The sequence below is a fragment of the Thamnophis sirtalis genome, unplaced genomic scaffold (genome assembly GCF_051295495.1).
Source record: "Thamnophis sirtalis isolate CommonGarterSnake01/CBP01778 unplaced genomic scaffold, rThaSir2_p1.2 scaffold_1, whole genome shotgun sequence".
Taxonomy (NCBI): Eukaryota; Metazoa; Chordata; class Lepidosauria; order Squamata; family Natricidae; genus Thamnophis; species Thamnophis sirtalis.
Window position 1 is genome coordinate 162,316,791 of NW_028261381.1, and position 144,179 is coordinate 162,460,969.

The window sequence follows — 144,179 nt, forward strand, 5'->3', positions numbered from 1 at the left end:
GATGGGCGCTTCGCCTTAGTTGTTACAATGGTAATAAGGGTTAACCAGAGAAACAGTTTCTGTAAGCAGGACAATAAAGATTAGGCTAGAAACAACATCAGAATGTTTCCTTCCTGCCTTCCTTACAGGATTAGCCCGGGAAAAAACAAAATGAGATTTCTTCCAACAACCAGTTCTCCGAACTGCTTAGAAAGTTAACAACCGGTTCTCCTGGATAGGTGCGAACTGGCTGAATCCTACCACTGTCGCAGCCCCTCAAATGTTGGAACACTGCTATCACCCCTAATTTAATATAGATTGGGGAAATATGCACATGGTCCAAAACAAAAAGATATGAAAGAAACCGGAGCACCTATAGGAAAAGGAAAAAAAAGATACATTCCAGTAGCATCTCATACTTCCGTGGCATTCTGTAACAGCTGCCTTTTCATTCTGTTACAAGCACCTTCCATGTGTGTGATATCCCCTTAGCCATTTAACATATGTATGGATAAATGTATAAGAAATATATCTGGTAACATCTGAGACATTTTGGCTGCGATGTGAAGTACTGGTATTTGCATTTTTCTATGCAGGCATTTTGTTGCTCTTGGCTGCGAATCCAAGTAATTTACAACAAATATTAAAAATGGATTGAGTGCATGATGCAGTGAGAAGTATGGCCCGAAAATTAATGTATCAAACTCTTCGCTAATTGTGCTTGACAGAGAAAATGAACAGTTGCAAGTTATGCATAAATCATGAAAGATTGAAGCAAGTGGGCGTTGTGTACCTTGGTAAAATGTTTACAAAAAGGGGGAAATGAGGGAGGCATGCTAAGTTTCTGAAAGAAAGGTAGCGGATAACTGTTCCGCCCCCCCCCCCCTTGTCCCACACCAACACACTCCGAGCCAAAGATAAGTTACGGCATTAATTAACAGACAGACAGGTCCTTGGCAGCAAACCGGCACAGACAAGCTTGGGCAGCAATCCAGCACAGATAAGCCGTGGCAGCAATCCAGCCTGCCAAGCTCACAATAATGTTCTCCAACATTAGTTCCTGCGTTGACTTCTGCAAAAGGGGTGTGTGCACAAGCAGTCCTTTTATAGTCTGGAGAGGAGCCTAATTACCACCAGTTGTGTGCAATTACCTCCTGTACTTGCACAACTGTTCCTGACGCCTATTAGCTCTTCGGTGCCAGGCATCCAGGAACATCTCACTGCTGACATCAGGATCACACTCCCTTGTCTCCTCCCCACTGGTCCAAGGCTCAGGCGCCTCCTGGTGGCCAACCAGCCCCCCTGTGCCCTGCTCGGAATCAGAACCCTGTCCAGGGTCCTCCACATCCTCCAGAGCCGACTCATAGGGCCCCTCGCTGTTGGAGTCTGGTGGCAGCTCCAACGGCTCCTGCTGGGCCACAACAGATAACATTTGTTGCTCGGAATCTATCTCTGGTCAAAGAAACGAAGCGGCTTCAGCCAGTCTTGTTATTGTGGAAGAATTGGATGTGTCAGGAGAAATATAAAAATATGTTGAACTGTGGTGGGAATGGGTACTCAGGAGGTATGTGTTGTAAAGCAAAGAGGGTCAAGAATGAATGACTTCTTATTTTATGTATTTATTTAGAAATTTTATTTGCCGCCAATCTCGTATCCAATAACTCAGTGGATTTTGAATGAATATAAGTTGAATACAAAAGTGAATGATGGAAGAAGCATCTGGAGGAGATTTGATGCTATAAAAGAGAATGAAAGAGGCTGGAATTGCAAAATAACCTCGTGAAGACAAAGTGAATGATTTAACAGGAAGAAGACCAAAAGGTCACAGTGGGATGGAGTTGATGAGATCCTCAAAAAGAAAGGGATGAGCAATTTATAGAACAAAAAGCAATTCAAGAAGCAGGATATCATCAGGGTAAAAGCAACAATTGGAGCATCATGGAAAATAATGTTATCATTACACAGGATTACAATGTTATCCTTTTTTTATTATATGCATATACCATACTTTCTTTTTCTAATTGTTACTCCCTTTTTGTGTTTTTCATGATATTGTTTAGCTTAAAAAGGAATATCATGATATGCATGTATGCGTGTATGCGTGTATGCGTGTATGCGTGCATGCATGGATGCATATAAGAGGACTGGAATCTTGGGGCTTCCTACTCAACACTTCTGTTCAGCTGACAAGCATTTTTGGAGAATGATTTATGAACTAGCTATGTATCCAGTTAATTGCCAGGGTATCCAATCCACAATGAACTCCTGGGTTAATTATCATGACACCGGTTACTTTGTCAATTTTTTTTAATAAAGACGTACAATACCTACGGCACTCCCTCAATCTATTAAGGAAGTTACCTACTTAGAAAAGGAAAGTCTCTTTTCTGACAAATCCACATTACCTTTTTATCATTATTGCATTGTTTCCCACAATTTTTACATATCCATCTTTTTATGCTGTGCTCCAGAACAGGGGTGTCAAACTCGTGTCATCACGTTGTCGGCACGTGATGTATCACGACTCCCCCCCCCTGTGCTAAAAAGGGGGGTGGGCATGACTAGTGTGTGACGCATCCAGCCCATGGGCTGCGAGTCTGACATCCCTGCTCTACGTTTTGATGTCTAATTGACTGTTTTATAGTTCCTGACATTTTTTTCTCCTTTTGAAGCTAGGGACATAGTGTATCAGTTTTCCAGGACTTCTGAAATATAATCCTAAAATTATTCATTTAGTCACTCCTTTAGTTTATGTAGCTGCCTTGCTCAACATGACTCAGGCATGAAGACCATTAAAAGAAAGCATGCAATTCATTTGATCCTAGAGCAAAGAGATTTCCATGACTGTCTTTCTATCAGTCCTAAACTTTAATCCTGCTGCTCACAATTTCTTGGTTAGAACAATTCTCCTTTTGGAGAAGATTAAACCCGTATGATCAATGCTGGTGTCTACTAGCACACCCTCCAGGCACTGAGTTCTATAAAGATATTAAATATTTCTTAAATCACTACAAGATGTGGAGTTTAATTCATGGTGAGGCTGGCATATTTGTCTCTGAGTTAAATATTAAAATATTCTTAGAAAATAACATTATAGGCTTTTTTCTGGACACTTACTTATTATATTTGTTGTAATAAATACTGTATAACTGCCATTTAACCACAAGTGGATTTAGGAACATTTAGATGATGTTCCTAAAATTACAAATATAACAATGTTCAACTAGCAAACAAATGATTAAACAACTGATAAAACACTTCCAATTCAAAATTCCCCAGCAAAAAACAACAACAATTCTTTTGCTTTAGCAAGCAAAGCATGAGTCCTAACTATATCTTCTTGAAGATTTTTTTACAGAAACCCTAAGAATAAGAATGGACCATAAAGTTAAAGAGCCCGGGCTTCCTGGGGGCGTGGCCTGTTGCCGAGGAGGGCTCCACCGAGCTCCTCAGAGATCTGGTCTGTATATCTAAATAAGATCATAGATAGCACCCCTTTTTGGCTAAGAAAGGGGCAGGGAGGATAGCTCCGTAGACTAGGGTCTATTCGTAAGCCACAGCCTTTTTCTTTTTTTGGCTGTGGAAGAGATTAGATCCAGCCGAAGCGGAGCTTTTATCTCCGGCCAGTTCTTCTCAGCTGCCTTTTTTTTTTTGGCAGCCCCAGACAGGCTAGCCCCCCCCAGGACAAAACAAAGTTTTTTCAAGCTAGATTTGATACGGGAGGGTACCACCCCTGTGAGATTTATGCTTTTATTACTATCTTAAATACCAGCACCATTCGTCTTAAAGACTTCTTTGTTTAAATAGACTTCAAAATGGCGATTTCTCTCCGTGGATGATTACTGGATGTACTTAGCCGGGTTTATCTTCCTGCAGACCGCTCCTTAACAAAATAAACTTTTTTTTTCTTTGGAAATAGAGGGGAGCGAAGCGCTGCTTACTTGTTTATTTATTATGGCACCCAGATCAAAGAAGCGTCTTGCTACAAATGTGTCTAAATAATTTAAAGAATCTTTTTTGGAAACACAGCCTTTGTCTCCTACGCCCTCTACTGGAGAAGTTTTAACACAGGAATATCTCTTTAAAATATTTAATGCCTTTAAGCAAGAAATTGAGGAATTTGTATTGCAACTTTATGATGATCTAAAATCTAAAGTTAATCAAATGAAGGTGAATACGTTTGCAGCCGTGTCTGCCCTGTCAGATTACTCTGCTGAAATAGAGAACAAATTGGAAAGTCTGGAGAAGGCTAATTTTAATTTGACTACCAATATTCAAATTTTACAAGAAAAAATTAGAAATAACGAAGAACAGCTTATGATGCTAAATTTTGATAGGAAGGCATTTTCAATAAGAGTCAGAGGATTCCGTGAAAAGGAGCAAGAGAATTTGAAACAGACCTTTGCTGAAGCCTTCAGCCATGCGCTGGGAAGCCCGGGACTTAACTTTGATTGGCAGATTCGGAAAATCTATCGCCAGAACTCATTGATAGCGGAACAGCGACAGCTTCCGAGGGACATAATTATACATTTCTCTACAAAAGAATCTAGAAATGCGATTGTGCAAAAGTTTCATAATAACAGTCTCCGAGTTGATGACCAGGACGTGATTGTCTTCAAAGATATACCTTTCCAGATGTTGAGAGAAAGAAGGGACTACACTTTTTTAACCAAAGAGCTTAGGAGTCAACAGATTCGATACAGATGGGAGGCCCCTGCCGGCATCACGGTTACATTTGAGAATCAAAGATTTCGTCTTAACTCTGTTTCGGAGGCTCAAGATTTCTATTGTAGGATTCTGAAGGCGGGACCTCCTGACGCGCTTGGAAGAGAGGAGAGACAAGCGGAAGGAGAAAGCAAACGGCTGGCCATGCGGCTGCAAGATGGAGGGGGCAGCCCCTCCTCCCTCGGAGAAGCAGAAGAACGCAGATCGAGAATTTAGATACTTCAAAAGACTTCCTAAAGTTGAGGACTGAATGGGGGTTTGAGACCTCTCTCCGGTAGAAAAAGTGGACTAATTTTTATCAGAAGGGAAAGCTGGGTGAAACTACTTTGAGCTAGATTCTAAAGTAACGTTAGCATAAATTTGATAGTGGTTAAAAGAATGCGGAATGATTTATGTTGTTTAAACTTTGCTAGATGGGACTATTTTAAAACAGAAGGTTAACTGACTCTTGCTGAAAGTATTATTTGAATATGATCCATGCTATTTAACTTTTATTTGAAGGGAAAGTTGGTTGTAATAGTTCTGAGTTACTTTTCAAATAAACGCTAGTATAAATTTGATAGTGGTAAATATTAGACAAGCAAGAGATGAGGGCAAAATGCATGTGGAATGAACTACGTTATTTGTGGTAAATATCAGACAAGCAAGGGAAGAGGGCAAAATTTACGTTGTTTAAAGCTTATTAGAACAGGAAGCCGCTTGGGATTATCTTAAGATAACTGTAAAAAGAATGCGGAATGATTTATGTTGTTTAAACTTTGTTAGAAGCGACTACCTTAAAATAGAAGGTTAACTGACTCTTGCTGAAAGTATTATTGGAATATGTGGAATGATTCATGCTACAAATCGCTCTGAGTTATATTTTAAACAAATGGTAGTATAAATTTGATAGTGGTAAATATCAGACAAGTGGGGGATGAGGGTAAAATACATGTGGTATGAACTAAGTTATTTAAATCCTATTAGAAGGGGAAGTCGGTTGGAATTATCTTAAGATAGAAATTGATTCCTGTGTAAAGTAATATCTGATCTACGCTGCTTAACTTTACTAAGAAGGGGAAAACTGGTTAGATTATTTTGAATTACTGTTTGAAAAAGGGGTAAAGAAAGATCATTTACGTTGTTTAAATTTTACTAGAAGGGAAAGTTTGATTACTTGTCTGTAAAGTTATATTTGAATATATGGCATGAACCACGCTGCTTAAATCTTATTGGAAGGGATTATGAGGTTTAGGAAGGGAACGGGAGAGCCTACAGAAGGTCGGGGTAAATAGCAAAGAAGTAAGAGATGAGAATAAAACATAGATAGAATGATTTATACTATTTAAGCATAGATAAAGATGGGGGGCTGAGATCAACACAAAGAGTGGTTTCTTTTTTTCTTTTCTCTCTTTTCTCTTTTCTTTTTTTCCTTTTTTTTTCTTTCTCTGCTTTTCTTTTTTTTTGATATATTACTTTTATTTTTTAATCCATATGTATACAAGATATTTTAGATAGAAGGTAGTGCCAGGTGTGGGCCCTGGGAAGTCGGGAGGATTAGGGATGGGGATTGTGGGGGGTGGGGTGGGGGGGTGTTAACATAGTCTTAATAAGAACAAGAATGTATTTATATACGGTGGTTCTTTTTTTTTTATTATTATTATTATTATTTTTTCCCTTGGTTCACTTTACTTTTATCAGATCAAACAACACTCGAATAAAGGCATACACCAAGGAGGGAGGTAGAGGGAAGGAAGAGGGAGGAGTAAGGAAGGAGTAAGGGGAATGTAAGGAGTAAGGGGAATGTAAGGAGGGTGTCTGGGGAGTAAGGTTTGAGGGGAAAGGGAAGTAGGAGGGGAGTGTTAGAGGGAGAAAGGAAAGTTGGAGGGGGTAGATGGGGTGTATGGAGGATGCAAGGGTTAGGTGGGGTTGTGAATGATGAGTTGTGTTTTCTTTTTACTTGTTCGTTTTATTCCCTTTTTCTTTTCTTTTTTTTTTCTCTTTTTTTATAGTAAATACCCTGTATATAAATGATTGCAAATGGAATGTGAAAAAAAAAATTGAATAAAATATTTTATAAACAAAGTTAAAGAGCCCAATCCCAGGAATTCAAATCAAATGATACCCTATAGAGGGCTTCCCAACTTTATTTGAGCATGTCCAGTTAAGCATATACCTCAGCAGGGAGTTAGTACCATTATTTAATTGCTCTTAGTGTTTTCCTAACATTCCAGCATTCCTGTAACCGAAGATCAATTTTTCATGTCCTCCAATATAAGATGAAAAAGAACAACTTGAAATTTTTGTGAATGACTTCTCTTTGAATACTTCAATTGTACTATATAGCAATAGCATTTAGACTTATACACCGCTTTACAGTGCTTTACAGCCCTCTCTAAGCAGTTTAAAAAGTCAGCATATTCTCTTACATACCATTTTAAGTATACATTCACATAATTGGTATTCTTTACATTTATCATTCTTATATATTTATTATTTCATTTAATAATTATAACGTACAATTTGGGTTGCTTTATTTACCATCCCTTCCTCCTTTTGTAACACCTCCTTGTTTTCCCTTTCTTTTCTCCCTCCCTCCCTCCCTTCTCTACTTTCTTCCTTCCTCCTCTCCTTCTCCTCCCTTCTTCCCTTACCTTTCTCCTACTCCTGCTCTTCCTCTTCCCCTTTCTACCCTCTCTCCTTCTCTTTCTCTCCCTTCCATCCTCCTCTCCTTACCTCTTTCTTCTTTCCCCCGTCTTCCTTTCTTTCTCTCCTCCTCTGTGCTACCACGGCAAATATCAAATATCTCAGCTGTTTTTTCTCAGAGCTTAAGTATCAGTTTCCTCAACCTGTCTTTGTAAGGTTCAAAACCTCTGATTATCCTGTCTTTTTTTTTAATAGTTGTTCTAGTTTTTTATTTATTTTAATAGGGCAAGTGTATGTTTATCTCACTGGGGGTACTCAGGGAAAAAAACCCTAACTGAGGGTGTTAAGTATGTTTCCCCAATTTAGTGGTCTTGAGAATTGTTTGAGGGTTTCAGTACTAGTACACTAGGAAGGCATTAGGTTAGAGGAGGTGGTCTTAAAATATGAAAATCTTGTAAGGAGCAGTAGAAGAGCCAACAGGATGCTTGGGACTGAATCTAGGGCCAGTTGTTATACAAAACATCTGTACTGCCAAGGGGTTTTGAGGCCATCATTACAGGGGTTTTTTTTGTCAGATCACTGGTCAAATGCAGTATTATTTACTCCAGGAATCAGCAACCATTTGAGGCTCTTTTCAAGCGCAGCCAAAATCTCACTGCACTAAAGTTTGACATAAGCTCACCAACATGAGAGTACATAAACTTTATGAGATCTTGGCAAGAACCCACAAGATTTTAGCATTGTCTTGCATCGTCATCGTAGTGCAGAATTGCTCTACCATGTATGTAGAATGGTGGCCCAGAGGTGGAGTTCTCGCCTCACAATCAGGAGGCTGTGAGTTTGATCCTAGGTAGAGGCAGATATTTCTTTCCTTGGGCACAGTGAGATTTCTCTGCTGAACAAAACTCTGCTTTGGTGACAGGAAAGGCATCTAGCCAGTAAACACTCTGCTAGCTCCATTTAGTTGCCCTGACTCCACTCTGCAAGGGATTATAGGTCACTAAAAAAAGAAGATGATGTATCTCCTTCCATTATAAGAGAAACAGGAGTGATTTCAAATGCGTGGCAGTCTGAATTCTGAGTGGAAGATGAAAACGCCTTACATAGTCAGGGGCTAAAAGGAGTCCATTTTCTTTGAATATGCCTGTCATGGCACAAGAGATTGCAGTTATTTTTTTTATTTGGAGGATGATCATACAAAATTTAAGTATCATATGATCACTATGTGATCAATGATAATTGTAAGATGAAGCTGGCAATAATTGCTCATATCACTTTGAATATATATGAGACTTTTTTTAAGGGATAGAAATAAGCCTGCTAATCAAGTAAGATGATTTGCCAAAGTTTCAACTGACACTTAATTACTCTCTTTGAAAAAAAGACAAAAAAATAGTGTTGCCAAAATTAGATGTGATTCTAGTACGATTTCACAAAATGATAGTATTCTAAATGTGATCACAGTCGATGGGGACTGCAGCCAAGAAATTAAAAGACACTGCTCCTGGAGAGGAAAACTATGACTAAGCTAGACAGCATACTAAAAAGCAGAGACATCACCCTGCCAACAAAAGTACATATATAGTCAAGGCTATGGTTTTCCCAGTTACAATGTATGGCTGTGAAGGTTGGACGATAAGAAAGGCTGAGCGCCAAAGAATTGAGGGCCTTTGAACTCTGGGGCTGGGGAAGACACCAGCGAGTCCCTTGGATTGCAAAGCGATCAAACTGGGTCAGTCCTAGAAGAGATCAACCCTGACTGCTCTTCGGAAGGCCAGATCATGAAGAGGAAACTCAAATACTTTGGCCCCCTAATGAGAAGGAAGGACTCACTGGAGAAGAGCCTAAGGTGGCGCAGTGGTTAAATGCAGCACTGTAGGCTACTGCTAGATCAGCAGTTCAGTGGTTCAAATCTCACCGGCTCAGGGTTGACTCAGCCTTCCATCCTTCCGAGGTGGGTAAAATGAGGACCCAGATTGTTGGGGGCAATATGCTGACTCTCTGTAAACCGCTTAGAGAGGCCTGAAAGGCCTATGAAGCGGTATATAAGTCTACTGCTATTGCTATTGCTATTGCTATAATGCTGGGAACGATAGAGGGCAAAAGAAGAAGGGGACTACAGAGAATGAGATGGCTGGATGGAGTCACTGAAGCAGTAGGCGTGAGCTTAAATGGACTCCAGAGGATGGTAGAGGACAGGAAGGCCTGGAGGAACATTGTCCATGGGATCGCGATGGGTTGGACACGACTTCGCAATTAACAACAACCATTTGCAGTAGTTCTAATTCATTCATCAAATGATTGAATTACAACAAGAAAAATAACAACAAAAATGTGATCACTGAAATCTTGCAAGCATCCCAAAACCTTGTGAGACTGGCCAAATGTTATTTCTCAATTGCTTCTGAAGAGTTGAAGCCATCTCTTTGGAGTCCTGACAACACCATGCTACTAGTTCTTGGCCCATTTGATCAGGCAGGGGTTCTTCACGGAGAGAGATGCTTCCCAGTCAACTTTATTTATCAGCCCTTCAGCTGAAGATGGAGCTGGAAATGGCTACGAGCATGCAAAACATCTGAGCTTTCCTTGGCTCAACTTTTCATATCCATTTATGGCAAAAGGAAGGAGGAGGAGGAGGAGGAGGAGATGAGCTGGATCTCCGGATGAGCTCAGCTGGAGTAAAAGGATTTGCACCTGTTCTTGCTCAGCCCCAAACTTCCCTGGCTGTATCACATCATCAGGGTGAGAAATGCATAATAGACAAAAGACTAAAACTGTCCCATTTTGGCAAGAGTGCAGCCTTTTGGAAGGACTGCTATTAAGTCACTCTTACTGCCTCCCTCATCCCTTTGGAATCCCTATCTGCCTCTGGCTTAGTCATACTTAATTGTATTGCTTGTCTATTTTTCATCCTTTTTTTTAAAAAAAAAGAAAACAAAAGAAAATATAAATGCAAATACTAAATGTTATTTTTCAAGGAGCCACAACCCCCGCCCCCTTCCTCTGGAACATTATTTTTATAACCGTTGAGTGAAATCAGAAAGCAGTTTGAAAAACTAGAGGTAGAGAAGAATCTGCAATCAATTCCTTCAAGGATGCACTTGAAAAAACCAAATGCATAATATGTTGAGACGGAAAAGAATTAATATTTTAGTCCCTGAGGCTTTTTGTTTCAGAAAACCTACTGCCAATTGTTAAAGGCTATTTTTTTTTAGTCATTTATGGTCAGTCACAATCCCAACTGCGAGTTGCATTATTTTTGGTTGTAATTGTATGACTTAAGTACTCACATCTAGAATTCTGATGAAAAGTAGATACCAACTTCATAATAGCAATAGTAATTAGACTTATATGCCGCTTCACAGTGCTTTACAGTCCTATCTAAGCGGTTTACAGAGTCAGCATATTCCCCACAACAATCTGGGTCCTCATTTTACAGATCTCGGATGGATAGAAAGCTGAGTCAACCTTGAAGTATTAAACAGGTAGCCCTTTTGATCTACAATTATCTTTTAAATTATATATTCAGTGCAAAGAGTAAAAGGTTAAGCAGTGAATTAACCAAGGTCATATGAAATACAACCAAGCCATAGGCCTTTACTACAGATTCATAGCTTCTCCTCTCTATATTGTGGGAACAAGTTTTAGCCTGTTATAAGTTAACCATGAAAATTTATAGTAAAAGTACTGTATGAAATAATTGAAGGCTTCTAACATGTCATATCTGAATGCTATCATAAAGATCCTGGCATTTCAAATCAGATTTGTCCTTTTGTATATTGCAAAGACATGGAATTTTTAAGCATTCTGAATTTGTTTCGAGATTATAAAATGGTAATATTTGAAGCAGTGGTGCGTTTGTACTGGTTTTACTATCGGTTCTCTCGTGCATGCGCAGAAGCATCCGAGCGGGTGGCTGGAGCCTCCCGCCACCGCCACTACCGGTTCGGCTGAACTGGGAGTAACCCACCTCTGATTTAAAGCATATTCAAGTGCTCAGGCTCAAGAAACTAATATAGGTTGTCAGGGGGTAGGTGTGGGAAGAAATAAGTTTCTTGGATCATCCATAGGTTATTCTAGGAATCTGCCAAATAAAAAAAAAGTGTAGAAACATTATAAAGTCTCTATTTCCTTCTTATTGGCCAGGCTGGTGTGAAAACATGGGTGGAGGAAGTCGATGCTGTCAGAGCAGGATTGTCAAACTCATGATGACATGTTGCTGTCATGTGACATATCACAACTTTTTTCCCCTTCTGTCAGCACTCCTCCATTAGATAATTAGGAAAGGAAACCCACGAGACTCCATTGATAGAAATCAAGTGTACTTTTACTAACTATAAATGATCAGGAGCGTAGCAAAGCGAAGACTGATTATTTAGGCGCGAAAGCAAATGATATAGAGAATAACCCATTCCCCACCCCTTGGCATCCCAGTTACAGTCCAATCATAATTCTTCCAAGTGTCAGGTGCGAGATAACTTCGAAAGGCATCACCAAGATGGAATGTCGGTGCCGTTGGCCTTGGCGGGAACCTCCTTCGCATGCGCAGTAAGACAGGCAGCAGAAACTCCAGAAGCTTCCTCCAGCACAATTAGTAATCCCCTCCCAAATACCATGCCGCCCCCTCCCCGTTTCAATGGCAGCCAAGCAGCAGCAAAACAGAGGCTGACACCTTCGCTAAAACAGGAGTGGGCATGGCCAGTGTGTGACGCATCCGCAATAGTTAGGCTTATAGCAATAGTTAGGCTTATATACCACTTCATAGGGCTTTCAGCCCTCTCTAAGCGGTTTACAGAGTCAGCATATTGCCCCCAACAACAATCTGGGTCCTCATTTTACCCACCTCGGAAGGATGGAAGGCTGAGTCAACCTTGAGCCTGGTGGGATTTGAACAGCCAAACTGCTGAACTGCAGTGCTGCATTTAACCACTGCGCCACCTCGGCTCTTGACCCCTGGGTCAAAGAATCGTTATAAGCCCCACCCCTTCAGGACATTTAGGGGAGGGGCTTTCATCATGATGCTCTATCTACCATCTTCCTAATTTTGAGCTTTGCATATATAGACCTGCAGAATAGAGAGTTGGACAGAGAGAAGGAGGGGTGACACAACTGAAAAAGGCCAGAAAATGAAGGACAGAACTGAAATTAGATCACCATTACAGAATAAATTTATACAAGTAGATTCAGACTTTATTGTTAAGTATTGGTTGGCTTATAATAAAGTTAATTTGATGCATTTATCCTTATTTATTCAATTGAATTTATATGATCACTCTTCTACCTTAAGCTACTCTTGGTGGTGAACAGAGTTAAAAAGTCAGTCTAATAGTACAAAATGAATGCACAAGAAAAAACAAAATTTGCAATTGAGCACAACCGCCCACAATGATTAATAATATCTCAAAGTCTCAATCTCCTGATTCTCTCAATTGTTAGACATTCATATTTTAAGGGTCTCTTGGAGGAACATTGTTCTGAGGGCAGATGCAGTGACAAAAAAAGGCAAAATTCTATTTGCTCTCAAAGGTATCTGTATGTACTATTGTACAATTACAGTTCTTTCTTCCTTAAAATATCTTCTAAATTATTACTGAAGTTCTTGCATCAATAAAACCAAGAGTTGTTTTGGAAAAATACACAGTTAAGAATTAAGGCTAGAGAGGAGATCAACTATGGACAGTGTGTTAGGTAAGCTCCCCGTTGGGAGAGCGAGTATGTTCAGAGAAGCATTATGAGAGTGTTGTTGGAGAACATACAAACCAGCATACAGAGACACTACAGTTTAAGTAGGTTTTTACTTTCGTGGAAATAGAGGTATCAGAGTCCATCAAACAGTCCAAGTCATACACAGATAAGACAGTCAGTCATCAATGTCTTTCAGTTAAGGGATAATCCAATTAACATAGTGCAGTATCATATAATCAGTTCAGAACTCAAAGTTTGCTAGCAGCTGCAAAACTTACAATAGCTCACGGCACTCAGATCAGATCAGCCCAGCATCTAACGAACAGAGAGCTAACAGTCGTTCTGGCTCCCTCTTATGGCCGATTGAGGAAAACAGCAACCAATCACATTTTACAGTATGATAAAAAAAAACAGGTATAGCATTGTTACATGATTTATATATTGCCAACCCAACCATTAGATTACATTCCTAACATTCTCCACTTTGGGTAGGACAATATATAAATCTTACAATCTTAATCCGTATTCCTCGCAACAATGTTTATGTTTCATAGTACCTTGGGCTTTGGTAATATGGTCTGCAATGATATCTTCAGACATGCAGTACTCCAGTGAAACTAATTTACCATTCACACTTTGCCTTACATTAAGATATCTTATATCAGTGTGTTTTGACCTAGTTTTTACAGCAAGATTGGATGCCATCTGAATTGCTGCTTGATTGCCTTCATGAACAACAATAGGCCCTCGTATGTCAATCCCCATATCAAGTAGGAGTTGTTTATAACAAATCAAATCCATACATAATAATGACAGATATGAGAACTCAACCTCCATAGTCAATAGACTTAAATGCTTTTGTCTAATAGACCACCATCCAATTAGTGCTTTTCCTAGAAATACAACAAACCCTGATGTTGATTTCTGTGTAGACACATCTGTAGTAAAACTTGCATCAGCATATGCAGTTAAGCTCAGATCATCTTTAGGTTCTAAATACAATGCATAATGCATCGTTTGCTTAAGATATCTTAATATCCTCTTAGCAGCTTACCAGTGCCTTTCAGTAGGTTCAGCATTAAACCTGGCTAATTGATTTACACTATACGCTGTGTCGGGCCTTGACCAATTACTCAGATACTATAAGCTACCAATTAATGATTGATAAATACCTTTATCAAACACAGGGCTTTTTACATCATCATGGCTACATTCCTGAACCATTGGAGCTTTAGCTGGTTTACACAGTTCCATCCTAAACATTCTGAGTAGCTGGTTAATCTTCTCAGTTTGTGAGATTTTGTATCCACCCCTAGTTTTATCTATTTGTAAACCAAGATATTGCCTAATCTCACTGAGATATTTTATACTGAACTTCATCCTTAACAGTGCTATAATCCTCATAGCTTCTTGCTCAGTTTTAGTGATTAATGCTATGTCATCAGTGAACAATAGCAACAATGAAATCACACCATCGCTTTCTTTCTTAAACAAACATGGATCAGCCATGCCAGCTTTAAAACCCATCTTAGTTAACTCTTTCACTATACATTGATTCCATTCATATCCTGATTGCTTCAAGCCATACAGACTCCTTTTCAATCTCCAGAAATCAGTGTTATTACCAGTGTTTAACCCTAAAGGCTTCTTTAAATATATAGTATGTTGCAATACTATATAGTATGGTGCATGGAGATATGCCGTCTCAACATCTAAATGATTCACTCCATATCCATGCCTAGCTGCCCAAACTAATGATGCACGTAATGTTGTAGCCTTTAGACTAGATGCAAATACCTCATCATAGTCAGTGGCTGACTGATCAAACCCCTGTGCTATCAATCTGGCTTTATGGGTAAAAGTCCCACCTACACTTGTTTTAATCTTGTAAATCCATTTACATCCTATGGTATGTTTACCTGGGGGTAACCTTACATTTTCATACACCTCTAACTTTTGTAAGGATTTCGGTTCCTTTTCCACTGCTGTTTTCCAAACTATCTGCTCCTCAGTTGGATATAGAGTTAATTCTTGGTAATTAGCAGGAACCTTATTTGCCTGACAAGCTATAGACGCCTGATACCTGTCAGGTGGTCTAGTTACACGAGTTGAATGTCTAGATCAAAGAAGTAGGAGCTTCATTATCTCATGTTCCAGAATTAGCCAATAAAACAATACCGAAAATGAAACTTTACATGTCCTTAGTTGCTTGAGCTGTCAGATGTCAGAATGTTAAGCTAAGTTACTATACCATACCATACTAAGACTGTTAAGACAACATAGCTGCAAGCAGTCAAACCTATCACTCCTTTCATTGGTGGGTTACAGCCGGTACACCCCGGTGCGGGCATACCGGTGCCTGGTGGGAGCAGCAGATACTGTTCCGGTACAGTTCTGCAGAGGGCCCACCCTCCCACCCGCTCTCCTTACCGGTATTTGACCCTACCGGGCCATTTGTCCATGCGAATGCTCATGCAGCGTACAGCGCCTGCACAATGCTCCACCGAGCAGGTGTGTGCATGCACGCGCAGTGTGCATGCATGTGGTGGACACCCAGCCCCGTTGCAGCATACCGGTTGCGACAGGATCCAGAACCCACCACTGACTCCTTTGCTTAAATCCTTGTTGCTCCATTCATTCAACTCCAATAGTCCTTATTCCTGCTTTTCTTTCCTTTATATGCAACCCAAGTTTCTAGCTTTCGGGCTGTCGACACGGTGCAAATTAAATTTTCGTTGCCCATTTCTTCACTCAACACATATAGTAGCATGCAGATATTTTGTTCCTTCTGCCCCAATCAATAACCAACATTTCTATTTTGTTGTAACAGCACTCGCAGAAACATGCTTCTCTTGGCCTTTCAAAAAATAACTCCTAGGTTTACCTCTGCCAAGAATACAACATTCAGCTTTTTTAAGATGACTGTTTCCACCCGGGGGGGGGGGGCTTCCCCCCAAAATGAGATCTTCTGAATAATTTAAAGCTTATACCCAGGATCAATTTCTTTGGCTGGGTTTACCTATTGAGAAAATCAGACAGTAATTCCTAAAGCTTGGTGAATACACTCCATTGTCTATGTAACACACAACATCAAAACACATTGCCCAATATGTCTGTTTACATGCTAAGCCCCTAGCTGCATTTACAACATGCTAAACCACAAACTTCAATTCAGTCAAGGCATCAGTCTGGAAACTGGAGACAGCAAGATCTAGGCCAGTCACTCTCTCTCAGCCCTAGGAAGGAGGCAATGGCAAACCACTTCTGAAAAACTTTGCCAAGAAAACTGCAGGGACTGGTCTATGTAGTCACCACGAGTCAAAAGCATAAATTTTCATACAGGTAGTCCTCAACTTATGACCACAATTGAGCCTAAAATATCTGTTGCTAAGTGCTATAGTTTTTCAGTGAATCTTGCTCCATTTTACGAGCTTTCTTGCCACACTTGTTAAGTGAATCACTGCAGTTGTTAAGTTAGTAACACGGTTGTTAAATGAATTTGGTTTCCCCATTGGCTTTGCTTGTCAGAAGATAATAAAAGGTGATCACATGACCCAGGAGACATGGCAACCCTCATAAATATGGCAGGGGGTTGGACTAGAAGACCTCCAAGGTTCCTTCCAACTCTGCTATTGTATTTGTAATTGTATATAAGTCTGTTGCCAAGCATCTGAATTCTGATCATGTGACCATGGGGATGTTGCAATGGTGATGTGGAAAATGGTCATTAGTCACCTTTTTCAGTGCCGTTGTAAGTTTGAACTGTTGTACGTCAAGGACTACTTCTACATTTTATGTAGGGCTCCCATAGCTGAAGTTGCAAACATCCACATGATACAAAATAGCAGGAAAGGAAACTATTTTTCTGGCTGCAATAAGGACACCAAATCTGACACGGAAATTTGGGTCAGAGTTTTCTGTATCTTTTTTTCTGCTGTCCGACAGTCATCTGAAATTTTACAGCTGTGATCTGGTACCATTATATGGCAACAAAAAGAAACAGATAGTTTTTGTACTTTGAGTATTTTCCTAGCATCTTCTCACCATCAGCAAAAAGACATAAAACCTCTCTGCCTTACTGTTACTTGAGCAGAAAGGTGATATTTTATGATCTGTAAGCAGAAGAGAGTATCTGTAACTCAGAGTTGAACTGTGAAATCCTTGGTGCCCTCTGACTTTGGTTGTTTGCTTGCAGATGTTTCTTTACCCAACAAGCACTCATGATGTTACCTGTTGAATAATGAAACATCTGCAAGCAAACAAGAACCAAGAACCAAGGATTCCGCCACCTGTATATTGTTCATATATAAACAAGCATAGAAAACCACATAATTCTAGCCCCAACGTTTGCAGTTCTAATAGCCTTATCTTAGCCAATGCCAAAATATTGTGTGCAGACAGGGTTATTGTGATGGAATAAAAATATGCCTTTTCTCCAAATGCTGCCAAACAAGAATAGACCAACATTTGGGGAATATTAAATAAGCGATTAGCATCCATCCCATTAAACCAAGACTCGGAGAATAAAGATTGGAAGAAATAGATACCCTACCATAACATGCTCAATGATTAATGGGGGCTAAGGGACAGATAATAAATTTTCTGCAATTCTGTAACCTCTTGCTCACTGCAATAAAACTGAGCCTGTGAAAACCTTGGGAGCTCCCAAAAGGGGCTTGACAGGCAGAGACAGTGCTGCTTTTTTTTATTATTATTAATTTTTTTTTTTTGTTACTTAAACAACACATGCCCACACCAGTGGGAAAAGAAAAAAATCAAAAAGTCAAAACACAGAGAGGACAAAAAGAACAAAAAACAAGGCAGGGGGAAAAAAAGGAAAAACAAAAGAAAAAAACAGAAAAAAAAACATAGGTATATATTATAAAAAAAAGTATATCAGCTGGTTACAACATGTTTTGGTGCATCTCTTCCATTAATTCATATTAATTCAAATATCTTAACTCAAATGTTTACCATATTGACATCATTATACCTCCACTTTTAGTTGACTACAGTTATTTAAACATCCTTCATCCTTAACTATGCCAAAGATTTAATCCATAACCACATGCTAGCATTTCATTTACTTGTTTGTAAAATCCTCTATTAACATCAAATCCTCATATCCTGTTTTAGCTGAACATCCATAATATTTAATACCAAAAATTCCATCTTCCATGCATATAGTTTATTATCATTCTCCCTTCTTTATGTAATTATATCGTATATCGTAACATTTTTCCCATATTAGTTAACATCTAACTGTATATAGTTTTATTTTATTTTTTAATAGTGATAATTATTGTGATTAATAACCTTTGTATATGGTCCAAAAATATTTCCAACCTTCCCTTCTCATATCCAATTATTATTTATCATATCAACTCCACATTATATATATTACTATCAATATCAATTATTATTCAGCTATGTCTATTACAAATAAGAATAATTAGGTTTAGCTAATTTTGAATTGTATTCTTCCATCTATCAGCCTGTGTCTCTCCAATAACAAAGCCTCCTTAATCCAATTACCATTCGTGGATCAAATTCTGCAATAGTCTTTATAAGCAAGTCCAAACAGGGATATCTTCGCACCTTTTTGCTTAGGATGCCTCTCATATAATGTCCTAGGCGTTGTCCTACGCTTGTTGCACTTTTCAGCTTGTCTTTAATTCTCAGTGGTGGTATCGAAAATTTTGCAAATGATGTTTCATAAAGTATAAATTCTTTAATGCCATTTGAGATAACATGGTTCAAAAATTGTTCTCTATGATCACTATTATGTTTCCTCACACAGTCAGCCAGATGTTCAGACTGCATTTGGCATTTTTGTCTATCTAGTGAGTTCTCTCCAAGGACCTGGGACAGATGTGGCTGTCCGATGATGTTACAACTTGTCTTGCAGTTCAAGGCAACTCGGATGCTCTGTTTTGCCCAGTTAAAGGTTACAAACATGAGAGTTTTGGTAGCATATAGATACCTACTGTATATCTGATCTTTTATATTATTTATAGCTACAATATTTGTATTTGTTTGTATGCCACTTTTATTATTTTCCTACAAATAACTCAAAGTGGTGAAAATATCCAAGTTACATTCCTCCTCTTGTTTTCCCCACAACAGCAACCCTGTGAGGTGAGTTGGGCTGAGCGAGAGTAACTGACCCAAAGTCACATAGCTGATTTGATTTGATTTGATTGCACTTATATGCCGCCCTATTCCCGGAGGGACTCAGGGCGGCTAACAAATCAAAGGGAGGGAATACAGACAAGAGGAAAAACAACAAACAAACAACTACAAAAAGAATTAAAAACAATCAACAGCCACACAGTTCGAGCGGGGACGGGAACTCGTCAGCCCCAGGCCTGTCGGAACAGTCAGGTTTTAAGGGCTTTGCGGAAGGCCTGAAGGGTGGTGAGGGTCCGAATCTCCACGGGGAGGTCGTTCCAGAGGGCCGGAGCAACCACAGAGAAGGCCCTCCTCCAGGTGGTAGACAATCGGCATTGGCCGGTAGATGGGATTTGGAGGAGGCCTAATCTGTGGGATCTAATAGGTCTGTTGGAGGTAATCGGCAGCAGGCGGTCTCTCAAGTACCCAGGTCCAATATCATGAAGGGCTTTATAAGTGACGACTAGCACCTTGAAGCGTATCCGGAGGCCAATAGGCAGCCAGTGCAGCTCGCGGAGGATAGGTGTAACGTGGGTGTACCGGGGTGCACCCACAATCACTCACGCGTCTGCATTCTGGACAAGCTGAAGTCTCCGAATGCTCTTCAGGGACTGCCCCATGTAGAGCGCATTGCAGTAGTCCAGTCTTGAGGTCACAAGGGCATGAGTGACTGTTGCAAGTGCCTCCCGGTTCAGGTAGGGACGCAATTGGTGCACCAGGCGAACCTGAGCAAATGCCCCCCTGGTCACAGCTGACAAATGGTCTTCTAAAGTCAGCTGTGGGTCCAGGAGGACTCCCAAATTGCGAACCCTGTCTGAGGGGCATACAATTTCACCCCCCAGCCTGAGAGATGGAATATCTGGCCAATTGTTGGGAGGGAAACACTCGGCCTTGTCAGGATTGAGTGCAAGCTTGTTTACCCCCATCCAGACCCTAACAGCCTCCAGGCACTGACACATCACGTCAACCGCTTCACTGAGTTGGCATGGGGCGGACAGATACAGCTGTGTATCATCCGCATACTGGTACTATTTTATCCCGTGCCGCCGAATGATCTCACCCAGCGGCTTCATGTAGATGTTAAACAGGAGGGGGGACAGGACCGAACCCTGCGGCACCCCACACTTAAGGGGCCTAGAGGTCAATCTCTGCCCTCCAACCAACACCGACTGTAACCTGTCTGAGAGGTAGGAGGAGAACCACCGAAGAACTGTGCCTCCCACCCCCACCTCACACAACCGTCACAGAAAGATACCATGGTCGATGGTATCGAAGGCCGCTGAGAGGTCAAGGAGCACTAGGACGGAGGTATGACCCCCATCCCTGGCTCTCCAGAGATCATCGGTCAGTGCGACCAAAGCAGTTTCCGTGCTGTAGCCAGGCCTGAATCCAGACTGAAAGGAGTCTTCCATCCCTACAGTGGGATTAGAACTCACACTCTGCTGAACTCTATCCTGATGCCTTAATCATTGGACAGAACTGGAATGTTTTACTCAGTGGCTAAGACGCTGAGCTTGCCGATCAGAAAGGACAGCAGTTTGGTGAGGTGGGTGGCCATATAAATTAAAAGGGGATGTGTTTGGTGTAACTTGTTCCTTCAGATATTGAAGGTACTTTTAGCAGTGTGTCAGTGTTACTCATTAGTAGAGCATTAAGTATCTATACAGAGAGTGGATCAGAGAGTGGGTCAGTGATCTATACAGAGAGTGGATCAGTGGCTAAGACACTGAGCTTGTCGATCAGAAAGGTTGGCGGTTCAAATCTCTAGCGCCGCGTAACAGAGTGAGCTCCCGTTACTTGTCCCAGCTTCTGCCAACCCAGCAGTTTGAAAGGACGTAAAAATTCAAGTAGAAAAATAGGAATCACCTTTGGTGGCGTTCCATGCACCTTTGGCATTTAGTCATGCCAGCCACATGACCACGGAGATGTCTTCGGACAGCACTGGCTCTTCAGCTTTGAAATGGAGGTGAGCACCACCCCATAGAGTCGGGAACAACTAGCACATGTGTGCAAGAGGAACCTTTACCTTTTTAATGCTATATAACAAAAACCCTAGCACTTCGAATGGAAATATACATTTTTTCTCCTCCTACATGATATTGAAAATGCAGGAGCTGTGTACAGGATCTATTTAGCTCCTGTTGGAGGAACTAAATTGGACACTGCTGATTTTATTTCTGCAATGATACTAACTGTGTGAAACTCCCTTCCCCAAGGAACCTACACATGGAAAACTGAGTTATGAATATTTACGGCTGTGAAGAATTTGTATTGCTCCCTATAATAATTAAATGTTTCTCGTTGTCGACTGCAGTCATATGATACAATTGACTCATTTTCTGCATTCAAATAACACACTGATCCCTAAATTAACCAAAGGGCTATACGAGATGCTAAGCTGCAGACACAACAAAATAAATATTAAAACTGCCAGCTTATTATATTGTACAAATGCAGCCACTTTAACCTTAAGCCTTAAACCATGGACCTAGTCAAGTAGCTTACCTGGTATTATTTCCCTGGATTTTTGTCCCAGATTTCCATGGTTGAAATAGGTAGGTTTTGTTAAGTTGGGATCAAATGAAGAGGCAGGACTTTAGTATAGTGATTACAGCTCTTTATTAGGTAGACCCATACAACTAACTCTCTTGGCTGTTCGACAGCTCTCTCTTTTAAAGGGAGCTGTCAGGCAACCCAGCCACTGAGGTTGCTCTATTTTCCCGCTTGTAATTTGAACGCATGATTTCAAACCATTAATTTCCCCACCTGGAAGGCGGACCTGAGTGAAGCCTTCATCCTAAGGCTTCACTCCCTATTAACATATGCAACAGGTTTGATCATTTTTAACTCTTCATTTTCTGTTCATTGTATTCAGTGACTTCAAATGATCTGAGTGATTGTGACTAGTAGCAGAAGTGGGTAGCTCCTGGTTCAGCCAAACCGGTAGTGGAGTTCAGGCCTGGGTTGCAGAACCGGCGGTGACCCAGACCTGCCACGCCCCCGAACTGGTTCACTCACTGCTGCTGGGCTGCCGCCATTTTTGTTTTTAATAACTGCACATGTGCAGTTCACTGTAAATTGTTCTGCGCAGGCACAAACAACAATTTACATTGAATAGCACATGCGCACGCAGCATGCGTCTGGCATGTGCAGGGATTGCGATCCGGTAGTAAAACCGGCAGCAACCCACCCCTGACTGGTAGCCACCAAGAGTCAAAGGAATCAAATATCAACAGTGTTTAGAATATCTCCCAGTGAGGCTAATAATGGGGGATACTGAGAATAATAATTCAGCATCAGAACCTATCTGGAGTACTACATCCAATTCTGGGTACCACACAGAAATGGTATTCAGCAGGTTCTGACTACTCAAAATTTCCACTATCGGTTCTCAAGAACTGGAGAACCGGTAGTGGAAATTTGAAGTAGTTTGGAGAACCGGTAAATACCACCTCTGACTGTCCCGTCCCCATCTATTCTCTGCCTCCCGAGTCCCAGCTGGTTGGGAGGGAATGGGGATTTTACAGTATCCTTCCCCTGCCACGCCCACAAAGCCACTCCCACAAAGCCACACCCAATGAACCGGTAGTAAAAAAAAATTGAATCCCACCACTGGTACCACAGTTTAAAATAACAGTGATAAGTTAAAATGAGGTGGGGTGGGGTGGGGTGGCGAGGAGACAGTGTTCTTTGAGTCAGCATTGATTCCTTGCATCTGCCCAGCCACATCACTGAGGTTTTCTTGCAAAATTTTAGAAGTGCTTGCCATTGCATCCTTTCTAGGACTGTGGAAAGAATGACTGGCTTAAGATCACCCAACTAGCTTTGTGCCTAAGGGGAGACTAGAAATCACAGTATCTCAGTTTCTAGCCTGATGCCTTAACCACTACCCTCACAATACTGGAGTGAAGTTAGAGAAATAACAATAAGAGAGTTGGAAGGGACTTTGGAGGTCTTCTATTCCAATCCCCTGCTCAGGCAGGAAACCCTATACCCAGGATGACAAACCTATGCCACACGTGCCACAGTTGGCACTTGGAGCCATTTCTCAGGGCACACGAGGCGTTGCCTTGTTAGCTGGCCAGCGCGCATGTGCGTGCTGGCCAGCTAAGTTCAGCCTTTTTAAAGCCATTTTTCACCCTCCCCAGGCTCCAGAGGCTTTATAGGGTTAGGGTCCAGTTTACAGCCTTGGGGTCTCTATGGGAGTCTCCCACCAAACTTTAATGAAATCCAGTCCTTTTTAGATGAAAACTGTCACCAAGACATTCGTTTCATATAACCAAATTGAGCAAACATGACTGGAGAGTAATCATATTAATTATTTTCAACTTGAAATGTATATGGAAATTAAGTCAGATTTATATTTTGGCTTGGTTTCTACCCACTACTTTGTGAACCATAGCTCACAAAATATAATCCTCAGTCTGGGGGAAAATGGTTCCCTTAATCAAGTTCTTTCCCCCACACCCCCCTTGGTTTAGCTACCTAATTGTTTCTTTTTACTGGCTTCTTTTTCCTCCATTAATTTCAGGTGTGTCAAATATTCATATATTTAAAACAAGGAACCCTCAAAGGGGAAAGTCATCCTCTTCTACAGCAAGACTTCTGCAGTGTTTTTCCTTGCAAGCCACACATTTGAAAAAACATCATCCACAGCCTTAATAATAATAATAATAATAATAATAATAATAATAATAATAATAAAAATAAAATGTCCCTGTGCTTCAAAGAGTCAGACATCAAAACTGCACTGCATGATAGGAAACCAGACATGGGAATGCATTGGGAGGGGGGGAGAGAGAGGGGGAGGGAGAGAGAGGGGGAGGGGGAGGGAGAGAGAGGGAGGAAGGGGGGAGAGAGGGAGAGGGAGAGATATTTTTTAAAAACCCAAGAAAATAAAGGAACCCAAAACAGACATTACAGTACTGCAAAATGCCAAATTAAGTGTAATCAATAATCTTATCCTTAATTGTGAAGTCTAGGCTGTAAACTGAAGCAATGACTCCATCATTCTGACAATCTCTCTGATCCCTATAAGTACTGCAGTATTAATCTTTAAAATAGCAGTTAGACTTATATACCACTTCATAGGGCTTTCAGCCTCTCTAAGTGGTTTACAGAGTCAGCATATTGCCCCCAACAACAATCCGGATTCTCATTTTACCCACCTCGGAAGGATGGAAGGCTGAGTCACCCCTGAGCCGGTGAGATTTGAACAGCCGAACTGCAGAACTGCAGTCAGCTGAAGTAGCCTGCAGTGCTGCATTTAACCACTGCGCCACCTCGGCTCATTTTAGAATGCTCAAACTATTAGAATGCTTGGCGTTCTTTGTGTTTCTAGCTTTAGCCATCCAGGCATCTTACAGTGCCTCTTCGAGTATAGTTTGACTCATGATTGTATTCATTTATTTTTTTATTCCGCCCCAATAACTCAAGGGAAAAACATATCTAATACTCTTTCCTCTTCTTATTTCCTCCACAATAACAATCCTGTAACATGAGATGGGCTGAGAAAGAGGAGCTGGCCCAAAGTCACAAAGTCAGCTTTCAAGCCTAGGACAGGACTAGAACTCAGAGTCTCCTGGTTTCTCGCTTGACGCCTTCAACACTAGACCAAATTGCCTTTCATAGTAATCTGAAATAAATAAATGCGCCTCCAAAGCAAATGAGCGCAGGACAAGAAGTAACAGGCTGAAGATCATTAAAGAGAGATCCAACTCAGAAGGAAAGATAAATTTCATCCTCCAGGACATAATAGGATTAATCCACTACCATTTAGTGGGAGAGCTCACAACATTGCATCACCCTCCAAGCTTTAACCAAACATAGCTTGGACAGCCTATAGAGCTAGCTATGACCCCTACATAACCCCTATGACCCCTAGGGCACTGCATGCCATAGGTTCCCCATCGCAGTCCTATATTATTTCTGACAAGCGGCTGTCCAGTCTCTTCTTGAAAGCCTCTAGTGATGAAGCTCCCACAACTTCCGAAGGAAACTTCTGTTCCATTGGTTGATTGCTGTCACTGTCAGAACGTTCCTCCTTATTTCTAGATTGGATCTCTCCTTGATCAGTTTTCATCCATTGTTCCTTGTCTGGCCTTCTGGTCCTTTGGAAAATAGATTGTCTCCCTCCTCTCTTATGGCAGCCCCTCAAATATTGGAACACTGCTGTCATGTCAATCAAAGACCTCAATGGCTGATTCACATCAGAGAATATATCAAAACCAGATGAACCATATTAAAGCTTTGCATCTTGTGAGAAGTAAAGCTATGAATGCCAATGAATGCCTATAAAGCGCTCCATGGTAGTGGATCTGGCTATTTGAGAGACCGCCTTCTGCCAATTACCTCCCTGCGTCCCATCAGATCGCATAGAGTTGGCCTCCTCCGTATTCCATCCGCCAGTCAGTGCCGACTGGCGACTACTCGGAGGAGAGCCTTCTCTGTTGCAGCTCCGACACTATGGAACAATCTCCCCATGGAGATTCGTACCCTCACCACCGTCCAGGCCTTCCTCACAGCCCTCAAGAACTGGCTAGCCCGTCAGGCCTGGGGATAAGTCTACTTTCGCCCCTCCTGAATGCCGAGTGAATGTTGAGTTTTACTGTTTAATTTACTTTTGTTCACATCTTTTTTTTTTTTTTTTGTATTGTCCTACACTCCCCTTCCCCTTTGATTGTAAGCCGCCCTGAGTCCCCTCAGGGAAAAGGGCGGCCTATAAATGTGCAATAAATACGAAAAAAATACGAAATACAATGGCTGGGAGTGACGATAAAAGACAAACAGTAGATAAAGAATCTGGTTGCACTCTCTAAGAACAGACTGCTCCATAATGGTAGGCATTTGGTTCACTCAAACGTGTCTCTGGCATTTCATAATACAGAAAGTCCTCAAATTATGACTGTAATTGAGCCTGGTACAATACAATAATACAATACAATACAATACAATACAATACAATACAATACAATACAATACAATACAATACAATACAATACAATACAATAGTAGAGTTGGAAGGGACCTTGGAGGTCTTCTAGTCCAACCCTCTGCCTAGGCAGGAAACCCTATACCATTCCAGACAGATGGCTATCCAGCATCTTCTTAAAGACTTCCAGTGTTGGGGCATTCACAACTTCTGGAGACAAGCTGTTCCACTGATTAATTGTTCTAACAGGAAATTTCTCCTCAGTTCTAAGTTGCTTCTCTCCTTGATTAGTTTCCACCCATTGCTTCTTGTTCTACCCTCAGGTGCCTTGGAAACAGTGACTTGCGGTGAGGTTTATGACTGGTGAGGCAAGTGGGCAAAAGCCGGCCTATGTCGGACACAGCGCCGGGGCTTTGGCGGGGCTTTCAGAAAGCCCCGCCAAAGCCCCAGTGCAGCTTTCCCAAAGCCCCACCAAAGCCCCGCCTCTGTGTCCGACATAGAGGCATCCCGCGGGATGCCTCTAATGGTGGACACAGCACCGGGGCTTTCGGAAGGGCTCTACCACACCAAGGCAGAACCCATCTTTCTCCCCTCTCCTACAAAACAGCATCAGAAGGAGAAAGGGGCACATTATATTAATGAAGACACCCCACACTTAAAGTGGTTCCCCTTAGACAGGGAACGGAAAATGATTATAAACATGCCTGCTGAATGGTCAGCCTCCTTGCTTTAACAGTTTTGGGTTGCCGAAACATAAAAAAAGTGCCAGCCCGCGCGCCAGCAGCAGCGGGTAAAACACACACACACACACACACAAATTACTTACAATAATACAATTACTTACAAATTACATTAATTTTGAATTCCTCCCACTCCCTCCGACCCACATATCTTTTCCAGCTGTTTCAAAGAGGATTTCAACTCTGCTCTTGTCTGCCATGATGAAAAATGTAAAAATGTAAAAGGAAAAAGGCAAGAGCTGCTGAGGTCAGGCTGGGTTAGCTGCTGCCAGAGTCTCCAATGGATGACTCTGCTTAACTGTTTAAAAAAGCCTCTTTAAAAAGTGCCCTCTACAGGAGGATGTGAGAGAACCACGTGCCTCATCTACATAAGGAATTTTTCGCCTTTTAACCCTTACTTAACTCTGCTCGAGTGATCATAAAGATAGACTAAATGAGGCACATGGTTCTCCTGCCTCCTCCTGTAGAGGGCACTTTTTTAAGAGGCTTTTTTAAACAGTTAAGCACTAAGCAGAGTCATCCACTGTGATTCTGGCAGCAACTACCTCAGCCTTTTTCCTTTTACATTTTTTTTCTTTTCATGATGATAGTGGTGAGGCCTTGCCTCCCCTGCCGCCCCTGACTGCACGTCCCTGCTTGGAAAATAGTTTGACTCCCTCTTTTTTGTGGCAACCCCTGAGATATTGGAAGACTGCTATCATGTCTCCCCTAGTCCTTCTTTTCATTAAACTAGACATACACAGTTCCTGCAACCGTTCCTCATATGTTTTAGCTTCCTGTCCCCTAATCATCTTTGTTGCTCTTCTCTGCCCTCTTTCTAGAGTCTCCACATATTTTCTACATTGTGGTGACCAAAACTGGATGCCGTATTCCAAGTGTGGTCTTACCAAGGCATTATAAAGTGGTATTAACACTTCATGTGATCTTGATTAAATCCTTCTGTTGATGTAGTTTAGAACTGTGTTGGCTTTTTTGGCAGCTGTTTCACACGGTTGGCTCATATTTAAATGCTTGTCCACTAGGACTCCAAGATCCCCCTCACAGTTACTACTATTGAGGAAGGTACCACCTATACTGTACCTGTGCATTTTGTTTTTCTTGCCTAAATGTAGAACCTTACTCTTTTCACCATTGAATTTCATTTTATTAGATAGTGCCCAATGTTCAAGTTTGTCAAGATCCTTCTGTATCTTAAGCATGTCTTCTGGTATTACTGTCATAAGTCATGGTGGGTCACTACGTGGGTCACTATGTGACTGTGCCCAACTTTATAACATTTTTGCAGCGGTCATTAAGTCAACACTACTGTCATTAAGTGCATGCTGTGATTGTTAACCAAACCCATTAAGTGTATCTGTAGACTTTATCACTCCTGGGATTCTTCTCCTATGATCACTGATTGAAACTTTCATCCCTACCTTATTAAGTCAGAGTCCTTGACCGCAGCAGGAGTAGATTCCTCAATGGTGAAGACTACCCTGCAGTGCTCCATCTCTGGCCCATGGCTGAGGTCATTGACGGTTGCATGGCGGCAGGCAAGTGGTGGGAGCAGTGGAGTCCCTGAAAACCGGCGCTTAATACCCCCGCCGGGAAATGCCCCAATGCAAGTTGCCAAGTCCAGCTGTTCTCGGGATTTCTGGGGGAAAAAAGAGAGACAAGAACTCTCAGAACAGTGGCAGATGGGAAAAATTTTGGGGGAATAAATTTAAAAATGACACTATCAGTTCCATACAAGGAAAACCAGTACAAAATGTTTTACAAATGGCACCTGGCACCATCAAGGTTAGCTAAAATCTCAACAAATACCTCCCCAAAATGCTGAAATGTGAATCGGTATATGGAACATATTATCATTTATGGTGGACCTGTGAAGAGGCAAATTTTTTTTTGGAAAAGGATCAAAAATTGGCTGGAGGCAATAACACGGGTTAAAATAGATTGGAAACCTGAAGTTTTTTTATTAGGAATTATGTCGGTGAAATACAAAAAAGAAATCCAATATTTAATACTACATATACTTACAGCAGCAAAGATCACCTTTGCCCAGAAATGGAAAAACAAACTAATCCCAAACGAAGATGAAATAATAAGAAAGATTATGGACTGTGCCGAAATGGATAAATTAATGAAAGAAATACAGGGAAAGGAAGAATCAGAATTCTACTAGATATGGGATAAATGGTATAGGTGGATGGGGGAAAGAAACAAAAATCAATGAAAGAATATAACAACACTCAAAAATAATAGTTATGAGTAAAATAAGAGGGTTAAGAATGGTGAAATCTAAATGAAATACGATAGAAGGGGAAACAATATAATGTGAGCGATATCGATTGATGATTGCTAAGATAAAAAACAGGAAGTTCCTGTTCGCACTGTATTGTATAAATGTGGTGTACATCTAATTTGTGTGTGTTTGTATTTTACATGTTTGTTAATAAAAATCTTTTTAAAAAAAGAACTCTCAGTTTGGAGATTGCTGTAATGTAACAATTCCTGCCCTTGTCAACATATCCGTCTCTGCAAATTATATAGGACTGCCATAATCAGAGGTAGGTGATTTCTGAGCACTGCCACGTACTCTACAGCAGGGTTTCACAACGTGAACAACTTTAAAATGTGTGAATTTCAAATCCCAAGACAGCCCCGAAAGAATTGTGTAGGCTGGAGTGTTTACTAGATCCATAGCAAACTAAAAAAAAAAAAAACCTTTTTAAAAGGAAAAACTCTTGGGTTGAGCTTTTTCAATCCTTAATTTGTAAATGGTATCCCGCATTATTAGAAGGAAGTAAATTGGCCGTCTACTAGCGCCATCTATAGACAGCATCCATTAACTGCAAGGCAGGAAAAACAGTGGCAGACGGCCCGAATTGATCAATTGCTGTCGGTTTCTATACGTCATGCTTTGCTAAGCTAGTGTACCATTAAGACCCTCCCCTCTTTTTAATAGCAAATGGGGTTTTTAAGCAAAGAAAAAGCCATTCACCTAAAATTATTACAACATGCTGGAGATAAGTCCTTAATAATGTCATCCCCATATTATTATATATTCTCCTTGTTCCATATTTATTAGAAATCTTTAAATATGCTTCAGGCTGGATCCTCCAGATCCACTATGTCTGCATTGCAGAATGGAGAATCAAAATGCAGGAAATTGTAGTTCAAAAACTCCCGAAGGGCCACAAGTTACCTGTCTCTGCTCTTGTGCTGAAATACTCCAGCAAACAAAATTTGAACATATCTTGAGGGCTAAGCAGCCCTCATCAATTGAAACGCCCTCCACATTTGACCTGTGCTCTGCTTCCTTAAAGCTTCTATGCACTGGCTCCAGTCCTGCCCTCTGGGGCAAGATAAAACACATCAAAGCCATGGATATCATCTAAAGAGCTTGAATCAGAGCAGCTGGATCAGATTTTCACTAATGCGGTGGTTCTTGATAATCCAATTGAGTTTGTCAATTGCTATAGTCCTGGGCTCCAAAAAAGCTATGGCAGATCTAGACAGCATACTAAAAAGCAGAGACATCACCCTGCCAACAAAAGTGCATATAGTCAAGATTATGGTTTTCCCAGTTGCGATGTATGGCTGTAAAGGTTGGACCAGGGGTGGGTTCCTGCCAGTTCTAACCTCTTCTATAGAAGAGGTTCCACAAATCTACCGTGCCGTTTAGATCCGGTTCCAGCTCCCTCCCCCCGCCTGTCCACACATCATCAAGATGAAGAGCAACAAGTCTTAAAGCTGTCAAGTTTGAACACCCCTGGGTTTTTTTTTTCTAAAGGGTTAGGGGTGCAAGGGTCTTGTAACCTGACAGCTTTAAGACTTGCACACTTCAATGCCAGAGTTCCTGAGCCAACATTTTGGTTGCTAAGCAAGAGCATTGTTAAGTGAGTTTCACCACATTTTACAGGTTGGCCACGCCCACCCAGTCACATGACTGCCAAGCCACTCCCACTCAGTCACATGGCTGGCAAGCCACTCCCACCTGGTCACATGGCCAGCAAGCCACTCCCACAAAGCAGGCCACACTTACCGAAGAGGTTCTAAAAAATTTTGAAACCCACCACTGGGTTGGACCATAAGGAAGGCTGAGCGCCAAAGAATTGAGGCCTTTGAACTCTGATGCTGGAGAAGTATCAGGAGCAGTGGTTAGGGTGCAGTACTGCAGGCCACTTCAGCTGACTGTTATCTGCAGTTCAGCAGTTCAAATCTCACCGGCTCAAGGTTGACTCAGCCTTCCATCCTTCCGAGGTGGGTGAAATGAGGACCCAGACTGTGGGGGGCGATATGCTGACTCTGTAAACCGCTTAGAGAGGGCTGAAAGCCCTATGAAGCGGTATATAAGTCTAACTGCTATTGCTATTGCTATTGCTAAGTCTCCTGCGAGTCCTTTGGACTGCAAGGCGATCAAACCAGTCAGTCCTGGAGGAAATCAACCCTGATTGCTCTTCAGAAGGCCAGATCCTGAAGAGGAAACTCAAATACTTTGGCCACCTAATGAGAAGGAAGGACTCACTGGAGAAGAGCCTAATGCTGGGAACGATTGAGGGCAAAAGAAGAAGGGGACGACAGAGAATGAGATGGCTGGATGGAGTCACCGAAGCAGTAGGCGTGAAGTTAAAAGGACTTCAGAGGATGGTAGAGGACAGGAAGGCTTGGAGGAACATTGTCCACAGGGTCGTGATGGGTTGGACACGACTTCGCAACTAACAACAATAATAGTCCAAACACAAATTTCATCCAAGAATTTTTGTGAAATGAGCTAGATATACTTCTCATTCAACTGGTAGGATTGTAAATTCATTCTGTTTGTTTCTTATACCCCATGTATTAATGCTTAGCCACCTTTAACAGAATAACAGAGTTGGAAGGGACTTTGGAGGTATTCTAGTCTTCAACAAGCCAGCACTTTCTCAATGACTTGACACAAAACAGCGGTGAGGATCTCCTAGCCAACATTACCATCCAAAGATTCCCAACCTGGCTGGGAGCTGAAGTCCACACATCTTAACATTAAGGATGAGAAACACTGCAATATTCATGTTGCACCTTTCCAATTCACCTGCCCTTCTAAAAGGTCAAGATTCCCTCAAGTTGAACCTGACACTCAGTGATCACACAGATATGTTCTTAACAGCTGTATGATTTCCAATTTCTAATGGCCTCCTGGAGGGATTTTTTTTTTAAATCTCCAAGTACAACTATTCAGCTTGTTGTCTATGGAGATTCTCAGTCATCCAGGTCATGGTTGTCCCAAAGGTGCTTTTTCGGTTCCACCACAAAACCGCAGACGACAAAATCGCGCTCGACGAAAGCGCGTACGTGACGTCATCACAGCGCAACAAAAACATCGCACTGTGAGCGGAAAATTTAAAATTAAAGCGAAAACCTTACCCTAACCCCCCCAAACCTAACCCTAACCCTAACCCTAAACCTAACCCTTAACCTAACCCTAAACCTAACCCTAAACCTAACCCTTAACCTAACGCTAAACCTAACGCTAACCCTTAACCTAACGCTAAACCTAACCCTAATGCTTAACGTAACCCTAAACCTAACCCTAACCCTTAACCTAACCCTAACCCTAACCCTAACCCTAACCCTAACCCTAAACCTAAACCTAAACCTAAACCTAACCCTTACCTTTATATGAATCGGCTTGCTTTAATTTTATTTTAATTTTAATTTAATTTATTTTTTAATTTTTTTCGTCGCGCTGCTGATGACGTCAGGTACGCAATTTCGTTGAGCGTGCTTTTGTCATCCGTGGTTTTGACGGGTCACGGCTTTTTCAAGAGGCAGCTGGACTTTCTGGTTTTTCTTTGAAGACATTGAAGAAGCTTCTTGGATGAAAAGTGAAATGTCTTCAAAGAAAAACCAGAAAGTCCAGCTGCCTCTTGAAAAAGCACCTTTGGGACATTCAGCTTGTTCTCAATCAGCCAGATCAGCTGATGCTAATCCTTGACTGGAGTTTGAGAATATCCATTTCTTTGTCTCCATTGATTCCTCTTATCTTCTTTGTCTTGCCTGTAATCACAGGGTAGCCTTCGACTTACAAACACAATTAGGATCGAATTTACGTTTCTAAATGAGAATGTTCTTAAATCAGTGTTCCTCAACCTTGGCAACTTGAAGATGTCCGGACTTCAACTCCCAGAATTCCCCAGCCAGCATTCGCTGGCTGGGGAATTCTGGGAGTTGAAATCCGGACATCTTCAAGTTGCCAAGGTTGAGAAACACTGTCTTAAATGAATCCTCCCCAATTTTACAACCTTTATGCCATGGTGGTTTAGAAAATCCAGTGGTTGTTAAGCAAATCTGGCTTCCCCTGTTGATTTTGCTTGTCGTAAGACTACCGGGAAAATCCACAAATGTCAATCATGTGACCCAGAGATGCTGCAATTGTTGTAAATACATGCCAGTCCTCAAACACCCACATTTTAATTATGTTATCGCAGAGACACTGATAATCATCACTGTCAGGACCGATCTAAAGTTTTTTTTTTTCAGTACCATCATAATGGTTGTAAATCAAGGACTACCTGTAATTACCTCTTTGATTAGGTATTCTCCAAAGTGCCTGAGGGCAGGACAAGAAGTAATGGATGGAAACTAAGCAAGGAGAGAAGCAACCTAGAACTAATAAGAAATTTCCTGACCAGTTAGAACAATTAATCAGTGGAACGACTTGCCTCCAGAAGTTTTGAATGTTCCAACACTGGAAGTTTTTAAGAAAAGATTGGACAACCATTTGTCTGAAGTGGTGTAGAGTTTTCTGCCTAAGTAGGGGGTTGGACTAGAAGACCTCCAAGGTCCCTTCCAACTCTGTTATTCTATTCCACTCTATTCTATTCTGTTCTGTTCTACTCTATATAAGTTTTATACCCCATTCTTGCAAGATATTGTGGCCATTCAGCTACTTCCAAGAGCTTAAAAGAGCCGAGGTGGCGCAGTGGTTAGGGTGCAGTACTGCAGGCCACTTCAGTTGACTGTTATCTGCAGTTCAGCGGTTCAAATCTCACCGGCTCAAGGTTGATTCAGCCTTCCATCCTTCCGAGGTGGGTGAAATGAGGACCCAGACTGTGGGGGTGATATGCTGACTCTGTAAACCGCTTAGAGAGGGCTGAAAGCCCTATTAAGCGCTATGTAAGTCTAACTGCTATTGCTATTGTTATTGCTACTTCCAACTCTACATGCCCCAACTGACACTTTTTTCCGTTACCGTCTGTCAGTAACTCTTCGATTCTTGTAAGCTTATCCTTCTGTCACCAGTGATAGGACTTAGCTGTAGATACCTTAATTTGAAGCCTTCTGGATAAGATTTGTGAGGCTCTTGCCAAATGCATACTTCCCAGCCCTTTTATGGGCTCTCCCATCATTTTCATATTTTTATCACAGGCCTGAATCCAAGAAATGAAAATATTAGCTGCCAGCATGGCTTTCTTGACAAACTCTCTAGCAGATCTTGAATACATAATCAGACACTTCCCAACATGACATGATTGGCCAATTGACAGCTGCTTCCACCCCTTCCTGTACAGAACTCCAGATTATCATTTTCAGACAAATAATCCACAATTTGTTTTGACCACTAAGTCTTCACTCACTATCCCATGCCTGTTTCTCTTGTGGTATATTTTGAATGAAACGAACCCTCACTTTTAAGAAGGAAAGGGAATTCCTTGTCTTTTTCTCTCTTTTATACCTCTCTTTCTTCAACTTGTAGTTTTGATAGATTCAAAGATTTTCCTACCTTTGTGCATTTTCTAATCTACTTTTTACTTTAAATATGTCTCTAAATATTCATCAGTAGCTGGGCTGTGCCCATACTCTGCACCAGGGATGGGCACAGCCGGTGTTACTGCCGGTTCGCTCGTGTGAGCGCTTTGTGCGCTCGCTGGATGTGCGCTGCACGCGCATGCACAGTTCAATGGAAATTGTTCTGCGCATGCACAGAACTCAAAACAAAGATGGCGATGGTGGTGACTGGGGAACTGATTTGGGGGCGTGGCCAGCCTGGGTCGCTGCTGGTTCTGCGACTCAGGACAGCATGCCACTACCGTTTCGGCCAAACTGGGCCGAACCGATAGGAGCCCACCTCTGCTCTGCTCCCAAGACATCTAGAAATGCTACATTAAACAGTCTTCGTTCATTATATTTTCTGGTACTTATTCAGTATTGTTTCAACAATACTTATTAGCACATTCTTTATCAAGGGCTTCTGCTAAATCTCCAACAGGTTTAATACGGTTTTGTGCAAATAGAAATCATGCCTCTGTAGGAAGTTATCACCCAGCCCTCTCCCAGAAAAATGAAATATCCTAGGAAATATTGAAAAGGCAGAATATTACATTTCCCTGGATGTGAAAAGGGAGAAACATGTTTTAAAGACAGAGTAGCGCCCTGCAGCTTCCTCCCCCCACCCCCCTTTATCAATGGGCCATTAAGATGCCCAAGCGAGTCCCTTTACATAATAAAGAGTTCTCCCCTTCAGCTCCAGGGTGATGGGATTAAGGCATGATTAGCCTTTGCCCACTCACCACATGGCATCTGAGAACTCAACCAAACCTGGATTCAAAACACAGCCTAGAGATTTACCCCTGTGGCCCCATGGGAGTCTGACAACCAATCAAAATACATTTCTTACACAGGAACAGGAAACGGAGAGATGGGGCTGAACAGATTATAAAAAGCCCAGCAAGCCCCTTCCTCGGCTCTTCTCTTCTTCTCCACCCAACATTGAAGCATGTGATCACCTTTCTGTTCAGGACTCAAGCCATGTGGTCCTATCCACCATTAAACCATCTTTCCAAGCAGCCTCCATGTCTCCAGTGTCTTTTTCCCCACTTGGAGCCGAACCCAGAAGGACATTTTTCTCAACAACCGCTGTCATTAAATGCTGCACACAGTGCACTAAACTATCAAGGTCTAGGAGGCCTCAATAAAATGGATGTGCAAAGAGTTCATAAGCAGAGCTAATCAACATTTAAAATTAGGCCAACAATTAGGTGTTTCCAGCTTGCTCACAGAATGTTTCATGGAATATTCTAGCTCAGGGGCCTTAATCTTTCTGTGGCATCAACTCCTTTGAGAGTCTGTTGAAAGCTCCACACCCTTTCTCAGGAAAATGCATTCCCATTCTAAAAATACAGAGATTCTATTGCAAACCAATCCAATGATGCCCAAATACTATTGGAAAACAGCAAGTATGCAGTACAATAATACACATGCTTCTTTATTAATTCATGAAATCAATAACAAGGGAAGCTAAATTCCAGTAGTGTAGTAGGAGATTTGGGTTAGTTTAAGGTGGCAAAAAAAATCAGGCAAGCTGATGAAGTTGATTAATTTGCTAGTTGGAAAAAGGACTATCAGTCTTTTCAATTTCAGTTAAAGATAAAGGTTCCTCTAGCACATATATGCTAGTTGTTCCCGACTCTAGGGGGAAGTGCTCATCTCCGTTTCAAAGCTGAAGAGCCAGTGCTGTCCAAAGATGTCTCTATGGTCATGTGGTCCACATAATTAAACGCCGAATGCTGTTACCTTCCCTCCAAAAGTGGTTCCTATTTTTCTACTTGCATTTTTTATTTGCAACTGCAACTGCTAGGTTGGCAGAAGCTGGGACAAGTAACGTTGAGCTCACTCTGTTACACAGCACTAGGGATTCGAACCGCCGAACTGCTGACCTTTCTGATCAACAAGCTCGGCGTCTGAGCTAATTGATGTTAGTAAAAAGAACGTTGCTTTTTTTTCCTCATCCACCTTCACAGATCCCCTGAAATCTACCAGGATAAGAACTTCTGTTCTAGCTGCAAAAGCTTTGCCTGACCCACCCTCCCATTGAATACTGTCCTGGGTTTAAAGGCTCATGTGAATATGCTCTCAAGGGCATGTGAAGTCTCTGAGGGGAACACAGTCTGTATGTTTGTGTTATTCTTCCATTAAAGCCAGAAATGAAAGTGATTTCACCTTTTTCTCAGTTTATGAATGTACTGTATTTTTCGGAATATAAAATGCAACTTTTTCCCTCAAATTGGGAAATTGGTGAAATTCTGGGTGCATCATATACACTGAATACAGCATTTTTGGCCTCCTGAAACCCCACCCCTTCACAAAATTGGCCGTGAACAGCCTTTAGGAGGCTTCCAGAGTGCTCCTAGGGGCTGAGGAGGGCAAAAATGAGTGACTCTATAAGCCTCCTAAAGGCTATGCATGCCCTTTTTTTTGATAAAAAATGATAAAAATGATTTTAAAAGCGGGCCATTTTTGGGAGGTCTGCAGAGTGCAAAATCTTTTTTTTTAATTTGCCTCTTCAAAATCTTGCTGCATCTTATACTCTGGTGCGTCTTATACTCCGAAAAATATGGTAGTTGAGGAAGAGAGCTACGGTATTAAAAAATGGAGGGGAGGATGAAGAGAAGACACAAATATGACCTGGTATTTTGTCTGTGTTTTGTTTTAAATAAAGCTAGCACTGACCAACTGTCCTGTCTCTGACGATGCTCCCTTACGGTGGAAATTAGAAAGAATACAGTAAATGGGTCAGACAGAATAAATCTGGGGTCATTTTTGTCTAGGGGGAGGGAAGCAGCAGTAAGCCATCTGCAGAAGAGATCAAACAAATCAAAATGGCAGCCACAACCAATTGTTCTTTTGCCCTTTTTATGTAGCTGACTTCTCTCCCTCCAGGGACCTCCAGGGTAGTTACTTATCATGGCTCCAAACCATTTGCCACTGTCTATTCCTCCTCTATCTCTACCCCACTCCCCTTAGTAAGAGGCATTTTTTGAGCACGAGTTCTAAGTTAAATATAAATTTGAGTTAAATATAGAGGACCAAATTTTTTCTTAACTCAGGGATTGCCTGTGGTCCAAATTTTCAAATAAGCAAGAATCTCACCTCGGATTCTACCAATTTCAGAGTCAGCATGTGTAATGGTATGGAATGGTATGGATGCAGTGGCTCAGTGGCTAAGATCACTTGGTGATCAGAAAGGTTGACAGTTCAGCAGTTCAAATCCCTAGCGTGGGGTAACGGAGTGAGCTCCCATTACTCTTCCTTGTTCTTCCTTCTGTTCCCCAAGGTTATTCTTTCTTCCAGTTACATTGGGATAGGTTCGGACGGTAGTTGGACTTGTATGCAAGCAGGGAAAATTCCTCCATGTACAAAGGAGTACTAGGAGTACTCATCTCAAACGATCTAAGCCTCAGAGCCCACTGTAACAGCATTGCCAAAAAGGCATTAAGAGTTGTTAACCTAATTTTGCGAAGCTTCTTCTCTGGTAACATTGCATTGCTAAGTAGGGCATACAAAACCTTTGCCAGACCAATTCTCGAATACAGCTTGTCTGCCTGGAATCCACACTGTATATCGGACATTAATACGATTGAGCGGGTCCTGAGGTACTTCACGAGAAGAGTACTCCACTCCTGTACTCACAATAGAATTCCCTATGCCACCAGGCTCGAAATTTTGGGTTTGGACAATCTGGAACTGCACCGCCTGCAGTATGATCTAAGCACAGTACACAAAATTGTCTGTTACAACGTCTTACCTGTCAACGACTACTTCAGCTTCAACCTCAATAATACACGAACAAACAATCGATACAAACTCAAGGTAAACCACTCCAAAATCAATTGCAGAAAATACGACTTCAGCAACAGAGTGGTCAACGCCTGGAATGCTCTACCTGACTCTGTTGTTACATCCTCAAACCCCCACAGCTTCAACCTTAAACTATCTACCGTAGACCTCACCCCATTCCTAAGAGGTCTGTAAATGGGGTGTACATAAGCCCACCAGTGTGCCTACCCTCCCTGTCCTACTGTCCCCATTTATTTGTACTCATTTCCTTTGTTCATGTCCATGTTTATATTTATACCTGCTACCTTGTACATGTTTGACAAACTAATAAATACAAATATAAATACAATACAAAGGGGGTGCCCCATCTCTGAAAGAGCCCACACTTGATTTCCTGGTTTGGGGGTGGGGGAAGTCAGCAGTTTCTGGGTCCAGCTCAGCTAGGGAGGTGATGCTGGGGGTGACAATGCTTTCATCTAATGTTACCAGGGAGCCGTGCAAAATAATGGAGCTCGTTAGGCCATGTTTACGCAGCTAATTGCCCTCGTGCCAGGCCAGTAAATCATTCTGTCTGCATCATGCCTCCGCCTTGGTGTGCACTTTTGCGCCTTAATGGGTTGGCTTGCAAAAGGGCTCACGAAGTCCAGAGCTAATGAGGATGGGATATCAGGTGGAAAGAGCCCATGGCTGGGAAAGGCAGGGAGGAGAGGCCTGGCTGCGTTCGGGTGGAGAGATGGGGCTGCTGAAAAGGTGGGAAATTTGGTTTGATTTGGGCAAGGTTGGAAAACAACATCACAAGCAGAATAACTCCTCCCCCAAATTTAAAATACTGCTCACATTTCTGAAATACGTGGTTATTGAGTTGGTTTTTAAAATTGGGCATGAGAACCAAATTGATTCTCCCTCCTAAGGCAACTACTACTAGAAGCTCTCAAAAGTGGGGATCCCCTTTATATTTCTCTCTCTCTCTCTCTCTCTCTCTCCTCTCTCTCTCTCTCTCTCTCTCTCTCTCTCTCTCTCTCTCTCTCTCTCCCTCCCTCCCTCCCTCCCTCCCTCCCTCCCTCCCCCTCTCCCTCTCCCTCTCCCTCTCCCTCTCTTTCAATTTCTATAGCTGCCCAACTCAATTAAGTGACTCTGGCCAGCTTACAATTCTAAGTATGTCACTTCGGAATCTTCAGAGGCATTTTGCTGGCCGCTGTGGGAAGAAAAAGATCTGGAAAGATCTTTACAATGACTACTAACTACCAGTAGTCCTCTTTTAGTGGCTTTTAAGGACTGTCTTGTTTAGCAAATGTTAAGATTGTAACTCTACAACCAGTCCCTCCCCTAAAGCAAAAGAAAACTGAGGTAAGATAAAAACCATAGTTGCAGTTCCACTTATCAGTCACTTTGATTAATGATCAAATTGGAAATCCCAATTCTGGTCACTAAATGAGGACTTCTATTTATACTCCCTTTATCTGACTTTTAAAGGGAACATTAATCATATTAATTGAGAAACAGTTGCATGTATCCATAGCTGCCAGGAAAGTGATATAATTGCAACTTCTTATAGCAATAGCAGTAGACTTATATACCGCTTCATAGGCCTTTCAGGCCTCTCTAAGCGGTTTACAGAGAGTCAGCATATTGCCCCCAACAATCTGGGTCCTCATTTTACCCACCTCAGAAGGATGGAAGGCTGAGTCAACCCTGAGCCGGTGAGATTTGAACCGCTGACCTGCTGATCTAGCAGTAGCCTGCAGTGCTGCATTTAACCACTGCGCCACCTTGGCTCCTTATGCAAGAGCAGTCTACCTCTTTCATATAAAAAAGCATACTGGGAATAGAATTTTGGGCACTTTGGGCTGGGTTGGGGGTCTGTTCCTTATTTTATAAGTAAACCAAGAGCAAACATACACAATAGAATTCTCCTTCCTCCTCCTAATTTCCCCACAACAACCTTATGAAGTGGGTTGCGGGAGAAAGTGCTTGGCCCAAAGTCACCTAGCCAGTTTTCATGCCTAAAGTGGGACTAGAACTCACTGTTTTCTGGTTTCTAGGAAAGCACCTTAACCACTACATTCAGTAAATCAAATTTCATTAGACAAATCCACTTAATAAATTATGCTTAAGCTTGTTAATATGAAATCAAACTGTAGTCTGGTTCTTTGATATTTGTGTGCATTGTCACAAAACATGAGGATGCCTACAAAGTGTTTACAGACAGAACAGAATAACAGAGTGGGAATGCACCTTGGAGGTCTTCTAGTCCAACCCCCTGCCTAGGCAGGAAACCCTGCACCACTTCAGACAAATGGTTGTTCAACATCTTCTTTAAAGTTTTGGAACATCCACAACTTCTGGAGGGAAGTCATTCCACTGATTTAATTGTTCTAATTGACAGGAAATTTCTCCTTAGTTCTAAGTTGCTTCTCTCCTTGATTAGTTTCCATCCCTTGCTTCTTGTCCTGCCCTCGGGTGCCTTGGAGAATAGCTTGACTCCCTCTTCTTTGTGGCAACCCCTGAGATATTGGAACACTGCTAGCAAGTCACCCTTAGACCTTCTTTTCATTAAACTAGACATACCCAGTTCCTGCAACCGTTCTTCATATGTTTTAGTTTCCAGAGCCCCCTAATCATCATTGTTGCTCTTCTCTGCCATCTTTCTAGACTCTCAAAATACAAGGTCACACATCAGAGCTGTCTGACATTCACTGAGGTAGCTATTGTAGTTTAATATTCAGTTCCATATTCAAATTTCCTATTTTCATCCTTAAAAATAAACTACATGCCCTGCTTTATACGACAGCCAACAATTCCTCTGTTTTGCGTTAAAATGACAAGTGGATTCCAATCAAACGCCAGCAATTTCCTTCAAGGGGATTATGGTAGCGCAATGACACTATAAAAATCTACAATGAGGAAATTGCTTCGATTAAAAAGTGTAACTGCCTTTCCACTGTGTTCCTTATTACATTTTGATCGTCGGAGCAGGTTCTGAAAATCAGCCTGTAATCAGAGTACCTTAAATAATAAAAACAGCATAAATCAAGGCTGACACTCAATGCCTTATTGCGCAAACACCCTTCCTTGCCTCTATAACCCAAAGTCTGGAAAATGCAAATGTATGCTTAGTTCCACATCAATCTCTGGTTTCCAGAAGCTAAACATGCCTCGGAGGGCGGAGAGGAAGATTGATTGGCTGCTAATGAGATGAGTGTGTGCGCAGGCGTATAGGTATTTGTCTGAGGGAGAAAGAACAAGAGCTAACCCTATTGTGGTACTAATTGGCACCTCAGGGCAGCCATTCCAGAGACGTGATGGCTCATTGGCTTGGCACAAATCACAGGAATGGTGAGGCAACTTCCTTGCCCATATCTTGAGGCCTGTTCCTTTCCCAAGCAGAACTTGGTTTGGTTCCAGCCAGCTAGCAACAAGGGCAAGCAGCGGGCATCACAGCCCAGACTTTCCGCCCGGCCCACCTGATGAAGCTTGGGGGCAAAGTGTGACTTGTGTTGCTGGTGTTGTGGGTTAGATTGTAGCCCAGGGATGTCAAGCTCAAGACTCCGGGGCCACATCTGGCCCGCAGGGTACTTAGATCTGGCCCATGGGGCCACACTAGAAACAGCAAAGGACTGGCCCATGGTGCCTCTAACAGCGAAAACAGGCTCCCAAGCTTGGTTTTCTGCTGCAATGGCCTCCTGCAACTCTGTGCCAACAAAAGCAGGTTATCACAGCAGAAAACGGAGCTCAGGAGCCTGTTTTCACTGGCAGAGGCACTCAGGCCACCACAGGTGCCCCCAACATGAGTGACATTGAACTGGCCACGCCTATCTTGGCACGCCCACCCTGGCCCCCTGAGGTCAAACACAACCCTAATGCAGCCCTCAATGAAATGGAGTTTGACACCCCTGTTGTAGCCCAAACAAAGCCCAAAAGCTGGCCTTGAGAAGGGCTCGGAGGCTATTCCTTGCTGTCATTTTTGCAGTGCATCTTGTTTTGTTGTGTCTAAATAAACCTTGAGGCTGCTGCAGTTGTTCTGCCTTTGCTTGGTGAGTGCAAGGAAGTCACCCACTAGCATTCTTAATAGGGATATTATGATATTTAGCATTATCAGGTTGGAGTTATTGATCCTGAATATTGCTAAGTGACCCACGAGCATCACCAAATTGAATTGTAACTGAGTCAATGTAATGTGACATATTTATGGCCACGGGATGTAAACAGCCTATTGATTTAATTGGAGGGACCAATTAAATCGTTCTAAACTTGACTGTAAAAAATATGATTTCTATAATAGGCTTGTCAAAGTCTGGAATGCCCTACCTGATTCAGTTGTTGTTGTTGTTGTTATTATTATTATTATTATTATTATTGCATGGTTAATCTTTGGTGAGGTTCACAGCCTTTGGGGCTGGTTGGTAGCTCAACAGCTCGAGTCCTAACCAAGGACCTAGGAACTGTTAAGGTAACGTCGGAGGATATAAGCTGTTCCAACTAAGGTTGTTGTTGTTGTTGTTGTTGTTGTTGTTGTTGTTGTTATTTCTGTGAATTTTGCTTTCCATGGAGTGGCAGAGATTCCCTAGGATCTAAGTGGCTTTTCCCAAACTCCAGCAAAATCCAGAGGCATCGACTAGCAAAGTCTGTTAGTTACCACTTGTTGCTGAAATCCGAACCCTCCCTTCTTTGGATCCTGAGGTCCTCCATTTCATGAAACCCTGGCATGTGTGAGCTGCACAAGCACACCAAGGTAGCCATGGCCCTAGCGGGCTAGATGGAACACAAATGGAAAAAAACCTTGATTCTTTTATCCAAAGAAGGGAATATATTGAATGGTGGCGCAGTGGTTAGAGTGCAGTACTGCAGGCTACTTCTGCTGACTGCCGGCTGTCTGCAATTTGGCAGATCGCATCTCACCAGGCTCAAGGTTGACTCAGCCTTCCGTCCTTCCAAGGTGGGTAAAATGAGGACCCAGATTGTTGGGGGCTATAGGCTGACTCTGTAAACCATGTAGAAAGGGCTGTAAAAGCACTGTAAAGCGGTATATAAGTCTAAGCACTATTGCTGTTGTTATTCTGAAACTGCTTCCAGATTTTATATTATATATATATATATATATGAAAAAAACACTGGACAGTTTAACTGGACCGTGGAAGAGCTGAACAAGCGTGTGACCGGTAACCAAGAAACAGTGGGACTGAAACATAAGACTTGGTGTAACATCTTCGGTGCAGGCTGAGGCTTGCCTCCATCCACTGTACCAAGCTCAAAATCCTGAAAACGCCATGAACCAACTGATCTTCTGGGTAGAAGGAGAAGGCAACAGAGGAAGAAGAGAAGGATCAGACATGTCAGCTCCTGGCTAGGAGGTCAGTTCAGTCTGCAAAATCCTTTGGAGACCAATCAGCAGTTATTTTTTACTACTAACAAGCCAGTGGTGGGTTGAGGATCCCGTTGCAACTGGTACACTGCAACAGGGCCCAGTGTCGCCCACATGCACATGCACAGCGCACGCATACACACAGCACACTCATGCATCCTTACCTCTTCTGATGCCTCCGTGAGCCTCCGGGACACTCCAACTGCTCGGCGGAGCATCATGCAGGCGCCGTGTGCTCCATGCACATGCATGGAAGCGCCAAAGACCTCAAATACAGGTAAGGACCTCAGGTGGATGGGTGGGCCCTCCGGAGCACCATACCGGAACGGTACCCAGTGCTCCAGGCTGGCACCAGTACACCCGTACCAGGGCGTACCACGTGCAACCCACCACTGTACCAAGCTCAAAATCCTGAAAACGCCATGAACCAACTGATCAACATTTTTCTGACTGACCGATATGTTATACAGATAGTCCTTGACTTAGAACCACAATCGAGGCCAAAATTTCTGTTGCTAAGCAAGACCGTTGTTGAGGCCATTTTGCTCTTTCATTTTATGACCTTTCTTGGCACAGTTGTTAAGTGAATCACTGCAATTGTTAGGTTAGTAAAACGGTTGTTAAGTGAATCTTGTTTCCCTCTTGACTTTGCTTTTCAGAAGGTCGCAAAAGGGAATCACCTATCCAGGGACACTGCAACCGTCATAAATACAGTACATGCCAAATGCCAAGCATCTGGATTTTGATCATGTGACCACGGGGAAGTTGCAATGGACATAAGTGTGAAAAATTATTATAAGTCACTTTTTCAGTGGTATTGTAATTCATAGAGGACGCGGTGGCTCAGTGGCTAAGACGCTGAGCTTGTCGATCAGAAAGGTCAGCAGTTCAGCGGTTCGAATCCCTAGTGCCGCGTAACGGAGTGAGCTCCTGTTACTTGTCCCAGCTTCTGCCAACCTAGCAGTTCGAAAGCATGTAAAAATGCAGGTAGAAAAATAGGAACCACCTTTGGTGGGAAGGTAATAGCATTCCGTATGCTTTTGGGGTTTAGTCATGCCAGCCACATGACCACGGAGACGTCTTTGGACAGCGCTGGCTCTTCGGCTTTGAAACAGAGATGAGCACCGTCCCATGGGGTTGGGAACGACCAACATATATGCGCGAGGGAAACCTTTACCTTTTATTGTAATTCAAACAATCACTAAACAAATGGTTGCAAGTTGAGGACTAACTGTAAAAGGGTAGTATTGGAAGGGACGTTAGAGGTTCATCCCCTTGCCCAGAATAATACTTTTCTTCGCATCAAATTTGACTCCTTGCACACCTATATATCCAAACAATTATCTTGGCAAAAGTATAAAAGTGGTTTGCCATTCTTTTCTTCCAGGGAGGTTTCTCTCCCCACAACCCCAGTTTCAATTTCCTAATCTGGCCAGCAGCCTTAAAATTTCTTCATACTCTCCTATCCAAGTTCTGTTTAAATTTCTCAAGCTCTGTCTGACTCAATTAAATGCTAGCACCTGGTTGAGCAGTTGACAAAGAAATGTGAGAAGTCAAAAGACAGCTCTGAAGATTGAAGATGAATAGGAAACAGAAACGTTTTTTGCATGCAAAGCAGACACTTCACTAATAAATGATGTGGCTTTTTTCACACTTGTTTATGGGCTACAATTCAGGCTTTGCTGAACCTCTCTGGTGGCCCACATTTGCTGAGAGTGTATCCTGTCTTTGTGGAATAGCAATATGCTACATGAACTCTTCTTGCCTGTTTTGGGTCCTTGCCAGGGGTTGGTTGCTGCCCGCATTGCTGCCGGTTCGGTGCTTCAAAAACTGTGCGCGGACACGCTCGATTCGCTCGCGCTCACGCCAGACACACACTACGCCCATGTCCACATTTGCAAATAAAAAGGTCTGTGCACGCACAAAACCTTAAGAAATGAAAAATAAATAAAATTTTCCACTAAAAATTGTTCTGCGCATGTGCAGAACTGAAACACAAGATGGCGGCCCTGTAGGAGAACCAGTTCGGGGTGTGGCAGCAGTGATGGGTTTCAAAATTTTTTAGTACCTCTTCTGTAGGTGTGGCCTGATTTGTGGGAGTGGCTTGCTGGCCATGTGACTGGGTGGGAGTGGCTTGCCAGCCATGTGACTGGGTGGGTGTGGCCAACTTGCAAAATGTGGTGAAACTCACTTAACAACGCTCTTGCTTAACAACCAAAATGTTGGCTCAGAAACTCTGGCATTTGAAGCACGCAAGTCTTAAAGCTGTCAAGTTACAAGACCCTTGCACCCTTAACGCTTCAGAAAAAAAAAACCCAGGGGTGTTCAAACTTGATAGCTTTAAGACTTGTGGACTTCAACTCCCAGAATTCCTCCTCTCGCTCTTCATCTTGATGATGTGCAAGACGGGCAGGGGGGAGGGAGCTGGAACTGGTTCTAAACGGCACTGTAGATTTGTGGAACCTCTTCTAGAGAAGAGGTTAGAACTGGCAGGAACCCACCCCTGCGTGGCAGGCACGGGTTGCTACCGGTTTCAGTGACCCAGGCCACCAAGTTACTACCGGTTCAGCCAAACCAGTCTGAACCAATAGGAACCCACCTCTGGTCCTTGCAGTATTGTCCTTTTGGACTCAGGTAGAATATTTTGAGAGTGCTAATTGGCTGATGAATAGCCAACAACTTGCATTTCCTGCCCTCTTTCCTAAGGAATGCATGTCTTTCCACCACAGATTTATCAGGGGTGACAGGCCAAGCCTGGTCACATCAGCTCACCTGCCTCCAAAAAAGCAAGGTGAAGTTTATACCCAAAGGCTGCATGATGTCTTAATTAGGAAAAAAAGAGGCTGTTTTGCAATGCCTAAAGAATCCATCTGAGATTGTATGAGAGATAAAATGGAGACAAGATAAGGCCAGCAATGGATGATTTGTGAGCAATTTACTGTACATCTGAATTAGGATAGCTTGGCAATGCCAAGAAGAAAGCTTGGCTTTGCCAGGCTATCCTGATTCAGATGTACAATAAATTGCTGGTGAAGAAATGTATAATTTGGCTCATAAAAGAAGACAATCGTGGAATGTCATTTGCCTTCCAGCGTATTATCTTATTTATTTTGTGTATTTATCTGCTACTCTCATAATCAAATCTAGACTAATAGTACTACTGAGCCATGGTGGTGCAGTGGTTCGAATGCAGTACTGCAGGCTCCTTCTGCCGGCTGCTGGCTGTTTGGTAGTTCGATTCTCACCAGCTCAAGGTTGACTCAGCCTTCCATCCTTCCAAGGTGGGTAAAAGGAGGATCCAGATTGTTGGGGGCAAGAGGCTGACTCTGTAAACCGCTTAGATGGGGCTGTAAAGCACTATGAAGCGCTATATAAGTCTACGTGCTATTGCTATTGCTACCACTTCAGTGGGATGGTAAACAGCATCTGTGTCAGAGATGGGTTGCTAACGGTTCGCACAAACTGGTAGTGATATTTTGGCCTGGGTCACCCGAACTGGCAGCGACCCAGGCTGGCCATGCCCCTGTATCGGTTCCCCAGTCTCTGTTGCCGTTGCCAGCAAGGTTTTTATTACTTTTTAATGATCCTTGCACATGCGCAGAACAATTTGCATTGAAGTGTGCATGAGCGAGCATCGTGCGGCTGGCACATGCGCAAGGAAAGTGAACCAGCAGCAACGCCATCAGCAATTCACCCCTGATATGTGTGCTTTTGGCATATAGCCATGCTGGGCACATGACCACGGAAGTTGTCTTCGGACAATGCTGGCTCCCTCAGCCAAGAATTGGAGATAAGCACTGTGCCATCGAGTCAGACACGACTGGGCAGGGAAACCTTTCCCTTTATTATAATCACCTTGTATTGATTGATCTTCTCAAATTGAGTATCCAGACAACCTTATATCAATCTCAACAGGGGTGTCTGCAGGGGAATCATGAGGAAAATCAAAATGGTGTCCACAATATGTGAAAAAAGAGGTGGAGCTTTAACACCACAGTCTCCGGCCCCAACTTATTTTTTGGGGAATTGTGCCTCCGTTGATATCCTCATAGCCAAGGTTTTCCTTATACCCAGTTTGGCAAGGATGGACTTTGATTTTCCCCCAATCTCCAGATAGTTCAGCCAGCCATCACGGCCTCCATTTCTCTCCTCTCCCCCTACTTTCTTACCTCCATGCTCAGAAAGGACATGGTTCGGCTACGCCGCATGATGACAAAACGTCCAGACACAATTATTGTTCTCTTTCCTAAAAAAGAAAAAAAAAAGGAGATGGAAACAGTTAGAATCATGCCTGTTTGAAGGTTTCTCAAACATGGTACTACTCTTTAATTTGTTTGTTTTCGTTTTATGGTAGGTTTATGTCCTGTTTACCTCCCAGCATTCTGTATTCCAGTTTTTCCCCACTATAATTCACCGCTCAGAGGCCCTCTGTGAAAGAGATGGGTGTTTAAAAAGTTAGACGATAGATAGATAGATAGATAGATAGATAGATAGATGGATGGATGGATGGATGGATGGATGGATGGATGGATGGATGGATGGATGGATGGATGGATGGAAGGAAGGAAGGAAGGAAGGAAGGAAGGAAGGAAGGAAGGAAGGAAGGAAGGATGGATGGATGGATGGATGGATAGATAGATAGATAGATAGATAGATAGTTAGATAGATAGATAGATAGATAGATAGATAGATAGATAGATAGATAGATAGATAGATAGATAGATAGATAGAATGAATGAATGAATGAATGAATGAATGAATGAATGAATGAATGAATGAATGAATGAATTCAATTCCGGTTAAGACAGAAAATAAGTGGCCAAAATATATCTGAAGATTGTCTCTACAAGGGAAGATTTGATATCTAGCATTTCTTGATGTAACAAGGTTGTTACCTCCCACACCCTCCTAGTAATTGTGTCAAAACTCAAGGCCTGGGGGGTCAGATCCGGCCCTTGGGGTGGTTAGATCTGGCTTGTGGGGTTGCCCTGGAAACAGCAAAGGACCGGGCCGCGGTGTTTCTGCCAGTGAAAACTGAACTTGGGAGGGCCACAGACAGCACCCCCCACCCCCGAGCTCCATTTTTGCGGGCAGAGGGTTGCAGGAGACCGTTGCAGCCGAAAACAGGCAGGCACACACACACCCAGCTCCATTTTCACTAGAGGGTTGCAGGAGGCCTTGCAGCTGAAAACAGGGCTCAGGAGCCTGTTTTCGTTTGCAGAACAGGCCACCACAGGCCACCCCCCCACCCCTCGACATGAGTGATGTCAGGCTGGCCACGCCCACCCTGGCCCCCCAAGGTCAAACACAACCCTGATGCGGCCCTCAATGAAATCGAGTTTGACACCGCTGCTCTAATGAAAAAGACCTCACTACTTTTCCCTGCTTGCCAGCAACATCCGGACAGCCTGCTTGTTTTTTTTCCCCCCAGGAATTGTTCAATACTGACTGAGAGCAAAGCAGCTGAAGACCTGCTGGTGCTCACCCGTATTTTGCTGGCAAAGAATACAGGTAGTCTTCAATTTACAACCTTTTATCTTGCGACCGTTCAGACTTCTAAGGGCACTGGAAAAAAAGAGACTTGCAACCAGTTGCAATTGTCACAACATCCCCATGGTCAGATGATCAAAATCCGGGCATTTGGCAACCAGTGTGTATTTACGACAGTTGCAGTGTCCCAGAGTCATGTGATCACCCTTTGCAACCTTCCCAGCTGGCTTCCAACATGCAAAAATCAATGGAGGGGGGATCCAGATTCACTTAATGACCACATGGTTCACTTAACAACTGCAACCATTCATTTAACAACCATGCAAAAATGTCGTAAAATCACATACACATAATCACATAAGTGCCTTGCTTAACAATGGAAATTGTAGCCCCCAGTTGTGGGCATAACGTGAAGACTATTCATAATTAAAATGTCATTCTTAATTTTATTTTCTGCTTGGATTTTTTTAAAAAAAAATGTGACTCAGGGTATATCAGATGAGTCACTGGCTATGGCATAGAGGCTAGATGAGCTATCCAACTGCCTGACAGAAGGATGAAAACATGCTTTAGTTTCACAGACCAGAATTATTGTTACTAAGGTCCATGAATGAATTAAGGCTTGAGGTGGCTTTGAAGGAAGGAAGGAAGGAAGGAAGGAAGGAAGGAAGGAAGGAGGGAGAGAGGGAGGGAGGGAGGGAGGGAGGGAAGGAAGGAAGGAAGGAAGGAAGGAAGGAAGGAAGGAAGGAAGGAAGGAAGGAAGGAAGGAAGGAAGGAAGGAAGGAAGGAATTGGAGGGTGGGGTGATGTTAAAAGTTCAGTTCAAATAATACTCTGGAAAAATCCATTAGCAAACCAATGGCCTGGATCTTCTGGGTATTTTCACACAAATGCAAAATCTGTGGAATGTGTGTCTCCAAGAGGTGGCAATAGTTACTTATTAAACACACTAAATGTGAATGCGGGCTCTATCAAGAATTCAAAATAAATAAAGCCTCCAGGTTGTGGAAAGTCTACCTCTAAGTACTGGCAAGTAGAACAAATATAGAATGGCTTCCCACAATATATCCTGTAAACAGGATTCCATATTGGACAATTTGACTCCTTTGGAACCAGCATGCTGGCCCATCTGGGCACTTTTCTTTGTTCCTGCAGTTTACCTTATATTCTTATGAACTTCACACCTCTGCTGGCTTTCCCCATAAAGTTGCAAACTTTTCTTTTCACCCTTTCTGCTCTGGTGATTTTCACAAACAGCCTGGCATGTACTACCATTCTTCCAAAGATGTTCTCTTATCCTTTTGTCTAGGTCTCAGGAAGAATCAGCACCCAACTATGGGCTGTGTTCAGATGGAACACAGGTGGTGGACTAGAATCAAGAACTGAGTTAAATGCTTAACATTGCGTTTTTGAGAATCCCAGCAAAAATAACAATTTACAGTTTATCTTTCCTACAAGCCAGTGCTTCCCAAACTTTTTCTTTCATTGCCCAAAAGTGCTTATCAAAAAGTCATTTTATTTGCTTAAAGAATGCCCTTGCTTCAATGTTGTGATTTTTGTGTAAATCACTTTTACCCAATTTGGGGTAATTTACCCCAAGTTTGAAAAGTACTGCTCTAAGGTAATCCTACTCAAACAAATACAAGGGGAAATCCAAGTGCCAATTCTTGTTTTGCTAACTTTTCAATCCAAGACACGTGCATATCACTAACCTTCTCCCTTTCCAGTTTCCCAAATGGACTTACACTTTGGCAGGTTAGAGAAGCGGAAGGACTCTCGCGGCTCCTGGAGTGCGGAGGTGCTGCTTACTAAATGATGCAGCTCAGCAGGAAAGCTCTACCTTGTGGAAACTCATTGGACTTCTCCTTCCCTCCCTCTCTCTTTTCAAACAGGCATGTGTAACCCTTCCCTGTCCAGCTGCAAGCAAAAAGTGAAAGGAAAAAAATCCCATCCTGTTTTTGGCAATGGGTCTCTATTCTCACGGTGGGTCTCACACAGTCAGCCAGACATTTAGACTCCACCTACCAAATCTTTTCCAATGATCTGGGATAGGCAGATGTTGTTGTTTAATAGTGTTAAAGATATTGTTGCAGGGCATAAGCTGTTCCAAGTAAAGCTGCCTTTTTCATTTCACAGATGGTGATTTTTGTCAACGCCACTAGTGCTCAAGTGGTAGCCCAGATGTTTTGGTATTGCATCCAAGACACTTATCACTATTGGTGCTATCTTTGCTTTCTGGTTGTTCGCACAATCAGCCAGAAGTTTAGATTGAATTACTAGGGTTTATCACATAGTCAGCCACAAGTTTAGATTGAATTTGGCATTTGGCATGAATTTGGTACTTGAGAGACGGCCTGCTGCCAATTACCTCCCACAGACCCATTAGATCTCACAGGGTTGGCCTCCTCCGGGTGCCATCTACCAGCCAATGCCACCTGGCTATTACCCGGGGGAGGGCCTTCTCTGTGGCAGCTCCGGCCCTCTGGAATGAACTCCCCGCAGGGATTCGGACCCTCACCTCTCTCCAGGCCTTCCGAAAAGCCGTCAAAACCTGGCTTTGCCGGCAGGCCTGGGGGTGATGAGTTCCCTCCCCTCTCGACATGTATGGTTGTGCGACTGTTGTCTACTTTTATTATCTGTATTTTGTCTTTTATGTTCCCCTTTTTTCCCCCCTTGAATTGTTCACCGCCCTGAGTCCTCCCGGAGAAGGGCGGCATACAAATAATAAAATACAAATACAAATACAAATTTTTCTCAACCTATCAAATCATTCTCAAGGACCAGGGATAGGCAGATGTACATGACTGGAATCCTCTCCTCTTTCTCTTATTCCTCTTTGGAGAGTTTTAGTTAAACTTCCACCCTGCACAAGCACAATATAGCATTGCTGATTCAACTAAGAGCTGTTAAATTAAATGGATGCTTTTCTTATACAATACAATACAATACAATACAATACAATAGCAGAGTTGGGAGGGACCTTGGAGGTCTTCTAGTCCAACCCCCTGCCTAGTCAGGAAACCCTATACCATTTCAGACAAATGGCTATCCAACATCTTCTTAAAGACTTCCAGTGTTGGGGCATTCACAACTTCTGGAAGCAAGCTGTTCCACTGATTAATTGTTCTAACTGTCAGGAAATTTCTAATTTTCATTTGATTTTACTCCATCTCTCCTTGCTGTTTGTGTGAATGTCATGTGAATGGCTTAGGTGAAAACAAGAAAAAGGTATCAGTCCATAGATCACATCTGAAATCCTACCCAACAAGTCTGGTCTCTCTTCAAAAGTTACTCAACCAGCAAAACTCCATGAAGATGGGGGTTTCTTCAGTGCTACATCATCTCCGTATTTCTGGAGAAGGTTGGTGGATTGTTCTATTGGGAGTCAGAGTTCTTGTCTGCTCTATCACCATGTTTCTCAACCTTGACACCTTTAAAATGTGTGAACTTCAACTCCCAGAATTCCCTAGTTAGCCAACATTGCCCTATCCAATGGCCTCATTCTAATTTCTTTATTTTGAAAGTTCTGCAGAGAATTATGTAGCAGTGGGGCAAAGTGGCAAGAATAAACTCTTTCATTAGCTTTAGTGCTGGGTGAATTATTTTCTGTCTATTTCTTGACACACCAGTCTTAGGAGTTGTTGTTGTTCAATAACTGTGCCAAAGAAAATTGGCAATTTGCATGTATTGGAGACTATAGGAATCCCCTGCGCCAAAACGTCCTGATTTATGTGCTATATTTACCTCTCAAGAAGGTAAATCAATTATGTACCACCAAGTCATTGTTGACTTCTAACAACCACATAAATAGATTTTCTCCACAATGATCTAACCTGGTCTTTCAAGCCTTTCAAGGGTGCATCCATTGTCATTGTAACTGTCCATCTTGTTACTGGTCATCCTCCTCTTTTCTTCCACCTTTTCCAGCCTTATAGACTTTTCAGGAGGCTGGATCTTCACATAATGTGTCCATGGTAGGATTATTTGAGCCTGGTCATTTTGTAGATAAAGGTAAAGATTTCCCTGTCTAATAGGGTCCAACTTCAGGGCATTGTGCCCATCTCTGTTTCTTAGCCAAGGGAACCAGCATTGTCCAAAAACATTTCTATGGCCAAAAGTACACAGAATGTTGTTATCTTCCTACTGAAGTGGTACCTATTAGTATACTCACATTTGCATGCTTTCAAACTGTTAAGTTGGCAGGAGCTCAGACAAAGAACAGGAGCTCACCCCCATTGCGCTGCACTCGGGTCTTAAACCTGGGCTTTTTGTCATTTGTGTCTCAAGTGAAAACTGAGTTGATTTTTTTTTTTTTTTGATGATCTGTCATTTTTTTTGATGATCTGTCATTTTATTTTTTTGGCTGTCTACATTCTTCTCCAATTCTAGAATTGAATAGCATAAATTCTTTCCCTATCCTGTTTCCAGAGTTATAGCACAATTTGTAGAAGAGGCTATTATATATACTCACAGATAAGCCAAGATTTTTAGGTGCCAAAATGCACACAAAAATTGAAAATTGATTCTCCTTATCTGCATATAGGCTTATTCAGATAGATAGATAGATAGATAGATAGATAGATAGATAGATAGATAGATAGATAGATAGATAGATAGATAGATAGATAGATAGATAGATAGATAGATTAGAGATAGAGATAGAGATAGAGATAGAGATAGAGATAGAGATAGAGAGATAGAGATAGAGATAGAGATAGAGATAGAGATAGAGATAGAGATAGAGATAGAGATAGAGATAGAGATAGAGATAGAGATAGAGATAGAGATAGAGATAGAGATAGAGATAGAGAAAGTACAGGTATATCTGTATATACTCACAGATAAGCCTTCAGACAAGGAGGCCTTCCTATTTTTAACCAGCATACCATGAGAGATGCAGGTTGACTACATGCACAGGTAGTATATTTTTCATGGTAATTTGGTTAAAATTTGAGGGTTAGTTTATCCACAAATGGGCTTATCTGTGAGTTTACACAGTATATATAAATACAGCAACTCTGAAAACATTTTCATTAGTTGCCACTTGTTCTTATCTAAAGAATCACAATTAAACAACCTGCTGATACACCATTATTATCCTTGCTAATTATGTTGTATAAAGCAACATTTTGATAAATATGTCAGAAAGTTAGTTCCTTAACATGGTCAAGGACAGCTTTGTTCATGCTTCCTTTTGTCAATCTTTCTTTCTACAGTTTGCAATTTTTTTTTAACACGATATGTTGCTGATTGTAGCCATCCACCTTTTTATCCCCATGAGTGATTTTGGGCCTCAGAAATCCTATCAGCTGTCTTTGAATTTTTTTTAAAAAATGGACTGTGTATTTCATCTTTTCAAAAAAAAACAGTCAACTGGATTAGAAGAGACCATCCTTAAATTGGAAGACAAATTTAGAAGAAGTGATACAACATCTGTTCTTGATTTCAGTGGGAAACAGCTACATTTGTAGATAGTTATGTCCCGCTAGTAGCTTTTTCACAAAGTGCCCAGAATCAGGGCTGTCTTAAGGCATGGGCCTGATGCAGGGATAAAATGCTACCAGTTTGGACCAGTTCGCCCGAACCAGTAGATCAGTTGTGAATCGTCGGATTGCCTGCTTTCTAGCTAATCTAAATCGTGTGGCACAGCAGATTCCTCCCCCCCCCCCCGCCCTGTTCTACTTACCTTTACAGGCGCACTTGGTAGCAAACTCGATTCACCCACCCAGACGTCATCATGTCCCGTTTTTGACACTCTGCACATGCACAGAGGTGGTGCATGCGAGCGAAGTGAGCCAGTAGCGAAGGTAGGTTGATTTCACCTCTGGCCTGATGGGCACTTGCCCATGAGCCCCTTACTAATCTCTGTATATTAACCTTTCAATGCACCTTGTATCATATAAATACAGCAACATATTTATTACATTTTACTGCATTTTTAAATTAATACTAACATGCAAATATGTGTTTAATTTTATCGACCATTTGCATTTTTATTCCTGTGAGTAGTTGTCATAGGAGCCCCAATACATTGCTTTGCCTGGGGGTAATAATACTGTTAAGATGGCCCTGCCCAGAATATGCCCTCAAAATTCCAGATGTTATCACCACCACCAAAAGCGTGGAGCCTTGGGTCACACAAGCAAGTAGCATTTGAATATGGAAAAATGATCTTTGAATATTTAAATAGTAAAAAATTTACTTTATTTTATTTTATTTAAATAGTTTTTATTGAACATTTACAAGTTAAAGAAACCACAAGTAAAAAGAAGGGGGAAAAGGGGGGGGGGGTAAGAAAAAATACAAAAATAAACAGATAAAAACACAAATAACATGACTATATAATATAATTTTGCAGCTTTCCGTATCAGCATGTATATTCTGCTTTTGTAGTTTACCATTCGATTATTACAATACAATAGCAGAGTTGGAAGGTACCTTGGAGGTCTTCTAGTCCAACCCCCTGCCTAGGCAGGAAACCCCATACCGTTTCAGACAGATGGCTATCCAACATCTTCTTAAAGACTTCCAGTGTTGGGGCATTCATAACTTCTGGAGGGAAGCTGTTCCACTGATTAATTGTTCTAACTGTCAGGAAATTTCTCCTCAGTTCTAAGTTGCTTTTCTCCTTGATTAGTTTCCACCCATTGCTTCTTGTTCTGCACTCAGGTGCCTTGGAGAATAGTTTGACTCTATTGATTATTGCCTTCTGGTAGATTGTTGTAGATTTTAACGATTTTAATACTAATGTAATAGTTATATTGTAATTGGATAGCACAACACATATAATCAGATTTTACATACATATTTTTTCATATTATAATCAATAGTTTTTAAAACTTTTATTTCTTGTTTTGGCTTCTATTTTCCAGTAAAAAAAATTTAAAAGATAACATTTAATCACTCCTGCAATCAACATATGAATTATGACTGGATCCCAAGGGTATTTCAGATCAAAGCTGACTACTTTATGCCTGAACTCTTATTGGTATATTTTAAAAAATCCCACCCATCTTCTCCTCTCCCCACAGATTTGGCAAATTTGTAACAGGAATCACAAGTTCATGGGGTGCTAGAAGTAGAAAGTTAATTTTCCAACGCCCAAAATTAATCATTTATTGAGAAAACGCCTTGGAACTGATTTGGTGCTGCATGGTGGGCAGAAGGAATGCAAACAAACACATGCCAGAAAGAATAGAGATCCCATGTTGGTGGCTTGCAGAGGTTTTGGGATCCTTTGCGGCAGAAAACTTGAATCAGGGGTTGGAAACTCAAGATCTGTTTCCTCTACTTTTCTACAGGGCAATACAATAAGAGAGATATATTGGATGGTCATTTGAAGCACGGTGCAGAAGGATGAAATGTTTCCCATTCCATACCTGGAGCATGGTGCTCCAACCTCTGAAGGTAGATAAATGTTCAATTTTTGTTCCTCAAGGAGAAACTATGTAGATTTAGCTATTTCAAAAAGACACCAGGTTACTTGAGTCTGCAAATATTTATTCAGATCTGGCTTGCTTCTTTATCTGCCAGTTCAGTTGACAACCCATAGAGGATCTCCTCTGGAAATGCATTCACACAATACACTAAACCATAGTTTACTGACTTTGGTTATTGTATTAAATGTAAGCCCCAATAGGGTGTCCAGACCAAAAAAATCAACTCCAGAGGAAGGCTAAAAGTACCGTATTTTTCAGACTATAAGACGCACCAGACCAAAAGACGCACATTAGCTTTAGAGGAGGAAAACAAGGAGGGGGGGGAAAACTGCCTCTTCCTCCCAGCATCCATCCACTATTCATCTGGCTAATGTCCTTGCAGCAAAGAGCTTCAACAAGTTATTGCAGCCCCAGCACGTGGCTCGTCAGGGCTCCGCTCTCTTGCACCCACCACCGGTCAACTAGGCTGAGCTGCTGCCGCTGCTGGGCAGCACTGGAACCTTCACTGTGGAGCAGCTGATTGGTGGTTGGATCGACCTCCTGGAATACTGCCAATCAGCAGTGAGGATCACACACCCCCGATCCCCGCCACCCATTGGCCACTGCCTGTTCACTGCCAAGCACCACAATTGGTGGTAAATGGGCAGTGGCAGCAGTGATAGGTGGTGATAGGCAACGATAGGCAGCGGTGGCGTTCCCCACTACCTAGAACAGCTAATCGGCGTTGCACCAACCCTTCCCTCTCCCATCGCAATATTTGCTCTATAAGACGCACAGACATATCCACCCACTTTGGGGGGAGGGGGAGAGTGTATCTTATAGTCTGAAAAATACGGTACTTTTTGACTATAACAAGAAAACCTTGCAAGCCTATTTCACTCTGAGGAGGTTGAAGGATTTCTACTGTCTTTTACTTCGGAGCTCAGAGAGGAAGACAAAGGAGGTTAAAGGAGTTTTAATGTCTTTTTACTGTTCTGCCCCGGGCAATGAGGTTCTGCTCGGGCAGCCAGTTAACTCCACACTTGGGAATATTTTCCCACAAGGTAGTTGCATTTCCCATGAGATAGCTGCTTAAAGGAGACAGCTTCTAATTTTTAAATTAACTATATACTGTTGGGACAGCACACTATTTGTGCCATTCCATCTGTTATTGCTCCTATTCCTCTTTGATCTGCTTCCAAATATTATCCCTTGTGACTTAAATATATATTTCATCTCATGTCACCCTGGCAATGGATTTTCATTAAATCCATCTTCCTTACTGTCAAAAACAAACCACAACCATACGTATAAAGCACTAAATCATAATCCATATTTTAGAAATCGTGCTATGATCACACAAAACCAATTAGCATATCACTAATGGCATTGGACTTCAGCTGGGGAGATCCCTGGGGCAAGTCCCCCCCCCCACTTTGACAACGTGCAGCCCTCCTGAGCTCCATTTTCGCTGGCAGAGGCACTGCGGGCCACTCCTCCGCTGTTTCCAGGGTGGTCCGCGGGCCAGATCTAAGCATCTTGTGGGCTGGATGCGGCCCGCAGGCCTTGAGTTCGACACCCCTGTTCTACATCCTACAAAACGGGAGGACATGTTTACCCAAGACACTTTGATCTCTTAAAGGAACAGCAGGATGTAAATACAAAAAGAATCCTTTTAAAATCAAAACTGTGCTCAGCCTTTTAGGGAAATGACATACTAAAAAGCAAGGAGGGAAAAGGAAGAGGCTCCCTTAACCTTCCCTTAACCATCCTTATGAAGGTGGAGGATGAGTTATTGGCTCAAGATGGTTTTACAAATTTGTGGAAGGGTTATCATCCAAGAGATCAATCAAGGGCAATGAAAGAGAAGCTGACACCCTATTCCTTGAGCATAAACGTCTTGAGATGATGGGTTCCTGCGATCTCTTTTGCTTCTCCTGAGGCACCTTGTCAGTTGCTATGAAAAATAGGAGGCCGGGTGACAAAAACATCTTAGACAGTTTGATTAATTACTGATTAGCTGCAGCTGAGAAAAAAAATGCAAGCATATTTGGAAATACTATAAGATTGAGGCTACTTTAGATTGCCAATTGCCAACAGCGAAGACCTGTGGCTTCTCCGGCATGTTTGGGAATTTACTCAAAGACTCTGATGGTCTCTTATTGGAATTCAATGCCAGATGCTTCATTTTTAAGATCTTATAAATATATGTGCATAGCCACAGCAGTTAAACAGGGCTACGAACAGACACAGTTCATCCTTGATTACAGATAGTCCTTGACTTAGGACTAGTCCCAAACTTTTGGAAATAGTCCCAAATTTTTTGTTGCTAAGCAGGACATTTATTGAGTTTTGCCCTATTTTAGGATCTTTCTTGCCACAGTTGTTAAGTGAATCATTGCAGTTGATGAGTCAGTTACCCGGTTCTTAAGTGAATCTGGTTTCCCCTTTGGCTTGTCAGAAAGTCACCAAAGTTGATCACATGACACCGGGATTCTGAAACCGTCATAAACATGAGTCAGTGGCCAAGCATCTGAATTTTGACCATATGTCTATGGGGATGTTGTAATGGCAGTAAGTGTGAAAAATGGTCATACGTCACTTTTTCAGTGCCATTGTAACTTTGAATGGTCACTAAATGAATGGTTGTAAATTGAGCATTAGCTGTACTAGTTTCTGGAGGACCAATAGCTGTTGCTTTTTCTGAGAGGCTCCAAAGAAAAGTTTTTTAAAAAGTCCAAGAAATACAATACAATACAATACAATACAATACAATACAATACAATACAATACAATACAATACAATACAATACAATACAATACAATACAATACAATAGCAGAATTGGAAGGTACCTTGGCGGTCTTCTAGTCCAACCCCCTGCCTAGGCAGGAAACCCTATACCATTTCAGACAAATGGCTATCCAACATCTTCTTAAAGACTTCCAGTGTTGGGGCATTCACAACTTCTGGAAGCAAGCTGTTCCACTGAGTAATTGTTCTAACTGTCAGGAAATTTCTCCTCAGTTCTAAGTTGCTTCTCTCCTTGATTAGTTTCCACCCATTGCTTCTTGTTCTACCCTCAGGTGCCTTGGAGAATAGTCGGACTCCCACTTCTTTGTGGCAACCCCTGAGATATTGGAACACTGCTATCATGTCTCCCCTAGTCCTTCTTTTCTTTTTCTTTTTAATAAAGTTTTTTAATTTTTAATTTAAAACAAATACAACATCCTTCTTTACATGCTATAGAAAGTGTATCAGTTGGTTGCTATCATGCCTCCCCTAGTCCTTCTTTTCATTAAACTAGACATACCCAGTTCCTGCAACTGTTCTTCATATGTTTTAGCCTCCCGTCCCCTAATGATCTTTGTTGCTTTTTTCTGCACTCTTTCTAGAGTCTCCACATCTTTTCTTCATCGTGGTGACCAAAACTGACTGCAGTATTCCAAGTTTGGCCTTACCAAGGCATTATAAGATTCTAGTCATGACCATTTATTATTTGATTATGCAATGCATGTTGAAAAAGTGGTGAGGTTTCAATCATGCAGCCCAACCATCATTGGGGGGATGGGGGGGGAGAGCTTGACACTCCTCATCCATGAATGCCTCTGCTCAGTGGTGGACTGCTGTTGGTTCAGACCGGCTCGGGCGAAGCAGTAGTTCCAGTGAGCAGTGGTGAAATCTATTTTTTTTTTACTACCATGGGCGTGGCTTGGTGGGGTAATGTGACTGGGTGGGTATGGCTATGTAGTCATGTAATTGGGGGGTCAAAAGATAGAAACTCACTTTAACAATGTCCTGCTGGGTTGGACTAGATGACCTCCAGGTCCCTTCCAGCCCTGGATTATCCTCTGAGGCTGCGTCTAGTGCCAGGTTTGTAGTCCTTCCTTCCTCTCCTTTTTCCCTCCCTCCTCCCTTTCTTTCTTTTTCTTTTTTTCTTTCTTTTCTTTCTTTTTTTTCTTTTCTTTCTTTTCTTTCTTTTCTTTCTTTTTTTTGTTTATTCTTTCTTTTTCCTCTGTTTCTCTTTTTGTTTTTTTTTTCTCTCTCTCTCTTTCCTTCCTTCCTTCCTTTCTTTCTCAGCACCACCACCACCACCACCCCCCCGTTTTTGGCCTAGCAGGCTTCAGGGAAGCCTGCTGGGAGCAAAAATGGACACCCACAGCCACCCCACCCCATTTCCAGAGAATCTGTATTAAAAAAAATTAAAAGTTAAAAAAAAAGTTCCAAAGATCAGCTGTGTGACATGCGATTGTCAGAGCGGGGTTTTTTTTACCTTTTTTTAGTATGTTTTGCTACCGGTTCTGTGAACCAGTAGCACTTTTTACTACTGGTTCGGGCAAATCAGCCCGAACTGGGAGCATTTCACCCCTGCACCCATCCCTGCCTGCCCACCCACCCCTGCCATACCTTGTTCTATATTTCCGTGTTTTTCAGCTCAGCTGATTCGCGTGGCACAATGAATTGCTGTGCCTCAGCTGTTTTACTCACCGGCGCTGCAGTAGAAGGTAAGGGTTTTGAATGTTGTGCGCACGTGTGAAGTGTGTGTTAGGCGTGCGTGCAAAGTGCGATTGCCCGCACAAAGCGCATGATCACCGAACCGGTTGTTAAACCAGTTGCAGCCCACCCCTGCCTCTTCTATCCCAGTCTTATGAGGGCATTCCCAGCCACAGCTGGCCGGCTCCATTTTGCAAGGCTATTTCTACGCTCTAATGGAGAAGAGATCTTGCTGTCAATATTACTCAAATCACTTAAATAAAGCTTCCACATATAGAACTTGTCTACCCTTTATTACAGAGTTTTCCAAGCTTGTCAACTTGAAGAGATGTGGACTTCAACTCCCAGAATTCTCCATAGATGGCTGGGGAATTCTGGGAGTTGAAGTCCACACATCTTCAAGCTGGCAAGGTTGGAAAACACTGTCTTATTACAGCATGAGACGCCTGCTGCCTTTATACTTCACCTATGGCAGTGATGGCGAACCTTTTCGGCACCAAGTGCCCAAACCAGAACGTGTGCGCGTGCATTCGCATGGCCCAAAGCACCAGAAACCCAAAGACCAGCTGGCTGGCACATATGCGCACGCTGGAAACCAGAAGAGCAGCTGCTGATGGCAAGCGTGCCCACAGAGAGGCATTCGTGCCATAGGTTTGTCATCACAGACCTATGGGTTTCCTGGCAGCCTCTATAAGAAGCGGAATGTCACTTTAGGGGTGGGGGAAGCCACATTAGTCCAATTCTCTGAAGATGAGGCTGGCAGGTGGATTTTCTGCTGGTCGACCCCCGCCGTCCTTGGGCTGCTTAAAAACAACTCCCCCACCCATGAGGCAGGGTCAGTGGTGGGTTTCAAAAATTGTTCGAACCTACTCTGTGGGTGGGGCCTCCTTTATGGGAGTGGCATGCTGCCCATGTGACCGGATGGGAGTGGCTTGCCGCCCATGTGATCGGATATGAAGATGCCGACGACACTTGTCAGAACCACCTTAAATTACCTCACACACAGCACTGGCATGCAGAAGAATATGATGTAAACTTGTTTTTTAAAAGGCATCTTTGGTTTGCATTAAAACAACTTCAACACATGCAATGTTCTGATTGCACCACAAACGCAGTAGTCATCGTTACCTTTCACAGAGGCACTGAGTTTTATAAATATGAGCATGATAGTGTAGAATAATCATATCCAAGGACCAGTGGTGGGTTTCAAAAAAGTTTGGAACCTCTTCTGTAGGTGTGGCCTGCTTTCCGGGTCCACTGGTGGAACCTCTTCTAACCGGTTCGGTAGATTTGACGAACCGGTTCTACCGAATAGGTGCGAACTGGTAGGAACCCACCTCTGGGCAGGGTTAAAGAAAGGTAAATCAGATCCTCTCCAATTGCCAACTGTCTGTGCAAAGAAACCAGGGGCTGTCAGTCACCATTTTTTCCACTAGAATGTTCTCTATGCATAGAAATGCCTGTGTTCGCTGCAGGGAGTTTTGCTTTTGAAAAGTGGAGAGAGTTTTTGCCTGTCATTTGTCTTTGTATGTCGCCGCAAGTGGGTATTCTTAGCTCCCACCACATGCCAACACCGGTGCCAAGGAGAGCTGCTGAGGGCCCAACAATGAGCATGACTAATTAACTCCCTGCCCATGTTATTCATTAGCCTGGCAGATGCATTTCTAGAAAGCTAATTTGGAAAGTGTCAGGCAAGATGGTTGAGGGGGACAGCAATCAGGATTCCCGTGTGTCATAAATAGTAGTTCACATTCATTTAAAGCTTTTTGAGGATACGAAGGATCTGACTGTTCTTTGGACCAATAACACTGTAGAAGCATCACATTTATGCAGAACAAAAATGGAATGGATAGAAATTGTGCCTTCCAGGCTCTGCAGAAATTAATGGCAAATTTCTTACCTCACAGAGATAGTTTTCCTTTAAATTTTTTAAATGATGGTGTTTCCTTTGGAGACAAGAACTCAGTAAATATTCTGAGTTTCCCTTTTTTATATATGACTTCATGAACTACTGTGATGAAAAATTATTGTGCTTCTGACATATAGATAAGGCTTGTTTTGCTTTCTGATATTGATCACTAATACTTTTTAAAATGGTTTTACAGGTGGTCCTTGATGTATGGCCACAATTGAGCCTAAAATTTATGTTGCTAAGTGAGGCAGATGTTACAATACAATAGCAGAGTTGGACGGTACCTTGAAGGTCTTCTAGTCCAACCCCCTGCCTAGGCTGGAAACCCTATACTGTTCCAGACAAATGGCTATTCAACATCTTCTTAAAGACTTCCAGTGTTGGGGCATTCACAACTTCTGGAGGCAAGCTGTTCTACTGATTAATTGTTCTAACTGTCAGGAAATTTCTCCTCAGTTCTAAGTTGCTTCTCTCCTTGATTAGTTTCCACCCACTGCTTTTTGTTCTACCCTCAGGTGCCCTGGAGAATGACTCCCTCTTCTTTGTGGCAACCCCTGAGATATTGGAAGATTGCTATCATGTCTCCCCTAGTCCTTCTTTTCATTAAACTAGACATATACAGTTCCTGCAATGGTTCCTCATATGTTTTAGCCTCCAGTCCCCTAATCATCTTTGTTGCTCTTCTCTGCACTCTTTCTAGAGTCTCCACATCTTTTTTACATCGTGGCAACCAAAACTGAATGCAATATTCCAAGTCATCTGCAGTCTTTTGGGGGGAAATTGATATTTTTGGGGGGTTTCTTGGCACTGTCATAGTTTGTGGGGGGGTTGTAATGTCCCACAGTTATCTACACATTAATAATGATCAAGTACTAATAATATTTCCTTATACCTTAGTGACCTTTCCTTATATAATTGGTGTTTTCTTTCATACTTTTAGATTTCTAATTTCTGTTTCTGTTAGGTAGCAATTGATAAAACAAATCCCACGTGAAAAAGTATTCAAAGCCTTCTTGATTTTACTTGTCAATTTATTCATTCCTGCACATTCTAATATTTATTCATTTTCATATCTCTGTTTTCCCACTGTTGTGCAAACACTATTCCACAGCTGCTAACATGTGTAAAATTAAATATGTATGTATTCCCTTTCAAATACCCAACAAAATATTTCTGGTTTTAAATCCATATCTTGCTTTACCATTGCTTCTAACCACTAACTCTTGAATAGCTAAGTACTGAACCTAATTCATAGATTTCTGTTTTTTGAACTGAGGAATAAATTTCAGAAAAAGAAATCTGTATTGCTCTGTGAATCTACCTATGACATTCATTCTTAATCTAACTTCTTGGATGAAAGACTATATATTTCCTGTTTGTTTATATCTTTCCTGTTTGTTGCGGGACATCCTTCCTGAAAAGACTGTACATTGTTGGATAAAAACAGAGGTCCCTTCTGTTACCTGTAGTCCTCAGCTTACAACCACAATTGAGTCCAATATTGTTTTATTTCTTTTGCAGTTAGTATTATTTAACAGAATGAAGAAGAGGCAATAGAGTAGGACCGCTTTCTTCTCCAAAAAACCAAGAGCTGAGGAATCAGCTGATCCACAACAGTCACCAGTACCAGCACCAGCATCACCAGCACAACCACTTCCACCACTTGAGGTTGGAGAAAGCAGCAAGTCCATCTCCTCCACTGAAGTTCCACAACTTCCCGACTGCTGGAGTTTGCAGCAATGCAGAAACTTCCAGGAGAAGTATGATGGACTGGCAGTATCCAACAAAAAGTTAGGTGGTGAGCACTGTGCAAAATCCATGTTCTCATTAGAGAAAGGTATTCATGTTTCTAGAGAGTAGAAACATTTCCAGGTTGTGCCAGCAGGGTCAGCTAAGGAGAATCAACAAGCATTGTTCAGAAAAAAAATTAAGGGAAATTTTTCAATCAAAAGCACATCTTATTTGTTTGGAGAGCAGTAAACCATGGGAGCATGATGCTTTAACCAAACCCTTAGATAAGTTAACTGACAAACATTTATCCAGTACTTGCAAAATATTTTCTACTGTTTACGATTTGGCGCAAAGATGTAATCCATTCTCAGACATCAAAGCGCAGATAAATTTGCTAACTATGGTTGGAGTGGATGTAGGAGTTGGCTTGCATTCATGGAGATCCACAGTGAAAATGGATGAATTCATTGCAAAAGAAATCAAAACCACTGTGTTTTCCAGGATTATTGCAAAGAATCTAAAGGTGTGCCTAATAATCGATGAAGCCTCAACACATTCAATGAAAGCAGTGCTGTTAGTTTTTGTTAGAGTTGAGGATCCAAAATGCCCAGCAACCATTTTCGTTGAGCTTTTGGAATTAGAGAAACAAGATGTAGAGACCATATGTTCTGCAGCAATGGGAAGCTTGCGTAAAGCTGGCTTACCACCGAATATCTGCAGAAGAATTTAATTGCTTTTTGCTCCGATGGTGCCAACGTTATGCTTGGAAGAAAATCTGGAGTCAGCACCAGAATAGCTCAAGACTTCCCAATCATCATAATCTGGCACTGCTTGAACCACCGCCTCCAACTTGTGCTGGATGATGCAATAAGAGATATAAAGCAACTCAACCACTTCAAGATCTTCCTTGATAAAATACACACCACCTTCCACAAATCCTGCAAGAGCCAGAATGACCTTTTCCAAATATCTGAACAATTGGGCATGGCTTCCCGTTTTGAAAATCTAAATTTTTTGAAGGATTTGGCCCTCATGATCGATATTCTAAATGAGATTTTTCCTCTGTCAAATGCCCTGCAGGGGAGAGACACAGATATCATCAAGGCCGAAAAATTAGTATTGCGAACAATCAAAGCTTTTGAAGTGCTTAGACCAGTGGTAGTCAACCTGGTCCCTACCGCCCACTAGTGGGCATTCCAGCTTTCATGGTGGGCGGTAGGGGTTTGCTGTAACTCTGCTTTATAAATTTTATAAAGTAAAGTTACTTCCCTACTTTATAAATCACCATTACTGTGGAACCGGTGGGCGGTTAGAAAAATTTACTACTAACAGAGATACAAAAGTGGGCGGTAGGTATAAAAAGGTTGACTACTCCTGGCTTAGACAGAGAAAGGGCACTTATGAAATAAACTTTGAAGCAATGCTACAAAGACAAGCCTTCAAAAACATCAATTTAACTCCAAATCAACGATTTGTTGCCCTTCCTCATGACAAGATTCTCTCACGCATCATCACCAATTTGAAGAAAAGGCTGATGGATTGCGACCATCTAAAAACAGGTAGCCAATTGCCAGCCACAAACAAGTTACACTTTATCACATATTTGGAGCCAGATTACTGGAACATTGAAGATATAGTCATCCCATGGGCTGAGGCAAAGGCAGCATTGTTTGAATTTGGCAAAATTTTTAATTACGAAGTTAATTTGAACAACTACGGAGATTTTTTTGAAAACTTGCTCAAAAATCCAAACAAGTACAAAATTCCTGACGGTATCAGAAAAGCTAGCGATATTGTCAGGACAATTGCTGTTAGTTCAGCAGAAGCGGAAAGGGGGTTCTCAAAAATGAACCTCATATGTTCAGAGCAAAGAACCCATCTAATTGTTCCAAACGTAAGTATTCTGATGGTGATAAGTGTTCTTGGCATGCCTGTTGAGAGATGGGACCCAATTCCTGCCATGAAAAAATGGCTCAGAGCACACCATCACACGGCTGATGATCCACGAGTAAATATCAAGAAAGCTGCAACTGAGGAGTCTGGAAGCCTAAGAACAATATGGAAATATCAACAACCAGAAAACCAATAATACAAGTACTTGAGTGTATCTCTTTCATTGTGTTATTCTTATGTAAGGTGTAAGTGCATGCTATTAAAGTCTTCCTTTCTGTGTCTCTTCTTTGTGCAGGCCATTCATTGGAGCAAGTGTGGTTTACTGATGTAGAAGACCGGCAAGGCCAGTCATCCTTCCTCTGTAAGTAGCTGTCTTTATTGCTGGGTGTGCTGGGTTCATCCTTAATATAGTAAGTGCAAGCAATTAAAGTCTTCCTTTCTGTGTCTCTTCTTTGTGCAAGTTATTGGAGCAAGGTGGTGAGGTGGTGGTGCAGAAGACACAGAAAAGGACAATAATCTTCCTTTTCTATTATTTTGTGTGCTTGTTTCAACCTAATGCAGTGCATGCAATTAAGGTCTTCCTTTCTGTGTCTCTTTGTGCAGGTTATTGGAGCAAGGTGGTGAGGTGGTGGTGCAGAAGACCGGCACAGCAGTAATCTTCCCTCTGTAAGTAGCTGTCTTTATTGTTGCTGGTTTCATCCTAATGCAGTGCATGCAATTGAAGAGTTTATTTCTGTGTCTCTTCTTTGTGCATTCATTGGAGTCAGTAATACTGAAGACTGGCAAGGACTGTCATCTTCCTTCCATAAGTAGCTCTTTTATTGTTTTCTCTACTTATTTTAATCTTATTGTAGTTCATCCATTGGGGCAAAGAATTCAGTGACATTGTCTTAGCCGCTCCCACCCGGTCACATGACTGCCAAGCCACTCCCATCCAGTAACATGACTGTCAAGCCACTCCCACCCAGTCACATGACTGCCAAGCCACTCCCACCCAGTCACGTTGCTGGCAAGCCACTCCCACCCAGTCACATGGCTGGCAAGCCACTTCCACAAAGCAGGCCACACCTACAGAAGAGTTTCCAAAACTTTTTGAAACCCACCACTGCCAGGAGGGTATTGCAATGGTGATAAGTGTGAAAAACAGTCATAAGTCACTTTTTCAGTGCTGTTGTAACTTCGAACTGTCACTATACAAAGTATTGTAAGTCAAGGACTACCTGTATTATAATATAGTGGATCTCTTAAAAATTTAAATGGTGTAAGCTGCCTGGAGTCATCTGTGTGTAACTTGGGTATCTATACAAATTTGTTACTAAATACATAAATAATAAAAAAACAACAAACATAAAAACATCCCAGGTATAAGGGATACAAAAGATGAGCTGCAGCATCCAATTAGAACAGTGTTTCTCAATCGTGGCAACTTGAAGATGTGTGGACTTCAACTCCCAGAATTCCCCAGCTGGCTGGGGAATTCTGGGAGTTGAAGTCCACGCATCTTCAAGCTCAAGAAGCTCAAAAGTAGATTATTGCTCAAGAGCTCAGTAGCGGTGCAAAAATTCTTCAAGTTTAGAAAGGCATCTGCAAAATCAATATTTATCTAAACTGACAAATAAATGAATACATCACAGAGAGAGGGAGGGAGGGAGAGAGAGAGAGAGAGAGCAGAGCAGCTAAATGACACAAAGCAGTAATTGGCAGTCATGCAACTAGAACAAGTTTATTTCACACACAAAGTCTCTTGTGGGGGAGTAGACATTCTTGATGCTTGCTTGAAATATCCATGGAGCAAGAGCCCAGAAGATGAGCTGGAAAAGGTCTGCTTGGTTATTTCGGTGGATATCGGGCAAATGGAGAACCTTCTGCAACTTTTCCCTGTTAAGGGAAACAGAGAGAGGAGAAAGCTGAAATGGAGCCTTCTCAAATGCCACTGCTATCCAGTTTGTCAACATTTGAAGCCAAGAACAGATTATGACCCTGAATTTCAGGAAACAGCCTCTTTGTCTCATACCGTACCCTGGAGTACATACCATTGGCACCTCGTCCAACTTCTGAAAGGCTGGTTCCTTCGGACGGCAGGATTTTATTAGGATCACAACGGCCACAATGACTAGGACAACGACAAAGAGGCAGATCACGACCACCAGGCCTGGTTTTGTTGAATATGCCACTTTAGGGCTAAATTGTCCTGTAAGAGAGAGAAGGGATGAAGCCCTAGGACTGTGATGGCGAACCTATGGCCCACGTGCCACCTGTGCCACAGCGTCCTCTCTGTGGGCACATAAGTTGTCACCCCAGTTCAGCTCTGCCACACATGCACACGTGCCTCCTGCTCAAAGCTGGTCTTTGAGTCTCTGCCGCGCATGCACAAGGGGTGGGGCATGTGCAGGGGGGTGCATCAGGAGTGGGGCACGTGTGCATGCATGGGGGGTGGGGTGCATGCTCAGGAGCCATGCGTGCATAGCATTTTGGGGATTCAGGTGTGTGCTTTGGGCACTCGGTCTGGAAAGGTTTAGCCATCACTCCCCTAGGATTATCAGATTTTTTTTTTTAGAATCCAATCCTGGCTTTAGGGGAGAAACACAACCAGCCAGGGGGAACATGCAGTCACACTTCCAATCTCAGAAAAGGTGCAGAGGTTATGTGCAGAGTGTGTTGTCAAATTCTACTTTTCTTTGCCCAAATCATTGTGGAAAGTTAGCACCCGTCCCTCTCCTAGAAGAACGAAATGTTTTGAGAAATATTTAAAAAGGCAGAATATTATATTTCCCTGGGTGAGAAATGGAAAAAGATGCTCTTGGAAAGCAGCCCCCCCTTTCCTTAATAGCCCTCAGCAGATGTCAGCACTTAAGAGATTTAAAAGATAACTAGCTCTATTCATAAGCAAATACCCTCACCCAAGATCCAACAAAGGTAAAATTAGCCCTCCGCCACAATAGGAATTGCCCAAAGCCCCTTTGTTGCATCATCTCAGTTGCATCATCCCCAGCAGTTCAAACTTCAACCAAACTTAACTCAAACTCCAAGGATTTGTACTTGACCCTATGGGAGTCTGAGAACAGCCAACAGAATACATGTTCTTGCACAGGAACAGGGAGTTCAAGTGCAAAGCCCAAGAGAAGGTATAGATATCCCCCCCACTCTCAACTCCATGGCGTCAGCTGCCCAGAACCACCCATGTGCTTCTGCTTCATCAATAAAAGGACCCTTTTTCCAATCACCTTCCAGCTTCCATTTTGTCTCCAGTGCCTTTCTCCCGGCTTGGAAGTGAACCAGATGGATATTTCTTCCAATATCATCACCATTATCTAGCTTCTAGACCAGTGTTTCTCAGTCTCAGCAACTTTAAGGTGTATAGACTTCAACTCCCAAAATTCCCTTAAGGGAGGGGGAAGAAAGAAGAAACTGCATAGCCACTTGTCTAGACTGCTATAGGATCTCCTGCTTGAGCAAAGGGTTGGACTTGAAGACTTCCAACACTGTTATTCTGTTAAAGTTGCTAAGATTGACAAACACTGGCCTAGACTGTCAAAGCTCAATCAAAGTATATATTTTTTGCAATCAAAATTGGAAGGGAGAGAAAAATAGAAAAAATATACAGCAATGGTAAAAGATGTGATATTTATATAAGACATAACCTATAGCTCCTATATATGGCACCAAACCGAGATGACAGAATACATTTTTGTTCTTTGTTATATGATCTGCACAATGCATAGCTTCCTTGTGTGCCCATTATTATTCATGGATTTATCTGTGCAAGTCTCTTACCAGCACCATGCATGTAGCAAAAAGATGAGGCATGGATTCAGTGATTTATACTGGTATTCCAAGTGACTCCAGAAAACATTCTTGGGTTTAACTAACTCATCTGGATTGCAAACCCCTAGATTATACCAGAAGGCAGTGGAGCTGCAATTTTCTGGATTTTAGCTCTCCACATGTATGGAGACAGTATGGTCTCATCCTTGCAAACAGGGTCTGGGACTTTTCTTGATTTAGCACTTTGGAAAAGATGCTTCTTCCATCCCTTTGGATGGGAAAAACTGACATGCTTTTTGCAACAAAGGCTATTGTCAGACTGCAGTGCCACCTAATGGTTACTTCAATCAGCTTATTGATATTCCTACCTTCCCCTCGTATAACTACAGCGCAGCCCAAGATTCAGTAAGTCAGAATTGATCGTAAAACTCCATTACAGGAGAAAAGGCTTTATAGGTTGAATTTCTTCAATCATAGCAACAGTAATAGCATTTAGACATATGCTGCTTCATAATGCTATACAGCCCTCTCTAAGCAGTTTACAGAGTCAGTATATTGCCCCCAACAATCTGAGTCTTCATTTTACGACCCTGGAAGGATGGAAGGTTGACTCAACCTTGAGTCATTGTTAAAGGCTACTTATTGTTTTGTGGGTCTATGAAATACTTTATTCAGAGAGACAGAATTTTCTACAGTTATATTTTATACATTTTACACCATTTTAGCTACTTTGAAGATGCTGGTTTGAAGATAGATAGATAGATAGATAGATGATAGATAGATAGATAGATAGATAGATAGATAGATAGATAGATAGATAGATAGATAGATAGATAGATAGATAGATAGATAGATAGATAGATAGATAGATTTGCCCCTCACTGACATACTGATCCACACATTGATCAATCAAATGGCAAGTAGTACTTTAAAATAAATTAGTGCTAGTATTGCTAAGTGGCAAAAATCCAGATCCACTGCTACTTGGCATTACAGAGAATTTTTCCCCTTTACTGCTGTTGGAAATAATATCTGGTGCAGTTCCAAGCTGGGAGAGAGATGTAGGAGAAAATGAATTTGGAGGCAAGGTGCAGGAAAGGAGATCTCCATTTACGTAGGAATCAGAACCGAGGTGACATAGCATCAGTTCTGGGACAGCTGACAAAACAGTCTGATGAGTATGTGGTTCTAGGGCTTTGTGGCCGGTTCCTTGAGAAATGTATTTTAATTTGTGCTTGAGTGTGTCCTTTTAGTATTCTCATTATTGTTGGCTGACTCCCATTGTGGCTGGGAGGTCACAACCCTAACCCTATCCCTGTCCTTGGAGCTGGGTGGGGAATGTAGGTTTTAGGTGTCTTTGTCTCTCTGCTTTTTTAATCTGATCAATCCTAACCTTCTATGGAGCTGTAGCTGAAGGCGTTTTGTTTATGAATGGAATAATTTATGAAACTAAATATCCATTCACAGGGGCTGCGTGAGTGGTTTTACTTCAGGGAAGACTTTTTCTCTTACAGTACAGGGGTGGGGCAGTGGTGGGATTCAACATATTTTTACTACTGGTTCTTCGGGCGTGGCTTTGTGGGCGTGGCAGGGGAAGGATACTGCAAAATCCCCATTTCCCTCCCCACTCTCAATATTTGCACTACCGGTTCTCCAAAACCTGTCAGAATTGGCTGAATACCACCTCTGGGGTGGGGGCATTTCTTTGCTAATATGGGGTCTTTCTTATATGAAAAGGGGGGGATTCTCCTTACACTGCAACCATCTAGTAACCATCCAGATGTTTGTAGTTTAAATATGTTAGCCCTAATAAACTAGAATGAAAGAAAAGTTTGACAGGAAGGGAAAATTTGAGAAATATAAGGAAGCCAGTTGAAAAGAAAGTCAGTAATTACATATAGTATGTGCCACGTAGGTGTGTTTCTGGTGGTGCTCCAGCAAGTATGAATAGTGCTATTTACTAAGATGTGCGGCGGTCATGCCCAGTGCTTTATCTCTCTATAAAAATAACAGGGTGGGGATTCAAGGCACAGGTGACAAACCAGGAGACTGTCTCACATTAGTCATGAAAGCCGGCTGAGTGACTCTTGAGTTGATTACCAGGGGAATATGAGTTCGAGTCCCTGCTTAGGCATGAAAAGTGGCTGGGTGACTTTGGACCAATCACTAGGAGACTGTGAGTTCTTATCCTGCCATAAGCATGAAAGCTGGCTGGGTGGCTTTGAGCCAAATATCAAGAGATTGTAAGTTCTATTCCTGCCTTATACATGAATGCCAGTAGAGTGATTTTGGCCCAGTCACTGTCTCTCAGTCCAACTCACTTCACAGGGTTCTTGTTGTGGGGAAAATACAGGCATGGGCTGCTGAGGGTTCGCATCCTCTAGCTAGGATTCTGCCCAGTTTGGCGAACCTCCAAATGCCACCCCTGGCTGGCCACGCCTGCCCCTCACACCCCCTCCCACCTCACCCCTCCTAGGAGTCTCCACATGGCCCATTCATCATGCCAGGTAAGTGCAGGCCCGCACGGAGGCTCGGGGAGGTGGGGAACGGGCCTACTGGAGGTTCCGGAAGTCCAGAAACAGGCATGTTTCCGGCCTCCAGAGGGCCTCTGAAGCCCAGGGAAGGCAGTTTTCGCCATCCCGGAGGCTCAAAGAAAACCTCCAGAGCCTGGGGAGGGTGAAAAAGGCCCCCCTGATGTGGTGCAGGAGTCCGACTAGGCCACGCCCACCATGGCCACACCCACTGGGGGAATAATGTTCCAGAGAGAGGGAGCCACCATGGAGAAGACCCTTCTTCTAGGCGCCACTGGTTGTATCTCCCTAGGAGATGGAACCCGCAACATTTCCTGCCTCCCCGCTCTGATGGGTCAGGTAGATGTGACCGGCAAGAGACAGTCCACTAGATAACCTGGTCCCAAGCCATGCAGGGCTTTAAAGATGACAACCAGCACCTTGAATTTTACCCGGAAGCAAATCAACAACCAATGCAGCTCCCACAGGAGAGGTGATGCATGTGCACATCGAGGTCTGCACAAAACCATGCGGGCCACTGCATTTTGCACCAACTGGAGCTTCCTGATACTCTTCAAGGGCAGCCCCCACTTTGCAGAATGAGATGGGTGGCATAGCCATTTAATTAATTCATTAACCGAGTTACAAAAATTTCCTCTTACCTGCCTGAGTGCTGCCATTGATGGACTCAGCCATGTGGGTAGTGAGAGGCTCTTTGGATCCAGTAGGAGAAGTCACGGGGCTCCAGTTGGTGGTAGAGTCATTTGTTTTTGTGGTGCTGCTTGTGGCTCCGGTGGATTGGGGCATAGGTGAGCTGGCTGCTTTTGAGGTGACATCTGCTCTGCTTGGGGTTGTATCTGAGACTGTTAGAGCTGCTGTAATGGATGTAACTGTCGTCGATGTCTCCAGGGGACTGGGTGTGCTTGTGTTATTTGAAGCAGAAAAGCTGTCTGCAGAAAGACCGAACAATCAGACAGACAAAGTGTACCAAATTCGGTTCCATTACCCGTTCTTACCCCTTATGTTTTAATGGAGCCTCCAGCTTCAACCGCAGTCTATCTTCAATTATTAACGATTGAAGGAGACATTGTTTACTGCCTTTCTGACCTGCTAGTTGGCTTTTTGAAACATATTACCCTTGCCGCTGTCTAAAATAAGGGAATAGACAGGGAGATCTTTACCCTGCTTCAGGCTACCTGTTTTACAGCACTTGTTACATACTGGTAATCAGTAGAATAGTTTCCACCAAGGTCCTCTGTTCCGGCGGGAACAGTACTCAAATCTGATTGGTCGAAGGGTCTGACAGCTCCCTATAAAAGGGCTGCTGCCAGACAGAGTCTTTGCTGGATTGTACATAGTTGTCACTTAATAAAGAGCTGTTGTTGATGAAGCCTGAGTCTGCCTCATCCATTCACCCGATCTAACAGCACTTGTAAGCCACCTCAATTGTCAACTCTGTGTGCGAGTTATAGCAATAAAACCCTGTCACACCCATCAAATGCGTCTTAAAAATACTAACTTGAGAGACCGCCTGCTGCCAATTATCTCCACTAGACCGATTAGATCCCACAGAGTAGGCCTCCTCCGAATTCCATCCGCCGGCCAGTGTCGACTGGCGACTACCCAGAGGAGAGCCTTCTCTGTGGCTGCTCCGACCCTCTGGAACAAACTCCCCTTGGAGATTCGAACCCTCACCACCCTCCAGGCCTTCCGCAAAGCCCTCAAAACCTGGTTGTTCCAACAGGCCTGGGGCTAAAGAGCTGTTGCCCCCGTCTCGAATGGTATGACTGTTGTGAGTTTTAAATTATATATTGTTATGTTGTTGTTTTTAAATTTTTTGTCTGTATCCCCCTCCCCGGTTCGAGTTGTGAGCCGCCCTGAGTCCCCTTCGGGGGAAAAGGGTGGCATATAAATTTAATAAACTGAACTGAACTGAACTAACAAAAAACAGTCTGCAAGTCAGAGGTGGGCGTCACATACTGTAACAACTGGTTCGCCTAGCACCAGAAACGTGTGCACGCGCCTTCCATGCATGCATGCACCGTCAAAAACACAGCGATATAGGACAGGATTGCGCCCAGGTTGCAACTACCAGCTCGTCTGAACCAGTCCAAACAGTCAGCAGCCCACCACTGCTGCAAGCACAACAAATAGGGCCATCCAAATCAGTGGTGGGATTCAAATAATTTGACAACCGGTTCTCCGCCCTAATGACCAGCAGGGTAGGCGGGGCTCAGTGGACATGTGACTGGGTGGGCATGGCCAACTCAACTTCACTCAGGTCAATAGGCGCTTCGCCTTAGCTGTGACAATGTAATAAGGGTTAACCGGAGAGGCAGTTTCTGTAAGCAGGGCAATAAAGATTAGGCTAGAAACAACACCAGAATGTTTCCTTCCTGCCTTCCTTACAGCAGTGTTTTTCAACCTTTTTTGTGCAAAGGCATACTTTTTTCATGAAAAAAATCACGAGGCACACCACCATTAGAAAATGTTTTAAAAATTTAACTCTGTGCCTATATTGACTATATATAAAGTAATTCCCTTGAATCCTCCGCGATTGTTGCTGTGGGCGCACGCATGGGACGTCAGTGACGTCCCTGCGTGCGCTACCTCCCGGCAGTCCCCGCGTTTTTAAAGTAAACGCGGGGCCGCAGGGACTTAATAGAGCAACTTTCGGGACACAGAGATGTCCCGAGGCAAAAACACCCGGTGGGTGTTTTTCCCACGGCACACCTTACACTATGTCACGGCACACTAGTGTGCCGCAGCACAGTGGTTGAAAAACACTGCCTTACAGGATTAGCCCTGTAAAGTGGGAAAAAACAAAGGGAAATTTCTTCCAACAACCGGTTCTCCGGACTGCTTAGAAAGTTAACAACCGGTTCTCCCAAATAGGTGCGAACTGGCTGAATCCCACTACTGATCCAAACATCAGTGTATGTTTCTTTGCCTCAGTGGAAGAAGTCAGCTTTCACCTGTTCTTTTAAAGATATTAGGGAGGCTCTTAGAAACACAGGTAGTCCTCGACTTACGACCACAAAGTTTCTGTTGCTAAGGAAGAGCACTCAGACGTTCAGTGAGTTTTGCCCCCTTATTTGCCACAAATGTTTAGTGAATCACTGCAGTAACACGGTTGTTAAATGAATCTGTCTTCCCCGTTTGCTTTGTTTGTCAAAAGGTGATCACCTGACCCCGGGACACTGCAACCATCATAAATATGAATCAGTTGCCAGTTGTCTGAATTTTGATCACATGACCATGGGGATGCTGCTGCAATGGTCATATGTATGAAAACCGTACTAAGTTTATTCAGCGTCATTGTAACTTTGAATGGTCACTAAATGAACTGTTGTACGTTGAGGACTACCTGCATAAAAAGGCAGGGACTTGATTGTGTGCATTCGAAGTAATAGAACCTTCCTGTGGAGAGGCAGTCTATCGCAGTGTTTCCCAACCTTAGCAACTTGAAGATGTCCGGACTTCAACTCCCAGAATTCCCCAGCCAGCATTCGCTGGCTGGGGAATTCTGGGAGTTGAAGTCCGGACATCTTCAGATTGCCAAGGTTGGGAAACACTGGTCTATCGCACGCAGACACCAAGGACAAATAATATTGCTTTCCTTGACATTTGGGTTTCCTGGTAGTCTCAGCTACTAGAGTCCAAGTCCACTCAAATCTTCTTACATAACAACATAAATCAACATATTTGTGCCCTTCAGAGCTTTTTGAAAGTATCACATTCCCTTTTCGCTACAGAATGTGCTCTAAATGTGTTCTAAAGTGTTTCTCAAGAATAAACAACAGCTTGAGGCTAAAATTTCTGGCTTGTTTTACTGCTGGAATGAGTGCTTCCAGTTGGGGTGTGGGTCTGTGAACATTGATTTCAGTGGGCAGGGTTTTGTACATCAGGATATCACAGAAGGAGAGCTATGTTAGCTTAGGGTCTCAAAAAAATAAAAAGTAGCATCTTTTCTGACAATAAATCATTTTAAAATATTTATGCAGCTTATGACAAAAGGGTGAGGCTTCAGACACATGGCTGACATCCTAACTTTTGTGGCTGACAACCTAATTTTTCTTAAATTCCCACCGCATAAACACTCCTGGATTAATTCGGGGAACCACTGTTTAGTTAACCATAGCATGTCATGTGAATATACTCTACTTGGCAACTTTTAAGTTGCGGGAACTTCAACTCCCAGAAATCCCCAGGTAGCATGCAGAGTGTCAAACCGGCGGCCTGCGAGCGGAGGCGTCACGTGCAGGTCACGCCCACCCCAGCTCTACGAATGGAAAAAACATCGCAAAATGTCACATGACGGAAACGTGACACGGTGAGTTTGACACCCGTGTTCTACAAGGTTTCTGTCCTGCAGGAAATTCATCTATCCAGGAGGCCTCTTGCTTTCCTAACTACCGTATTTTTCAGAGTATAAGATGCACCTTTCTCCTTCAAAAAAGAGGCTGAAAATCTGGGTGCGTCTTATACACTGAATACAGCATTTTTTTGCCTCCTAAAACCCCACCTTCTTCACCAAAATGGCCATGCATAGACTTTAGGAGGCTTCCAGAGTGCTCCTGTGGGCTGGGGAGGGCAGAAATGAGCAAAAAAGGTGCTCAATTTTGCACCACCCCCCCAGCTCACAGGAGCACTCTATAAGCTTCCTAATGCCCTTTTTTTGACAAAAAATGGGTCGGTTTTTGCAAAAAATGGGCCATTTTTTGCTCATTTTTGTCCCTTACCCATTCCCCAAGAACACTTTACAAGCCTCCTAAGGGCTATTCGTGCCTTTTTTTTTTTTTTTTTGAAAAAAACAACAGGCCCATTTTTGCAAAAAACAGGCTGCTTTTGGGAGGTTTGCAGAGTGCATTTTTTTTTTTAATTTGCCTCTTTAAAACCTTGGTGCCTCTTACACTCCAAAAATATGGTAACTATATTCCAAAGAACTCTGGTTGAATACATGGATTGGGAAGAGGGCGACAAAAATGCTAGCAAAAGGTCCAGTATCAGGCACAGTTAGATGCAATGGGATTTGACTGGAGAATACCAGCCCATAGACTTACCAGCCTGGAAGCCATTGGCATAAAACAAAATTAGCATTAATTAATATGTTAGTGGCACAAAATAGGACTTTGAATGTCAGCATAGTGAACTGCTCTTGAGAAGGCCAGATCCCGAAGATGAAATTCAAATACTTTGGCCACCTAACGAGAAGAAAGGACTCACTGGAGAACAGCCTAATGCTGGGAAAGACTGAGGGCAAAAGAAGAAGGGGACGACAGAGAATGGCAGTGGTGGGTTTCAAAAATTTTTAGAACCTCTTCTGTATGGTGTGGCCTGTTTTGTGGGAGTGACTTGCCGGCCATGAGACTGGGTGGGATTGGCTTGCCATCCATGTGACTGGGAGTGACTTGGAAGCCATGTGACTGGGTGGGCATGGCCAACTTATAAAATGTGGTGAAAGTCACTTAACAACACTCTTGCTTAGCAACCAAAATGTTGGCTCAGAAACTCTGGCATTTGAAGCACGCAAATCTTAAAGTTGTCAAGTTACACCTAACCCTTTAGAAAAAAAAACCCAGAGGTGTTCAAACTTGACAGCTTTAAGACTTGTGGACTTCAACTCCCAGAATTCCTCCTCCAATCATGTTGGCTCAGGAACTCTGGCATTGAAGTGTGCAAGTCTTAAAGCTGTCAAGTTACAAGACCCTCGCACCCCTAGCCCTTTAGAAAAAAAACCAGGGGTGTTCAAACTTGACAGCTTTAAGATTTGTGGACTTCAACTCCCAGAATTCCTCCTCTCGCTCTTCATCTTGATGATGCGCGGACAGGTGGGGGGAAGGAGCTGGAACCGGTTCTGTAGATTTGTGGAACCTGTTCTATAGAAGAGGTTAGAACTGGCAGGAACCCACCCCTGATGAGGTGGATGGATGGAGTCACCAAAGCAGTCGGCATGAGCTTAAATGAACTCCAGAGGATGGTACAGGACAGGAAGGTCTGGAGGAATGTTGTTCATGGGGTCACGATGGGTTGGACACGACTTTGCAACTAACAACAACAACATAATGAATAAGTGCAGCAGTAGTCTACAACCTTTAACCCTATGATGCAAAAGTTTGCCCCTAAAGTCACTCAAAATTCTTTGTAAGGTTGGAGCCTGCAGTTTTTTTCTCCAGTGCCCTGCAGTGCAACAAGCAGGGAAAATGAAAATTAAAAGTGTGCATTGCGTTAGGGCAGAAAGTACCTACTAATCTAAAAGGGCAAATAAACTTTCCTTATCTGCCCTTACTGTACAAATAATACATTTAGGCTGGAGATCAAATAGCAGCACTCTGACTTCCGAGCATGAAGAAAGCACAGTTTAATTAGAATCTATAGAGATTCTCAGTCATTTAACACATGGGTGTCCCCAAAGTGCTTTTTTCCAAGAGGCAACTGGATTTTCTTTGCTTTCCTTTGAAGACATTTCACTTCTCATCCAAAAAGCTTCTTCGGTTCTCTAGGACACAGTTTAATTCGCTTCCCAAAGCTTGCTTTCTGACAAGCTGAAAGTTTTGCTTAAACTTGGTAGATGGATATAATACGATTTGGAAACAGTTTGTTGGATAACATGTTGTACACTTGTACAAAACACTCCTGATATTGTTAGTGATGTAACCCTAGTCTTGGCTTGACAATGTATATAAGCTATGATTGTAGCAAATGTATCTGTCACTTTAAATGTAAGAGAGAGGTAATTGGATGCTATTGCTTTGAGCAGCTATATAAGGAAGTAGGAACTAGTATGGAGTTTTCCCTGATGCTCCTGATGTTTCCTGAGTTTTACTGATTCTACTGATTGTTGTTCCTGATTGTTACTGACTGTTCCTGTATGAGCTTAGTATTTGGAGAGAAGACCGTATATTGGATGGTGGCTAGTCTGTATAGTAGTTACCTGTCTACATGGTGAATTGTGAGTTGAGCAACTGTAACTTCAACGTATTGTAAATAGACTGTGTATATACTTCAAGACTGCTTATAGTCTGTTTGGAGACCTCTTATCCTATTTTTGTTACGCAAGTAAAGCTATTATTTGTTTTACCTTCGGTGGCTGTGAGTGACTATTCAGTGGCTTATTCGTTCATAACTTCTGCTGCACAACTTTAGTCTCCTAACGGGGATAGACTTAACAGGTATAACTCAGAAACTGCATGGTAGTCCTTCTACAGTAGGGGTGTCAAACTCAAGGCCCGCAGGCCAGTGGTGGGTTTCCATTATTTTTATTACCAGTTTGCTCACACACGTATGCAACCTTTCTACACATGCGTAGAAGCATCTGGGCGGGTGGGCGGAGCCTCTCACCGCTGCCACTACTGGTTCGCCCGATCCGGGCTGAACTGGCAGCAACCCACCTCCGGCAGCAACCAAGATCCAGCCTGCGTGGTGCTTAGATCAGGCCCACGGGGCCACCCTAGAAACAGCGAAGGACCGGCCCCTCTCGATCTCCATTTTCGCTGGCAGAGGGTTGCAGGAGGCCATCACAGCTTAAAACGGCGCATGGGAACCCATTTTCATTGGCAAAGCGCTCGGGCCACCCCAAGCACCCCCGACACAAGTGATGTGGAGCTGGCCACGCCCACCCTGGCCACGCCCACATGCACACACACCCCGAGGTCAAACACAACCCTGATGCGGCCCTCAATGAAATCAAGTTTGACACCCCTGTTCTACAGTATAGTCTAGTGTTTTTATTACTATCAAGCTCAAAATCCTGAAAACTCCATGAACCAATATTCTTCTGACTGATCAATATATTATACAGGTAGTCCTTGACTTACAATCACAATAGAGTCCAAGATTTCTGTTGTCAAACAAGACAATTGTTAAATGAGTTTCCCCCATTTTACGACCTTTCTTGCCACCTGTGTTAAGTGAATCACTGCAGATGTTAAATTAGTAACATGATTATTAAGTGAATCTGGCTTCTCCATTGATTTGGTTTATCGGAAGTCCCAAAAGGAGATCACATGACCCCAGGGGGACACCGCAACCATCATAAGTACATGCCAGTTGCCAAGCCTCTGAATTTGGACCACGGGACCATGAGGGAGGAAGCTGCAATGGCCTTAAGTGTGAACAATGATTGTAAGTCACATTTTTCAGTACCATCGTAACTTTGAATGATCGTCAAATGAATGGTTGCAAGTTGAGTACTACCTGTATTTGAAGCAGGTTTATTCTACTGATATCATGAGCTTTTGGAATTATTGCATGAGTTATATTTATTTTATTACTGTACAAGAAGCAATGGAAGGAAATTAATCAAGGAAAAAACCCAACTTAGAACTATGGAGAAATTTCCTGACAGTTAGAACAATTAATCAATGAAAAGACTTGCCTCCAGAAGTTGTGGGTGCTCCAACACTGTGGTTTTTTAAGGAGAGATTGGACAACTGTTTGTCTGGAATGGTATAGGGCCATGATGGTGAACCTCTGGCATGTGCGCCAGAGGTGGCACACAGACCCCTCTCTGTGGCATGCCGTCTTCTGGTTTCCAGTGTGTGCATGCGGCCCGCCAGCTGATCTTCGCATGTGCTCCAGAAACTCAAAGATCAACTGGCCGATGTGTATGCACGCACTGAAACCAGAAGACCAGCTGGCCAGCGTTCACATGTGCACTGGCCAGCTGGTCTTTGTGTTTCCGGGGCTGCGGCATACATGCGTGCACACCAGTGGTGGGATTCAGCCAGTTCGCACCTATTCAGGAGAACCGGTTGTTCACTTTCTAAGCAATTCGGAGAACCGGTTGATGGAAGAAATCTCTTTTTGTTTTTTTCCACTTTACAGGGCTGATCCCTGTAAAGGAAGGCAGGAAGGAAACATTCTGGTGTTGTTTCTAGCCTCATCTTTATTGCCCTGCTTACAGAAACTCCCTCCGGTTAACCCTTATTACATTGTAACAGTTGATGCAAAGCGCCCATTGACGTGAGTGACGTTGAGTTGGCCACACCGACCCAGTCACCTGACCACCGAGCCATGCCTACCCAACTGGTCATTAGGGTAGAGAACCGGTTGTTAAATTATTTCAATCCCACCACTGGTGCACACGCACACAGGGGTTCCAATTTGGGCACTCAGTGTCTAAAAGATTCACCATCACTGGTATAGGGTCTCCTGCTTCAGCAAGAGTTTGGACTAGAAGACTTCCAAGGTCCCTTCAAATAACGGCCCCTTTATTCTGTTATTCATTCTTTGAATTCCGGTTTGAATTTGAAAGAAGGATTCAGTGATGCCTATTGCTAAGTAAGGGTATTTCCCAATGTGGTGTTTCCTGTACTCTTGGAGAACCATTCACAGGGTGCTCATCCAACAAATATAGATTTATCCAAATAAATATATTTATCCAAATTGTAGCCTCACCTGGAAGTCTAGCAACCCTGGGGTGTAATCCGTCCGGTCCTGTAATCCGTCCGCTCACCAGGACTGGATGGATTGCACCCCAGGGTTCTGAAGGAACTGGCAGACGAGATCTCAGAACCATTGAACTATATCTATCAGAGATCCTGGAGCACCGGGGAACTGCCAGAGGATTGGAAAAGAGCTGATGTGGTTCCCATATTCAAAAAAGGAAAAAAAAATAGATCCAGGAACCTACAGACCTATCAGCCTGACCTCAATACCAGGAAAGTCCCCTCGGGGAATAGGGCAGCATACAAGTTTAATAAAATCAAATCAAAATCAAATCAAGATTCTGGAAAAGATAATCAAGCAACGAATTAGCGAACACCTAGAAGTAAACAAAGTAATAGCCAAAAGCCAACATGGGTTTGTCAAAAACAGACCATGCCAGTCTAATCTTATTGCATTCTTTGACAAAGTGACAAAATTAGTGGACCAGAGGAATGCCATCAATATAGTTTACTTGGACTTCAGTAAGGCATTTGATAAGGTAGACCATAACCTACTACTAGATAAAGTAGAAGAATGTGGGTTGGACAGCATCACCAACAGATGGATTCGTAACTGGCTGACCAACCGCACTCAACGTGTAGTCCTCAATGGAACTGCATCTACATGGAGGGAAGTATGCAGTGGACTACCCCAAGGCTCTGTTTTAGGCCCAGTACTCTTCAACATCTTCATCAATGATTTGGATGAGGGAATAAATGGGGAACTCATCAAATTTGCAGATGACACCAAGCTGGCAGGAATAGCCAACACTCTAGAAGGTAGGCTAAAGATACAGAAGGATCTTGACAAACTTGAACATTGGGCACTATCTAATAAAATGAAATTCAATGGTGAAAAGAGTAAGGTTCTACATTTAGGCAACAAAAATGAAATGCACAGGTACGTTATAGGTGGTACCTTGCTCAATAGTAGTAACTGTGAGAGGGATCTTGGAGTCCTAGTGGACAACCATTTAAATATGAGCCAGCCGTGTGCAGCACCTGCCAAAAAGCCAACACAGTTTATAATACTACTTTATAATGCCTTGGTAAGGCCACACTTGGAATACTGCATTCAGTTTTGGTCGCCATGATGTAGAAAAGATGTGGAGACTCTAGAAAGAGTGCAGAGAAGAGCAATAAAGATGATTAGGGGACTGGAGACTAAAACATATGAGGAATAGTTGCAGGAACTGGGTATGTCTAATTTAATGAAAAGAAGGACTAGGGGAGACATGATAGCAGTGTTCCAATATCTCAGGGGTTGCCACAAAGAAGAGGGAGTCATTCTCCAGGGCACCTGAGGGTAGAACAAAAAGCAGTGGGTGGAAACTAATCAAGGAGAGAAGCAACTTAGAACTGAGAAGAAATTTCCTGACAGTTAGAACAATTAATCAGTAGAACAGCTTGCCTCCAGAAATTGTGAATGCCCTAACACTGGAAGTCTTTAAGAAGATGTTGGATAGCCATTTGTCTGGAACCGTATACGGTTTCCTGCCTAGGTAGGGGGTTGGACTAGAAGACCTCCAAGGTCCCTTCCAACTCTGCTATTGTATTGTATTGAAATATATTTGATAGAAGATTACAGCCCTAGACTAAAGCACATTAACACTTATCTACATTAAAACGTAACTATTGGTGTTTGTTAAATAATTAACTAAAATAGTCCCATTAGAATTCCAGTGAAGAGCTGAGGGAGACGCCTTTGGAGTAGATCAAACAAAATGTTTCATGCCTTAAGGCTGTACAATCCTAATGCTTATTAGAGATCATTGTGCATAATAGAGAGAATTGGTCAGCCAGATTTCTATTTATTATCCAAACCTTTGAGAATTATTTTCTAGTTCCTCCATGCTCCTCTCTGCCTCTCCTGCAAATAAACAGAAGTGCTTACTTCCTCATCTCGCTGAGCAACAGGAAACAAAATTTTACATCCTCTTTTTCACCAGGTTTTGTGTTAGGAGGGATAATTGATCAAAAGAAACCAGTCTGATATCAAGTTAAAACTCAGCACTGAAACAGCAGCCACAGTTAATGCTATGAAACCTTCGTCTTCCTAGAAGTGTTTTACAAATCTCAGGTAAGGGGAAAGTTTTCAGAACGTTTGGATAAATCTTAGACATTCTTTGAATGCTTTGTTAAAAGCCACAATTACTGCAGTGTCTTGTAAAACTGGCCACTCAACTCACCTTGGCAGGTTAAACTGGCTTTCCTGCAGAATTGAGATCCTCTAGGCCAGGGGTCCCCAACCAGTGGTGGGATTCAAATAATTTAACAACCGGATCTCTGCCCTAATGATTTCTTCCAACAACCAATTCACCAAACCACTGAGAAAGTTAACCAATTCTCCCAAAGTGGTGCAAACTGGCTGAATCCCACCACTGTCCCCAACCCCCGGGCCCTAGCACACTACTGGCCTGTTTAAAACCAGGCTGCAGAAGCGGCGTACATCCAGCTCCATTTGTGGGAGTGGTGTGAATGTGGGTGTCTACTACTCACACAAATGGAGCTGCGTCTGCTCACTCACCACTCGCATGGAGCCATCCCCTCTCCCCCTCTGCCGGTCAGCAAAGCTGGAAAGATCAGAGACCACTGCTCTAGATTTGCTAGTTGTGAAGTCGTGTCCGACCCATTGCGATCCCATGGACAATGTTCCTCCAGGCCTTCCTGTCCTCTACCATCCTCTGGAGTCCATTTAAGCTCATGCCGACTGCTTTGGTGTCTCCATCCAGCCACCTCATTCACTGCCGTCCCATTCTGCTTTTGCCCTCAATCATTCCCAGCATTAGGCTCTTCTCCAGTGAGTCCTTCCTTCTCATTAAGTAGCAGCCCAATATTCCAGATTATTTCTTGAACAGCCATAAGTGGATAACCATCAGCCATGCTGATTTTTGCCCTGTGCAGCTGCCCCAGGAATTCAAACTCCCAGGAGCATCTCTCTGCCCTGATTACCTACCTTGAGTAAATGCCACCAGTAAAAACAGCACCCCGAGGGCCATGCTAGCTGGCTCCGATTCTCCTGAGGGGATTGGAGGAAAAGCAGCTGCTGGAAAAAGCTTGTCTCAACTGCAAACAGGATGCAATCCATCTGTGCCAACTCCCAAAGGGGCTGGCATCTAGGCAAAGATCCAAGCCTGGTTTTCTTAGCAAAACCTTACAAGCAACATCCATGGCACACCACTGCCCTCTTCAGGACAGGTGAGGGAAAGCCAGGACTGAACTCACCTTATAAAAAGCCCTTCTACCGCTTGCAGTAGTTCTAATTCATTCATCAAATGATTGCCTATCAAGAACAAAACAAAACAAAAAACCAATGGGAATTTGAATGCCTGAAACAAACTTTGATTCTGAGAATGGTCTTTGGTCATAACAAACAACATCTGAAAACCAAGCCATCCACTCTACAGAGAATCTTGTAAAGAATCGACTTCACAGATATTTTTTATCCTGGAGTATGTGTCACTGCAATGTACATAACCTCTAAACTGGTGGATATGGGCAATGGTATGTTAGCTTGCAAGAAGGTTTCTAGATTGGAGATTCTAACTTGCATAGAATTGGGGAAGCACACCTGGGCTCAAACTGGGCAAGTCTTGTGCCTGTGGCTCACTGGCCAAATTTGCCCCAAATAAGTGATATAGTCCTTACTGTGGAGTTCCTGGTGTTTATACGTAGGAGTTCAGATCTTTTTGTCTTGTTAGCTTTTTCCTTGTTTCTTTTGAATTGTGTAAAAGGTTATTTACGCATCTCTAGGTGCCATCAGAATGTCAGCTACAGCAAATGTAAACATTTGCACACCATTATAATATTTACACAGCATTCAAAAGAGAGAAGGAAAAAGCTGAGGAGGAAACAAAAACAAAAAGACCAGGATAGGACACATCCTTGCCAGCAATCAGCACACAGATAAGCAGGGATTAACACTAGGATTAATACCAGATATACAATCAAGCAGTAAACAACATCCAAATCAAGGAACTATCAACTCAGACAATTAAATAGTAAACAAGGAGGCCTATCCAAAGAAAACAAAACTCCCACCAACACTGATAGAGTAAACTACTACAGATAAACAGAGCAAACCCCAGTCACTTTTAGCAAAGAAGTTTTTATCTAGTTGGGTAATGAAACATCTGCAAGAAAGTAATCCAGCCTAAGAACTCCAGAGTTCAAACCTGAGTTATAAATATTCGATTCTATTGATAATGCTCACCATTAGTTGGGAGTGTTCCAAGGGTGAAATTGAGCAGGTTCTGGAGAAGCGTTAGCCAAAAATTTGAGTAGTTTGGAGAACCGGCAAATACCACCTCTGGCTGGCTCCAGAGTGGGGAGGGAATGGAGATTTTGCAGTATCCTTCCCCTGCCACACCCACCAAGCCCACCAAGCCACGCCTACAGAACTGGCAGTAAAAAAAATCACCATTGGAGTGTTCTATTGGTAGCCCTCGACTTATGACCACAACCGAGGCCAAAATTTCTGTTGCTAAGCGAGGCAATCGTTAAGAGAATTCTGCCCTATTTTACAACCTTCCTTGCCACAGTGAATTGCTGCAATTCTTAAGTTAGTAACCCAGTTGTTAAGTGAATCTGACTTCCCCATTGGACTTTTGCTTGTCAGAAGGTCACAAAAGGTGGTTACATGACCCTGGGACACTGCAACGGTCATAAATAGGAGCCAGTTGCTATGCGTCTGAATTTTGATCACGTGACCATGGGGATGCTGCAATGGTCGTAAATGTGAAAATAGTCACAAGTCCCTTTTTTCAAAGGCATTTAAACTTTGAATGGGCGCAAAATGAATCCGTTCTACCTATATGTGGCATGAAAGAGCAGAAAGACAGAAGGTAGATAGGCAAGAGGAAGGAAGGAAGGAGAAAGAATGGAAAGGGAGGGAGGTTAGAAGGAAGAAAGAGGGAGGGAGGGAAGGAAGGAAGGTGAAAGGAGGAAGGAAGGAAGGGGTACTTCCACTTCTAGGCCTGGGACTGAATGCAGGAGGAGTCTCTCCATCAGCTGCTCCTCTGATCATGGTCTATGAAAATGTTACTGCCTGCCTGATGCAAATTTAGACAGACGGTGCTTTGGGCTGCCCCTCAAATCCCCCCCCTTTACTCCTCCCCCTGTAGAATTCAGCCCCCTGAGTTTTGCCTTTGAGGGGCATCTAAATTAAGTTGACCAGACGTCCCGCTTTTGGTGGGACAGTCCCGCTTTTGAACAATTTGTCCCGCGGCGTTTTTAAAAAGTCCCAATTTTTTAAAAAATTTTTTAATCAAGACTCCCCTCCCCCCCGGTTAATTGTGTCCCTCTTTACCAATGTTAAAATCTGGTCACCTTAGGCATGGGTGAAACATGGGCACAGCCAGATGGCCACGTTTCATTTCATTTCATTTCATTCATTTATTATATTTATATGCCGCCCTTTTCCCCCGAAGGGGACTCAGGGCAGCTAACAAATCAAATCAGGGAAGGGGGGGGGGTACAGACAAAAAATAAAAAATAAAAACGATACATAACAATACATAATTTAAAAACACACAACAGTCATACCATTCAAGACGGGGGCAACAGCTCTTTAGCCCCAGGCCTGTCGGAACAGCCAGGTTTTAACGGCTTTGCAGAAGGCCTGGAGGGTGGTGAGGATTCGAATCTCCATGGGGAGTTCGTTCCAAAGGGTCGGAGCAGCCACAGAGAAGGCTCTCCTCCGGGTAATTGCCAGTCGACACTGGCCGGCGGATGGAATTTGGAGGAGGCCTAATCTGTGGGATCTAATCGGTCTAGCGGAGGTGATTGGCAGCAGGCAATGTTAAAGTCATAGGCTCCAGTCTGAGCTGGCAAATATGTATGTTATGGTGTTTCTCAACCTTGACGACTTTTAAGTGTAGGTTTTCAGAAATCCATCAACCACTGGTGCCCAAAACGTCTGTCTGTCTCACGCAGAGTTTATTTGGCTTTTTTACAGTTCCAATCAGCAGAATAGAGCACAGAAAGCAACAGTATTGTTTCTGGTTTACTCCCTCCTTTTTCCCTGGTGAAATCCAGGCGGCTATCCCAGCCAAGGTTGAATCTCACATAACTCCCTGATACGGCCTGTCTCTGCTCGGTGAGATCATGGGCTCAAAGATAAACGGCCACTTGGTACGTAACCTTTCCTCTTTTCCCACATCTGGTTCTGCTAATTAGGTGAGCTTGTAGGTATCCGAGATAACCAGCTACTGAGATCACCGGTAGCATGTCTTTACGTAGCCATACCTCTATTCTTTCATTTAAGTCCTGTGGACTTTAACTCCCAGAATTCCCCAGCCAGCTGTGCTGGCTGGGGGATTCTGGGAGTTGAAGTCCATAGGACTTAAAGTCGTCACGGTTGAAAAACACTGCTCTAGACTCACAGCAGACGAACAAGGCCAGTTAATGGTGTTGCCTTTACTCTTTTAAATGAGAGACAAATTTAGAGGGCTCCCTGGCATCCTTTTCCATCCTTAGTGAGCATCACCTACTTGCAGGAAGAACAGCCATCAATCACTGTCTTTAATTTGGGGTGGGATAGGGATGGGCAAGAGTAGAAGGGTACTTAGAATGGCCGTCTTAGCCATCTGTCTAGCTGTCCAAGTAAATTGCTTCTGAATGCTTAAAGTTATATCCAAAAATAGCTATGACAGGGCAGAAGCATAAAAGGGGAATGCACAAGGAAGAAAGGACAACTGTATACTATGGAACAGTGTTTCTCAATGCCAGCAGCTTTTAAGATGTGTGGACTTCAATTCCCAGAATTCTCCAGTCAGCTGTAGGAAGTTAGCACCAACCCCTCTCCTAGAAAAATGAAATATCCTGGGAAATATTGAAAAGGCAGAATATTATATTTCCCTGGATAAGAAATGGAGAAACGTGTTTTTAGTCAGAAAACAGACTCACTCTTAATAGCCCCCACCTTTGTCAGTGGGCTATTTAAAAAGCCTGAGCTAGTCTACTCTACATAACAAAGGTGGGGTTAACCTTCTACAGAGACTCACCACAGGGCACCTGGGAAGAAGCAATGCTGAACCAAAATTGGACTCAAAGCACAACCTAATGAGTTGCCCCTGCATGGCCCCATGGGAATCTGACAACCAATCAGAATACAAGCTCAAGATGAAAGCCCAGAGAGACATAAAGCCAGGAACTTTCAGCATCTCTCTCTGTTTTCTTCTTCACCCAACATCTGGAAGCATGTGATCCCCCTTTTCTCTTCAGGAGCTCAAGCCATGTGATCCTGTCCACCAGTGGTGGGTTTCAAATATTTTTAGAACCTCTTCTGTAGGTGTGGCCTGCTTTGTGGGAGTGGCTTGCGGCCATGTGACCGGGTGGGAGTGGCTTGCTAGCCATGTGACCGAGTAAGAGTGGCTTGGCAGTCATGTGACTGGGTGGGCATGGCCAACTTGTAAAATGTGGTGAAACTCACTTAACAACGCTCTTGCTTAGCAACCAAAATGTTGGCTCAGAAACTCTGGCATTTGAAGCACACAAGTCTTAAAGCTGTCAAGTTACAAGACCCTCGCACCCCTAACCCTTTAGAAAAACCCCCCAAGGGTGTTCAAATTGGCAGCTTTAAGACTTGTGGACTTCAACCCCCAGAATTCCTCCTCTCGCTCTTCATCTTGATGATGTGCAGACGGGGGGGGAGGGGGAGGGAGCTGGAACCGGTTCTAAACGGCACTGTAGATTTGTGGAACCTCTTCTATAGAAGAGGTTAGAACTGGCAGGAACCCACCCCTGATGGGGAGGTAAAGCCCGTGTACTTTTATATGCAGGTTATGCCATGTTGCTGAGACCTGCTAGATGGATCCTATGAGCAGTACAGGTAGTCCTCAGTTAACGACAGCAGCCTTTTGGCCACTAGGGACCGGTTCCATGGAGAAAGGTTTTTTCTGTGGATCGGAGAGGACGTGGTTTTGTGTGCTGCTTGTATCCCGTGGATGGAAGTTTGCTTGTATGTGCAGACCAGTCTCTGCATGCAGTGGCCCTGGGGTGGTTTCTGGCTTCTGTTACTGCCCATGCGCTCAGGGATGCGCTTGGCGTGCGTGCACATGCTTGATGCGCGCTACATGTGTGCATGCACAGTAGTAAAAAAATGTTTTTGTGCATGCACAGAAGCAAAAAAAATGATAGAACCAATTTGGGGGTATGGCCAGCCAAGTTATTACCTACTTGGCCAAACCAGTTTGAACCAGTAGGAACCCACCTCTGCAGTGGCCCAGTGCTGGTCCACAGACCGGGGATCGGGGACCCTTGGGTTACTACCACCTTTGGGACCAGAATTTCCATTGCTAAGCAAGGTGGTTGTTAAGTAAGTCATGTCCAATTTTACAACCTCGTTTGCCATGATTAGTCAGCAAATCACTGCAGTTGTTAGATGAATCATATTGTCATTCCGTGACTCCAGCTTGCCCCATTGACTTCACTTGTCAGAAGCTGGCTGGGAAAGTTGCAGATAGCAGTCACATGGCCTTGGGATGCTGCAGTCATCATAGGTACCGGCCGGTTGCCAAACACCCACATTTTGACCACGTAATTATGGGGAAGCTATATCTATATATATAAAAGACAAATACCACTCATTCATCACAAAATCTCCAGAACTGTAAAGCCTACAAACTTGAAATTTGGCATGTATGTTCTTCTTGGCTTCTAGGTGCTCGCTAAGAAAGGATTTGTCGAAATGACCATCAGATCATTAGTATTTCATATACAGTAATTAACACACTCTGATGCTAAGGAGTTCTACTCTCCCTTCCCACCTGAAAAGAACTCTGTTCCAACTGCCAGTTGCCACACATTCTGTTACCTCAGTTCAAACTGGCAGACGTTCCACTCCTTCACTCAGGAGGGTCTGGGGCTCCTTATAGTACTAAACGTCGGTACCTCACCAAGATGACTGCGCCTTCGGAGGCCGTGAGTTCTATCCTAGGTAGCGGCAGTTATTTCTCTCTTTGGGCACAATGAGTTATTATCTGCTGCGAACTCTGCATTAGTGACAGGAGGCGCATCTGGCCAGTAACACTCAGCTTCATTCAGTTGCCCCGACTCCACCCCGATGTAAGGGATTACGGGGGTCATTAAAAGATAAAAAAATATGGGGATGCTATGAAAGTTATAAGTACAAGGACCAGTTATCAGTCTTTTTTTTTCCCAGAGCCGTTGTAACTTTGAACAGGTGCTAAACAAATGGTTGTAAGTCAAGGGCTACCTGTATGGACGTCACAATTAATGTCTCAGGGGCTTCAAGTCTGTTGTGGCAGAAAGGTAAAACAGAATGAACGATTGTTCATTTAAACCAGCTTTAACTGATTCCTTTTCTTTTTCTTGTTTTAGGAATTTTTAAAATATTTAATAATTTAAAATTTATTCATTTATTTTTAAAATGTAGGAATATTTTTTTAAATTACTTCTTACTCATTTTCTGAGCTTTGCATGGTTGGAAGGTGTTCTGAGCGTGCTTCTGAGCATTCCTAACAGCAGGAATCTCACTTGAGCACAGAATACTGAACCAAATTCTATAACAATAGCAGACAGGAGATTTATTTACAGGAAGTACATTTTGAAGGTAGACTACACCTAGCATTTAGCTAACCTCATTTTATCAGGAAAAGAATCAGAAAGAGGCTACAGCTGCCTGCCCATGAACAAAGGTAGAAGGATATGACCTCAGTTTTTCAATTTCTTAAACAAAGAACAGGGAAAGTGATGGCCAAAAATATACATAAGGTAAACTTCACGTCCTACAGTCTTGATATGGCCCATAGATCCTCAAGTGCTAAAGAATGAGGGTAATTTCAACACCGATTTCCTGAAAGGGAGCAGCACAATGGGTATGTTCTCTATGCATGCAGAATGTTGATAAGAAATTTGCCTTGTTTATAGAAGATTATCCAGATAATCTGAATCATTGCCCAGGTTCGCCTGGTGCACCAGTTGCGTCCCTACCTGAACCGGGAGGCCCTCACAACAGTCACTCGCGCCCTTGTGACCTCTAGACTGGACTACTGCAACGTGCTCTACATGGGGCAGCCCTTGAAGAGCATTCGGAGACTTCAGCTTGTCCAGAATGCAGCCGTGCGAGTGATCGTGGGTGCACCTCGGTTCACCCACATAACACCTATCCTCCGCGAGCTGCACTGGTTGCCTATTGGTCTCCGGATACGCTTCAAGGCGCTAGTCGTCACTTATAAAGCCCTTCATGGTATTGGACCTGGGTACTTGAGAGACCGCCTGCTGCCAATCACCTCCATTAGACCGATTAGATCCCACAGATTAGGCTTCCTCCGAATTCCATCTGCCGGCCAGTGTTGACTGGCGACTAGCCGGAGGAGAGCCTTCTCTGTGGCTGCTCCGACCCTCTGGAACGAACTCCCCGTGGAGATTCGAACCCTCACCACCCTCCAGGCCTTCCGCAAAGCCCTTAAAACCTGGCTGTTCCGACAGGCCTGGGGCTAAAGAGCTGTTGCCCCCGTCTTGAATGGTATGACTGTTGTGTGTTTTTAAATTATGCATTGTTATGTTTCGTTTTTATTTTTTGTCTGTACCCTCCTTCCCTGATTTGAATTGTGAGCCGCCCTGAGTCCCCTTCGGGGGAAAAGGGCGGCATATAAATATAATCAAATCAAATCAAATCAATCATGTTTTTAGTTGATTAAATAAATGTTTAAAAAGTGAACCAACTTATTATTGCAGCCCTAGATAGGACGATTTCAAGAACGGAAAAGGTCGCTTTTCGCATATGTATCGTTCTCCATGGAACTGCATCTCATCCGTGGCACGACAAAACCGCGCTACGCAAAATAGCGGAGATTAAATCGCGTCACTAAAGTCGCGACGTCATCACCGCGCGTCATCACCGCGGGGACAACAGCGCGGTGACAGAAGAGCGTTCTACATGCTTCGTTCTTTGCCTCCAAAGGTAGCCCTCCTCTTCTAGCTGACAGCGGCGGCAGCGGCCTGCGGGAAGGGTCCAGCACAGCCACGGGGGACAGCAGGAAGCCCGCGGGGGGGCCCGAGCAGGGCCGCCGATGCTGGCGGCGGCGGAGGACACAGCAGCGGCGGCGGCGGCGGCTGAGGCTCTCCCGGGGCCGCCGAAGCGGGCTTGCCCGGCAGAGGCAGGCCGCCCTCTTCTTCCTCAACAACATCTCCTTGGATGGGCGGCCGCTGCCACCAGGCAACCCGCTTCGCCGGCCCCGGGAGAGCCTCAGCCGCCGCCGCCCGCCCGCCCTGCCTCTTCCTCCGGGGGAGGCGCCGGCGGTGGAGGCCGCCCGTCCAAGAAGATGTTGTTGAGGAAGAAGAGGGCAGCCTGCCTTCGCCGGGCAAGCCTGCTTCGCCGGCCCGGGAGAGCCTCAGCCGCCGCCGCTGCGTCCTCCTCCGCTTCCTGCTGCCCCCCCGCGGCTGAGCTGGACCCTTCCCACGGGCTGCTGCTGCTGGGCAGCCCGCTTTGCCCCGTGCCCGCTGCTGCTGTCAGCTGGAGGAGGAGGGCTACCTTTGGAGGCAAAGAACGAAGCATGTAGAATGCCCTTCTGTCACCGCGCTGTTGTCGCGGCGGTAGGGTCATTTTTTTCTTAGCGCTTCGGACGCCGCGGATTTGCCTCCGCACTTATGTCGGCGCGGATAAGGACATCGCGGTTTTGTGGTGGAACCCATCTCATCATCATTTTAGCCATTGTCTATCCCAGGGGTGTCAAACTCAGTTTCATTGAGGGCCACGTCAGGGTTGCGTTTGATCTTGGTGGGTCGGGGTGGGTGTGGCCAGAGTGGGCGTGGTCAGCTTGATGTCACTCATGTCAGGGGCACTCTGCCAGGCTCCTGAGCTCCATTTTCAGCTGCCACCGCCTCTTGCAAACCTCTGCCGAGCTCCGTTTTCACTGGAAGAAGCACTCTTCCAACTCTGTTATTCTGTTCTAAGAGACTGACTGCCATCTGTCAGAAATGGCGTAGGGCAGTGATGCCAAAAGCAGGTGGAGCGCAGGTGTGCCACACCCATAATGGTTGGTTATGGTTTATGGTTTATTAAACTTGTATGCCGCCCTATTCCCAGAGGGACTCAGGGCGGCTAACAAACTCATAGGGAAAGGGGGTAATACAACGAAAACAGACAAGACAAAAGAATTACAAAAAACAGATTAAAACTCCTCAACAGCTGCAACAATTCGAGTGGGGCTGGGAACTCATCAGCCCCAGGCCTGCCGGAACAGCCAAGTCTTAACGGCTTTGCGGAAAGTCTGAAGGGTGGTGAGGGTCCGAATCTCCACGGGGAGATCGTTCCAGAGGGCCGGAGCAGCCACAGAGAAGGCCCTCCCCCGGGTAGTCGCCAGTCGACACTGGCTAGCTGATGGAATCCGGAGGAGGCCTAATCTGTGGGATCTAATGCTATGCACACTATACTACCACCCCATGCGCGCATACATGCGCGACCAACAACCCCTCCTCCCACTTTTGGTGCGTTTTTTTTCACCCTCCCCAAACTACAGAGGCTTTCTAGGAGCCTGGGGAGGGTGAAAACAGCCCCCCAGGAGGCCCTCCGGAGACTTCAGGAACTTCCCTGAAGCCTCCGGAGGGCAAAAAACGGATCTACAGGGAACCCGGAAGTTTGGGAATGGTGACTTCAGGTTTGTCCGTAGGACCAATTTGCGACCTCCGGAGCCTTAGGGAGGCTTCCCTGAAGGATCCGGAGGGCAAAAAACAACCCTATGGACAAACCGGAAGTCACCATTCCCAAACCTCTGGGTTCCCCATAGGTTCGTTTTTTGCCCTCTGGAGGCTTCAGGGAAGGCTCATAAAGGCTCCAGAGAGTGAAAAATGGATCTACAAATGGAAGTTTGGGAATGGTGGCTTCCAGTTTGTCCGTAGGGCCAATTCTCAACCTCACGTGCCCTAACAAATGGCTCCACGTGCCACCTGTGGCACGCATGCCATAAGTTCACCATCATGAGGGTAGGGTCTCCTGCTTGGGTGGGGGAGTTGGACTAGATGACCTACAAGGTCCCTTCCAACTCTGTTATTCTGTTAAATAGCTAACACTTTGGAAGATAGGCTCAAGATCCAGAAAGATTTTGACAGACTTGAATACTGGCTCCTATTTAACAAGAAGTGATTTAAGGAAGGTCCTGCTGGAAAAAACCAAATAACTAAATGCAGAATAAGTGATACCTGGTTCAACAGTAGTAACTGCAAGAGGGATTTAGGTGTCCCAATGGACCATGGCTTATGTATGAGCCTGCAATGTGCTACAGCTGCCCCCCCCCCAAAAAAGCCAATTTTCCTAGGATGGTTCAAGAGAGGGATAGCATCAAGATCACGAGAAGTGATGGTACCACGTTCTACTTCAAGAGGTAGGCTACATATGGAAGACTGCATCCAGTTCTGGATACCGTGGTACAAAAGAGATGCTGAGACTGTAAGAAGAGTAAAGAGAAGAGCAACAAAGAGGATAAAGGGCGTGGAGCCTTAACCACATGATGAATGGTTAAGGGGACTAGGTGTGTCTAGCCTAATGAAAATAATCATTATGGGTGTCAAGATAGCTATCTTCCAGTACTTGAGGGGCAATCGCAGAGAAAAGGGGGTGGACCTATTCTCTAAAGCAGTGGCCTCCATCCTTGGCAACTTTAAGACCTGTGGACTTCAACTCCCAGACTTCCTCAGCCAGCAAAGCTGGCTGAGGAACTCTGGGAGTTGAAGTCCACAAGTCTTAATGTTGCCAAGGTTGGAGACCACTGCCCCAAAGCACCTGAAGGCAGGGCAAGAAGCAATGGGTCGAAGCTCATTAAAGAGCTCCTGGAACTAGGGAGAAATTTCCTGACAGTAAGATCAGTGGAACAGTTTGCTTTCCAGTGTTGTGGATGCTCCATTGATCTAGGTTTTCAAGAAAAGATTGGACATCAATTTAACTGGGAGGTCTCCTGCCTTGGGCAGAGAGGTTTGGGGTAGAAGACCTCCAAGGTACCTTTCAGCTCTATGATTCTATGTTTCTAAACTAACTCGAACCTGTGGTGGTAGTGTAGGAAGTTATCACCCAGCCCTCTCCCAGAAAAATGAAATATCCTAAGAAATATTGAAAAGGCAGAATATTTATCTGGATGTGAAAAGGAAGAAACATGTTTTAAAAGACAGAATAGCTGCCTGTAGCTTCCTGCCCATCCCCACCTTGTCAATGGGCCATTAAGAAGGCCAAACTAATCCCTTTACATAATAAAGATGTCTCCACTTCAGCTACAAGGGGCATGGGATTAAAGAATGATAATATTGGCACTTTACCCAACTCACCACATGGCATCTGAGAGCTCAACCAAACCCGGATTCAAAACGCAGCCTAGAGAGTTGCCCCTGCATGGCCCTATGGGAGTCTGACAACCAATCAGTATACAAGCTGAAGATCAAAGGCCAGAGAGGCATAAAACCAGGGACTCAGCATCTCAGTTCTTCCTTCTCTTTTCTCCTGAAGCATGTGATCACCTTTTCTGTTCAGGACCTCAAGCCACGTGATCCTGTCCATCAATAAACCATCTTTCCAAGCAGCCTCCATGTCTCCAGAGTCTTTTTCCCCACTTGGAGCCGAACCCAGAAGGACATTTCTTTCATCAGTAGGCTAAAGTTGAGAATGAAATAGGGGTAGTAAGGAAGACAAAATATGATGTGAAGGATTTGAGGGAAAAATATCAAAAATAAATGAAAAGTCAAGAGACTGTCAGTTTGTTGCAAAGGGAAAGTTAAAAAACACTGCCAGAATGGGGAACAGAAAGAAGGCAGAGCTGTTTTAAGTTCCTTTTTCTCTATTTTCACTCAGAAGGAATAAGCCGTACTCAGTTGTATAGGAGGAAAAGAAAGGAATGCAGCTCGGGATTTATTTTAAAAAATGGTAAGAATTCATCTTGCTACCTTAAATGAGTTCAAGTCTCCAAGCCAGACAAATTACATTCCAGGAGGTTGAAATTCTTGATGTAATCTGATCTCACATTGTAACTCTTGAAAATTCTTGGACAACTGGAAAGGTTCCAGACAACTGGAACAGGGCAAACGTCATTGCAATACTCATATATGAGAAGGAGGAGGACTGGAAAAGGACCACACAATTATCTTAATCTGTGCAAGAAAAGAAAACAGATTGGAGTGCTTAGGAAAGAATGTTATCATTATTGGGAACTAGTTTGGGTTGACAAGAAGTCATATCAAACTAACCTGATCTCTTTTTTAACCTTAATAGATAGAGGGTACTTGGAAATCAGCAAAGTGTTTGACAAGGTTCTTATGATATGATAGATAAGATGGATAAACATGGACTAGATAGTACTGGGGTCAAATGAATGTGCATCTGTTTCAAACATTGGACCCAAACACCGTCTGTATGTGGGTCTAAATTACCTGGAAGAAAAATATGGAGGGTTCCCTAGGATTCTAGCCTAGTGCTGTTCAATATTTCTTAATGAACGATCTATAGCACAGGTGTCAAACTGGATCGCGTCACATGACGTATAGTGATGTATCGCAATGTTTTTTCGCCTTTGCGGAGCCGGGATGGGCGTGGCCTACATGTAACGCATCTGGCCCACGGCCAGCTACAGCAACGGATTCTACAGCAATGGTCCCCAGCCTTTCTGGCTTGGCAGCCTGGCCGGGGTGGGAGAGGATGGTTCCGTGTGAATGGCAGGTGTGCACGCAAGAGTGCGCAAGTCCATTTGCACATGTAGGAAGTTAAAACCCACCCCTCTGCTAGGAAAATGAAATATCCTGGGAAATACTGAAAAGGCAGAATATTATATTTCCCTGGATAAGAAATGGGGAAACACGTTTTTAGGCAGGAAACAGACTCACTCTTAATAGCTCCCACCTTTGTCAATGGGCCCTTAAAAAAAGCCTGGGCCAGTCTATTCTACATAACAAAGACATCCCCCTTCAGCTCCAGGGTGATGGGGTTAAGGCATGCTAGTTTTTGCCTTTACCCATCTCACCACAGGGCATCTGGGAAGAAGCAATGCTCAACCAAACTTAGACTCACAGCCTACAGAGTTGCTCCTGCATGGTCCCATGGGAGTCTGACAACCAATCAGAATACAAGATCAAGATCAAAGACCAGAGAGTATAAAAAACTCAGGAACTCTCTGCAAGCCCCTTTTTTCCTCTTTTCTTCACCCAGCATCTGGAAGCATGTGATCACCTTTTTCCCCAGGACCTCAATGCTGTCCACCATTAAACCATCTTTCCAAGCAGTCTCCATGTTTCCAGTGACTTTTTCCCCATTTGGAACTAAACCCAGAAGGACATTTCTTCCAACACACAAATGGTGGGTGCGTATACCTGCCATTCGCACAAGTGGAGCTTTGTGCACATTTGCCCATCATTTTTGTGGTCTGGTTCCAAGTGGGCTGAGGCCTAGTAGTGGGCCGCAGCCCAGAGGTTGGGACCCCTTATCTAAAGAATGTAATAAAAAGAATGCCTAATGATCAGTGTTTCTCTACCTTGGCAACTTGAAGATGTCTGAACTTCAACTCCCAGAATTGGAGATATGATGGGGGTCTACAAATATCTAAGGGCTATCATGTACAAGAGGGGCTCACTGTCAAAACCAAGAAAAAGGAGTATTGTAGGATCAAAGGATGGAGATTGAATATTAGGAGGAATTTTCTGACAATCGGAATTGCCAAACAGTGTAACCACCTAGAATAGCGATAGATTCCCCTTTGATAGAAGTTTCCAAAAAAGAGGTGGGTTGCTACCTATGAAGATGGTTTACTAGATTCCTGCACTGAGCAGCAGATTGGACTAGATGCCTATACTAGATACCTATACTAGTTTTACAATCATACATTCTGTGGTATGAGTTATCCATTGGAAATCATGGAAAAAAGGTTGAAAATCGGTGAAACTCCCAAGCCTCCAAAACTGAGATGATCTGAAAATTACAATATAATAGATACAGTTTACTTGAAGCTGGAGGCTACAAAGGTTTGCCCCTGCTCCAAATCATATTATTGACAATTATGCCAGATCAAATCAATATATCAGTGTCTCTCCCAATCCTGGCAACTTAAAGATGTATGGACTTCAACTTCCAGGGAATTCTGGGAATTGAAGTCCGCACATCTTAAAGTTGCTGAGGTTGGGAAACACTGCAATACATCTTTGGTCATTATGCTAAGAGGTGATTATGGGTGTTAAAGTCCAATTCATCAATGGAGAGAAGCTGATTTTGATAGAGGTAAGAGGCCAAAAATTATTTCTATCCTTTTTTGATTTAGCTTTTGGTTTCTTATGTCTGCATGTCAATAAAACTCATACCTCCTTCTTGAATTAGAACATGGAAGTAAATTGTTTGATAACTATTTTTTTTTAAAAATTAGATGGATGAAGGCTTGTTAAGCATTGTAAACATTGGCAATTGTGCCTTTGCATTTTTTCCTCCTAACATCTTTCATGTCATTCTTCCAATTTAATTTTTGGAAAAGTTTATTTCCAGAAGGGAGCCTTACAAGCCAACAACTAAATAATCTGCCATAGGAAATCAGTAAAGTCAAAATAAACTGTAGCTTTGGAGCTTGTTACTGGCAGACTAAAGGTTTTAGGGATTTTTAGTCCATATGCGTATGGAGAAATAGGAAATGAGCAATAGCTATATTTGGAGTAAAGTTTGCACTGTAGAAATAGAAAACTGTCAGGTGGTGAGTGACTCCCATACAAGGAAAGTTGATGGCTTTAACATTCTTAAGCTCACCACAAAGGGAAGCAAATGTAAAAACCAACAGAGGCACTTTTTATGAAGAAAGATGAATCCTAGTGTCATACCACATGGCCTTCTGTAGGAAGTTATCACCCAGCCCTCTCCCAGAAAAATGAAATATCCTAGGAAATATTGAAAAGGCAGAATATTTCTCTGGATGTGAAAAGAAAGAAACGTGTTTTAAAAGACAGAATAGCTGCCTGTAGCTTCCTGCCCATCCCCACTTTGTCAATGGGCCATTAAGAAGGCCAAGCTAGTCCCTTTATATAATAAAGACTTCTCCACTTCAGCTCCAGGGGGGATGGGATTAAAGAATGATACTATTGGCCCCAACTCACTACATGGCATCTGAGAACTCAACCAAACCTGGATTCAAAACACAGCTTAGAGAGTTGCCCCTGCATGGCCCCATGGGAGTCTGACAACCAATCAGAATACATACAGGAACATGAAACAGAGAGGTGGGACTGAACAGGTTATAAAAAGCCTAGCAAGCCCCTCCCTCAGCCCTTCTCTTCTTCTCCACCAACATTGAAGCATGTGATCACCTTTTCTGTTCAGGGCTCAAGCCATGTGGTCCTGTCCACCAATAAACCATCTTTCCAAGCAGCCTCCATTTCTCCAGTGTCTTTTTCCCCACTTGGAGCCGAACCCAGAAGGACATTTCTCACTTCTTCACCAGCTATAACACTGATGTAATGATAGATATAAATGTATAACATAAATGCAATAATTATAAATGTAATGTCATAAAGAGTACAGGGAAGAGCAACAAAGATGATTAGAAGTCTGGAGGCTAAAACATATGCAGAACGGTTGCAGGAATTGGGTTAGTTTAGTTTAATGAAAAGAGAGACCAGAGGTGACATGATAGCAATCTTCCAATATCTGAGGGGCTGCCACAAAGTAAAGGGGGGGGGTCAAACTATTCTCCAAAACACCAAAAGGCAGGACAAAAAATAATGGACGTAAACTAATCAAAGAGAGAAGTAACCTCGAACTAAGGAGAAAATTCCTGACAGTGAGAACAATTAACCAGTGGAACAGCTTGCCTCCAGAAGTTGTGGGTGCTTCATCACTAGAGGTTTTTAAGAAGAAACTGGACATTCACTTGACTGGAATGATATAGGGCCGTGATGGTGAACCTATGGCACGCATGCCAGAAGTGGCATGCAGAGACATGTCTCCGGGCACGCCAGTTGTCACCCATTGCTCTTCTGGGTTCCGCCACACATATGTGCACCAGACAGCTGGTCTTTGTGTGCGTGGAGCGCCGGAAACCGCAAGAGCAGTTGCCCGGTGCACAGGTGCACACCAGGAAGCTGAGCATCTGGTTTTCGGCACACACATGCACACCAGCCAGCTGGTCTTTGCACACGCATGCATGCCAGAAACTGGAAGACCAGGTGACTGGTGCGCGTGCACATGCACATGCCGGGAACTGGAAGCTCAGCTTCGTGCGCTGGGGAACTGCTCTTCCAGTTTCTGGGGCTCACGCAATGCATATACACGCTCCCATTTTGACACTAGGTGCCCAAAAGATTCACCAACACTGATATGGGGTCTCCTGCTTGAGCAGGTTGGATCAGAAGATCTCCAACGTCCCCTCCAACTCTGTTAACCTGATCCTCCATATGTATTTCCCCTGCCATTCTCCATCATTTCCCCCTCTTATAAAAAAGGATTCTATTAGGAAGGCTCCATCTGAAGCATGGAGATGGTCAGTTATCAAGCAATGCTGGCCACAATTAAGGCCACAGCTAAGATTCAAGGCCTTTGGTATCCAAATGGTATTGAGAAAGACTACTACTAGCTATAGACGTTCAATTTAGCTATGATTATTAAAAATAGGTCTCTCCTGAGAGAGTAGAAGGAGAAAGGAAGGGGAAGTAGAATAGTATGGAGACGGAAATACACCAATGAGAGGAAGAGTGGGAAGCAGAAGGGAGAAGAAAGATGGGAAGAGAGGGATAGGAGAGAGGTTAAGGGGGGAAGATGAGGAGGATGAGGATAAGGAGGAGTGGAATGTAGAGAGAGGAGAAGGAGAAAGGAAGGGGAAGTAGAGTAGGAAAGGATGATGGAGGGAAGATAGGAAGTAGGAGAGAGGTAGAAGAAAGAGGTGTATGGAGAGTAGAAGAGCTAATAATGGGTGTTAATCTTTTTGGGGCGTTGAGGACAAGAGGAACTGATGTAATCATTATTTAACATTATATGATACTGGCTATGTATAGTATACATGTGATTGTATGTTATGAAAATGGAAATAAAAATATGTTTTTAAAAAAAATAGGTCTCTCCTATTCCACAAATGAACTCCATGCTCAAGTCTGCAGCCATCATCACATCTTGTTGGAGGAATTAAATTCCACACATTAATCCTGCCTTGTGAGAAGAGGGACTTTCTTTTTTAAGTCCTGAATCAATGATGATCCATTTTGTATTTCTCTCTTGTCCATTTTCTCAATGCTATGGTTTGTTATATTTATGACCCTTTATAGCTCAATCAAGGATGTGGTAGCTCAGTGGTTAAGATGCTGAGCTTGTCGATCAGAAAGGTTGTTCGTTCGAATCCCTAGCACCGCGTAATGGAGTGAGCTCCCTGTTACTTGTCCCAGCTTCTGCCAACCTAGCAGTTTGAAAGCATGTAAAAATGCAAGTAGAAAAATAGGAAACACCTATGGTGGGAAGGTAACAGCGTTCTGTGTGCCTTCGGCATTTAGTCATGCTGGCCACATGACCACGGAGATGTCTTCAGACACCACTGGCTCTTTGGCTTTGAAACAGAGATGAGCACTGCCCCCTAGAGTCAGGAATGACTAGCGCATACGTGCGAGGGGAACCTTTATCTTTACTATAGCTCAATCATGATTTACTGGTTAAATAGTAATTGGCAGGATCTATTGTCTGATTTTCCAAGTCTGATTTTCCCCCCGTCCCAACAAGAGATAGTCTTCTCAGTGATTTAAACGTCTCTAGCTTCTTAGCAGCAAAAAAAGAATCCCTTTGTTTGGCTTGTATTCCCTTCCTTTCCCTGCCTTGTTTTTGGCTGATATCCATAAAATCTGTTTCTTCCTTGTCCTCCTTCCTCAAGAAATTGGCACAGTCTCCCTCTGGTTTTGTTTTAAGACTTGGCCTGGGCAAAACTTTGTTAGTGCCCAGTGAAGGCAATCAGCCCAATGGTGAGGTTGCATTCTCTAGGCCTGGGCAGGATTTCAGATGCCCCCTTCCTGGTTTCCATATACATATTTGAAAAAAGATACCTATTTTCCTCCTTACAGATTTTGTCTACGGCAGGAGAGTCTAACCTTGGCAACTTGAAGATGTGTGGACTTTAACTCCCAAAATTCCCTTCAACTCCATGCTGGCGGGGAATTCTGGGATCTGGAGTCCACCAGTCTTAAAGTTTGCCAAGTTTGCCAAAACCTACTTTAATGGGAAGGAGGATAATAGCTATTACTAAGAATTCTGGGAATTCACATGCTGTATCTTCAAGTTGCTAAGGTTGAGAAACACACTGGGATGAATTGATATGGTAAATCCAATACTTTTATGGGCTTGGTGTTCACAGCCACCACCACCCCAATCACATTTTAGCCTAGCATGTAGTTAGTTTAATTCAGTGTGTCATCTGAACCCAAGATATTGGATTAATTCACATCAATGCAGAGCCTCTTTAACCAACCATACCCATTTCTGGAAGTAGATCGTCACGTGACAGGCCATGACATTCTTAAATTAGAACAAAATGTGCTGTGTCTGTCCTTGAGCACATATGCAGAAAATGGTTCAAACTTTGCAGACTTTTAACCACCATTGAGCAAGAGTGTTCTTAAGTGAGTTTTGCCCATTTTAGGACCGTGCTTGCCACAGTTGTTAAGTGAATCTGGCTTCCCCATTGACTTTGTTTGTCAGAAGGTCGCAAAAGATGATCACATGATCCTGTCATTAATAAATGCCATTTATCAAAGGCCCTAATTTTGATCATATGACCAAGGGGATGCTACAATGATTGAAAACTAGACATAAGTCACTTTTTCCAGTACTGTTGTAACTTTAAACTGTCACTAAACAAATGGTTGTTAAGTGGAGAAGTACCTGTACATACCTTTGGGGAAATAGTTAATGCACTGATGAGCTTTGGATGAACTTTTTTCCCCCTAGTAATCTTAAAATTCTTCCAGCTTTATTCCCATGAACACTGCTTAACAGACCTCAATCTCTGCCAGTTCTTAGTAACTTAATGTTTAAAATTTACTTGACACATTGACTCATAAGCCAGTCATGTCAACTAGATTCACTTAGCATGCACACTAAGAGATGTTGGATAGCCATTTGTCTGAAACGATATTCCTGCCCAGGCAGGGGGTTGGACTAGAAGACCTCCAAGGTCTCTTCCAACTCTGCTATTGTATTGTATTATGTCTTGATAGCTCAGGCCTGTCAAACTGGTGGCCCATGGGCCAGATGTGCCATGCGCAGGCCACACCAGGGGTGGGTTTCAAAAATTTCAGCAACAGATTCTCTGCCTGGTTGCTGGGTAGGCATGGCCATGGGGGATGTGGCCTAGTCAGCCTCCTGCACCACGGCAGGTTGGGGGGGCATTTTTGCCTTTCCCAGGCTGCAGAACTCCTCCAGAGGTCCATTTTCTCCCTCCCCGAGCCTCGGCATGGGCCCTGCACTTACCTCGCATCCAAAATGGGCCGCGTGGAGACTCCTGGGACCGGAGGGGTGGGCGGAGCCAGCTGGGGTGGGAGTTGGAGGTTCTCCGAACCGGCCGTAACATTAGCTATGGGTTCTCCCAAACCCTGGTGAACCTGTAGAAGCCCATCCCTGGGCCACACTCACCCCAGCTCCACAAAGGCAAAAAAAAATAATAATAACGATACATCATGTGATGCAATCGAGTTTGCCACCCGTAGGGCAGCTTATCCAGTGTGTTATACAGTCACAGCCTGAGATTTTACAAAGATGGGAAAGAGTTTTGATTTTTAAACTGCTGGATTGTATAATTCCATACGGGGACACACCACTATTGTCTTTTTCTTCTTCTTTCTAACAAGCTTCAGGGAATCTTTTGCAGAAGCAAATATTTATTTATTTAAGCTTCCAACTGTTAATACATAGAACAGGATTGTACAAATAGTCCTTGACTTATGACCACAATTGAACCCAAATTTTCCATTGCTAAGCAAGTGGTTTGAACCCCATTTTATGACCTTTTGTGCCAATCAAGTTAATCATGCGGTTGTTAAGCAAACCTTGCTCCCCCCCCCCATCGACTTTGAAGACAGCTGGGAAGGTTACAAATGGTGATCACATGACCCCAGGACAATGCAACTGCCTTAAATACATGTCAGTTGCCAAGTGCCCAAATTCTGACTCCTTGACAATGGAGCCGAGGTGGCACAGTGGGTAGAGTGCAGTACTGCAGGCCACTTCAGCTGACTGTTATCTGCAGTTCAGCGGTTCAAATCTCACCGGCTCAGGGTTGACTCAGCCTTCCATCCTTCCGAGGTGGGTAAAATGAGGACCCGGATTGTTGTTGGGGGCAATATGCTGACTCTGTAAACCGCTTAGAGAGGGCTGAAAGCCCTATGAAGCGGTATATAAGTCTAATTGCTAAGAGATGCTGCAATGGTTTTAAGTATGAAAACCGTTCATAAGTCACTTTTTTTATGCTGTTGTAACTTTGAACCTTTACTAAACAATTATCGTAACTCGAGGACTTAGCTGTACCATACCAAGTTATTGCAGGGTCACATGGGCTTAATCCCAAAATCTTCATTGCAATGAAAGCTCCTCTAGATATTGCTATCAAACAGTAACTTTCAACTGGCCAAAGGTGAAATTAATAAACGCATGAGGATCAAACGTACTAACTGCATTAATTAGCTTGCATTCAATTTTTTTTTCTAGTTCCACCCACTTCTTTGGTCTCCAGTGTGTCACTTAAAATTAAAATAACCCCCTGAAAGTCCCTAAAATATTGGGTATGTTTGCAAGCCTTTCAAATCCTCTTATCTAAAAATGAAACCTGTTCAAGTCATTCTGTTCCGTCAGCTATGTTTCTCCTCCTAACTTTTCTGTTTCTGTTCCATAGCCTGCCACAATTTTTTAAAAAATCTGTTATTTTAATAGAGGAACTCACTTGAAAGCTTGGGAGTTTGCTCATATTAATTTTAGATTGGATTTTCATGCCAAGTTTGAAACAAAATATCTACCACTATCAAGATTTCCTTTGTGGCTCTAAAAAGGTTTATTGTACCCAATCTTGTCTTTCTTTTTTTTTTTTTTGGTCCTTGAAATTTGCATATTGTTATTACTAAATTTGAGGGTTTCATTTTGTTTTTTTGGCAGGCCACTTAAGAGAAATTGGGATCAGAAAAACAGCCTGGTAATCAAATTACACGTGCATAAAAATGTATAGATAGCCTGCCATCAACCTTATATTATGAAAGAGAAAGTTAAGTGATGAGAGAAAAACAGGAAGAGGTTGAAGGTAATTTTTCTCCAAACTAGAATGACTCAAAATATTCAGATTAGCAGCAAATCTGTAAGGCTGTTAAAAGCATTTAGAAAAACTGAGGTCCCATGCGGGTTTTAGCACATTTTACTCCTTTAGTTTTAGAGAAGAGGGGGGGGGGGGAAATCTCTCTTAAATTAGAAATCACAAAAGGCTGTGGGCTTCTGCATCCAACCTGATAAGCAGCCTCATAGTCCCAGGCCGCCAGCTGTAGGACAACTGAATGTCAACAACAAAAGGAAGAAAATTGGCACCGAAGAGATTGTTTTGGTACAAAACCACAGGCAAGCTTTAGGCAATAATTCAATCAAGTCCCTTCTATCACTGGCAGCTTTGGCTCCTCCAGCTTCCAAATGTTGTTGGACTGCAGGTCCCTGCCAGGATACGCAATTTCTTAAGAATTTAAGACACAACATCCACAGAGTTCAACATTCTGGGCTTTTAGTTCTTAAAAACCTTTCCCTGTGTTCATGCAACACGTTTGTCACAGTTTATGGAATTAACATTAAACAATAGCCTGAATTGTAAACCAGGCGCACACCAAGTTTGCACAATGTATTTACGTTTAAAATGCTGGTGGCCAGGGGTACGCAGTTCACAGTATGGAGTGCACACAGCTTAAATCTTTGCTCCTTCTAACCAATCTCCCTCCTCTTAAGGGGAGCCTCATTCTTGGAAGCACATTATACCCTTGGTTGTCTGTTCTCTTGTTAGTTGTTGTGTTCTGTGTAAAGATCAGGCAGAGGGGATATTGGAGGGGTGGGGTCTAACATGGCAAAGTTTGAATAAATAATTATCAAGCACTTAAAAGAGTACATTTGCTCGGTAAGATTTTAAGGAAGTATCTTCCAGGCGCCTGAACTCACCAGGATGTGTGTGACAGAGAATGCCCTTAAAATGTTCCACGCTGGTTGTAAAATTGAAAGTTAAATGTTGTTTAAAAAGCACTGGGCAGTTCATGCACATGTCTACTGTGTTGTTCAGAGTATAAGATGCACCTTTTTCCCTCAAAAAAGAGGGTGAAAATCTGGGTGCGTCTTATAAACTGAATACAGCATTTTTGGCCTCCCGAAACCCCGCACCCTTTGCAAAAATGGCCGTGCATAGCCTTTAGGAGGCTTCCAGAGTGCTTCTGGGGGCTGGGGAGGGCAAAAATGAATGACAAATGGGCTGTTTTTTGCTCGTTTTTGCCCCTCCAGCCCTCAGGAGCACTCTATAAGCCTCCTAAAGGCTATGCATGCCCTTTTTATTTTGACGAAAAATGGGCCCATTTTCGCGAAAAACGGCCCATTTTTTGGAAGTCTGCAGAGTGCAAAAACTTTTTTTAAAAATTTGCCTCTTCAAAATCTTGGTGCATCTTATACTCCGAAAAATACAGTATATATAGCAAACATCAAAAGGGATACAAAACTCAAGTGGATTAAGAGAAGAGCTGTTGAATAACTAGTGTGGAAGCCAAGCTCTTTGAGGTATGGTTAGAAGAGCTGGACATATTTACTTTCTCCAAAAGGCAGAACAGGAGATATAGTGGTCTATAAATATCTAGAACAGAGGTCTCCAAACATGGCAACTTTAAGACTTGTGGACTTCAACTCCCAGAATTCTTCAATCAGCCATGCTTGGGGACGCCTGATCTAGAAGGTTGTGCCATGCAAGAGGGGGAAGGCAGATCTCTATTGAAAGGTAAGGGCAGGGTAAGGGCCAATTAAGTAGGAGTTAAAAGGAAAAAGTTTGAGGCTGAACATCTAGAAGAATTTCTTGAGAATAAGAGCTCATGACGACTGCCCACTCATGAAGGTTTTTGAACAGGAGTTGGGTGATCACCAAAATACAGGCAGTCCTCCTCGACTTATGACCATGATTGAGCCCAACACTTCTGTCGCTGAGACATTCGCTAAGTGAATTTTGCCCCATTTTACAACCTTTCTTGCCACAGTTGTTAAGTGAATCACTGCAACTGTTAAGTTGGTAACACAGTTGTTAAGTGAATCTGGCTTTCCCATTGACTTTGTCAGGTCACAAAAGAAAATCGCATGACCCCGTCGTGAGTTCGTTGCCAAGCATTCTGAATTTTGATCATGTGACCATGGAGATGCCGCAATGGTCGTAAGAGTGAAAAATGGTCATAACTCACTTTTTTCAATGCCGCTGTAACTTTGAACGGTCACTAAATGAACCACTGTAAGTCAAGGACTACCTGTAGAGGTGGTGTAGTAGATCCCGGCACTGACTAAATGGTTGGTCTACATCAGGGGTAGTCAACCTGGTCCCTACCGCCCACTCTACTAGGCGTTCCAGCTTTCATGGTGGGCGGTAGGGGTTTGCTGTAACTCTGCTTTATAAATTTTATAAAGTAAAGTTACTTCCCTACTTTATGAATCACCATTTCTGTGGAACCGGTGGGCGGATAGAAAATTTTACTACTAACAGAGATACAAAAGTGGGTGGTAGGTATAAAAAGGTTGACTATCCCTGGTCTACCTGACTGCTAAGGTTCCTTCAACATTCAGTGTCAGACTCTGTCCATCACCCTATGTTGACGAATCAGTACAGGAAGTCCTTGACTTATGACCACAACTGGGACCAAACGTTCCATTGCTAAGCAAGTAAGTTGTTAAGTGAGTCATGCCTGATTTCAGGTCCTTTTTGTTGTCCCAGTTAAGTGAATCACTGCCATTGTTAAATGAAACTGCCTTCATGTATTAACCTTTGCTTTGTGGGAGCGACTTGGGAAGGTCACAAATGATAATCACACAATCCCAGGTCACTGCGATTGTTGTACCGGGGCCCAAAGTTTGATCACATGGCTGTGGGGATGCGGTGACAGTTGTGTGAGAAATGGTTGTCATTTTTTTTAAGTGCCATTGTAATTCTGATTACTTAAATGAATGGTTTTAAGTCGAGGATTACCGTATTTTTGGAGTATAAGGCGCACCTTTTTCCCCCCAAAAGAGGGTGAAAATCTGGGTGCATCTTATACACTGAATACAGCATGTTTGGCCTCCTGAAACCCTGCCCAGTTTTGCAAAAATGGCCATGCATAGCCTTTAGGAGGCTTCCAGAGTGCTCCTGGGAGCTGGGAAGGGCAGAAATGAGTGAAAAATGGGGCTGTTTTTTGCTCGTTCCCACCCCCAGCCCCCAGGAGCACTCTACAAGCCTCCTAAAGGATATGCATGCCCTTTTTTGACAAAACAACGGGCCCATTTTTCACAAAAATGGGCCATTTTTGGGAGGTCTGCAGAGTGCAAAAACTTTGTTTTTAATTTGTCTCTTCAAAATCTTCGTGTGTCTAAAAATATGGTATCTTTCAATTCTAAAGAACAGCATACAAGTTTAAAACTGCATAGGATGCTTATGCAGTTCTCTCCCATTTTTTACAAAATTGGCCCATTTTCTTGATTCCTTCCACATAGTAAACCAACAATTGGTGAAGTCAAATAACAACCTGGCTTAAATGCGATTGATGCACAGGTCAGTGGGTTGTGTTAACACAGCTGCTTAATAGCCCTAGTCCATAAAACCAAACGCCAATGCAAGGCTCACAACCATTCTCGCAAAAGTCAGACCTCAGTTTCTTATTCTGAGTTTTTCTGGACTTCAAGTCCCAGAATTCCCCATCCACCATGACTGGGAATCGTGAGACTTGAAATTTAGACAATCTTCAAGTTGCCATGGTTAAGAAACAGGGTTGAAGTAGTTTTCCAAATACATCTGTGTTTTTTGGCATGTTGACTGGAACTAGGAACTTTAAAAAATGCTAGCTTGGGCCAAATTACTGGGGAAGCTTCCATAGAGACGGTTGTCATCCTTATCCTTTTTTTTTTATTGCAGCTTCTCATGTGGAATGGGAATAAGACTCAGGGAAGGCATCTGAAAAGTCGAATGCCGAAATTCCCAGTGCCAGGAGATTTGACAGCTAGCAACAGATGGGAGTTTTTTAGCTTAGCAGAAGATATGAGGAAGTATCATTCAAACTTATGAAATTATATCTGGTAAACAAAGAATGGGCAAGTTTTTCTCGTCTTCCATACTACAACTAGAAACCACACAATGAAACTTGACTAGCAAATCTAAAGCCAATTGAGCTGTAGAATATAGGTAGTCCGCAGCTTACAACCATTTGTTTAGCAACTGTTCAAAGTTACACCACCATTGAAAAGTAACTTATGACTCACACTTACTACCATCACAGCACCCCCCCAGTTACGTGATCAAAAATCAGTTGCTTGGTAAATGGTATGTATTTATGACATGCCATTTACAGCATCCCAGGGTCATGTGATCAACATTTGCATTTGATAAGGCACGGCGGTGCAATGGTTAGAGTGCAGTACTGCAGGCTATTTCTACTAACTGCCGTCCGCCTGCCATTTGGCAGTTCAGAACTCACCAGGCTCAAGGTTGACTCAACCTTCCATCCTTCCGAGATGGGTAAAATGAGGACCCAGATTGTTGGGGACAATAGACTGACTCTGTAAATCGTTTAGAGGGCTGTAAAAGCACTGTAAAGCGTAAGTGCTATTGTTATTGCTATTTGGACTACCAAAGTCAATGGGAGAAGCCAGTTTTGTTTTACCACAGCAGTGATTCCCTTCACCATGAAAATAGAGGTTGTAAAATTGGGCCCAACTCACATAACTGCCTCACTTAGCAACGTCTCAATTGTGATCCTAAGTCGAGGACTACCTGCATGCTACCACAAGTATGGTGTCATCTGCATTACTTTGAAAAGGGACTAAATAAATGCCTAGAGCAGCGGCTCACAACCTTTAGGGCACCAGGGACCAGTTCTGTGAAGAGATATTTTTCTGTGGACCAGAGGGAGCGTGATTTTGCATGCTGCCTGCATCCCACAGATGTGGCTTCACTTGCTTGTGCAGCCTTTTCCGGCATGCTGTTGCCTGATGCTAGTCCACAGACCAGGGGTTGGGGACTACTGGCCTAGAGGACAGGAATATCAATAGCTACCAGCAATTAGGTCTGGTTGCTTCTCCAAGCACAACAATCTATCTCTCAGCACCAAATGCATGGGAGCAAGAATGGGAAAAGGTTGCCTTGAACCTTCTTTACTTGTGGTCTTCCTAAATGCGCAGCCCATGAAAGAGAAATGCTGTCTAGATTGGCTTAGGTGCGATCTCAGATTCTCTTCAAATATTTCAACTATCTATCAGAACAAGGCAAAATATTTAGATGTTTTTCACAACTACTCATTAATGTCCCTTTCCAGTAGCCATTTCTCTGCTGAAAGACAGGCAGTTGCAATAGTTTTGGCTCTTCCTAATGCAGGACTGATGGAATCACTCATTCTCTTCTAATGCACATTAAGAGCTAAGAATCTGGAATACTTTATAAGTTGCCTCCTGTCATATTTTATGACAAAGAACTGAAATCCAGCAACATCTGGAGAGCTACTAATTTTTAAACAGATGTTTTTAAAAAATCAAATTAAGCAAAATAGTACCTATCCAATTTCATTTTGGAAGGCCATCTACAGAAGCAGGGAACTCCAGCATTGCTGAATTAAAGCACTCAGTTTCCCTAATTGGCCCTGCTGGTGGATTTCTGGGAACTTTCATTCATCCTCATGAGAGCTGATACTGCTGTTTTCACTTAAGATACCATATCCTGCTAAAAACCTCAGGGAAATCTAACTTTCCTTTTTTTTCAGCAGCTAACCTCCCACACCTCCCCAAACATTAATGTAAGTTAAAAGATACTCAGAATTAACAGAAACAAATAACTTGGAATGACGGGTGTGCGTTTACAAGATTATAAGTGACTAAACCCTGTAACCAACAAAAAGTAGCCATGAATGCCCCCGTCCCCCCAGCAACCCCTGTGTCCTGCGGATCAATTGGGACTATTAATCCCAAATCTAGTCTACCAGAATCCCAATTCTAGTCTACCAGAATTTCAATACAAACTGGGGGGGGGGGAGGAGAACCTGCCCAAAACAGCCCCGTTCCTCAGACATGCACCAGAGGGCACTCACTACACACATTTTGGGGATCAGCTGCCTCAAAGGAGTCAGAGCCCAAAGTGAACCCCACCCATCCCCCCCAAAAAACAGGCAAGACATGTATTTGTTTTCATCTCCTGCACAGGATTTTACTGCACTGTGGAATGTGATGCTATATCAAGGGAGGGAGGGAGAGGGAAAAAGAGAGAGAAGGGACATAATAATCCCTCTCTTCAAAACAAAGAGATGAGTAGGAGCCAATATTAACATAAATATGGTAAGGGAGAGAAAAAGGAAATGCTGCCATGGGAAGAGGAAAGAGAGAACTTGAAGCCTGTCTGGGCAAAGTTCAGTCCAAAGTCTATGGCAAATCCCAAAGACTGAGATCTGTGGCTAGCTTGGGAGGAGCCAGTCTAGGCTCTCCAACCACTCCACCTCGGAGATCCTGTCACTTAAAAAAAAACAATTCCCATAAAGGAAGGGTATCCAGAGTTCAAAGGCACAAGACTAGCGATGCCCCGCCCCCTTTCAGACCCCGATTCTTTCTTCCCTTCGTAGCCCAGGAAGTCCTAGGGAGCGATACTAGGCCTGCGTCCATATAGGCTGCTGCGCCCAGCTTGGGAGGGCCGTGGAAAGGCTTCCCGGAGCGTCCTTCTTTTCCCTTCCCTCGAACTCGCATGAAGTTCCTGTCCAATGTGAGAGTGCCGGAGCGGAAGGGAGGTGGAGAGAGAAGCCCGCGAGAGGCACCGGGGCACATTCCCCTCGAAGCGGCAGTTCGCAGGTTGCACTTCGGGGTGGAAGCAAAAGGGCGCGGGGGAGGGGGGGTGTTCCCACGCGTCTCCTCGGTTCGCTACGCCTCCCCAGCACGGAGAGCGCGCCTGCCGAGGACGGCGGTGTGTGTGCCTCCCTCTGGCGGGTCGTCGGCGGAGGGCCTCGGGTGCCCGAGTGGCCGGAGCGCACTCCTTTCCCTGCCGAGGGGCCCTTCAGTAGGCCGGGACCTGGTGGGGCTGCTGCTGCTGCTGCGGTAGGAGCTGGCAGCCGCTGTTGACGTGGCTGAGCACTTTCTGCTTGAGCTGCGCCACCTGCTCCCGGAGGAGGTTGGCCGTCGAGGCCAGCTCGGTGTTCTGGTTCTTGAGGCTCTTGACTTTCTCTTCCAGGCGGGAGATGCGCTCCAGCTTCCGCCGCCGACACTTGGAGGCCGCGATGCGGTTGCGCAGCCGCTTGCGCTCGGCCTTGATGCGCTCCTGCGTGTCCATGTCGATGGGCGACAGCGGCGGGCTGTCGCCGAAGCTCGCCACCTCCGGCACGATCTGAGGCTCGTCCTTGAGCGGCGGCGGCGGCTGCAGCCGAGGGTGAGCCTGGTAAGCCCCCTCGGACGAAAAGGCGGCCGCGCCGGAGAACGTGCTCAGGTTGGCGTAGACCGGAGGCTCCACGGGCGGTGGCTGCTGCTGCTGCTGCTGGGCCAGGCTGGCCGTGGGCGGCAGCTCCCCGACGACCGGGCCCGCGCTCCCCAGCTGGTTCTGGTTGTGCAGGTCCTCCAAGGCTTTCACGAAGCCGGCAGCGAACTCCTGCTCGTCGGGGGCTCCTCCGCCGCCGGCTTTGGGAAAGTGGAACTGGGTGCCGCCGCTGGTCGGCGTCGTCGTCACCAAGCCGTTCGACTGGATGATCAGACGCTCCAGCTCCGGCGAGGCCAACTTAAGAAGGCCCAGATCCGGGGAAGTCAGAAGCGTCTGGTTTTCCCCTGGCGGCGGCGGCGGCTGGTGCTGGTGCTGCGCGGAAGGGGCGGCATGGCCGGAGGGCGCCTTCAGGCCTGACACCACCTGATCGCTCAGGGCCAAGGCCAAGCCGTCTTTTTTCATCATGGTGCCGTCGAAAAAAGGCTGCTGGAAGTCGCTGCTTCTTCGAGAGGAAGGCGCTGTCGTCGAGGCCGCCAGAGCGATCAACACATCGTCATGGTAGAAAGGTATTTCCATCCTCTTCCCCCCCGCAGGCCGCGGAGGGGAGGTAGCCGCCTATGGTCTCCGCAGCGCAGCGCTCGGGGAATGTGGGACGGGCCCCCAGTTGCGCGCCCGACGTGAGAGGAGGAGCGTCAGGTTTCTTCCCGGACGGCGCTTTGTTAGACGACGCCACCGACAGCCGACACTCGCCACCTTCCTCCCCGCGCGGATTCAAGACGCTCGCCTTCCTCGGGGAGGTCCCTTTATAGTTTCCGCCGGCCCGATGAGCTCACCGTAACCGCTTCCCATTGGCTGCAGATGACGTCTGGGATAGCTGTTTTGCATGAAGGGGTGGAGCGTATGTAGAACTGCGTCCAGCCGCCGCCGCCTCCTCCTCCCCGTCCTCCTCCCCCCACTCTTTTTTTCTTCTCCTCCGTCTCTCCTGGCAGGCCCCGTCTCCGAGGCGACCGGCCCCGTAAACTGCATACAACAGCGCGCGGCCTCTTGGGCTGATGTCATCGTGAGGCCGGCCACGCACGCGGCGCTTGCTTCGAGGCGGGGAAGGAGAAGGGGGAGCTCGTGCGGCGATTCTGCTCCTCGGCCTTTCGGTTGGAAAGTGAATTTTGCAAGCCCCATGCAGATCGGCTTTCTTGCAGCTGCACGAACGGAGGAAGAGAAAGGAGTGCGGGGAGGGGGAGAGAGGTTCCCTAGCCGCAGAGACTTGCAAACCGAAACTCATAACCGCAAGAAACAGAAAAGAGTAACCGTCGAAAGCACAGTTTCTCTGTCTCTTCCCCTTGGGATGTTTGAATTGCTACATATATGCATATCACGAGTGCTGATTCCCCTCTTCTTTGCGTATAAGAGTGGGGGGGGGGGGGAGTTAGCAATATAGCAATAGCAGTAGACTTACATACCGCTTCATAGGCCTTTCAGGCCTCTCTAAGCGGTTTACAGAGAGTCAGCATATTGCCCCCAACAATCTGGGTCCTCATTTTACCCACCTCGGAAGGATGGAAGGCTGAGTCAACCCTGAGCCGGTGAGATTTGAACCGCTGACCTGCTGATCTAGCAGTAGCCTGCAGTGCTGCATTTAACCACTGCGCCACCTTGGCTCTTAGTTTGCCCTTATAACTCCTGATCTTTTTTTTTTTAAGGTACGGTTGTTCTCAGATCAGTATGATTCAGTTTCCTTGAGTAGCTGGATTTTGTTACAGGGAGTCTTTGACGTGAATCTATTGGTTTAGTGATGTTCAAAGTTAAGATGGCTGGAAAAAAAAGACTTATGACCGGTGCTCACACTTACGGCTAGTTCCGTCTTGACCAAGGACTGGGTGACTGGGCCTCTCTCTCTTTCCCTCTCTCTCTCTCTCCCTCTCAACTCACGGTGTGGTGGTTGTGGGGAAAATAAGGAGGAGGAAGTTGTGTGATATGTTTGCCACTTTGAGTTATTTGAGTTAGGCAAATATAAATAAACAAACAAAAAATGGATGTCATCCAAAGTTCGTTTGGATTGGGTGGCTTATACACATTAAGGTGGCTCAGTGTTGATCAGAAAGGCCCGCAGTTTGGCGGTTCGAATCCCTAGCGCTGTATAATGGAGTGAGCTTCTGCCAACCTAGCAGTTTGAATGCATGTCAAATGCAAGTAGAAAAAATAGGAACCACCTTTGATGGGAAGGTAACTTCCATGTGCCTTTGAAGTTTAGTCATGCTGGCCACATGACCACAGATACGTCTTTGAACAGCACTGGCTCTTCGGCTTTGAAACAGATCCGCACTGCCCCCTAAAGTTGGGAACAACTAGCACAGATGTGTAAGGGGAACCTTTATCTTTATCTCATACATACTGAGAGAGAGAGAGAGAGTTGCTTTATTTGTATGCTGCCCTTTTCCCTGGGGGGACTCAGGGCGGCTCACAACTCAAGGGGAGGGAGGACAAACGAGTCACAAAAAAACGATACATCATTAAAAACACAACAGTCATACAATTCGAGTGGGGTTGAAATCTTTAGCCCCAGGCCTGTTGGGACAGCCAGGACTTAAGGGCTACGCGGAAGGCCTGGAGGATGGTGAGGGTACGAATCTCCACGGGGAGTTCGTTCCAGAGGGTCGGAGCAGCCACCAAGAAGGCTCTCCTCCGGGTAGTTGCCAGCCGACATTGGCCGGCTGATGGAATCAATCTATCTTCTTGGGGTCTCATCAGACCCCAAGAAGATAGATTGGTGTGCCACAGCATGCCATAAATTGGGCAGTATTAGTACACAGACACCATTATTCCCACCACAACTTTTCATGAACGGTGCTTTTTGCTTTAACCATTTATTTATTTTTATTATCTTTATAAATAATTCAGGGCTATGAACACACCCAATACTTCTTTCTCCTCTTATTTTCTTCACAGTCACAATGCTAGGCTACTATAATTCCTAGCCAGCATGTTGAGAAGGGCAGAAGGGGGAAAGGTTGCTGTACGGCCTTAACCCACATCCATTCTTGGTGCCCTTTGACCTGTAACATCCTTCCTCTGCTGCTCCAGCTATTCCCCCTCCGCCCTTCCTTCTTGTTGTTTTGTTTCACAAATTTATATTTAGCATTTCTCTGGTCAGTATGCTCCAGGCTACTCACATTGAAATTTTTATTATGGTCCCTAACTCGAATTGCAAACAAACATCAAAAATAAAAGCAAAATATAAACAAAACAAGATAAAATATGGAGAGGTGGGAAGTGTTCATTGGTGGATGGCCAAAGTCTGTCTAATTTTACAGGATTACGACCAAAATTAGGATTGGACCTTTTGTTGTTAAGTGGTTTTCGTGGCCAAGATGGAACTTGAACTCGGGTTCTCTTACTAGCCTGGTGCCTTAACCACTTCACCAAACACAGTGTTTTGCAGTATTCAATAAAACAACTACGTAAGTAGTAAAAATCAGGAGCATTATTGGAGGAAGGCTCAAAAATGAACTCTGCAATTGTGAACTCCCATTTTGAAATATTTGATATCCCAAACAAAGAGTCAAAAGTTCACTGGAATTGCCCTAATTTAAATTGGTTCTTGAAAAGTATCTGGTGTTCCCTGTGCTTTTGGGGGTACCGAAGCATGAATGCCCCATGAACATCTCTGGGGAAAGAGATGTCTATATTTTTAGCTCTTGAAGGTCAATAGGATTCATCAGTACAGCAGATCCCAAGATAAGAATCCCCAATCCTTAGGGTCACATTGGGAATTTTGAAAACCGGGTGACAAAATGGCTGACAGTTTGCTTGTTCATACAATGGTTGTCTCAGTGCCCATTGAATGGTAGAGGTCCAAATCTGGATTACAATAACCTGAACATCATCTAGATGGCAGGTGAAAGCACCTAGCGACTGCCTAATCTTATTTATTAGATTTTTATCCTGTCTATAAAATTTATAAGTAACTCAAGCCAGCAAACATACATTATCCCTTCCTCCTATTTTCTTCACAACAACAACCCTGTGAAGTGGGCTGGTCAGAGAGAGAGAGAGAGAGAGATTGGTCCACAATCACCTAAGATGAACTAGAACTCATGACTCTTGTTTTTTAGGCCAGCACCTTAACCATTAGACTAAACTAGCTCTCTCTTTAGCCCTTCAAGATGCCAGCTTTACTTTCTTCTTTTTTCTTGGCAAAGAAGACTGTTTCTAACAAAGCACCTGCCATTTTCTTAGAATGCACATGGTGCCCAGAAACATCCTTAAAAATAACAGATATCTCTTTATGGCAAGCCATTTTTTAGATTTAAAGAAATTTAAATTAAGGCAGAAGTAAGAAACTAGGAAAGTATCGAAAATTCTCCTCAGTGCAGTTAAATATTCCACATTTTCAGCCTATACTCCTCTCAGGCTAGCTAACGAAAAGCATACAAATTTAATGTTGGGTCAGATGTAAACTAAGAAGGGAAAGTGGAAAACAAATCACAGAGACTGGAGGAGTCAATTTTCCCCACCCCTGAAGGGCCAGCAGTATAGAGGGAGGGGTTCCCTTGGGAAGGCTTGAATGATGTAGGGTGGGTGGGGGGAGGCGAGGGTTAACCCATAGCAGATGTGAGCATTTGGCTGAGATCCCATTTTTTTGCAATTTGAGTCAAAGCTGTCAGCCCTTCTGTGCTATGAATTCATTAGGCAAAAGCACAGAAAGGAAAACAGTCCTGGTACAATTAGTTCCGTATGATGGAGAAAAAAAGCTGGCTCCTTTGCTCCTTCTCTGTGGGGCAGAGAAGAAAATGGCTTCTGCTGGATTTCAGCCTATGGATAAATGATGAGAATCATCCTGCTTTATCTGGCGTATAAGGCATTGGCTCCCAGTTCTGCTCTGAGTAAATAGATGGGGCCAGAGGGGTTAATAGAGTTGCCTAATGTCAGGCTGTTTTCTTTTCCTAGAACTCCAGGTCTTGTAGAAAAACACTCGTCTCCAAACAAACTTTAGAACTGTCCCCAGAGGAAGACGTGAATCACTCGCACTCGCATCTTAAAAATGCCATTTGTCCCAGTGTCCTGGAGTCCAAAGAAATTCATGGATCAACTTGGAATGAAGAACTCATCTTCCCCGCATTGGAGAAAATCTTCCAGTTTTGTTGGGGAGATGTGGAATGTTTCCTGAGCATGGGACAAAAGATTGTGGTTTATAACGTTTTGCATGGTTGAGACATCACGGCTCAAGGTAACCATTAATGGCCATTTTCAAAACAACAGAATTTAGATCACCAGATTAAATTGGCAGAAAATTCAAAGCAGAAAACAAAAGTATACTTTCCCTTACAGTGCATCATTCATTAATGGAATCCACTTCTACACGATATGTTGAGGACTACCAGCTCAGATAACCTGATAGAGTGTTGGATTAATGGGGAACTCTGCTTTTGATCTTTCCAAGAAGGATTGGCCTGAATGGAAGGAAACATGCTAAAACAAGTAGCAGGTGCCCCAAATTCTCATAAATTGTGACAAGAACTACTCATATTCCTTCCCTATAACTACTATAACAACATGCATGTAGCAGTGGTGGGTTTCAAAAATTTTTAGAACCTCTTCTGTAGGTGCGGCCTGCTTTGTGGGAGTGGCTTGCCAGCCATGTGACCAGGTGGGAGTGGCTTGCCAGCCATGTGATTGGATGGGCGTGGCCAACTTGTAAAATGTGGTGAAACTCACTTAACAACGCTCTTGCTTAGCAACCAAAATGTTGGCTCAGAAACTCTGGCATTTGAAGCACACAAGTTGTAAAGCTGTCAAGTTACAAGACCCTTGCACCCCTAACCCTTTAGAAAAAAAACTTGTGTTCAAACTTGACAGCTTTAAGACTTGTGGACTTCAACTCCCAGAATTCCTCCTCTCGCTCTTCATCTTGATGATGTCCGGACGGGCGGGTGGAGGGAGCTGGAACTGGTTGTAAACGGCACTGTAGATTTGTGGAACCTCTTCTAGAGAAGAGGTTAGAACTGGCAGGAACCCACCCCTGGCGTGTAGTGAAGATAGTACTTCTGAGGTTTAAAATGTAGGTAAATTGGTATAGGGAAAGCAAATACCCCTCCATCCTTTATATACCTATAACCCCAATTCTGTACAGTATCTCCTACCACCATGATGGCCAACCTATGGCACATGTGCCAGAGGTGGCATGCAGAGCCATCTCTGTGGGCATGCACTCCGTTGCCAGTTGCTGTTCTGGTTTCCGGTGCATGCATGTGGGCTGGCCAGTTGATCTTCCCACATGCTGGAGCCCTGGAAACTCGAAGACCAGCTACTGGAACACGCATGCGCACCGGCCAGCTGGTCTTCAGCTGGTCCAGGACTCCAGCATTCATGAAGATCAGCTGGCCAATGCACAAGTGCATGTTAGACACCAAAAGACCACCTGGCCGGTGCGCATGCATGTACCAGCCAGCTGGTCTTCGAGTTTCCAGGGCTACATCACACACGTTGCAGTGTGGGCACTTGGTGCCGAGAAGGTTCGCCATCACTGTCCTAGCATCTTCGTCCTTTGTCCCAATTTTGTTGAAGACTAAGAAATGGCACTTTGGCAAGTAGGAAGAAATGGTAAAAGTTTTTCTTCTCTCTAGCAACACAAACTTTTGTCAAATTGTCCCAGATCTAAACTGCATTCAGGTTTAAAAATAACTCCAAAGGTTTCCTAGAGCCTGCTTCATATTAAATCAAGAAATTTGCTGAGTTTCAGTCCAGCGTTATCATCTGAGGGAGGCAGGACTGCCAGGTTGTCAGCTGATGGTTGTTGGAAAGCAGAATATTGATATCACGGGGGTAGGCATCCTTTTAGTAGTTGGAAGCTTTACTAAATTGGATGAAAGCTGGAGAGAGCCAATGCAAAATGGGCATATTTTCATTGTTTTATTTGAAAAAAAATGTTTTTGCCATTTAAATCAATGGATTTAAACTGTGTGTTTAACAAGTTTCTCACCTTAAAGGGTATTAAGAATGTTCACCATCTTGAGTTATTTATATAAAAGTGGAATAAAAACCTAATACATTAATAAAATAGCTTGACCCAGTGTGACTGACACTTAGTGGTACGGTTTAAAGGGGAACTAGGGCTGTAAAGCGAAACTCCAGAACAGGTGGTTAACTTGTTGCTGATTCTATCTAGGGGATTGGGTTGCTAGTTAATTCTTTTTCTTCAAAATTGGCATTGGTCTTACTCAGCTCATCATAATCCTTCCAACACATTATTTTGATGTGCTTGGTAGAACTGGTTTTTGCATTCTTCAGGACTAGATACTTCATTTTTAAATGAAAGCTTGAATTTCCTGCCTTTAAATATGCATCCAATTAAACACAGATCTAGAAATATGTTCAAACATAACCAGCCTTTATTTTAAAAGCAATTGAGTCAAATGGTTTCTGGCAACTTTTTTTTTTTTTGGTGTGGAATTCCACAAACTGGGAGGACCGTTTTTTCAAACTGCCTTAATTTGCCTAGTAGACAAGGACAGAAATGATCTGTGTAGGCCCATTTGACGCTAACTCCTCTCTTCTGGACCATCTGCTCCCCTTTAGTCCAGGAGATGCCTGGCTGAGACAAAGAAAAGGCAGAAGCACGCAGAGACATGACATTTGGTAGATGGGGGGGGGGGCGAGGAGGCTTAAACCAGGTGCCCCATATGGAACTGATTAGAAGATATCCTGGACTGATTGCTTTTGTCCAGAGACAAAGAGCAGCAGTCTCTAGCACCATGGACAGTCTTGCTGAGAAAAAAAATTGATAGGATTACTTACCTTGGAAGAAATCAGGGTGGGCATCCAGAGAATATATATGTTTCTGTTTTGGATGTCTTTTTGAATATTTCTTAATTCAAACCAACCAAAATCTAGAGAGATAACCTAAAAAATACAGCATGCTGAATATTATATTCTGCCGTGTTCCTTCATCCTGTAGCTCAGTTTCACTGAGAATGTTTCTGGAGGATCTGTTTAGATGCGAAATTATGTTGTGCAATTAGGTGGCATTTGGAGAACCTCTGGTTTCAGGAAATTCATCCTCCCCCCTCTACCCACCCACCCAACCCCAGGAGATTTTGTATTTCCCCCAAACTCAGACCACATGTTCTTTTCAGTGGGGAAAATTTATCTCTTCCTCCTCCTACACAGGAACAGTGGCAGTGAGGTCTGTGTGCTAGCACATGTGTTTGGGTGAGCAACAGCATAAATGCCCTGCGATCACCACATGCTTGGCAGGCACAAGTTCCCATGCTCGAACCTTTGTTAAAAACATCTCATGTGGAAGATGGGAAGTTTTGCCTCCCTCAACGGCTGAGCAATCTCTGCCCATCAGAACAAACAGTTCTGGACAAGATAAAGTCGTGGTTGGATTTGCAATGAAATAGTTTCATGTGCACGCACACAGCAACATACTGTTGCAGGAATCTTACTGGCTAATGCTAGATGTAGGCTTTTTTTAAAAAAAAGAATCAGTTTTCTTTAGATGTTGTGCTAAAGGTATGGGAAGAGTGTAAGGGGGCACCTACATCACAGGTGGCTTTCAGTTACCTTCCCTACTGATTCGCAAATGTGTGCGCGTGCATTCACACGTGCGTCTGGCATTCAGCACATGCACTTTGCTCAAAAAACATCCGTAAATAGGACAAAATAGAGCAATTTCTGCTACCAGTTCAGGTGAACTGGTCCAAAGCGGCAGAATGCCACCTCTGATCTACATGTAAAATTGTGGTTAGGAGTGGACATTTGTGCCTTGTTTTCTGTTGGCTTAGCACGTTACAGTGATACCTTGGTACTCAACTGCTTTGAAACTCATTAAATTTGGTGTAAAATTTATCCTAGTACTCATCGTTTGTTTGGTACTCAATGCACAAAAGCTAGAACTTGTCGGTGTTGGCTACCTTGTGACTCACTATTATTGCTTATGGAAAAAATGTGTATGGTACACATCTTTTGGGGTACTCATTTTGCCAATTAACCAATTAACAATGAATACTAAAGCATCACTATATATGAATCAATGCATTCTAACTAGTGAATACAGCCTGCAGTGTTTGTCGGTTCCACCACAAAAGCGCGTAGGACAAAATCGCGCTCGACAAAAGCGCGCTGTGACGTCATCACAGCGCGACGAAAAAGATCGAAAAAATGTAAAAATAAAGCTAAAACCTTCCCCTAACCCCCCCAAACCTAACCCTAAACCTAACCCTAACCCTAACTCTTAACCTAACCCTAAACCTAACCCTAAACCTAACCGTTAAAGTAACGAAAAACGTAACGCTAACCCTTATCCTAACCCTAACGCTAACGCTAACGCTCTAAAGCTAACCCTAACCCTTACCCTTACCCTTACCCTAACCCTAACCCTAACCCTTACCTTTATGTGAATCGGCTTGCTTTAATTTAATTTTTATTAATTTTTATTTGAATTTTTCGATCTTTTTCGTCGCGCTGTGATGACGTCAAAGGCGCGATTTTGTCGATCGCGCTTTTGTCGTCCGCGCTTTTGACGGGTCACGGTGTTTGTCAGCCTTGGCTAATTTATGATATGTAGACTTCAATTCCCAGAATTCCAAGGCTGGCTGAGGAATTCTGGGAGTTGAAGTCCGCATCTCTTTAAGTTGCTCAGATAAGAAACATTGGTTTGGTATCTTCTAAGAAACAAAGCCCTTGTGGATTAATTAATACACCACGGTTAAACAAAAGTCTTGAGTTACTATGCTGTTTCAATCGACTGCTGAAAGGAGGGAGGGCATAGAGTTGTTTGTGGAAGCCACAGTGCTTCTCACTGCCCTTCCTTGGCTCCTGAATAATCCCCCCCTCCATCCATCAGCTTAGGTTGCCAAGTCACAGGCCTGTTAAAGGGCAAGACCAATCATGTCACCTTTTATTGCCATTCACTTTTAGCCTTCTGTGAATGGACTGATCCCAAGTTCCAGACTTTCTTCTCACTGTGCGATCGTCTGCTTTTTAACGGGCAACAGTCCAAGTTAGGGTAGGTCCCTTTAGCCATTGGCGCTTCGTATTTTGTCTGTTCCGCAGCTATGAAAGCCGCCAGTGCCCAGCCAAAGACAACCACCTTCCTAAAATTGTAACTTTAGCAGCTTAAAAACAATGATTCGTGCAATGGAAAGAATTAAATGGAAAGCAAGGCCAGCTGTGGCAGTAGCAGGTTTTTCACTGCCTTGAGTGGACATTGCTAGCTTGGAATGGGCTCTTGGCCTGCTGGGTGGAGGGCACTGCTCTCCCTCCCCCACATTGAGGTCAGGTTCCAGCAGGGGCCTCTTTGCAAAAGGATCCTGCCCCTGATTCAGTTTAACTCTTTGCCAATTGAAACACCCTGCTTTGGTACAGGAAAAAATTAAGCACAGCACACCTTTTGGTCAGGGGAAAAAAGCAGGTGTCTGCACAGTATGTTTACCCATGTTCTGGTCAGCACGAAACAAAAAAGACATTGAAACACTGGAAAATGTGCAAAGAAGAGCAACAAAGTTGATAAAAGGGTCTGGAGGCTAAAATTGTTATGTTGAATAGTTGAGGGACCTAGGTTTGTCTAGTCCAAGGGTCAGCAATCTTAAACACTCAAAAGAGCCATTTGGACCCATTTTCCACAGAAAACACCGGGAGCCACAAAACCCTTCCCATGGCTGACTTATTTCCTGAATGGCCACAAAACTAGCATATGTAGTTAAATTAAACTTTTCTTTTTCTTGGATTTATCCATGGTTGACCTACCGGGGTCGAAAAGCTCAATAAATTGCATGCCAGTGGGTGTCGCACATTGGCGGTTGTGATGCATATTTTGAGCGACAAGAGAGCCACAGCAGAGGGATCAAAGAGCCACATGTGGCTTCAGAGCGGCGGGTTGCTCTGGTCTAGTCTATGAAAGAGAAGGATAAAGGAGGGGACTTGTTAGTTCTTTCAGTACTTGAGGGACCCTCAAAAGAAGAGGGAATTGTCTTATTCTCTAGGACAGTGGTCTCCAACCTTGGCAACTTTAAAACCTGTGAACTTCAACTCCCAGAGTTCCCCAGCCAGCAAAGCAGCCAGCCAGGAACTCTGGGAGTTGAAGTCCACAACTCTTAAAGTTGCCAAGGTTGGAGACCACTGCTCTAGGACACCCAGGGGTAGAATAAAAAGTAATGGGTAGAAGCTTGTCAGGTATATACAACCTAAAAGCAAGGAGAAATTTTCTCCCAGAGCAAGTAATCAATGGAATAGCTTGCCTCATCCTGGTTTACTCACCCGCTGTGGGTTTGTACAACAGACTACTATAAATGGTTTGCACGTAGTGAGTGCAATGTAATTGGCTTGTTGGCAGCTCATTGCCTGTGTTCACAGGACACCCTGAATCTCACCCTGAATCATAAATGAACCTCATGGGCTGACTTTGCGTGACAGATTAACTAGTTTGTGGCTTAAAACAGTGTGCTACAAATTAACTACCCCACATTTTAGCCCAATCTTTCTCAAACTTGTTAGCAAAAGAGTCGATTTGGTCAGGTGGTTAAGGCACCAGGCTAATAACCAGAAGGCTGTGAGTTCTAAAGCTGCCTTAGGCATGGCAGCTAACTGTGATTTTGGCCCAGTCACTCTAACTCAGCCCTACACAGGGGAAAAGAGGAGGGAGTATTTTTTGCCACCTTGATATATCTATAAAAAAATAAAGGAGGGATAAAAATATTTTTAAAAACTTAAGGCAGGTGGACTTTTAACTCCCAGAATTTCCCGGCCAATTCTAGGATTTAAGTCCACATATCTAAAAGTTGCTAAGTTTGAGAAACACTGTTTCGCAATGAGAGCAAAATCAACCCTTTGTTTATGGTTGAACCAGGAGAAAACATTATATAAACTTAATCTCGGGTAAGGTGAGAAGAGGTGTGAGCTTAAATGGACTCCAGAGGATGGTAGAGGACAGGAGGGCCTGGAGGAACGTTGTCCATGGGGTCGCGATGGGTGGGACACAACTTCGCAACTAACAACAACCTCAGCTATTTCAGGGCAGCAAAGTAAACTTCGGGGAAAATAGGGAGAAACCAAAGAGACCACAAGGAGGTCAGGAGTTAGCAACCTCAGGGCAAATTGTTCAATTATTATTAGACTAGCATTGTATTATTTCACACTATTAGTAGTGTCGGAAGAAATGTCCTTCTGGGTTCGGCTCCAAGTGGGGAAAAAGACACTGGAGACATGAGAGGCTGCTTGGAAAGATGGTTTATTGGTGGGCAGGACCACATGGCTTGAGTCCTGAACAGAAAAGATGATCACATGCTTCAATGTTGGTGGAGAGAAGAGAAGGGAAGGGAGGAAGAGAAGCTGAGACCCTGGTTTTATGCCTTCTCTGGCCTTTGATCTTGATTTTGTATTCTGATTGGTTGCCAGACTCCCATGGACCCATGCAGGGGCAACTCTCTAGGCTGCGTTTTGAATCCAGGTTTGGTTGAGTTCTCAGATGCCATGTGGCGAGTTGGGTAAAGGGCCAATATTATCATGCCTTAACCCCATCACTCTGGAGCTGAAGGGGAGAACTCTTTATTATGTAAAGTGAACTAGCTCAGGCTTTAATGGCTCATTGACCAAGGCAGGAAGCTGCAGGCAGCTATTCTGTCTTTTAAAACATGTTTCTTCCTTTTCACATCCAGAGAAATATTCTGCCTTTTCAATATTTCCTAGGATATTTCATTTTTCTGGGAGAGGGCTGGGTGATGATAACTTCCTACAGTAGTTAACGCCAAAAAAAAAAAAAGGTATCCAAAGACGACAACATGCAAGGAATCAAAGCCTGCTACAACTCCGGACAAAACCTAAAAACTATCAGCTAAATTTCTCCGTGGATCTTAAAAGATACTCTCGGGAGCGGAAGAAGTGAGCCCTGTATCATCTAGAATAGAATAATAAGAGCTGGAAGGGACCTTGGAGGTCTTCTAGTCCAACCCCCTGCCTAGGCAAGAAACACTACACCCCTTCAGACCAATGGCTAAAATCTCCCCCTCCCCGCCTTAACAGCTGTGTCCGAGGCTTTAAAAAGCTGAGCCCCGGGCAAAGCAAGGCGGCTCTCTCGCTTCGTACGGAAGGGTCGGGGTGGGGGTGCCCGCGTAAAAAAACGGGCGGCGGCCACCAAGAAACGCCTTTGGCATCGCTGTTGATGCCCACGCTGGGTCGGAAGCCAGTGGAAACCTTTGTTTTACGCAAACCCAGCGGCTGCCAAAAGAGCCCAAAGAGCAGAAGGACGTCGCCAAAACCGAAGGGCTCGGGAGACGCACGAATTACTACGGGAAGCCGCCCAGGAAGAGGTTAACGCAGCTTGGGGCGTCAGAGGCCGGAAAGGGGGAGGGGAGAAGCAGGGGGGGGAGGGTGGTGGCGAATGGGGGGGGGTGGAAGAGCGTCACTAGTGACGTCAGAACCCGGCACTGAACAGTTGGGGGGGAGGTGCGCGCGCCGCCCAACAGATGTTTGGCTGGTGCGCTTAAAAGAGGAAGGCGGGGGGGGGGGCTTGTACCTTTCTTTGGAAGATGCTGATGATGTATTTCCATGTATCTCCATTATCTTTCCCTTGCTCACCCCTCCAATTCCCATAATAATAACAACAACCCGATAAGGGAATGGGACAATAGAATAGAGTGGAATTAGCATAGAATCGAGTAGGAATTCTTTATTGGCCAAGTGTAATTGGACACACCAGAAATTTGTCTTTGGTGCCTATGCTCTCAATAGCATTAGTTATTTAATTCATTCCTGCAGGGAGGGGTGGGTTTTGCAGCCCCAAGATGTGAGTGACAGGCAGGCAGCTTGCCGCAGTGCTTCCCCCCTCCCCCCCAACATATTTCTCAATTTTTCAAAGGGCCCCCGTGAGACCACGGTTGTTTTGGCTGCAAAGCGGATGAAAAAAAACGCAGCTGCAAGCCTCCTCTCCGGAAGTTGCCCTTTTCGGATTTGGAAAAGGGGCCCTGCATTTTTTCCTCTTGTTTGACTGAAGGGCGGTGGCAGAGGCTTTTCTGCAAGTCGGCCAGCTCTGTTGACGCGTCTGCACGACAGCTCTGAACCAGGAAACCAAGCCAACCGCGTTTTTGGTCTTCCGTGTTTTGCAGGCTCAACCCACGCAGCTGTTCTATAATTCAGGGAGTAGTGCGGACCTAGAAAAAGGTCTCCTTGTTTCAGTGGTGGCCACCGTGCTGTGGGCTGTCCGCCCTTTGGAGCATCAGCCCCCACCCCCCCTCAGAAGGACTGTCTGTGGAGATTCTCTGTCACCAGTGGTGCTTGTCCCAAAGGTGCTTTTTCAAGAGGCAACTGGACTTTCTGGTTTTTCTTTGAAGATGTTTCGATTCTCATCCAAGAAGCTTCTTCAGCTCTGACTGGATGGTGAGGAAAGGAAGGATTCATACCCCTTGGAGACAGCTAGTGATCTGTATTCTTTTAGACTAGAGAGTTGTTGAGGAGGTGGTATATGCAGTGTAATGCAGTGAGTCATGTGTAGATCTGCACGTTGGGGAAACAAAACAACCACTTGATAAACGCACAGGAGAACAAACCCATCAGGACACGATTCGGCAGTCCATCTGCACTTAAAAGACACAGGCCCCTCGAAGACAGCAAAAACCACATTTTGAACAGAGGGACTGCTGGTTTGAAAGAGATCATCTAAGTCAAAATTTAACAGCCCTCTCTCAACAGGGATGCGTTGGCTCAGTGGCTAAGATGCTGAGCTTGTCGATCAGAAAGGTTGGCAGTTTGGCGGTTCGAATTCCTAGTGCCACGTAACAGAGTGAGCTGCTGTTACTTGTCCCAGCTTCTGCCAACCTTACATTCGAAAGCATGTAAAAAATGCAAGTAGAAAAATAGGAACCACCTTTGGTGGGAAGCTAACAGCATTCCGTTGCTCCTTTGGCGTTTAGTCATGCCGGCCACACGACCACAGAGACGTCTTTGAACAGCGCTGGCTCTTTGGCTTTGAAACGGAGATGAGCACCGCCCTCTAGAGTTGGGAAGGACTAGCACATATGTGCTTTACCATTACTTTTTACTTTCAACAGAGGGGGAGGGATATCACATCTTCTATCTCCAGTCTATAACACAGTCCTTTCAACAGTTCCAAAAAGGCTCCACGCCCATTTGCACTACTCAGGTGACCCCGAGGACACGGATAAACCTCCAGGTGGCCTCAACGACTCCCTAAAAGAATGCAAATGACCCACTATCCGCAAGGAATATAATCCCTTCCATTCCCGCTGTTTGGTTGAAAAGCAAATCATCTTTAAAGAAAAACCAGAAAGTCCAGTTGCCTCTTGGAAAAAAAAAACACTTTTGAGACTTGAGGAAGGAGCTTTGCCATCTGGCCTGGGGTTCCAGCTGTATGGTATGGAGTCTGCAAAATGGCTACAGGTAGTTCTTGACTTACAACAGTTCATTTAGTGACTGTTCAAAGTTACAATGGTACTGAAAAAATGAATTATGACCATTTTTCACACAACCATTGCAACATCCCCATGATTTAAGTATGAGCCAACAGTGTGCAGCAGCTGCCAAAAAAGCCAACACAGTTCTAGGCTACATAAACAGAGGGATAGAATGAAGATCACGTGAAGTGTTAATACCACTTTATAATGCCTTGGTAAGGCCACACTTGGAATACTGCATTCAGTTTTGGTCGCCACGATGTAGAAAAGATGTGGAGATTCTAGAAAGAGTGCAGAGAAGAGCAACAAAGATGATTAGGGGACTGGAGACTAAAACATATGAAGAACGGTTGCAGGAACTGGGTATGTCTAATTTAATGAAAAGAAGGACTAGGGGGAGACATGATAGCAGTGTTCCAACATCTCAGGGGTTGCCACAAAGAAGAGGGAGTCAAACTATTCTCCAGGGCGGCATATAAATGTAATAAACCCAAATCCAAATCCAGGGCACCTGAAGGTAGAACAAGAAGCAATGGGTGGAAACTAATCAAGGAGAGAAGCAACTTAGAATTGAGGGGAAATTTCCTGACAGTTAGAACAATTAATCGGGGGAAGAACTTGCCTCCAGAAGTTGTGAATGCTCCAACACTGGAAGTCTTTAAGAAGATGTTGGATAACCATTTGAAACTGTATAGGGTCTCCTGCCTAGGCAGGGGGTTGGACTAGAAGACATCCAAGGTCCCTTCCAACTCTGCAATTGTATTGTATTATTGTATTATGGGATCAAAATTCAGGCGCTTGGCAACTGACTCATGATGGTTGCAGAGGCCTGGGATCATATGATTACCTTTGGTGACCTGATAAGCAAAGTCTATGGGGAAGCCGGATTCACTTAATAAACCTGTTACTGGCTTAAGAACTGCAATGATTCACTTAACAACAGGCAAAGGTTGTAAAATGGGGCGAAATTCACTTAACAGCAACAAGAACTTTTGGGCTCAATTGTCGTTATAAGTCAACCTGTGTACTATTAGTGAGATTGACCATACAGTCCTGCAGTTTATGTTGTTTATTGGTTTTTGTTTTTTTATCATTTTTGATTAATCTCTAATGTTTTCTTGTGCCTGTAAGCCACCATCATATATATGAGATAGATGTCCATATAAATTAAAAGGGGACGTGTTTGGTGTAACTTGTTCTTTCAGATATTGAAGGTACTTTTAGCAGTGTATCAGTGTTACTCATTAGGAGAACTTTAAGTATCTAGAGGAAAACTTCAAAGACCAAAGTGAAACAGGATTCCTTTGAAAAGGCAGTTAGATAACTTTCTAAATCCTATAAAAGAGGGGCTGTTCTAAAGGAGGGAGTGAGAGGTCCGGGGGTTCCCTGAGGGAGATCTTCCCTTCTTGCACCTCTGTGGGAAAAAGGTTGGATCACTAAATTTCTTAAAAACTAGAACTGAAGCAGATTAACAAGAACAGCTCTGTTCCGATGCTAGATGTGAACAGAAAGGCCTCAAGGCATGTTGCTGTTTGCAGTTCAGAGGTAAAGGTAAAGGTTCCCCTCGCGCATATGCGCTAGTCATTCCCAACTCTAGGGAGTGGTGCTCATCTCAGTTTCTAAGCCGAAGAGCCAGCGCTTTCCAAAGACGTCTCTGTGGTCATGTGGCCGGCATGACTAAAGGCCGAAGGTGCACGGAACACTATTACCTTCCCACCAAAGGTGGTTTCTATTTTTCTACTTGCATTTTTACATGCTTTCAAACTGCTAGGTTGGCAGAAGCTGGGACAAGTAACAGGAGCTCACTCCGTTACACGGCAGTAGGGATTCGAACCGACAAACTGCCGGCCTTCTGATTGACATCTTAGCCACTGAGCCACCGCGTCCCCTAGTTCAGAGGTAGGTAACCTGAAATCCCCAAACTACACAAACTTAAAAACAAAGAGGTCTGGCATAATGCAGACCAGGGTTTATGACAAACATGGTCCAGAATTAAACTTATCCATGCTTTAAAGTATTAAACCATTTTGCATGACATACTGTACATGAATCATAAACTAAGCACATGGGCTGATTCATGCAACATGCAAATGAATGTTACATTGGCCATGTAGCTCAGAGTGTCTTCTGGAGATCTGGCCTACCTAAATGTTAAATGTGCAGTCACACACACACATACACACAGTTGTTGCTTTTTCTCCAGAAGAGGCCATATGGATGCTGCTGAGCTATTGCTTTGAATCCCTGCTAGCCGGCAGGCGTGTTGCTGTGGGAAAAGGGTGGATGTGAGATCATATCTCAGCAGGCTGGCCAACCGGCGGGTGGGAGGCCTCAGCAGCTGGCTTTAATCCGAGGCAGCACACACCCAGAGTTAAAGCATGGAAAATCTATGGCGCCTGCTTGCTTTCCAAGGGAGATGGAAAACAGGCAGATGCCTGAGAAACAAGGCACCAGCTAACACAACTTTGTTTCACAGTTCCCTGGGGGAATCACATCAGTTGTGAATTCAGCAAGACTTGCATTGGGGAGTTGTTGAAAGAGTATTTCCTCTAACTTGACATCTTATTTCTAGGAGAAGTTCTAAGGAATGGTGGCATTCTTATATTTTGAGTCCCCAAATCAGTGCTGTGAAAGGCAGGAGCGTTAATAGACTCGGGGAAGGCAATGACAGTTTGTGCAGCTGTATTTTTATCAGAAATACTACCAGTCTCAGAATTGCTACAAGAGGAATAAGGATCCCGAATCCAGAATGACTGGCTGGATTTATGCATTGAGCAAAGCCATAAAGTGATTTTGGTTGACTTTTAATTAATTACTTTGATGTATATGGCCACCCATCTCAAATGCATCACTCTGACCAACTAACATTAAAATACGGAGTATATAAAATGTTGTTAGTTGCGAAGTTGTGTCTGACCCATCGCGACCCCATGAACAACGTTCCTCCAGGCCTTCCTGTCCTCTACCATCCTCTGGAGTCCATTTAAGCTCACGCCGACTCCTTCCGTGACTTCATCCAGCCACCTTATTCTCTGTCATCCATTGTTTTGCCCTCAATCTTTCCCAGCATTAGGTACCTTCTCTAGTGAGTCCTTCCTTCTCATTAGGTGGCCCAAGTATTTGAGTTTCCTCTTCAGGATCTGGCCTTCTAAAGAGCAGTCAGGGTTGATCTCCTCTAGGACTGACCGGTTTGATCGCCTTGCAGTCCAAGGGACTCGCAGGAGTCTTCCAGCCCCAGAGTTCAAAGGCCTCCATTCTCTGGCCCTCAGCCTTTCCTATGGTCCAACTTTCACAGCCATCCATTGCAACTGGGAAAACTATAGCTTTGACTTTACGTGCTTTTGTTGGCAGGGTGATGTCCCTGCTTTTTAGTATGCTGTCTAGATTTGCCATAGCTTTCCTCCCCAGGAGCAAGCATCTTTTAATTTCTATATAAAGTACATGTAGTCTTTGACTAACAGCCATTTGTTCAGCAACTGTTTAAAGTTACAACTGCACTAAAAGAAATGACTTACGATCAGCCCTCACATTATGGTCATTGCAATATCCCCACATAATCATCATTTGGACATTTGGAAGCTGGCATGTGTTTATGACAGTTGTAGCATCCCAGACAGCTTCCAATAAGCAAAGTCAATGGAGAAAGCTGGATTCACTTAACCTTGTGACTCACTTAACAGCTGGAGTTATTCGCTTCACAACCATGGCCAAAATAGGTCAACATTCTTACCATGACTTAACAACCACCTTGCTTGGCAATGAAAAGTTTGGTCCCAATTGTGGTCATCGGTCAAGCACTACCTCTAATCCTTAAAATGCTGTGGCTAAACCCTTCTACAGTATAAGATCACTGAAGTTTTGAGAAGAACCTTGGAGTTTGTCATCTATAAATTCCATCGTCTCCCCAGTCTTTCCATAATGTAGTTTTGGACCTGTTGCCAAACTACAATTCTCAGCGGCATCAATGAATGTAAGTTATGAAGGAGGATATGGAAATCTGTAATGGGCTCACATCTCGTAGTTCTCATGTTTCCAATCTTGCCTTAGAGAAAGCTTTCTCAACCTTGGCAACTTTAAGATATCTGGACTTCGACTCCCAAGATTCCCCAGCCAGCGCAGAGTTGAAATCCACACAACATTGAAGTTGCCATGGTTGAGAAATTAGAGGAACAGCAGTTTAAAATGCTAATAAACAGGTAATGTACTACTGGCTGATATTTGTTTGCTTTATTATTTATATGTTGCTGGTGGTTATTATCTATGTTGAGCAACCATTAAAAATGGACATGTATACTGTTTTTAATTTCTCTGTAAAAATAGGATAAGTTAAGTACATTGACATATAGTGGAAATACACCAAGGGGAGGAGGAGTGGGATAGAAGAAAGACGGGTAGAGAGGGACGGGAGAGAGGATGGGAGGGAGAGTGAGAAGGAAGGGAGGGAGTGGATCGGGAGAGAGGAGTGGTAGAGGGGGAGGGGAAGTAGGGTAGAGGGGAGTGAAGGAGGGAAGATATAAAGTTGGAGGGGGTGGAAGAAAGAGGTGTACGGAGAGTGGAAGAGGTATATTGGGTTTCTATTTTGGGGGGTATTGTTGACAAGAGGAATTGCTGTGATTATTGTTTAATGTTGTATGGCCCCGGCTATGAACAGTATATATGTGAGTGTATGAAAATGAAAAAATGGAAAATAAAAACCTTTTTCAAAAAAAAATGGACAGAAAAGTGTTAGGCAATAATTGTATTTTTTAAAATCATGATTTATGACTCTTGTGAAAATATTCTTGGGTAAAGAGAATCCTGTAGTCCTATGTGGAAGATCATTGCCCTGGCAATCCAGGCATGGGGATACAGATGTTATCTCAGCAGCCCTAACGAAGATGAGAAATGGTAAGGGATGCTCAGAATTATAGCTCAACATCTGGACAAAATGTTTTCTCTCCAGAATTGAAATGGACAAAGTGGTGCTCGGATTTTATTCCCTCATTTCACATCGATAAGAATTTCATTTATCTTAGGCACCAGTGGTGGGTTTCAAAAAATTTTGGAACCTCTTCTGTAGGTGTGGCTTGCTTTCCGGGTTCACTGGTGGAACCTCTTCTAACCGGTTCAGTAGATTTGACGACCCGGTTCTACCGAATAGGTGCGAACTGGTAGGAACCCACCTCTGTTAGGCACTCTTTATATGCATCCTGCTTATTGCAGTTTGTTGAATAAGCCACAATTAACTCATACCAAACTGCAAACCATAGTTTATAAATTCTTGGGGGTATGTAAGGGCAGCCAGAGTGCGGGATAGCTTTAGCCTCTGTTGATGGGATTATACAAGTGTTTTTCAGTCTCAAAAGTTTAAAATGGGATTTCAGCTGCTAGCTGGGGAATTCTGGGAGCTGAAGTCCATCCATTTGCTGAGGTTGAGAAACAACTGGGCTAAGTAGTCCCTTCCAACATATGATCACAGGGTAGACATGTCAAATTTTATTTGAAAGGGTGCATGGAAAAATTAAAATACACTTCCAACTGGTGTGTCATAATTATTCTAATTTGCAGAGGGAAACGGAGGTAAAACAAAATAGCCATAATCTCTTAACAGGTTGTGAGATTATCAAAATCTTGGGTGGGACAGATCATCTTTAAAAACCTGCAGATCTTCTTTGCTCCAAAAGACAAATACCTTTCTCCCCCATTTTTCCATTCCAGAGCGTTGGAGGTGAGGAGGTGGGACAAATAGGCCCAACATGGTTCTATGCCCTTTGGAGTATTTTTCCACATACAGATTCCAGAGTATAAGGGATTACAGACACAGGCAAGACTGAGCCATTTAGGGCGAGTAAGTCCTAAATGAAGCCTTCCCAGGCTCCACCCTTGTTCTGGGGAAAATACCAGCTACCCTATAATTAGTGAGCTAAGACAGGTTTTGTGGCTGGACAGACAGGTTCAGACTTTCCATGTGATACAAAACAGTCCCCGCCCCCCCACAAAATGTACCTGTACTGGTGTTTAGCTAGCAAAAAGAAGACACTGTGCCATTTCCTTGCCTTCCCAACCTAAAAATAATGTCCCATTGGCGAGTCTTGCACTAATGGTGTGGCTAGAAAAAGACATTGATGCATGCTTAGCTGGACCTTACACAAAGTTTGAACAGGTTTTTTTTAAAGGCAACCTCTAAAATTTATGTACTGCTTACCAAGTTATCACTTTCCTAGATCTTCCTTTGCCCATGTGGCATTCTGGTCATGTTTTATGCTTGATATAGGCCTGGTTAGCATCCTGCAGGGATTTTAACACTGTTATGCAGCCCTTGTGTTTTTCATCAAGATTAAAGGGAGGAAACCAGGTAGTTAGAAATGGAAAATGAGGCTGCTGAAAGTCTGTAAAAGTCTCATGAATATGCAGGATAAATATATATGCCAAAACCTAAATCAAGACGCCTTTGTTATCTTTCAGAGTTTAGATGTTTGTGATCCTTCTGCGTTGTCAATCATCGGTTGGCAACGATTGTGGAAAGAAAATACTAAGGTAGCTTGAACCAGCGGCCACCATTAAACCTTTCTGTGACTTGTGGGGCACACCCACAGCTTGCCTTAGAGGTTTCAGGAGGGCCCCAGTTGCTGTTTCAGGAATGTGAGCCTCCTTTTAATGTGGGATAGGCAAAGGTAAAGGTTCCCTTCACATATACATGCTAGTCGTTCCCAACTCTAGGGGGCGGTGCTCCTCTCTGTTTCAAAGCTGAAGAGCCAGCATTATCCAAAGACCTCTCCGTGGTCACGTGGCCGGCATAACTAAACAGCGCAGGGAATGCTGTTACCTTCCCACCAAGGTGGTCCCTATTTTTCTACTTTCATTTTTTACGTGCTTTCAAACTGCTAGGTTGGCAGAAGCTGGGACAAGTCACAGGAGCTCACTCCATTACGCGGCACTAGGGATTCGAACCGCCGAACTGCCGACCTTTCTGATCGACAAGCTCAGCGTCTTAGTCACTGAGCCACCGTGTCCCTTCTTAATGTGGGATACCCCCCCCCACCACCATTAAGGTATTCAGATTACAAATGGGTGCCAGTGTTGCAGCCCAATACACTGCATCCTGATGTACGTTTTCAAGGAGCCCCTCTGGATGGCAGATTCTCACCCAGACTTGGGCCTCCTTTTGAACATGTTGCACCAGCCCTCTCCCTCCTTCCCTCCCAGTGAAGGTGGTTAAGAAAGCTTCCAGGGCCTTTAATCTGTTGCAGGCCTCCCTCCTGGATTTCTGCCAGGGATGAGAGCAGTCGCAATGGGAGGGAGGGAAAGCCAGCCCTGCTTCAATCAGAATTCTAGTTTTAATTGCATAGGCACCTGGTAATTAAAAAGCAGGAGTTTCCAGCTCAACTCTCCCCCCTACTCTCAAAAAATTTGGCAATAATTGGCGGTGTTGTCTAAGGCAACCAGGTTCTGTTGAAGCCATAGGGACATGAACTGCCACAAGCTGTGATGGTTTGGGGAGCCAGAATTTTGTAGAGGGCTTTATACTCACGGATACAAAGTTCTAACATAATATTATCACGATACAGTACAGGAGGTCTTCAATTTATAACCATATGCTTAGCGAACAGCAGTCAGATGGCAGTAAAAAAACTTACAACCAATCCTTCACTTAATGACCATTGCCACATCCATTTATTTATTTATTTATTTATTAGACTTATATACCGCTTCATAGGGCTTTCAGCCCTCTCTAAGCGGTTTACAGAGTCAGCATATCGCCCCCAACAATCCGGGTCCTCATTTTACCCACCTCGGAAGGATGGAAGGCTGAGTCAACCCTGAGCCGGTGAGATTTGAACAGCCGAACTGCAGAACTGCAGTCAGCTGAAGTAACCTGCAGTGCTGCATTTAACCACTGCGCCACCTCGGCTCACAGTCACATGATAAAAATTTGGGCACTTGGCAATCAAGGTGTATTTACAATAAGTGCAGCTTCCTGGGTCATTTGATTGTTGTTGTGACCTTCCCAGCTGGCTTCTAACAAGCAATGTTAATTGGGGAAGTCGGATTCACTTAATTACCACTGTGATTCATTTAACCAACATGGCAAAAAAAAGTCATTAAAAAGGTAATCCCCCTCTTAATCAGTACCATTATTATTCTGCTGCTTTGCAGCTTCTGCACCAGAGACGAGGTTCTCGTGTGTCTATTCACTCTTGGCCAAATAAAGTATTCCAATTCATAAAATCAGGCTGGCAACTCGTTTAACAATCTCCTTGTTAAGCAACGGAAATTCTGGTGCCAATTGTGGTCGTAAGTCAAGGACTACCTGAACAGTGGTTTGTAATTTTGAACTTTTTAACACATGGAAAAGAAATCTGGGTAATTAAGTCCATGATGGAATATTTTCTAATTTGAAAATGTATTTTGAAAAGGTTACCAAAAGGTAGCCAGTATTTCCAATTCACAATCATTGTAATGTTGTTCTTAAAAAGTTTCCTATTGGGCCGTCAGTGCCAAATCCCATAATTTTCTTACTGTATGTTATGGATGTTGGATTGCCATTCGTGAATAATACAAGATATGCAACATAAAGGTAAAGGTTCCCCTCGCGCATATGTGCTAGTCTTTCCCAACTCTAGGGGGCGGTGCTCATCTCCGTTTCAAAGGCGAAAAGCCAGTGCTGTCCGAAATCATCTCTGTGGTCATGTGGCCGGCATGACTAAACACCAAAGGTGCATGGAACGCTGTTACTTTCCCACCAAAGGTGGTTCCTTTTTTTCTACTGGCATTTTTACATGCTTTCGAATTGCTAGGTTGGCAGAAGCTGGGACAAGTAACGGGAGCTCACTCCGTTATGCAGCGCTAGGGATTTGAACCGCCAAACTGCCGACATTCCGATCGACAAGCTCAGCATCTTAGCCACCGAGCCACCGCATGCCTATATGCAACATAATAACACAAAATATGCAACATTTTAAAGTTTGATTCAAAACTGATTAATAGTAAGGTTAAAACAAGAGCTTATGAACTAGGTAGAAATTCTGAGCTAGAAACTTAGGTGATAGATTAAGTATCTGCACTGCTTCTCCCAAAGACCTTTAAACAGCACCTGACAGCATATATCGGGGCCACACCCACTGCACTTTGGAATTAAAAGGGACATTTAAAAATGCTGCTTTTAAATTTGGGGGTTGGAAGTTGCAAAGAAAAACAGCAGCTTGGAAATTCATGTTTCCATGTTTTTAAAAGATTTTCATCTCAACCCTCAACCAACTTTTCTAGAGCAGTTTAACCAAAGCTCTACTGTATTTCATTCATTCATCGTTCCAGTAATATGCTGGTTAGCAGAATGTCCACTTTTAAAGACACCCGCTACTGTGTGGAACTCCAAAGGCAAATTATGAACCTTTTTGTCACGACGCCAAAGGGTGCCATGTCATATGCCTTTCAAACCTCATCATGCCTCCAGTTCAGTACCAGCCCTAAAGGTTATTGGAGCCTTGTACTTAGTTGAGGTTGAGCCAACTACTGTACTATACTTAGAACTGGATATAAAAGAGCTGGGTGTGCTCTTAGTCATCCCTTTGATTTAAGATGCGCACATTCAAGGTTAAGAGCACAACACGGATGGACTTACATGGGAAGGCTGCTCAGGAAATATGGCTCTTAGGAGGGTTCCCTAAGGTTATGCAGCTTCCCTGCGTTTTCCCCAAAATAAGACTTGGTCTTATATTAATTTTTGCCCTAAAAGACGCATTAGGGCTTATTTTCGGGGAAATGAGGTACTAAATACAGTCCGTCTGGCTGATGATTTTAACTGGGGCTTATTTTGTGGGTAAGGCTTATGTTACGAGCATTCTGAAAAACCATGCTAAGCAGTGGTGGGAATTGAATAATTTAATCACCGGTTCTCTGTCCTGATGATTTCTTCCAACAACCAGTTCATCAAACTGCTCAGAAAACTAACAACCGATTCTCCCGAAGTGGTGCGAACTATCTGAATCCCACCACTGATGGTCGGTTCTTATTTTGGGGGAAACAGGGTATCTAACGTGCCTAGGGGTTGTCCATAAATCCTTCTGGGACAGTTAAATCCAATTTTTTGGATTGGCAAGACAGAAATGTACTCTTGAACCAGATCTCCAACCTTTTCCTGGTGTAAATGCATCTATCTTTACTCGAGTTGTTAGAACTCTGTTCTCCCCATCACAATTTAGAAGCTGGGAAGAAGGTTGGCTTCACACCACTCCAAACCGATTGTCCTCCATTGTTCAACTCACCTGGATGCTTTAGTTAAACTTAAGAAAATCTACTGACCGAACAAGGACAGCTCAATTTATGCTTTATTTTCAACATCTCTCTGCCAGAGAGACCATTTTACAGCTTTTTAGGAAAAAAATCCTTTTCCTTGTGTTCCTTCCGGTATTCTTAATTTGTTCTGTACTGGTCCCCAAGAAGGGCAGGAGGAAAAAAAGAAAAGAAAAAGGGATTATTGTGCTGAATACTCGTACACGAAAGGAAATAGGTAGTCCTTGAATTATGACAATTGAGCCCAAAATATCTATTGCCCAAGTGAAACGTTTGTTAAGTGAGTTTTGCCCCATTTCACGACCTTCCTTGCCACAGTTGTTAAAGTGAATCCCTCCAGTTATTTAGATTTAGATTTAAAGTTTATTTATATGCCGCCCTTTTCCCTGGGGGGACTCAGGGCAGCTTACAACTTAAAAAGGGGAGGGGGAGACAAACTTTTAACATATAAGACAAATACATAATTAAAACACAACATTCATACTATTCGGGCGGGTTGTAGTCTTAACCCCAGGCCTGACGGGATAGCCAGGTTCTGAGGGCTGTGCAGAAGGTCTGGAGGGTGGTGAGGGTACGAATTTCCACGGGGAGATCGTTCCACAGGGTCGGAGCTGCCACCGAGAAGGCTCTCCTCCGCGTAGTTGCCAGTCGGCATTGACCGGCAGATGGGACTCGGAGGAGGCCTAACCGGTGAGATCTAATAGGTCGTGTGGAGGTAATTGGCAGTAGGCGGTCTCTCAAGTATCCAGATCCACTACCATGGAGGGCTTTGTGGGTGGCAAGTAGCACCTTGAAGCGCACCCGGAGATCGACAGGTAGCCAGTGCAGCTCGCGGAGGATAGGGACATGGTTGTTAAGTGAATCTGGCTTCCCCATTGACTTTGCTTGTCTGAAGGTTGCCACATGAACCCGGGACACTTCAAGGGTCATAAATATGAGTCAGTTGCCAAGCCTCTGAATTTTGATCATGTGACCCAGGGGATGCTGCAATGGTGGTGTGAAAAACAATCATGTCACTTTTTTTTAGTGCTGTTGTATCTCTGAACAGTCACTAAACGAACTGCTGTAAGTCAAGGACTACCTGTACTCACTGCCGTCAATAAGATTTGGGAACGCAGGAAAATAACCCAGCTCTAGTCAACAGCCTCTCCATAATCTCCATAGCTAACCCCAAAGTGTTTCTTTCAGGAGGCACTCAACTGGACTTTCTGGTTTTCCTTTTGAAGACGTCTTGCTTCTCATCTTCAGCTCTTCTTGGATGAAGGGCGAAATGTCTTCAAAGAAAAACCAGAAAGTCCAGTTGAAAGTGCCTCTTGAAAAAAGCACCTTTGTTCATGACCTGTCACGACAACCACGACCTGGATGAGACTGAGTGTCTCTGTAGACATTTCTCCGGGGCTAAAAGCATTCTGCGTTTCAGTTGCTGGAGTTTCAACGAAGGAAAATACTTCTTTACGAACTTGATGCATCTGGCCTGAGCGATGCCGAAGAAAAGATGCTTGAAGCGGCCAAGCGAGGCTTCTTCCCAGCTGGGGAAGGCCTGGAAAACATCTGCTCCTCGATTTAAGCGGGTGGGCCCTTCGTGCACGACACCATCCACCTGCTGCTTTTGTGGGCATCTCTTCGAGACAGGCAAAGTGGCTAAGGCTGAGCAGGTGCCGACAGCAAGGACAGAACAGACACACACTCTTTCTCTCTCTCCTGCTTTCCTCCAAGATTCAGGGCGAGCTTTCTACGTGTGTTTTTCAAAGTGCAGTTTCCTTGGAGCACAGCCTGAAGGCTTTTTAGGCTGTGGCGGCTAACCACGATGCATCAGGAAAGGAAGAACAACATTAATAAAAATAAGAGGGAGGGGAGGATTGAGACATGATTATTTTTAGTTACTTAACGCAGGCTTCAAAGTATTCGAACGGCTCCTCCTCTTGTGCAGCTATTCTAGACGCAGAACCTGGGGAGGAGTGAGTGAGTCACCGCACAGCTGAGCCAGCACCAGGCCTGCAAGAGCAAGTCTGAAGAAAGTGCTCTTGGGGGGGAGGCACCTGACGACCCCCCCCTCCGCCACCCCGAAACAAAGGCCAACTGTCTGTTCACCAGAGTCATGGAAAGAGCAACAGAGGAGCTGGTTCTCCTGGAGGGTCATACCATGTGGTGCGGTTTGCTTACAGGAGAGAGAGACCGTATTGTGCCTGCAACCCCATTGCCTCGCACACACACAAACAATGCATTCCCGGTTAAGAGAAGAGTCAGAGGTGGAAGCGTTTGTAAATGTGGATTTACTGTGACGCATAAGCTGGGTTGACAAAATCAGAAACGGGGTGATAAAGACAAGGGAAATCACCAAAACCATTAAAAAGTTAAAACTAGAATATTTTGGACTTGTGATGCGACACCTGGAAAAAGGTTCACCAACAAAACCGCGCCCGACTAAACTGCATCGCTGATGTCATCAACAGGGCGACAACAGCGCGGAGACAGAAGCACGCTGTAAACCCTAAACTTAAAATTAACCCCTAAACCTAAACCTAACCCTTAACCTAACGCTAAACCTAATCCTAACCCTTAACCTAACCCTAAACCTAACCCGAACCCTTAACCTAATCCTAAACCTAACCCTAACCCTTAACCTAACCCTTACCTTAAGTTGAATCGGCTTGCTTTCAAAGCGCTATTTAAAGCACCCTTCTTTCTCCGCGCTGGCTGTTGTCGCCCTGTTGATGACGTCAGCGACGTGGTTTAGTCGGGCGCGGTTTAGTCGAGCGCGGTTTTGACGGGTCACGCTGGAAAAATATGCCATACTTCCACTTAATCCTCCAAGGAAACATTGAAGGCAAATGAGATCCAGGCAGAAGAAGAACATCATGGCTTCAAAATCTAAGAGACTGGTTTGGACAAAACTCAACAGCACTTCTTTCTATGGCTGTTGATAAAAAAAAGGATCGCCAACGTCCAACACTGGATATGGCACAAGAAGAATAGGAGTTGGTAACACCAGATTCTGGCTGGGAAAGAATGAAGTTTTCTGGAATCACTATTTGCATTTGCCCTGCCAAACCAAAAATCATATACAGGTTAAGTCAGTCCCCAACTTATAACTGTAATGGAACAGAATTTCCATTGTATGTCATGACAGTTATAAGTAGAGGCACGTGACCAACCCATGTTTTAACGTTTTTTTTTGCAGTGGTCATTAAGCAAATCCATTTTCCACAATGGGTGTTTTTTGCCAGAAACCAGAGGAAAATGCTGGTTTCCGGCAAATAAAAAAAAAGCCCCGTCGATCATGGTCGTCTAATTTTGAAGAAGCTGCAAACGGCCATAAATGCAGGTTAGTGACTGATGGGGTGGGAGTGGAAAGCAGCCATTGGAACTTCAAATCCATATCATAAAAGCCTTTGTGGTGGGGTCTGTTAGGTAGGGTCTGTTGTAACCAGTGGTGGGATTCAAATAATTTTAACAACCGGTTCTCTGCCCTAATGACCAGTTGGGTAGGCATGGCTCAGTGGTCATGTGACTGGGTGGGTGTGGCCAACTCAACGTCACTCACGTCAATGGGCGCTTCGCATCAACTGTGACAATGTACAAAGGGTTAACCGGAGAGGCAGTTTCTGTAAGCAGGGCAATAAAAATTAGGCTAGAAACAACACCAGAATGTTTCCTTCCTGCCTTCCTTTACAGGGATCAGCCCTGTAAAGTGGAAAAAAACAAAAGGAGATTTATTCCATCAACCAGTTCTCCAAACTGCTTAGAAAGTTAACAACCGGTTCTCCTGAATAGGTGCGAACTGGCTGAATCCCACCACTGGTTGTAACTTCAAATGATTGCTAAGTGACCGGCCATAAATTGAGGACTACCTGTAATGACTTTCATAGCAAATAGACTCCCAAATGGCATGAATGATGTCCTTCCCATCTGTAAGAATGGGTGCAGTCCCATTTTCCTACTGAAGGAGGCTTCAAAAACAAGAACAGCATTCACTTGGGAGTTTTCAAAGGTAGAAAGCAAAAACAAGAGAATAAAAATTGCTACATTCAAGAGAAGAAATCCGGCCCAGGCCAGACAAAAGGGAGTTTGCCTATTCTTGAGTGTGATTACTATACCTGGAGAACATTTCTACAGTGCCCCTCATTAACATTCCCACCCCTTTTCTAAAACACACACACACAGTAACAGATAAAACTTTATTCCACCTGTAACAGACAGCAGGCCAAAAAAAAAAATGTGTAAAAATGTTTTTACCCAAAATATTGCAGCTGCTTTTTGTTTTTTATCAGTATTGACTAACGGGTTCTCTTAAGTGCTGTTTTCTAAAAGGGTATTTTCGAAACTGTCACCTGAAATCCAATCTTTTCCCGTTCTTCTGCTGAGGCACCTAATTCCGCATTGTGTGTATTTGTGTGTGAAACTTGTGAAATTTCACTTCCTGTGTGTGGTGTGGATCTCTAGCGAAGCTAGTCGG

The 144,179-nt window shown here is 43.6% G+C and overlaps 4 protein-coding genes and 2 long non-coding RNA genes across 6 annotated transcripts in view; 2 read left to right on the forward strand and 4 right to left on the reverse strand.

Moving 5' to 3' along the window:
- Nucleotides 1-28,270: 28,270 nt before the first annotated feature.
- Nucleotides 28,271-51,057, reverse strand: LOC106555444 (3',5'-cyclic-AMP phosphodiesterase 4C). The gene is made up of 3 exons (XM_014074296.2): nt 51,003-51,057; nt 47,971-48,047; nt 28,271-28,492 (listed from the first exon to the last, which is right to left on the reverse strand). The coding sequence occupies exons 2-3, from the start codon at nt 48,007-48,009 to the stop codon at nt 28,271-28,273; spliced, it is 261 nt and encodes an 86-aa protein (XP_013929771.2). The 5' UTR covers nt 48,010-48,047; nt 51,003-51,057.
- Nucleotides 51,058-68,434: 17,377 nt separating this feature from the next.
- CIST1 (colon, intestine and stomach enriched 1) lies at nt 68,435-85,540 on the reverse strand. Its single transcript, XM_014070698.2, has 4 exons — nt 85,397-85,540; nt 73,675-73,962; nt 68,771-68,928; nt 68,435-68,615 (listed from the first exon to the last, which is right to left on the reverse strand). Exons 1-4 carry the CDS (start codon nt 85,437-85,439, stop codon nt 68,568-68,570), a joined length of 537 nt encoding a protein of 178 aa, XP_013926173.2. The 5' UTR covers nt 85,440-85,540; the 3' UTR covers nt 68,435-68,567.
- Nucleotides 83,599-91,591, forward strand: LOC148049808 (uncharacterized). Its single transcript, XR_015695136.1, has 3 exons — nt 83,599-84,520; nt 88,397-88,572; nt 91,103-91,591. It is a non-coding gene; the product is annotated as an uncharacterized LOC148049808 (long non-coding RNA).
- Nucleotides 91,592-112,773: 21,182 nt separating this feature from the next.
- On the reverse strand, nt 112,774-114,806 carry JUND (JunD proto-oncogene, AP-1 transcription factor subunit). Its single transcript, XM_014065999.2, has one exon. The coding sequence runs from the start codon at nt 114,621-114,623 to the stop codon at nt 113,634-113,636; it is 990 nt and encodes a 329-aa protein (XP_013921474.2). The 5' UTR covers nt 114,624-114,806; the 3' UTR covers nt 112,774-113,633.
- A 4,279-nt stretch (nt 114,807-119,085) lies between these two features.
- LOC148049809 (uncharacterized) lies at nt 119,086-132,340 on the forward strand. The gene is made up of 3 exons (XR_015695138.1): nt 119,086-119,271; nt 131,223-131,350; nt 132,024-132,340. It is a non-coding gene; the product is annotated as an uncharacterized LOC148049809 (long non-coding RNA).
- An 11,547-nt stretch (nt 132,341-143,887) lies between these two features.
- LSM4 (LSM4 homolog, U6 small nuclear RNA and mRNA degradation associated) overlaps nt 143,888-144,179 on the reverse strand; it is a 14,324-nt gene continuing 14,032 nt past the window's right edge. The window contains exon 5 of the mRNA XM_087702189.1: nt 143,888-144,179. This exon is cut by the window's right edge and continues 954 nt beyond it. The gene's annotated coding sequence lies outside the window, so the exon portion shown is untranslated.

What these genes read in the sequence shown, in the direction of transcription:
- CIST1 (XM_014070698.2), bottom strand. Translation starts at nt 85,439, where the DNA reads ATGGCCCTCGGGGTGCTGTTTTTACTGGTGGCATTTACTCAAG. An exon ending in ACTGGTGGCATTTACTCAAG is followed by an intron (nt 73,963 to 85,396) that starts GTAGGTAATCAG and finishes GTCTTTCTGCAG; the next exon opens with ACAGCTTTTCTGCTTCAAAT. An exon ending in AGTTGGACGAGGTGCCAATG is followed by an intron (nt 68,616 to 68,770) that starts GTATGTACTCCA and finishes TTCCCTTAACAG; the next exon opens with GGAAAAGTTGCAGAAGGTTC.
- LOC106555444 (XM_014074296.2), bottom strand. Translation starts at nt 48,009, where the DNA reads ATGCGGCGTAGCCGAACCATGTCCTTTCTGAGCATGGAG. An exon ending in TGTCCTTTCTGAGCATGGAG is followed by an intron (nt 28,493 to 47,970) that starts GTAAGAAAGTAG and finishes TTTTTCCCCCAG; the next exon opens with AAATCCCGAGAACAGCTGGA.
- JUND (XM_014065999.2), bottom strand. Translation starts at nt 114,623, where the DNA reads ATGGAAATACCTTTCTACCATGACGATGTGTTGATCGCTCTGGCGGCC.